The 144,179-nt window shown below is 38.6% G+C and overlaps 1 protein-coding gene across 1 annotated transcript; it reads left to right on the top strand.

Moving 5' to 3' along the window:
* The first annotated feature begins 27,949 nt into the window (after positions 1–27,949).
* Positions 27,950–134,728, top strand: oprl1 (opiate receptor-like 1). Its single transcript, XM_023283104.3, has 6 exons — positions 27,950–28,546; positions 37,045–37,271; positions 99,348–99,435; positions 102,198–102,380; positions 102,986–103,076; positions 127,418–134,728. Exons 2-6 carry the CDS (start codon positions 37,072–37,074, stop codon positions 127,963–127,965), a joined length of 1,110 nt encoding a protein of 369 aa, XP_023138872.1. The 5' UTR covers positions 27,950–28,546; positions 37,045–37,071; the 3' UTR covers positions 127,966–134,728.
* The last annotated feature ends 9,451 nt before the right edge of the window (positions 134,729–144,179 follow it).

Raw genomic sequence — 144,179 nt, 5'->3', positions numbered from 1 at the left:
AACAGTATCCCATCTGGGTTTAGCAGCATGAAATCATTTTCTAATAAAGATATTTTTTTCTCCTCCTGTACATCGCCTTTCATTTCGTTGACACTTTGACTCATGGGAGCAACAAAACACACTACTGCTTGCCCCCCTCGCTCTGCTTCCAAAATAATCCCATTTGTGTTGTAATAACAATAAAAAGCTCTCCTGTTGTTCTCACTTTCTACCTTCCTCTTTCAGTAAAATACTCCTTCTCTTTCCGATCTCCTTTATCATCCCCCCTGCCTGAACTGCAGCAGTAATAAAATGGTCTCCTACTTTACTCTCTCCTTCTGTCTCTGAGAAATGCTCTCGTCCCATCCTTCACATCCACATTTTGTTTTCTACTTAAACTGCAAAGACAACAAAAACTGTTTCTCTTATTGCCCATGCTGTCAGCCATAACACAGCTTCATGCTTAATCTCTGATATTCTCTTTTCTTTCAGCAACGTTACAGAACGTGCAGATAGCTATTACTTTTTCCCAAAGAATGCACAAACATTTCAAGCACAGACAGATAAAAGTTCCTCCCTTTTTCCCCTCATTTTCTGGGCCTACCTTTATTGCTCTCAACTCACTTGTTATTGAAGTCATAACAGCTATTATGTCGGTCTTTCTTGTTTCACTGTCTGCTGAAATCTGAGTGTGATAGCGAGAAAATGTTCTTTTTTTCTCGTTTCCTGCTGAGCTTCGCATCCCTTCCCTCCATCATTCCTGCAGCACCCTCCCACCTGGGCTGCAGCACAAGTCCTCACTTTGCAGTGGAAATGTGCTCAGGGACCACATTGTGTTCTGTACCCAGACAAAAGTAAAGCTCTCACTCTTAAATATGGTCTAGTTACATTTAGTTCAAACCAGATGGGAATCTACTTTTGCCTCCACAGCAGCTTTATCAGTGTAGATTAAATAAGAACATTCTGACAGCAGCTTTGTCCCAGTTCAGGGACTGCATCCTTCAAATAATTCAGTCTTTTAAGTTCTATGGATAGATATTTGGCATTGTGCCACTGGACGCCAATAACACACACTCAAATTGATGTAGGATCAGTAGAAGTGAAGATACAGTGCCACCAGGAGAGGGAATGTGATAAAACTGCTACTGCTGCAGGGAAATAGGACAAAGCTACAGTCTGACAAGCTCACATAAACCAGTGATGACATACCGTGTGTCTGAGCACGACCAGTGTTTGTGTTTATGGGGGAAGCAATAGAGTGCACACAGGTGTTGTGACACCTCACCAGAGCTGCTAACATGTTTTGACCTTGAATCAAATTCACAAATCAGATAGTCCAAGCTTGCCAAGGCAAAAGTTCTTATTCATTCCGATACTCCTTTGTCTATTTGGAAACTCAACAATGTAATAGTTTAATTTCCAAATGGACAACAGGTAAATACTATATAGGGCTTAATATTTAGAATTCTGCTGGTAATCTGATTTCCTTATAATGCACTGATGTGCAGTCTTTTGTTTCATAAATCCTTTGATTCAGTTTATATCAAAGGTCATCATTAAAAACCTGCAAATTCCATAGGATGTTGTTTGTTTGCTTGTTGTCTATTCTGCCATCCCCCCTTTTTTTGACTTATTCTAAATCTTTTGTCTTATTTTCTTAGTTTTTATCCAGTTGCGTAGTGTTTCTTTAATGCACATGCATATATATTTTATGTGCTCCTTCGTTGCATGAGGAAGCACAGACTTTTTTTCTTATTTATTTATATTTTTGAATCTGTTTAGAGTGAATTATTTATTTATGGCAATTTTTAAAATAGGGTTGTAGAGAAAAAAGTGTTTTTGAGAAAATGTCCCAATTTTCAGTTTAGATTTAATGAAGTCTCTTGACAGAAATTCAAATCACAGTTTCTCAAGTTAAAGGAGTGTCTCAACACTTCGTGATTCTTTCTGTTTTCACAGTTTCAGGCTCTGATAAATGATGTAATTTTGGCAATTTCCAAAAGATGACATGTTTTTCAAACCCGCCAACAGATTTGGAGTTCAAAGGGACAACTAAAGGTTAAATAGGGTGAAATGACAAATACTTCAATGAATAAAAACAAAACATACCTTGTGTAAACATTTGTAAACTACACCCAAATGCAGAACATTTTAAATAAAAAAAAAGAAAAACACAATCACACTATAAATAAAACATGCTAAGAATTACAGAAATAATATGTGAGTTTGCAAGTGGACTGTATAATGGATAATAGTATGCCATGGAGCACAAAAGGATACAAATGCTGTCCCCCTCCCAGACTTCAGGAATGGATGCTACACCCTTTTAATGCAATTGCAAAGCTGATCCAGACACATGACGTCAGAACAGAGTCAGTCTAGAAACATGGACTTAGGGGATCATCCCCTAAATGAGGACACAGTTCCTATCTGGTTCACCCTGATTTATCCAGGGCTGTCCACTGCGCATGGCGGCCACACAATCTCCTCATTGCAAGAAAACAGAAAGCGGAGTTGAATTGAAGTTGAAAATTTTTGTGTAAATGTATGTGTCTATGCATCTATGTGCCTCAATACGGTAATCAGCTTGAATGTTGAAGCATCCCAGACAAATTTAGCATCAGCACAGAAGAAACACTGTGTCTCCAGGCTGCAGGCCTTCTGACAATTAGTGTCTTCACTCCACTCTTTCTTTCTGCTTCCTGTCTCCCCTCCCCCTCGTCTTTTGCTCCCATTTAATCCATTTCAGTGATTTTCCTGCAGTTTGTTTACGACCCACAGATAATATGATCTTTGCTGTATTTTATTGTCTAATTTTTTGACAGCGATAATAAGTAAACAAGATCATTTTTTTCCATGTTGAGTTTCTTGCGATAACAGATGGTGGAAGAAATGAAAGACTGAAAGTGAAAAGTGCATTCTGACACGTTTGACCTCTTCAAAAACGCAACCATGAGCGATAATGATTGAAGATGAACTGGACATAAGAACCTTCAAGCAAGATATGCATGATATGGATGACTGCCTGATGCTCACCTGTGCAGGTGCTGATTTTGCCTTGTGATCCTGCTGTGCTTCTCCTGCTCACGCAGTCTATGAGGACACCATTGATTTGTTAATGGTCAAGTTAGTTGAAAGGGGGCAATCATTTTCAACTTTGCACATAATTTGCAATCAAAGAATTTGTTTGATCTTATGATTTATTGAAAAGTCAGTCAGACTGTATATTATTTATTAAATATAATTTCAGTTGTTGTTACTCTACCTGTTATTTGATGGAAACAGTACAACCATGGCTAGAAGGAGAGAGAACTCAGTACAGTTGAATTACTGCAGTATTACAACCCACCATATAGCATAGAGCAGTTTTACATTGTTGGAGTAAAGTTGAAATTGAGCAGATTTGTTACAGAAGGCAAAGTTGTCGAGTTAAGGCCAGTTAATGCTACCCGTATGTTGGCAAAGATCCACAAGGGTGCCCGTGACATAAATTTTGTCATCCATTCAAGTCCCTCAGGGTCTACGCTGACCCCTCTGCAGACGTCAGCCCCTACAGATCAACCAGGTGCTTTGATTTCTACAAGCATTCTGTTGACACAGCCCAAATTCACCACAAATCCTTGTGCTATGTCCTCCCACTGTGCTCGGCTCACCTAAGGAATAATCCCATTTTCAAGGTGCTACAGTCCGAACTGTAACCAGCTGCTAAACCTGTAAAAAGTGCAAAGTCACAGCAGTTTTTATGTGTTCAATATTAAGGGCAATATGATTGTACCTATTGTAGTATGAATAATAAGTCTGCTTACACCTATATAAGGGGCCAATTATTTTAATGGGAGAAAAAAAAGGATATATGTTGTGACAACTCTCCACCTGGACACTAAGTGTCTCTGTCTTTTCTGAGCTCATTCATTCATTCTTTCTAACAGGACCTGCCCTTCTCATGCACTGGCAGCACCAGCAGCATGGGTTTTGTTTTCTTGTTGGTACACATTTTGAAAACTTGAAACTTGGAAAAGAAGAGGAAAATTGATCCTCTTCAGTTCCTTTCAATGCCTTGCAGTAACACTGCACTGACTCATGTTGCATATAACCAGAAAGTACAGGTTTTGAACTAAAATAATGTAGTTTAAGCTAACCAGATATCATATCATACCGCAGTATATCTCCCCCTCTTTTTTTCTCTTTCTCCTGAATAATTTACATGCTGAATCAAATATAAGCCACTGCAGTGCGATATTACAGTCAGGTGTACAGTGTGTTGTTAGCAGCAAAGTACAGTCAGCTGAGCGGAGTAATAAATAATCTCCCTGCTAACAGGGCCAACTGTAATTGAGCTGATAAGTGGTTTCCAGTAAAATCAGTTCAATGCATTAAACAGCCTACAGAACTGCATGGCTTGTGATTAATATTTAACATTGTTAAATTTTTTTTTTATGTTTTGCTCTTGCAGTTTAAATGCTTTCATGAAACAAAACAACACATTTTCTGACACTGGCAGCATTTTGCCAGGGTTGCAACTAAAATACAACACATGCATGTTGTAACAATTATGAAACTGAGGAATTAAATTATTTCGACATTTTGAACCTTGTCAGTTTGTGGCAAAAAATCTATTCTAGATTTTATTTCATTGGTCCAATTCCCACCTCAGCACCTTTTAATGAGTTGATAGGCCATTGGATACTGTGAAGTCTGTGTGGACGTTCAAGAGGCAACTGATTAGCAGCAAATGAAAACAGTGTTGATGTTGAAAGACCAATAAAAATACAGCTTGGTGTATAAAAGCCACCACAGTGTTACTCCAGATTTTGTCTCGCCCAGCTTCGGGCTCGAGGTAGTGGCAGTATCCTCCCTTCCTCCGTCCTTTCCCTCTCCTCGGTTGTGTGTGTGCAGGTGAAGCTGCGGCACAGGTGTGCCTGATTTCCAGTCAGCTGGAGCACAGCGCGAGCAGGTGGGAGTGATCCAATCAGCCACTTCCCTTTGACTATAAAGACTGAGACCACTCTCTACTCAATGCCTGACTGTGAACAAACAACAGTTAGTTCTGTCTAGCTCCCTTCTAGTCTGGACTTCCACCTGTGTGTATTCACAACTGGATCCTTCGTCTCCTGCCTCTGCTGTCCCTCTGGTTTCCTACCTCTCGGCCACCTGCCACGCCACATGCTTCATCTTTACCTTGGCCACCTGCCACGCCACACACCTAGGATTCCCCCTGCCCCTGCATCTAGACTCCTCACTTATATTCCCCCAGTTAAGTCCCAGTATACCTCTGAGCCAGAGTGGTAGTCTAGTTTTGATCTTGAGGTTAGTATAGTGTATTGATGTAAATTTGTCAGGTTAGTATAGAGTATCTTGATATCTTGTCTGGTTAGTATTACTTGCTTGTTTTTGCTTAGCTTGGGTTTTTATACCTGCCTAGTAATTTGGTTAGTTCCTGCCGGTACTTTTCTACTTTAGTATTTTTGACACAGTAATTTTGTTTTATTTTGTTCCTGCCTAGATGTTACCTATCGTCAGTAATTTAGTGTATTTGCCACAGGCAGTGTTTGTCCGCCAGGCCACTAGAGGGCCTTCCCCTGTTTGATGCCTTACATGCTCTTCATAGTGTGACCTTTCGTCACTTCCAGTTATAGTCTCCTTACATCAACTGTAGTTCTTTTCCTGTTGGTTCTCATTGTAAAATAAAAGCCTTTATTTTACTTTTTCCTGTGTCGTGTCTCATATCCTGCACTTGAGTCTCTGGAAACCGTAACAGTTTTGTATTACCACTATACAGTATTGTATAGTCTTTACCTCTTTCCTTTGTGATATGCTTGCTAACTTCAAATTTTAGCTAGTTGGTCACATTTTATCATTGCTTTTTTTGTGTCTAACTGTTGTAATGTCCTTCACCATTTTTTTATGATGAGCCGTTGCATCAGTGGGTCTAAAATGGAAATGTTACTCGGGTTTGCTCTTGGGCAAAATCAACAATGTTCATCTCTGGAGCTTAATTCAGCTTATTGTGCACTTAACCAAATAGATATATGGTGCACAAAATGAAAAGTGTTCATCCCCTGGGGAGTCTGGTGTTTAAAATCAATGGATCTGTCATGGGGAAACTGCGATTGGGTCCAGCTCCCACCAAGAAAATGTTTGACCCTGTTCCAATAATGTAATCCTGTTTGAACTATTCATGGACAGGATCTCAAGGTGAAGCCAGGCAAAAGGAAGCTTCCAGTTTGGAACAGTCACACGTCTGCTTATTGTAGATAACAAGGTTCGGTTGGGTTCATAAAGCGTGATCTTCAGCATGCACCGGGGTGATTTGCAGCTGGGTATGAGGCAGCCTGCCTTAAAGTCAGCATGTCCAAGTCTGTGGCCTTAGTTCTGAACCAGAAACTACTGAAAAATGGAATGTGAGATGGGCAATGGATTGGAACAGTGGAGACAGTAATGCTAGTAGTGTATTAGTAGTGTTGTACAGTATTGACGTGACGAAGAGGGAGCTTAAAAGGAAAGCTCCTGATTTACCAGGTGATCATGGTTCCAGCTCTCAACCGTGGTCATGAGCTCTGGGTAGTTATTAAAACACTGAGATTGCAGATAGAAGTAGGCTAAATAAGTTTCTTCCATTGAGTGGTCGGGCTAAGCCTTAGAGATAGGCTGAGGCGCTTGGACATCCAGAGGGACATCAGAGTAGTGCTGCTGTTCCTAATTGTTGAAATAAGCCAGGGGAGATGGTTCAGCCATCTGATTAGGTATCTCCTGGGAGTCTCCCTTTGGATATTTTTCAGCCACAGCCCACTGGGAGGAGACCCTGGGGTAGACTCGGAATGCACAGGAGGGATTACATGTCTAATCTATCCTTTGGAAGACATAAGGATTCCCCAGGAGGAATTGGAAAATGCTGCTGGGGTGAGGGAACTGTAGATTACACTGCTTATCCTGCTGCCACCGTGACCCTGGTCTGGATAAGCAGAAGAAAATGTATAAAATGCTGATGTGATGTGTATATGGTCTTCATATAATGTCAAACCACAAACCACAGAGTCTGTCATACAGGGACACTTTACATAGTAAGGTCAAGAAACTACAGTATTATCAAAGGAAACCCAAGTATATTTCTATCTGCAAGCAGCTGGTTACAAGAAATCTCCAGCAGTAGTCGGCTCATAGAGGTCGACCATCTGCTTCAAGTTGAGGGTAAAACATGAGCATTGAAAAACAAAAACAGTCAGATGAGAGTCAGCTGAGAGTCCACATAAAGCGTTACTGTACAGAGTAAGGTCTAAGGAAATCAAACACAAGCTGTAAGTAACATGTAAAGGTTTTGAAAGTAGAAACCAATGAGAAGCAGTCTTGTATAAAAGACGTACTGATGTTTCTTTGTATACATGCAATAATAACTCCGTCCATCTTTACATGTTGCTGTGTACATCTTAAGTTCTTAAGGATCTCTCAAACCTATAAGGAAAAGTTGCACTGCAGCTCTCAAATCAAATCATAAAAATGGGCCATCTTTTATTAAGTCAAACTAGTCAGACATTTTGGGAATCCATGGCCTCTACCAGTGACCAGTAGGAGCCAGAGTAGCATTTCCCTGTTCCCGGTGCAGTGCCAGTAGAGCCTGTTGAGTCCAGAGACTGACAGATGAGGCCTCCCTCCTCTGAGTGGCCCTGTGGCTGAGGCAGCCAAACACTTCCTCAGCCAGAGTAATGGAGTGGAAACAGATCACACAGATTGGGTTGTTCTGTCAACTATGATCCATTTAACACACAACTTTCAACCTGAGGATGTGATTTTTTTTTCCTGAAGAAAAAAAACCACTCCTAGTGGTTTGTTTTTTCACAAGTCTTGAAAACACTATTAAAATCTGCAACAAAAACAACCTGCTATGTATGTTATCTGCATGATAAAGTCACATTACTTAATGCATCACCATTCTGATCTACATCTTGATTCTTTTCCTACATGTAAAACATTTATGATATTATGATAATTTCCTCATGCACTGTAGTTCCACAGTAAGGGTCTCTGCAAGATGTTACCTGAAGATTTTGTAACCCATGCAATCTGTAGTTCATTGTAAAGTGACGGCTGGCCATTCTATTAGCCCAAACCTCAGCACAGCAGACAGCTGCTCTGATTTTGCTGTATGAAATTTGTTTAGTGGTGGACTAATGTAATCTGGAGGGTGGGTGAGTGTGGAAAATAGAATCCCGATTACAGCAGATTTATCTATCAGTGGTGAATATAAGTTGAAAGAGGGCTGTTAACAGTGCTGCAGCTGGTTGGAAATGAATAACAACTGCCATTCTTAGAATGAGCCTTCCATGTCTGGTTGTGGAGCTGAGGGACAATTTCAAAAGAAACTGTAAATAACAGCTACTTATTTGTGCACCAGTTGTTAGTAATGGATTTAAAAAAGTCACTCTAATTACACATTTGCAATACACTGGCCACTGACTAAGTTTGTTTGCTCTGTTCTCTTCATCCCATGTAGCCATTTTATAGAGCAAACAGGCAGGTATATCTTCATGAAAAGCACAAAGTGTCCTTGAATTTATTGACCTGCAGCACTTGTGGGGCTTTTACTGTGTTAATTGTTGCATTGCATGGTGGACTTAAGAACGCAACACACAGCCACTATAGAAAACACATTCGAATAGGCAAAACATGAGTGCATTTCTATCAATCTACCAACATGCAAAGAAGAAGAAGAAACTTCTCTGCAAAGTGAGAAAACTCACCAAATCACTGAAACAATCATTCAACAGGTAGCACACAATTTAATGCAAAAAACAAAGGCAAATAAACAAAGACAACAACCAATTAAAGAAGTAGACAGCAAATACAGAAAAGACAACCAAACACAGAGATGTGCTGCGAATAGAGAAAACACAAAGATTGATTAAAATGTGCTGCGAATACAGAAAAGCCAACAAAATGCAGAAACAAGCAGCCAAAACAGAGAACACAGTTTCAACTCTATAATATAGAATGCCCCAGTAACATACAAATATCTCAAAATTGCACTTCACAACAATTTCCGATACTCGTAAACTTTCTTGTTTTTCACCGCTGCTATCCAGAAAACTACAAAGCCAGAGCAGTGTGGTGGTTGGACCAGATGAGGATACAACCACAAACAAAATAAATACATAAAAATCTGTTTTAATCACAGATCACATAACCTCTGCTTGTCCATCCCTGCACCTGTTGCTGCTATCAGAGCCTGTTGAGGTGCAGAGAGGTGACAGCTGAACTGATGAGGTGCTTTCCCTCTGAGCTGCCCTGCGGCTGACTCAGACAAATAGCTCTTCAACTGGTGTAATGAGGCAGAAGCAGGTAGAACAGACAGCCTTTCCTGTTGTTTGACCCACTAGGGCCAACTAAATTTTACCGCAACATTGTTCATTCTAGAAAGGCACCGATTCTGATTTGTCTGGCCATAAACAGCAGGTTCCTAATATGTCACAAAACTGGATGACACTGCAGCCCCAAAATAGACTTGGGTGTAATGAAGAGTAGTTAGATATGCTGTGTCAGTCTGTGACATCATCATTGCAGTAAAGGTGTTTTGTTACCATGTTTTTCTTTTAGTTGCTAACCCTCTAAATCATGGGTTTGAAAGGCATTTAACAGAGCCAAAAACTGTAAAAAGAACAACCTGACTTTCAACTTTGTGCTATGCAGTTTCATCAGGAAAATTACCCAAATCTAAGCTTAAAATAGTGGTATTTCATCAAAATGACTTTTTTCTACTTGTGTCATTAAAAACAGTGACAAAAACAAGCCATTTAGACTAATCAGATTCTGTTAAACGAAAAAAAAAAATCAAATCTAGATGTGTAGTATATTTTTTGGGTACGATGCTACAAGTAAGGATAAGGATAAGGATAAGCTTTATTGATCCCACAGTGGGGAAAGTTCACTGTTACAGCAGCTCCAAAGAAAAAGTATAAAGGCAGTGCAGGAATAGATAAGAAAAAGAAACACAGTGCAAAAATTGCAGAAAAAAAACATTATATACAGATGATTTTTTTTCTTACAATACAATGTCACCCTGGCAAATGCCATTTGAATTGATGAGTGATGTTAAAATACGTGTGTGTAGTACATGATGTTGAATATTCTAATAATCACTGATGCTTTGATTGTAATGTCTATGTATGTGAGAGAAAAGAGGGAGGAAAAAGGAAGGCCTAAAAGGTGTGTGTGCAGAAGTAAGGATGTCTGGAAGGCTGGTGGGAGATCACAAATTATAACCTGTAACGTTGGTGTGAAGATAAGTCATATGTTTTCTAGGAGATAAAATGTGGAGTGCTCAAAACATAATGGTGTATGCTTAAGGTATTATAACTGTTAAAATATATTAGAAACATAACAACACATAATGGTGTAACTTGCATGAAATCTGTCATAAAATGATAGCGCAAAGTCTGAACATGTCCGGGTATGTTTTCTGTAAAACATGACAAGATCTGACCAATGGATTTAGAATGTGGGGTCAAAACTGTCTATCAAAAAAATACGCTCTTTAGGCGTGGAAAAATTGCCAACTCTCACAGCATAGAAGACAATGCCCAGCTCAGCATCTCTGGTTTTCCTTGGGGGTTCTTATCACTTCTAAGAGCAGCTTCTGGATTTTCTGTTGACAGTAAATCCTGCTCCCCTGAATGCTGACTTCTTCTGATGATTTTTGAAGACCTTTTAAAGAAGCTTTTTAGACATTTGAACTCGGTCAAGTCTTAGACTCTGTAGACTCTGGATCATGATTTGGGACTTAGTGTCTACCTCAGTTGCACCAGTGAATGGCTGTCTGAGATTAGTTTTGCACGGATTTAGAGTAGCTGCTCAGAAATGCATGTGAGGGTGGTTGTTACACAAATGTAATGCTTAGTGTCATAGATACAATTCTCTATTGCTAAAATGTGCTGAATTGGAAATTACATCAACTTAATATTGTGTGTAATTTAAGTACCCCATTTACTGATTTAAAACTAGATTTAGTTGTACTAATTTCAAGATTCCCATCAAGATTGTCCCCTCCTGGCAAAATCAACCAGTTAAGATGGAGCGTTAGAGGACCTGTGGATTGAACAAACACAATAAAAAAGAACATTTCAAGATGAGAATTTCTGAGGCAATATGGCCTGTGTTCAATTATATAGATTAAGTAAAGAAAAAGCATGTTAATTGGTGAACAGTTTTGTTGTTCAATGAATGAAATTCCTAAAAGCTGCCCAATAACATTCAACTAAAGCAATTAAAAACTGCCAGCAGTTAAGAACTTAAAAACTTGTGTTCACACATATGACAGTTGAGTGCAACACAAATTCTCTTCAGTCATTTGTGGAGAAACCTGTTGGAGCAACTTCACTTTTTTTTTTTTTTAATAATCAACATAAAACCTGTGTTCATCCCATCAATCATGTAGTAACTGGTAATTTAAAATATCTTGATTGTTATAGGAAATTTGATCACCCCAACCCAGTGGAGTTTGCAGGCTAAACATAATTTCATTAGAAGCTGTCATAATTTAAAGAGATTGATGGGAATTGCTGTTTAAATTTTTTGTATCTTATTTTTTTTTAATGAGACTAAAATACTTTCTTTGAGAGTGTAGTTAACAGGAACCTCTTTAACAGACACACAGGCTTTGTAAAAGACAACCACAGTTTTTCACTGCACATCTGCTATCAAGTATGTAAAAACTGCACAGCAGCAGCAAGCTTGGGTCTTTAAGGCTTCTTCTCTCTTTCTGGTTGTTACTCACCTCAACTTAAATCCTCCAGTCTGTCTCTGCAAGTGTCTCTTCACAGTGCATTTACTCACGAGCACTCGGAAGCAGCAATTCATTTGTCCCTACTGTAATTAGTGTACTTAATTTGCCCATGAAATGATGCAACATCTACCTCCTACAGGAGCACTGAGCAGTGACCGATAATTGGACCATGCATGTGAATTAGAAGCTAATTATGTTCTGTATATGATTTGGATGAATGGTAGATGGTTTGCATTACTTATGATACACATAGTGGAGGTGTTCAGTACATGTATGTATGAATCGCTCTGAACAGATTTTCAAAAGGAACTGATTATATCAAATCACCATTGTCACTGATTGGATCAGTATTCAGCAGTGGTGCTGCTCGCTGATGGCTGGGCGTCGTTCTCAGCTCATATGGTGTTGCTCTGAGAAATACATTTCCCCAGGTGAGGCTGCTGGAACACAGACTAACTAACTAAGGAGCCAAGAAGCCAGAAACTGGAGGCCATGGGACTCTCTGGCTTGGTGGTCTGATTTTCACGTCTTGCTGTTCAACCATCTGTCTGCCCATGACAGTTAGTCAGGTTAGTTAATAACAAACTACTCCTCTGTCTCTCTCTCACTGTCTTGTTATTGTTCCTTAATTTTTCTTCCTCTATGTCCTTAACTGATTATCATCTGCACTCGCACAGCTGTTTCTCCACCTCCCACTAAGGCTGAACGTCAGTGCCCCCTATGTCCAGTACAAGAAAACACCAGCCAACTCTGCATCCCCTCAGTTTTTGTGGTGGTTTTCTCAGAAGAAAGGATGGCTGTGCTGCAGTTGCAATGTTGTTGCATGTATCTATGACATATTTAAATGTATTAGCTGTTTTAGAGTCCAGTATCAAAATGACACAAATCAGCAGCTTGTTGTGCATGAGGGGCTGCACAGTGGCTTGGTGCTTAGCACTGTTGCTTTGCACCTAGAAGATCCCTGGTTCATGCCTGGGCCCAAGTAATGAAATCATTATTGCATGTTCTCCCTGTTCATGTGTGGGTTTCCTTGGGGTAATTCGGCTTCCCACAGTCCAAAAACATACTCAGGTTAATTGGTTTCTAAATTGTCCATAGGTCTGAATGTGAGTGTGATTGTTTGACTCTATATGTAGCCTTTTGATAGAATGGACACCTGTCCAGGATGTCCCCCGCCTTCGTCCGAAGTCAGCTGGGATAAACCCCTGTGACCCTAATGAGGATTAATCAGTGTATATATTATGGATGGAGGGATGTTGTGCATGATGTTGCTCATGTGAGGCTTCCCATTGGAATTTGGTCCAGCAGAGGACCCAAACAGTGTTAGTGGAAGAAAAGGCAGCTACTGTGGTGGATAATCACTAGAAAATGCTCTGGGAGCTTATCAGCAAAGTGTTAGTGGTGAACATGGGCTTTGTTCATGATTAGCTTTTGGTTGAAATTCACCAGAACTTTGGCTCAAGGTTGCTCTGACATGCTGGCAGCTGATGAAGTGTTCACTTGTTGTCATAGTTACAGTGATGCCAGGCTGCTATCTCACAATACAGAAATCCTTAACAAAGTCATGGATCCAGACGATGAACTGCATCACTGCCAAAATCTAAGCACGTGGTCCTCGTGTCATTTCTGACCTTCCCTGAAAATTTCATCCAAATCCGTTTGTCCGTTTTTGAGCAATGCTGCAAACAGGCAGACAGACAGACAGACAAACATATGCCGATCATCACATAACTCCGCCGCGTTCCTTGGTGAAGCAAAAAGGGGTCTAACTTGTCTTGGAATAATGACACTGTGGATATCTAATTAGTATTCTGTTTGTCTATTAACAATAAAGCACCGAAACATGAATATTTGCAATGCATATGTAGCTGTTACAGTTTTTTTGATTGCATAAACACTAAAATCAAAAATATTACACAATTATCAAAACCTTACACTCAAGGAGCAAAACACCAGACCAGATTAGAACAACTATAAGCACAATGTCAGCTTCACACTTTTTGCAAACCAATGCACACAGTGAATTGCAAAACACTAAACACACTTGTATACATTAGACACAGATGCATATCATGATGTCACTTCCTTGCAAATTCCAAAGCAGGACTTTCAAATGACCACATCCATTAGCCAATTGGTTAAACGCAACACTCAGGTGCACAAACACATGATTGCTTAATTGTAGACACATCAATCAGGTTTAAGCACTATAAAAAAGCAGCAGGTGAGTTCACCTGTCTGCAACCAAAATGGAACGAATAAGACGAGGAAGAGTGAGAATGAGAGGAGGAATACAAAGAGAAGGAGAAGGAGGTAGAGAAAGAGGTCGAGGCCGAGGCAGAGGTAGAGGTAGAGGAAGAGGAAGAGGCAGAGGCTATGCCAGAGGTCGAGGCCGAGGCGGAGGTAGAGGAAGAGGAAGAGGCAGAGGCTATGCCAGAGGTCAAGGCTGAGGCGGAGGTAGAGGAAGAGGCAGAGGAAGAGGAAGACCTGAAGCAGGAATACATAGTCTAAAAAGGAGAGGACCAAATTTGTCAAATGAAATTCGGGCACCATTAGTTGACCATGTGGTGAACCATGGACTGACACTGAGGGAGGCTGGACTGAGAGTTCAGCCAAATCTTAGCAGATATACAGTGGCATCTGTGATCAGGACATTTCGACAAGAAAACAGGTAAAAACAAATCTTTCTACAAAAGTAATCAACTACTTAGTATGTACCATATCAGCACTGTTCATACTGGTTCCTGTGAGGTTTTACAACAGTTTCCATGTATTTTTTTTCCACACAGGATTCAGGGGCGAGAGCGACAAGGAGGAAGGGGGCCTATTTTCACACCAGAACAAGAAAGAGCAATCATAAACATGGTTCTGGCCAATAATGCAGTGAGGCTCAGAGAAATTCAAGTCAACGTCATTGGTGATGATGGCATTTTCAGTAATGTTCATCAGGTCTCTCTATCAACACTGGCACGCAAAAAAATCAGTTTCAATTGAAACAACTGTATCGAGTGCCTTTTGAGCGGAATTCGGAGAGGGTCAAACAGCTGCAGCACGCATATGTGGAGGTATGTATTGTTCATTTTAGCATTGTGATGTTACACACTGCTCATGGAACCTAAATTTACTGTGTATTAGATCCATGCTAAACTACACAATCTTGTCTTTCACTGTATTACAGAGAGTTTTGCAGATGGATGCTGAAAAAAATCCCACGAGTTTATCTACACTGATGAGGCAGGGTTTAACCTCACAAAATCAAGAAGGAGAGGCAGAAACATCATTGGCCACAGGGCTATAATCAATGTCCCAGGGCAGCGTGGGGGTAACATCACCCTCTGCACTGCCATTACACAGAATGGGGTCCTCCGTCATGCCAATATGGGCCCTTATAACACACCTCACATTCTGACATTTCTGGACCAGTTGCACAGCATCCTCACAGTGAACCAAATACAACAGATGCTATACAGTCATCTGGGAAAATGTATCATTCCACCGCCCTGCACAGGTCCACAACTGGTTTCAGCACAATCCTCAATTTTCTGTGTTATACCTTCCACCATACTCTCCATTTCTCAATCCAATCGAGGAGTCCTTCTCAACATGGCGGTGGAAGGTTTATGATCTCCAGCTCCAGGCTCAGGTGCCCATCATTCAGGCCATGGAGGAGGCCTGTGACCAAACTGACGCCCTAGCTATTCAAGGATGGATTCGACATGCACGGCGGTTCTTCCCTCGTTGTCTTGCTAATGAAGATATCGCCTGTGATGTCGATGAAACTCTCTGGCCTGATCCAGCTCGGCGAAGAGATAATCCCTAATATTTTCCCTGCTGGATTTTCTTTTCTTTTTTTGTCTCAATTTTTTTCCCCCATATTTTTTTATAGTAATTATTTTTTGTTTGTGTGTGTAATTTTATTTTTTAGTGTTATGCACACTACTGTTGTAGCATGGACATCTTTTGTTAAAATTTTGACGGATTTAGGTATATAGAGAGAAATAAATTATATTCTCATCATTCTGCAGCATTCCTGCAACACTTTCTGTGTGTACTTCACTTACATTACCCAAATCACTGAGAAGTAGAATTGCTAAAAGTGTTTTAGGTTAAGCACAGCAGTGTGTAACTGGTTCAGGCAGAATTAAGTCATATGAAAAGTGTGTTATGGTAACAAAACATAATTTTTTATAAAATAGTATATAGTTTTTACAAGAGTGTTTCATTTTGCAAAGGATCTTAGGTGTTCTGCTAATTGTGTGTAGTGTTTTGAAAAACCAGGCCCTCTATTCAAAATTGTGCTTAAGCAATTGAAAAAAACTGTAAATATTAAAATGGCTTGCCACGTTCAGAATCAGTCTTCACAGGGCAACAGTTAGTTTTCACTATTATTATAAAACTCAGTAGATCATCAAACTATCTGATCACTGATTTCAAGAGATGCACTCTGTAAACTGGTTTTACAATGTGCTCTACAAATAATGATTATCTAAGACAAAGGCTCAAAAGTTGAATATCAGGGACTTTAGGGTATTAAAACACTAAATGCATTTCTGTCTTAAAGAACTAACCATATAATGTGATATTCTAGATTTATTCAGTGACATGTGACACATTGTACTCATCAAGGGCACAAAAACAAATATAAGCAGTAAGGAAATGCATTCTGGTGCCACCAAGCTTATGCTGTTTTACAGTTTTTATCCAACATGATTTATTTTCAGCCAGTGGACAAAGCAAAAGTCCTCAGGGGCACATAGTAAATCTGAGGGCAAATGAAAGGGTGCAGAAGACAGCGTGCTTAAATAAAAACAGAAACTGGCAAGAAACAATGGCCGAGGCTGTGCATATGCACAAACGTGAACAGAACGAGAGAGAGAGAGGAAAAGTCTGCTGCATTAGTGTGCACTCATAGAATAAATGGGTGGATAACTTGGTTGCTAGGAATCTCAGAGGTTAGAGCAGTAATCTGAAGGCTGCTGGTTCAAATCAAGAACCAGATCCTCACATCACATCTATCTTAGATAAATGTTTTTGTACATGATCCCAAAAATAGGTGTGATGAGCAGAGATTTAACTAGTGTAATACACAAGTTATGTGAGCAAGTTATGCATTTGATGACTCAAAACGCTCACACTGATCCCACTGCTTAAAAAAAAAAAAAGCACTCAGAGTTCAAGTTGTCATAGCAACACCCCTCCCCTTGCAACAAGAGAGCATACAGCGAATGGGTCTGCTGCACAGTGAAGTGTGCCTCTTATATATCCAAGATATCTTCAGTTAAAATTATGCTGTTCTTCTTTCTTTTGAGTACAGTTTCTATGAGTGATGATAAAATGGTATTGGCTTGTTCCAGCTATTTTTAACTACATTATACTATTAGAGACTGATATATGATCTCTGGAATAGATTTGAATAAATGCAAGGAAGTATGGGTAGTGCTGTCCAATCCAAAAATAGCAATCGTCAATGCAAAGAAGACATGTGTAACTTTATGTGCTTGGTTTATAGGTGCTTTATTGAAAATACACATGCTTTGCACATTTATATATTATTTTGTTTCATTTATGTCTGTATATATGGAGAAATCCTAATGTTGCCAAATGTTATTGCCACATCATTTTAAAATTTGATGTATATGTTGTTGTTTATGCGAAATGGAATTTGAAATTTTACTGCTAAGCTGCATTTTTTTTCATGGTTTAGTCCATATTGCCTTTTAAACTTTTTCTTTTCTTTTCTTTTTTGTCTACTGGTTTAGTTGGTTACGCAACAGTTAGACCTGAAGCTACTGGATGTTTTTGCATTAGATGATTTGAAACTATAAATCAAGTTTATGTAACTTAATGAAACCAGCTTAAGTTTCTTGCTATTAAGTTCAACATTTCAAGCTGCCTTAACATACCTGGAAAATTTCAGAGGGTTAATACTGGTAATCACAAAATGTAGTTTATTGGTTGAACATAATTTCATTTGAAGTTGTCATAACTCAAAAAGACTAATGTAAACAGTTGCAGTTTTTTTGTTTGCCTTGTTTCTTTCTCTGAGCTCACACATCAGCACAAAGAAAATCTCTTTGACTCTTTGTATTTCCCTGGTGGTCTAGTGGTTAGGATTCAACCAGGTGGCCTGGGCTTGATTCCTGGTCAGGAAACACTGTTTTCAATAAAGTATTGTCAAACAGCAATCATTAGTTTGCTGGAGCTCAAGAGAAAAGTTTCTGAAATAAAGAAGAAACTTGGCATTCAGAAGAAGAAATACCAGCCTAAAAAAAAGACAGCGATTAGTGGTGGCAAAGTCCAGCATATTTACAATTAATGCCAGAATGGTGCGGAGGAAAGTTTTACAGTCTAACTGTGAACTCGGCAACAACAGGTGTAACCAGGTGGGGCTCACAGGTTTGAATAATCTCTTGTGCATCATCACAATTAGATTTGAATGAGAGTGTAAATACCTAAAATTTTAATGCTCGCAACAATAAACATCCATTAGTGACTGTGATGGCCGTGCCCACAGCCACATAAAAGGTTGTAGCATTTACACACTCTCAGACACCATTACCACATGTTCAGTTACTTTGAGTTGCAGTTGCTTAAATCACATGCAACACACTGTTTTGTTTAAAACTGGTTTATTAGCACTTTGACAGCACATTGTTTTCTGGATGGAGCACACACACACTGAGTTTACAGTGTAGTCTGCCATATTTTCAATAGAGTTATATTTGACCTCTTTTCACGGGCCCTGCAATTTTACTTTCAGTATCTTCAGTCATTTGTTTTGTAAAAGATACTTTTTTTTGGAAAATAAATCCATCTTTTTTTTTTTACTTTAAACCTATGGTTTTGTGCTTGACTGCTTGGTCCCTGACAGTGACCATTTGCAAACTCATTGCTAAAAAAATGAAGACATTTCATTTCAAACTGAGACAGCCACTGTTCCTTCAAACAGTATGTAGCTAGTAGTTAATGTTATTAATGCTAATGCTCATTTTAATTTAATGCAGTTCATAAATAGCATCTTAGGCTAAGAGATTGATTGCTTTTGAATCAAAATTTAAAAACATAATATTCATTTAAGCTGCAATTTTAATTAAAGCTATTGAGATTTATATTATAGCCTATATAATTAATAAGACACTTATTGAAGTGGCAAATTTAAAACGCTTTAGTTAATGTTGATTTAGTAAGTTGAAAAAGAAAATCTTGCCTGTCAGTCTGTGCAAAAGAAAATTGGGTTTAATAGACTGTACATACGGATGATTGTAATTTAAATCCCAACTGCTGCATTGGTCAGATTCACTGACTCACCATATAAAAGGCCACTTCCACAAGTGCTGACATCATGAGTATAGAGAAATAGAATCCATTTTTCACATTCACAGTGACAATACAGGAGATCCCCAGGAGAGACATTAGGATACGATTTGAGTTCAGGTCAGCAGAGGGCCTCTTACAGAAGAAGTGTGTTTAATGAGTCCTCTGTGATCTCCAGGTTCCTTCAGCCTTCAGACATATGAATCCTTTGGATCCTTCGGACAGAAGCAATAAATAAATGACAGTAAAGAGCACAAAAACAATTCCCAGTGGTCTTTCTCTTGCTTCTTCGTCATTTGTATCTGTGAGTGATTCGCTGATAGTATGTGACTTTTCCAGCCACTTACTTCATAATTTTTTATAATCTATATCTGTTTCTATTTCAGTACATTCTAACAAGAAACAAAAATCTAAATTTGTTTGTGTTTCCTGTTAATTATTCAGTAACATGTAGGCTGGATTTAGTCAGGTTTTCAGGCCGAGCAAACATTTGGAAAGCAGATTACATTCGCTTCACTGACATTGGTGATTACAGAGCTGCATGGCTGCAAAAAGTATGTAATCATGAAATGTGAGCTTTTTCAGCTTCCAGGCAATATTCCTCTGACATCATTTCACAGTAGCTGTGATCTGTTATCATCAGTTCACAATCACACCCAAAATTTAGTCAAATTGGAGAATGAAAAGACTTTTAAAAATACTCTAGTGTGACTTCTTGTTGAACCCCTTTTCACTTTCTGATTCGTCAGATACAATCCGATCCTTGCCTTCATGTGCTGACACCATCACTGCTTTGACAATTGCCATCATCCAGAGAATCATGTCAATATACTGATAGTTTTTGCTTTTCATTTCTTTCACAAGTAGTCAACACAACCCCATGCAGCAAACAAACATTTTCACAAATGAGACTTTCTTCAAATGTTTTTTTTTTACTGCTTTCTTTTATCTCATGAATGTAATAAAGATTCTGTGGTTGGATGCTCCCAACCCTGTTTAAACAAAATAACAAATTTATATGTAAACTGCTTACTCATTTACATACTGAAAGAGACATAATTTCATTCTGGTGTAAATGTGTTTTAGTTTTGAATTTGAAAGAGTCTAAGAGTCGATGTTCGGTGGTAGGAGGGGAGGATGGAAGCACAGGTCAGTGACCAGGGTTTGATTCATTTACGTACTGTTGTCAATATGTTTAGTTTGGTTACGGCAAATAAATCACATGGTGAGGTTTAGGAAAATAGATAAAGCTTCTCTTTTATTTTCCAGGTTAAAGTCTGCACTTATATAGTGCCTTTCAAACATAGTGATAGTTAAAACGCTTTACAATGTGAATTCACCCATTCTCACACCAATGGTGACAACGCTTAGGCAGCAACTTGGGGTTCAGTGTCTTGCCCAAGGACACTTCAGCATGTGGAGAGGCCGGGGATCGAACCGCCAACCTTGCATTATATCATTTGCAATGGGTCACAAACAAGCATAAATTGGCAGAACATACACTTCCCTCAAAACACACACACACACACACACAAATAATAAAAAAATAAAACCAAAAATGTATACATGTGTGGCCAATGGAAGTGATGTTTAGTTTGTCCATTCGGGCTACTGCAGAAAATGATGGTCCAACAGATGAACTTAAAATGACTTAAAAATGGCTAAACGTATGTTAACAGAAACAGGATTCCTGTTTGCAGGTGAATATACACTAATAACAACATCATGCTATTTTTAAATTCTATTTCTGCCAGTAGGTTCCTCCTGAATTCTACACACTGGAGCTTTAAGCCATCTGTGTTCAGCCGTTAAAGGACCATATCAGTAGTTCTGCAAAATCAGCTCCAATCCTGTGTGCTTATAACATTATTGACAACAAATCTGGTCAAAGTGGCAAGTCATGTATCACATTCAGTTGCCACATTAGAATGCATTCATACACTATGTTTACAAATATGAACTCATTATTAGCTAGTAATTCTGTAAATGTTCTGATATGAATTGCTTCCTCTATGTTGAACTTAGATGTGTGCTGTCACTGGATGATCACGAGTCTTGCATTAGTTCGGAAGAAGTATATAAACAACAGTTGGCAAAGAGGCAACTCTGTAAAATAGAGATGCATTCACAAAAGCAATGTCAGGAAGCAAATGTCATGATGAAGAGCTCTGACAAGAAGACAAACTTTATACTGGATGATTGCTGTACAGTACATTAACAGTGATGTGGCTGGGGAAAAAATGATACTTTAACTTGAGTGTTTCATATCCCATCCATTCATTATCTATACACTGTTTAATCCTCATTAAGGGTCGCAGGGGGGCTGGAGGAGACAGCCTGGACAGGTCACCAGTCTTTCACAGGGCTACATATATAGACCAACAATCACACTCACATTCACACCAATGGACAATTTAGAGTAACCAATTAACCTGAGCATGTTTTTGGACTGTGGGCGGAAGTGCATGCACAGGGAGAACATGCAGTCTTCAAGCAGAAAGATCCTGGGAAGGCCGGGACGCAAACTGGGATCTTCAAGTGGCAAGGCGAAAGTGGTAACCACCAAGCCACTGTGCAGCCCATGTCTCATGTTATTATTTCTTTTATTTCATTATTAATTTAAACAATTCTGCAAACTAAAACCAAAGTTAAAATATGGCTGCATGCTTTGGGAAATAACTCACATAGAAGATGTATTGTAGATACACCAAATTAATATAGCGTATTTTTGTTCGAAGACTGCTAATTCTTGCTATGTTTACATCCAACTTCTGCACTACTCAGGCATTATAGGACTACTACTAATGAGACTTCTGGAAAGACTGGTGATCCCATTTTAGTTTAACTTTAGTTTTAGTTTCCCTCTGAGAGTCTGGATGGTCAGAAACAGAAAGATTCGGGAACAGATATGGGTCCCCCCCATATGATAAGGGTTTTGCTCAAGGTTTCTTCCTGTGAAAAGGGAGTTTTTTCTTGCCACTGTCACCTTAGGGCTTGCTCTGGGGGATCAGGCATATGGGTTCTCTAAAGCATCATGAAACAATTGTTATCGAATTGTAATTGGCGGTATATAGATAAGATTGAATTGAAATGCTCCAGAGCAGTCTGAACAATAACATCTGGTAGTAAATGTTGATGGTCATGTGATATGTGTTTTCAGGTATGTTAATATGGATGGAGATTATTCTGAGACTTTTTGCTGGTCTGCACAGACAGTTTGTCCTTTAAAATGATATTTGAAAATGAAAGTGAATTAGTGAAGATATAACCTTTGACATGCACAATCACTAGTATTGTCCTTTAAATCCTCAACAGAATTCTGGCTGCTGCTTTTTTATCTACTCAAATGAGCCAGATCAAAAAGACAAATGTATTTATGAGTTCACAAAGTGTTTTTTGTCATCTGAGGAGCTCCATCCGTTGCCAGAAAGCGACCCAGCAGAGTGCCCTGAGGACTCCTGAGATTACTGGTTGACCAGGCGTCAAATTAGAACAGTTACGGCCCTAAAATGACTCATTTAAGACTCGCAAACACACATGCACACACACACAATAGTTCATTACTGCCAATTTGTGTGATCAGATTAGCTTGGGTCACAAAAACAACCAAAGACTTACTGAAGGAGAAGTCCACTTTAAATAACTGTGACAGTTTTTGACGCATCGCTGAACTCATCCTGGGTTCATTTACTTCTTTGGTTATTTTTCTTTCGTGAATACATAGTGAGTGTAAAATAATGATGCCATTTTATGCTGACTTATTTTCAGCAACTGCAGTGGAGTTATCATGAGAAATATTTCAGCTATCTGTTTGGTTTTCAGTGGAGCTTTGGTGCAATAAATGAAAACAAATGATCAACAACTTTGTGTGTGTATGGCTGTCATTAGAAAATCCCATTTTTGGGTGTTTGGCCCTAAGTATTCAAACGATTTTTATAGATGAAGTTTGGCAGCAGTGTTGAATTCTCAATTTATATTTGGATCTCATTATTAAAAACTAATACTAATAGTTACATCTGAACCATTTTTACAGTGGAATGACCCTCTTCTCTAAAATTGTCTCTATAATCTGTAGGATGGTTAAGTTTCCATTTGGGTTTTAAAGAGTTCAGTCAAATGCAGCAAAGATTTTCTGTGCTTGAATTGCAAAGAGATTTTTTCTTTCCCTTACTTGAATTACCCAAATGTGATATTTCAAGGCATATTCTCAGCTTTCGACTTTTTTGGCATTTCTTGGAAATACCTAATATGAAGTTGAACAGTTTGATGTTACACATAAGGATTATTCAAACTCAGAATTGAACAGTCTGATTCATCAATCAGGTTTTGAGAGCATCACAAAGCAATAATGTATTTAGGGGACAGATTTAGATGTCATATCTGTTCCCATATCACAAGATTATTTGGGAGTGACAGCTGCTTCCAGTTCTGTGATCTGAGGTTTGGCAGAATATCAGAATTTTAACTGGGGCTACTGCAGCTACAGAGGAACCATGTGAGGGCGGCACACATGTGACTGGCTGCTTGCGCTTTCTCCCACAGGTTTTGTTTAATTTCACTTCATTTCTTTATTTATTTGGATGAGACAGCGCATATTAATGATCAAACAACCTCATAAAGTTTACACAAGATTGTCTCACACAGTCATATTTTTCAATGATATGCGTCATTGTCTTTTTTTGGTAAACATCATACAAACAGTTGTTTTGGTGTTAAGCATGAGACAGTTCAATCTTAACCAGTCTTCTATCTTGGATAAGGCATTTGAGAGATTTGCAACAATTATCACAGCATCCTTTCCCTGAGTGAAGATCACTGCATCATTCGCACACATCAACACATTAAGCCCCAGACAGACATCTGGGAGATCGTTAATATACAATGAGAATAATAAAGGACCTAGGATAGAGCCCTAAGGTACTCCACCATGACAGCATATCAATGTACATTGTTGATTGTGAAGACAGAATCTCTCATATCCAGACCATTCTCCACTGTAGAATGGTCTGACTGCGCCTCCTTATAATTCTGCTACAAGAAGAAAAAAATATTTGGCTTGTTTGATTTTCTTTATACCAGTTACAATCATGTTGGGCAGTGATGGGTGCAGGATTCATCAAACAGAATCCCCTCAAAAGGAATGTTCTGGTGGAATATTTTCATACTATCCTCCTTTTTCTTGTCTGGAAATTTGCTGTCTTTCAGTTGTATTTTTTTGGAAGATGCCCACAGAACCATGTTTTTACTCGTTTTCTAAATAAAAAACTACCAGGCATGCCTTAAAGCATGATCCCAACCTTAGGTAGAAGTTGAAATTTTCAGGTGAGTAGGTTGTCACTCAGATATTGTAGTTGTGATTTCCTGTAGAGAAGCTGATTTTGAAATAGTAACACATAGATCACAGATGGGGAGGAGGATGCTACAAATACTATACAATAAATGACACGGCTTGTGATGGAAAATTGCCACTTGTGTTAAACAGGAAAAAAAAACATTGCTGGTTTGTTGGTAATTTTACACAGTTGTACAAATTGGACACAATATGGATATTAACAGTTCAGAACTGCAATGGAGGAGACAGATGGCAATACAATGCGACCTACAATACCACTTATCAACAGCTCTTGTATGATATGACAGTGAACACTAACTTATTTTCTACTGGCTACCTTATGGTAATATTTCCAAACTATGTAAAACTCTAAGTCCCACGTTCCTTTGACAGAACACCTCTCAAGCGATGATCTTAAGGTATCTCCAAAGAAGGTCCTGTAGCCTTGGTTATGTAACCCAGTAGATAATTTGATCCCGCTATGTTATTGTATTTCTGTATTATCTTGTTTATGAGAGTGAGAATGTCTGTGGAATTTGGCTTTTCTGGGCTACCATACGGAATGCAGCCATGTGATTGGTTAGAGGAGAATAAGTCCCGCCCTCTTCATAGAAGAGTTTGGTGGAGCGAGCTGGAGTGTCCACACGAGCTAAGTGTGTGCTGCGGTGCAGAAACTAGTAATTCCAGAATAAATTGTTAGTTTTTAATTAGTCCTGCGCTAACTTGAACGGAACTAATCTGAGTGAACGAAGTGATTCACAGTCCCGTGCGCCAGGAGTTTGTTAGTTTTGGCGGAGTCTTGGTGAGTTAATGGAGCTCAGCTAACGCAGCTAGCCACATTAGCCACGCTGTGGTTAACACGACGGCTGGGAGAGGGCATGCTATTTTGTTGACAGATGTAACTGATTTTATTTACAGTTATGGTGTTGATGCTGAGTACTGGAGCTACAGTTAAAGCACAGTGTTTCTACTGTGGTGTGTTGGGAAGAAAATATGAGATATGAGTGGAAGTTAAGTCCTTTTACTTCCATGGTGGATGTATTTCTCCTTAAGTGTTGTCTGTGTTTAATACTGTTTACTAGTTTGTTTAAATACTGAATGTGTGTATATGTGCTGTCATTTCATTCATGATTTTAGAGACATGTAATTTTCAAAAGGGTTAAAAAGTGTTAAAATGTTAATTCCTTAAAAATGATTTAGGTTTGTTGTAAAAAGGGGAATATGTATATATTCTATTGAGGGAAAAAAAACTGTACAGTTAAAAGGTTAAAATGGATAAATAATTCATTTCATCACTATTGTGTCGAAATAGGATGTTAGAGATTATGTTAGAGTGAGTGAGATACCTTCTTAATCCAAGGAGAGGATCGAGATTACGTGTTGCTGAGGATGGATTACCCTCTTCATCTTCATCATTAAAGTGCTGTGTGGTAGGATCGTCCACATCTGACCGCATCTGACTATTTGACTCTTGACAGATTTACTGAACCTAAGAGCACTTTGAAACTGCACTTCGCTTGACATTATTCCTTTGACTAAAGCTAGCTGAACTGACCAAACCTGGAACTTAAAGGAATAATTACATGAACGTTTGAAGGAACACTGAAAGAAGAATACCAACCCAGTTTTGAACTTTTATTTTATTTTGCAACTTATTATTTAGGGTTGAATGGTGTTTATGTTATGTGTTAAAAACTGAACACTGTGACACTGTGAAGTGAGCAATTTATGTACAAAACTACATTCATTTAAAATTTTTTTATAAAGCCCTACACAGTTTAAGTGTGGCTCCATTTATTCATTGTGCTGATTTTCCTTTCTTGTAAACCCTCCTACGAACCTAGTTTTGGTCCTTATCATTTATTTACTCTAGTGGGTTACAGTTACATTTTTAAAATTGATCAAAGACCTCTTTAGACTAAAACTTTGAACCTGACAAGACCTGAGATTTCTTATTGTTGTTTGACAGACACATCTCACATGACTATAAGCAACCTGTAACTCTGAACACAAGAACTGAGTTTATCAGAAAATGATGTGCATGTTCAGAAACAGAAGGTTACTCGCTGATTAACCTATTAATAAACAAGAAAAGCACACAGGAAGCGCAGTACTCTTCCAAGGCTACTCAATTGTATCATTTCCAATGGATGAAATCTTGAAATAATTTGTTTCTTGTATGATTTTGGATGGATGAATCCCAATAAGTCTGCAGCAGTTGATTTGTAGTAGGATCGCAATCATGCGATCGTCAGCAGGAAGATGACGTAGTGTTCACTTGTAGTCGCAAAACAGGAATTTTTAACAAATCCGTGGATCCAGACTATAAGCCGTGCCACTACCAAAATCTAATCACTTGGTCCTTGTATCATTTCTGACCTTTACTGAAAATTCCATCCAAATCCGTTAGTCCATTTTTGAGTAATGTTGTGAACAGACAGACAGACGCCAATGGCGATTGCCACATAACTCCGCCGAGGCTCCACCTCCTTGGCAGAGTAATTACAACAAAGAGCTGACAATTGATGTTGCTTCCACAAGCCGATAAAAGAACTCTACACCTAGTGGGCCAGATTAGTAAACATAATGTTAAATAGGTTGAAGAAAAACACAGTTAACTTCTAATTTTCAGTCACACACATGTAGAAAAGCCACTTCTGCTACAAACTTTTTGCTCAACAGACATCACATTCCAAATGGTCATAAATGAATGAACAGTGAGTCTGCTCAGTAAATATGCAATGCAGGTTATCACAACTTAAGTCAAGTTATTTAAGTACATACAGTCAATCTACACCACAGTGAAGAGGAAAAAACAATGGCTGGTGGGAACAGAACTGGAGAACAAAACAGCCCAATCACATACAGCTGACATTGTACTGCAGAGTTTACATTATTATGAGAAATCCAAAACTAAATTCAAAATCAAAACTCCCTTTTTTTTTGTCATTGTGCTTGTGCAAAATCTTGAACCTGAGTGTTTATTACAGATCCCAAATGATTGTTTGTGGTATACTGTCTTACCTGTGCATTCATCATTGTTTGGAGGAGTGGTTGAAGGCTTATTCAGATCTTTACATGAAAGAAATGGCTATACCCCAATATATGAAATCTATATATTACAAGCTTCTGCATAGTTATCATGAGTCTTTATGACAAATTTCAGCAAGCCCTTTTTGTTTTGTGCCCTTGCTGTGTGAATCAAGCCGTTTCCTTCCTTTCCTCCCACAGAAAATGATTATTCCACCAATACATGTGAGACTGTGAACTGCAGCACTGCGCCTGTAACCTGTTTGATCACTCAGTCATTTATTACCCACATCAGAATCATGACATCACTCCTCTTTGGCCCGAGTGCGGGAAAATTTCATTGGACAGAAAGCCTGTGTAACCTTGCCCTGTTAGTGGGGAAAGTAATGTGATTACAATCGCAGGTTGTGCCACTCTGATCATGAATTCACGTGTTTCCTCTCCAGATGGAATCACTGCAGATTCTGCTTCATCATCCCTCCTGGATCGAACAGTCCAAACACGGACAGCTCGCAGTGTGTACGCACAGCCATACCGTTACAGGTGCTGTACACACACACACACACACACGCACACACACGCACACACAACGTGGAGACTCTCAAGATGCACACACACGCACAGATGATTCAAATGCGCATACAAGATGGGTTACTAGTGCGGGGATGGAGAGGAGAGAGAAAGGGAAGGGGTGTCGAGCAAAACCCTCATCGATCCGTCCGAGAAAGAGAGAGAAAGCGCAGAGCCTGGCTGCATCTTCATCCCAGCAGACCCCTCCTCTCCCTCTTCCTCCCTCTCTCACCCACTCTCTCTCTGTCTTTCTGCCAGCTGATGCTGACTGGAGGTGAAGCTGTTTTTCTCTCCGCTCGTCATCCAGGAGAAAGAAAAAAAAAACTATTAAAAAAAATCTGGACGGCCTGACAGGAGGTTTCGGATTTTCCCACTAGTTGGTGATGACAACCGGAGGAAACTGAATTTGAAGATAACAAGCCGAGAGAGAGAGAGAGAGAGAGCGCAACATCCAAGACAGTAGCGCAGAGAGAAACACAACAACTTCCAGCAGCGGTGTCCTCGGGGCGGTCTGCGGGGATCTCCGGAGCCGTTGGCACTGACTGAAGGTAGGATAACGCACAGAGCCACTGCAGCGAAGCAACTCCATCCCCAGCGTGTGTCCTCTCATGTGTCCCGTGTCCTGCGTCCTGCGCGCAGCGGGAGGAAACGCGCCCGCGTCCGTCCGTCCGTCCGTCTGTCTGCGCTTTGTCAGTTTTTATTCTGAGCCGCTTCACCCGAAGGGTTGCCATAACGCACCGTATAGAGACCGATGGAGACGTGTGTCTGGCGCGTTTCGTGTGAAGTGTTGTCGCATTTCTGGTGTGTGTTTGCGGGACGGTCGGTGAACACATGCTTCACCCCCGTGCTGCATTTCTATGACCAGTTGCGTTGCAAAGAAAGGTGGAAGTTTGGTGCGTTTTTACTCTCAGACTGAAGTGCATCACTGCTTTAAGTGCTGTCTGATGGGGTGTTTTTACTTGTGTAGCGAACTGTGATTGTGTTACTACTGACACACAGTACTTTGGAGCAGGGAAGTGCAAGTGTGATGTGACAGAACTGGCCACAAAACAATAGAAGGGCTGGAGTTACGAGCTCTGAGCAGAGCTGTTTTTCACACTTAGCTGTACAGTATCATCATGCTATTGCACTTATAGGGAGAAATTTAATAGACCTTTTCTTCCTAAACGAAAAAAAAATCACTGGCAGCCTACTGAAAGTCCCAGTTTCAGTGACTGAGTCTCTTTTTAACCAAGCAAGTAACTGCATGAAAAGTTAGATAAACATTTAAGCACAAGTCGAAGTGTGCTTACTTGCTGTGCTTTCTGTGATGACTTTTTTTTTTTTTAAATCAGCAGGCTATGTTTGCTCAGTAACCTGTAGCTGTCCCAGCTTTAAATTATTTCAAACACCTTATTGCCAGTGTTGCATTAAAAGTTAAGTTGAGCTTTCAATGAATAAAAAATAGAAGACAGTTCAGCGAGCCCAGTATTCTTGTCACAATGCAAATAAATGCAGCCATGCAGAATGGTCTGTTGGTGCTTACTGAAGATATAAAGCAGGTATAGCAAGATGCATTACCAGTGTGGCAAAATGTTCAGCACTGGCTTGTCACTGATCCCATACAAAAGGTTTATTTCACACAGACCCAACAACAGAGCAGTCAGCTGATGTGCTATAAGGAAGAGGTAACATCATAGTAGCATACAGTATATATTCCAGAAACAGTTTTCCACTGTGGCTTATGATTAAAAGCAATAAATATACAGGACATCACTGCCATGCAATTCCAAGGAGAAAACCAGACGTAGTTTCAGAGTTTGTTGTAATGACCCATGAGGCAGACCTGTTGCTGATGTGCAGCTCAAAACCAGTCCTGCAGCTGACATGTGTAGAGAGAAAATAACAGAATGCAAGGAGAAAATTGCAGCATTAGAGAAGTCAGCAAACTCATCAGCTCTTCACTGAACTGTACTGGTGTAAAAATCCACATAAAACACAGTGCAGTGCTGTATATTTATCTCCCGGTTGCATGTGTGTCTTCAGTAGAAGCTGGTGCCAACCTGCAGTCATAAACATTTAAAGGGAAGTGATGGTTAATTTAGGAGCAGGAATTGCTGTATATCCAGCCTCTCAGTGTCAGTGTGTTCTCTGGTCTCTCTCTGAGTTGTGGAAATATTTTTTGTGCATTTTAGTTGTGTGGGAAACAAAGGTGACTTTAGTGGCTTGTCTGTCCCACAGCATTTTGGATCTCACAGCTGTTTTCCTTGTCCTTCGGTTATTTTTCCCCCCTCAATTTAAAGCAACATCATTGTCTTTGCCAAATTTGTCCAATGGTACAGATTTTTATTTTCAAAACCGATAAGCGAATGGAAGTTTAGTAAAGGGTTGCATTGTTTTTGCAACCAGGGGTCTGAAGCAAGCATTTACTCTGGTGATAATCATTACAGTGTCAGCATCAATCCTCAGTCATCAACAGGTGATTGTTGCAGCGGACACAAAAGTAGTGCAGGATATTGGCTGTATAACTGGTGAAGAAGTGACTCCAGCTTATTCTTTACACTGTAGAGAGAAAAAACAAAAGTAGAAACCAGGATCATGTCTTTTTATGTAATAGTAAGCATTTGGACAACCGTGAACAAGCTGAACGGTTGAAAATAAGCAGGACTACATCTTCCTCCAGTTTGCCTGAACTGCATGGATTTATTAACAACTGTTTGTATTCTCTGTTTCCGCTGAGGAGGATCTGAGCCTGTGGGTATCTAGCACAAACAATTGCTCTGCAGCTTGCTGATCTCTCATTTAGTTCACAGTATTTAAACCTTGCTTGTCCACTTTTAACAACCGTTTAGTTTTCCTCTAAGGATATCCAAAAGACATTCACTGTTTTGTTTTTTCTAACATTGTAGTAACCATTGTAATCATTATGGGTGATTAATAATGAGTAATCAGGATGAATTACAATATTTGGAACAACTGTAGCCCTGCTTGAAAGACACAGAGCTTCCTCAGCCATTCAAATGAATGAAAAACAACAACAAAACACAGAAAAAAAAATGTCAGGTCAGATTTTGCCTGGAATGTATGTGATTTTGTCCAGCAGGTTGTTATTCCTGATAGATTGCCTTAACTTTAATACATTTTATTGCAAACGCTGCAATTATTGCACAAAAGAAAAAATGCAGGGTACTCCAACGACTTGTTACTTGCAATAGAAAGTAAAAACAAATGATCCAAATTATGCAAGAGAACCAGAGATGTAGTCTTTTTTTAAGTCCAATTATTCCACTTGTCAGCTCTTTCTTGTCACAACTTGGCACCTTTATTACCCACAATGCAACTGATAGTAGACCAATGATAGTAGACGTTAATGTAGCTTCAAAGCGTGTGTTTCATACAGCTGCTGTTTTACCAGCATTTAAAATTGTAAAAATTAATCGTGAAATAATGCAATAGTTACATATACATCCACCAGTGCTTCACTAGGAACATCCAGTTATCAGTTCATTCAGTGATCCAGTCAGCCAATCATGAGGCAACAGTGCAATGCATAAAATCATGCAGGCCAGGGGTGTTTATTAGAGTTCAAACATCACTGAGAAAAAACAAAAACAGGATCTCATTGACATGACTGTGGCATTGCGGTTGGTGTGAGATGGGCTGACACAAACCTGTTCATATTCACAGGGCATCGAGCGCTGCCATTTTCCCCAAACCCTCTGGTGCTTCAGGGATACCTTTGTACATCGTAGACTCATGAAGAGGCTTGAGAGATGATGGTGTAAGTCGTAGAGATTTCACTGAAGAGGCTGGGATTATTTTTTCACTGAGGAGAGTGCACTTTGCTTTCATGCTTCTCTTTTTTTTTTTTCTTTTTATATTAACTTGCAGTGTGGTTACGTTTAGGCACTAAAATTACTACATCAGGGTTTGGGTTAAGATATACCCTTTAAGCACATGTTACAAGGCAAACATCTTGTTGAAAAACTGCAGCAGTAGAGAATATTTAGTTGAGCCCCACGGAGGAAGATGTGGTAAAGGGCCCAACAGTGCTAAAGGTTGAACCCATGACCTTCTGATCATTAACCCAGTGCCTTAACTGCTGAGCCACTATTCCAACGATCACATATTTTTATAGGACTATTGAACTACCCAGCAATAGTGCAATGACAAATTAAACTAAAGTACAGTTACACATGACACCCAGGGGTTTCACAGAACCAGTCAGATGTTTGATGGTCCCAGGAATCATCACTCTGGTAAGCAAGAAAATGGAGAAGTTTTATACATGAAGTGAAATTTGTTGTATTTTATCCTGAACTAGCATATTTTCTTAAAATCAACTATATAGTGGTGGTGCCTAAACTTAAAAAAGCTTCTAAGTAGTTAAGAAAATGTCAACCAAAGCATATTACTTTGCCTAAACCTAACAGTCAGCAAGTTAAGGTTAAATTTTAGAATTCTGTTCTGCACAGGACACAAACCCTGGTCTCCTGATTGAACACTCCCCACTTACCTCCTTATGCAGGCTTTGCGGTTCTTTTAAGGTGGAAGTCTTGACCACAACAGCACAGGTGTGAAAATAAATCAGTTTCAGATCGAATAGTTTCTTTCAAATTGTGCACAAGATCACAGTATAGTTATGTAAGAACATAAGTTTGTGAAGACAGTAAAGCCTTGTTAATGGGAGCTGTCAGAGGAGGATAGCCAGACTGGTTAAAAGTTGACAGAAAGGCTGCAGTAACTCAAGCACGTACTGTTTACAACTGTGTTGAATTTGGCAACACGTATGGCGTTCCTAATAACATTCTCAGTGAGTTTATTCATTCTGCAGCCTGAATAGCTTTCACTTATAACTCATGTGGTCACCTTGCCTTCCTGGATGCTTTTCAGGACAACAGAGTCAGCAGAAATACCCCAAATTTAAAGAAAGAGCAGCGATAGTTGACTTCAGTGTCCGCAGTTTGACTCCAGTTGTCCACACTTGTTGCTCCTCGTCTTCTTTCTGTCACCACCATGGATGATAGAAACACCACTTGACGTGCATTAATCAGAGAAAACAAATTATCGTCTAACAGCGCAAATACACAACAGTAATTAAATGCCACAATGGATGGGAGTTACCGCTGCTGGGTTAATACGTCATATTCTTGCTGTAGTTTGCAGAGTTGTGCATGGATCCCATTGTTATTTTGCAAACTTCTCATAAAAATCTACCTGAAGCATTTTGATGGACAGATAATTACTTACATGACACTAGAGGCAATAACTTGCTACACTTAGGACATATGACTGGAAGACTGGAAGTGTAAAAAGTAGTTGCTAGTTAGCTACTTTCCTACATGCGCTTTGTCCTGCTGCTTGCAGCAGTAATAAAAACATCAGTGTCATTAGTGCTTCTTTGTCCTCTCACACATACTGAAAGTGGTACACAGCAGCCCACCCAGAGTGCCACTGCAGCCTTACATGGACACACTTAAGGCTCTAACTTTAAAGGCGTATTCATCAAACCTTAGGCAGCCAAAACACACACACAGCAGCACACACACTGCTGCTGGAGCCGAGATTGAACCTGGAGAACATAACAGACTGTGTCAGAATGAAGAGTTTGGGTGTCAGGAGTGGGGAGGGGAGGAAAAGAGAGTGATGGAGAAAAACTTGAGGAAGGAACGAGAGAAGAAAGTGAGATATGAGAGCATATATAAAGCATGTATATTAAGCCTGGCAGTAACCCTGGGGAAATTCGGCAACACAGCAGAGTTACTTTGCTGTTTTGATTTGATGAATATTCATGATTACGCAGCGAGAGAGGGAGGGCGCTGGGTTCATCGCATCATCTTGATGTATTGCTGCTGCAGCTTGCATGAAGGGCTGTTGCAGTGGAACAGAGGTATCCCAGTAGCTAGTGCCCAATATGCCTTTTGTTTGTACAGCATCAGGGAAATGGACCTTCACTGTAAAACACATTCATGAGCATGTTCTTGTATTATGATAAACACTGGCACTGTAGTTCATTTGGAATAAATCCTACATACACTAAGTTTGGGGTCACTTAGAAATGTCCTTATTTTTGAAAGAAAAGCATTTTTTTTCAATGAAGATAACATTAAATTAATCAGAAATACAGTCTAGACATTGTTAATGTGGTAAATGACTATTCTAGCTGGAAACAGCTGATTTTTAATGGAATATCTACATCGAGGTACAGAGGAACATTTCCAGCAACCATCATTCCTGTGTTCTAATGCTACATTGTGTTAGCTAATGGTGTTGAAAGGCTAATTGATGACTAGAAAACCCTTGTGCAATTGTGTTAGCACATGAATAAAAGTGTGAGTTTTCTGGAAAACATGAAATTGTCTGGGTGACAACAAACCTTGGAATGGTAGTGTATATCCTTTAGTTTCTTTATTTCCTCTCACTTCTCCAGGTCCGACTCCATCAGGCAGCATTTAAAGCAGGCAGCCAAGGGATCCATCCTTATAGCTCAGCTCTCCCTTAGGGATCCTGGGTGTACCCAGGTCAGTTGGAATATGTAATCCTCTCAGCCCTGGGGCGTCCTCTCTGTTAGATGGTCCCAGAATACCTCCACAGGAGATGTCCTCAGTTGGCTAAATCGCCTAAACTGGCTCCTTATTTCATTTTTACCCCAATATCTGTCCACTACCACGAATAGAAGTGAGACCTGAGAGCTTCTTGTTCAGGCTTAGTTGCCTCTTCACCAAACATTAAAATTAAAGAGAAGCTTTCATCAGCACCTTCTAGCAACGTTGGAGGGCAAAGGAGTGTGAGGTTTCTGTAGAACTATGAACTCTGCTTATGGAGGATGTCTGGGTGGATAGATGGGCCAACACAAAGTTGGAATGGATCATTTATACTAAATTGAAACTTTCTATAATGCTAAGTTTTACAGTTAAATCGCCCAGCTCTAAGTTTAACGGGAAAATACAGGTTGTTTCCTTTTTAAAACCAGCATTTATCACTGGTGTCCTACTTGTAAGAAGAAGAAAAAGATTCTCAGTGATTATGTTCTGTTTTTTGCTGAGTGTTGCTTTCATGGTCCTTGATTAGTTTTACTGCCATCTCTTGTGTATTTGTGTGTGTGTGTGTGTGTGTGTGTGTGTGTGTGTGTGTGTGTGTGTGTGTGTGTGTGTGGTTTTCAGTTTCATGTTCAATTACTCATTATGCATTCACCTAGCAGATCTTCTCTCCATTGTTAGACTGTCGTTATGCATCCTGCAGCAGAGCGCTCCAGCAATTCCTTGTGATATTTTTGTGATTCCTTGTGCCTGTTCTGGTTTCTGTTTTTGCCTGATAATCAGTAACTCTTGATATATTTTTGGATACGTGAACTGTTGCTGAGTTTTACCTTTTTACCTGCTCCTTGTCTGGACTGGCTGCTTCACTGACTCCTTCCTGTATTTAGCTCATGTCTTGTTTATTTAAACTTGGATTTTGGACTTTTACTCCGTGTCTTATCTGATCCCTGAGTTTAAGGTCCAGACCATCACAAACAAAGCTTGTTTTCCTTAAATGTATGAACAAATCGATGTCTGCTTTGTGTTCTGCTGTAGAATTACTGTGATAGCCAAATATTCAACCACAGTTTCTCTCTCCTTTCACTGCATTACCATCCATAAATATTGATGTCATCTCGTCCCCTGTCTTCCTGGTTCTTTCTCCTAATCTCTCTCTCACACATCTCTTGGCATTGATGTATCCCTCATGGCAGTGCATTAATAGAAATTTTCATGCTGTCAATTGCTCTTCTTTTGTTTTTGCTCCTCTTCAGCTTCCTTCATCACAATGTTTTTACCTCCTCCCCATCTACTCACTCTTTTCTCCCCTTTTTCCCCCTTTGTCTTTGCATCTTCTGTTCCTCACACCCTGACTCAAGCTGGTTTCTTCCTTCCTTTCATCCTTTCTCAGATTTTGGTGGCATCAAGTTGACTTTTGAAGCTTGATGTTTGCTAGTGAAAGGCTTATATTGTTTACCCGCTAAACTCCAAGCAGTTTCTGGGAATATCTTTTTTCATCCTCCCATCGTGTTTTTAATCACTGTGAGATCACTTTTTGCTGCAGTATAAAGTCCTGCACCTCTATGGGAAAAGTACAAACATGGCTAGAAGTAGAGAGAACTCATGCATATAGGACTAAAATGTCCTATATGCAATATGAAAAATGTATAATGTCATACATCATAAGAGAAGAATCAAAAAATGATCCGTTATTTTACATTTGCTAGCACAGCTTGCGGTTTAGCCCAGTTCAGGATAAAGTCTCAGAGTTTTGCTCGTGTGACTGTTGGCTACAGCTAATGGGGACTTAGTTGTGTGAATGTTGTGGCAATTGCTTCATTTTTTGAAATTGTTTAAACTGAATAATTTGGTTATGATGAAATGTCATGATCAACAGCTTACATGTGAGTAATATCCTTGCCAGATTTGTGCATCACTCATGATTATTTTAAGGACTGTTGAAAATCTGATGAGCCTATTTGTTTTTTACTACTAAATGGTTTTTGAGGTATTATTTTAAAGATAACACTTCTTTCAAACCCGCAGGTAGGTTCTGGGGTTCTGAAGGTTAATTTGAGAAACACCTGCAGTTGGTTTAAGGGTAGTAATTTTTGATCATTGAGCCAGTCATTAATTGCACAGGTGGTAGGACAGCTGACTACAGTGTTTCACATTTTGAGAGTCCATGTGTCAGCTGCAACTTAATTACACATTTTAGGTCCACGCATGTGTTTGAGGAGCTGGTGTTGAGAGGCATGCAGAAGACTTTAAAAGGAAAAGTATCACACATCGTCATTGCTTTCAGGAAACTTATTTTTTAATACAAAATGGCCATTGCACATCACATATTTAGGGAGTAACCAAAGCAGTGTTTAGCTGCACTCTCTGGTTAAAATGTGAAATCCTCTGATGTCACTTATAATCACTGATGGATTGTGGTCCAGTGTGGGTGGAAGTGTGCTTTGTTGGTGAAGCCACAACGGAGTTTATCTGTATGTAACTTCAGAAATTAAACTGAAAGTCAGCAAAAGCTTTCTGTCTTCTTTCAGGTGGGTGTAAAACTTCCCTGATCAGACATGGACTTCCCGGACGAGTTCCTGCTGGCGGAGCTGCAGCTCTACAATGACTCGCTTTTCCAGAACAACTTCAGCAGCGCCTACAACGACACCGACGCCTTACTGCCGACCGGGGTGAAGGTCACCATTGTGGTCGTCTACATGATCGTCTGTGTCATCGGCCTGGTGGGAAACTTCCTGGTCATGTATGTCATCATAAGGTAAAAATAATACGAGTTTCTTTATTAACGCAGAACACGGGCTTAAAACTGTTTTTAAAATAGCTCAACGTGCTCACGTAATTTTGTACAAATGACAATAGCTGGCTTTATAGTTGAGAATGATGACATAACAATCCAAACTGATAAGATTTATGACATAAATCTATAAATAATTCAGTCTAAGCAAATTAGCGAGTCAGTCGGTCACAGGTCCAATCATTGCTTAGAAAGAAATGTCAATACCAGCACTGTATTATTAGTCCAAAAATCAATACAGTGACTGAAAGAAAATTATTCAGTGTCAATTCTGATAGTCATCTGCATCATTTATTGAGTAGAGTCACAAAGATTTGCCACTTTTCTCAGAATATCTTTGTACTCTGGACACCTTTGATGGACCAGTGCATTCCAATTCCAGGGACTGGAACCCTCCTAAGGGCTTCATTCTAAGCTGAAAAAACACTTTGCAGCTACACAAATGTTGATATTTTTTTCCAATCAATGCGTTTTTCTTTTTTTTTTGTGAGGATTATTGAATAAATTTACATCAACATACTTCTAAAGTGTATATTTATGAAACAATCTGACTGAACAGTTGAATTGAAAAAAAGCCATTTGCACCGGGACTAGATTTTATCCGTTGTTAAACCCAATCAGTCGCCTTTTAAGAAGGTGTCTGAGCGTGACACTTTCACTGAAGAGGACGCTTCACACTGCTGTTATGAATGGATGTAGCATTGTGCTTCTTTTCCGTTGCATCAGATTTGGTGGAGTTGCAGCTGAGGATTTATAGGACTGAGTAAAGTTGTTCCCTGTCTAATTTACAGTGTTGACTAGGCAGAAGCAAGCGTAATTTTTTTACTTCCGTTTTTCAGATCTCACTGTGACCAGATGATGGGGATATGGAGATTTATTGTGTTTTTGAAGGCTCCTTGGTGTCATTTAAATTTGTTGTGATGTTTGTTTTCCTGCTGGGCTGCACAGTGGCTTGGCAGTTAGCATTTTCGCCTTGCAGCTAGAAGATCCCCGGTATGCATTCTCGCCTTTCCAGGATCTTTCTGCTTGAACTTTGTATGTTCTCCCTGGGCATGCTTGGGTTCTCTCCATCTTCCTCCCATAGTCCAAAAACATGCTGAGGTTAATTGGTAATTCCAAAATGTCCGTAGGTGAGAATGTGAGTGTGATTGTTTGTCTGTATATGTAGTCTGTGATAGACTGGTGACCTGTTCAAGGTGTCCTCTGTCTTCACCATAAGTCAGCTGGGACAGACAGGAACTCTAATGATGATACAGTGGTGTATAGATAATGGATGGATGTTTTCATTCTGGTAATTCAAGTGGTTATTCAAAAATTTCAATCATCAGTAGTTGCAGCTTGAAAGATCAAGTTCTTTTTGAGCAGTTTTTCTTCTAACATAAAAGGGGATCTTTCAAAACACGTAAACCCCCCTCAGCACGTGTTAGTGTGTGTGAGTGTGTCTGGTTGTGCAGATATTCCCATGGAATGCCTGATAGGCAACTGTCTGGTCATGTATGGGTCATGGGTGCCACCGTGTGTGTTCGCGTGCATGTGTGTATGTGTGCACATTATTCTCCCATGGATTTGACTGAACAGAGCGTAGGTGGATTCATGTTGCTTCAGTTAGTGCATTTGCCCTGAGAGCACCAGCTGTTTACTCATGTATGTGATGTTGAGCTCGGGGAGTGTGTGCCTGTGTGTGTGTGTGTGAGACCTTGTTGTTTTTGCCATACTTTGCTGGAGTTTTGCCCTGTAGTAAGGCATCATAGTTGTTTGCTTGAGACTGATGTCATTTCAGACAGGTGATGTAACATATGGTTGACAGCTGTGCCTTTGCTTTTGCTTTGGTTTTTATACTGGGAGGTCCTAGTGGGGAATTTTGAAATGTCAATTTCTTTTCCAATCTGTCCACCAATATAAGACAGAACAGGTTATGTAATGACATAATTTTGCCTTAATATATGTAGAAATGGTGGTAGTAAGGCTTAGGTCTACTGCCAGACTCCAGAACAGCTTCAGTGCTCTATGTCACACGTTCTCCTAATTTTGTGAGACTCTGCTGGAAGAATAAACATGGCTTTTTTCTTGGAATAATTTTTTTTTTTTATTTACTCCTGAGTTGTGTGACAATCGGCGTACGTTTGTCCATCTGTCTGTCCGTCTGTTAGCAACATTACTCAGACACGGACTAACAGATTTGGAGGAAATTTTCAGGGAAGGTCAGAAATGACACAAGGACCAACTGATTAGACTTTGGGAGTGAGGCTTACAGCGTGGATCCATTTGTGAGATAGGGCACAGCGTCACTGTAATTATGACTACAAATGAACGCTACATCAGCTGCCTGCTGACGATCACATGATTGCAATCCTACTACAAATCAAACGCTGCGGACTTATCAGGACTTATTCATCGGAAATCATACAAGGAACAATTGATTAAACTGTGGGACTGTTTCCGAGTCCCATCATATTTGATAGTCCGAGTCGCTGGCTACATATTTAGGTCACATGATTCGGTATCCTGTACTGAATTAAATCAGTGATTACTCATGCTGTCTGTGGATACATTTGCATTCAGCATTTATTGCCCCATTATTTCTTCTTTTTTTTTTCTGTGACACCTGTTCAAAATGTTACTCAGGACCTTTTGAAGTTTTGAAAGATGGCTGGTGACTACCAGTGGGAGTTTTATGGGGGGAAACAAATGGAGCCTAAAATGTTTGCATGTCTAAGTCTGATACTGTCAGTACAGTTTATTTTTCCTCTGATACGAAGTACAAGTTACAGATTCCCATATACAGAGCAACCAGCAAATAACATTGTGATGTTAATCCCGTTCTTCGGCCTTTCTTTACATGATATGTAACTTGGCATGAACCATTTGAAAAAAATTAATTGGGAATCTCAAATCAAGTAAGTAAAGTAAGTGAGCTGCCTTACAAAGTGACAATTTCCCTTTACACATGCTATGGTTAGCATTTATACTCAGTCCTATGAACTGTCACAAAACTACAAGTTCTCCTTTTTTTCTACTTTGAAACCTTCATGAAATAAAGTGGGAGCCCATGTTAAAGCTGGTCAGCAGCACGGCTACACAACATGTGCTTCGAGCATCAACCACTGCAATGTTCACATTTGCAACAGTCATGTTGAAAGAACTGTGGTGTGAACTTTGTTTGTTGCTTGATACAAAAATAAAACTTGTACAGTTCAGATTTCCCACTAGTTATCTAAGAGTCTCTCAGATTTAATACAACTTCAGATACAAGGAAATATTTCAGCTACTTAAAGTATGATACTGAGAAAAACTGTCATTTTGTCTGCAGCGTTTTGCAGTTGTTGCCTCCACACAAGGCAACATGACTAATTAGTTTGACCATTTAAATTGGCACCGCAGGGTTTTGAATGACAAGTGCAAAGCCAAATCTGAATGCCAGCCAAAGCTAAACACTATTTTGACCTTTCCCAGTGTTACACCATATAATGGATACCGATTTGTAGTCAAAAAATAGCTTCACTGAAAAATAGGCTTTTTAAAGAAAAAGTTCTAGTTCTAGTTTAGAAACATATGAACTATCCTTCAGAATCATTTCAATAATTTAAGAATCATTGATTCTTTCCAGGGCTGCACAGTGGCTTGGTAGTTAGCACTTTGGCCTTGCAGCTAGAAGATCCCTGGTTTGCATCCCTGCCATTCCAGGATCTTTCTCCATGGAGTTTGCATGTTCTCCTTGTGCATGCGTGGGTTTTCTGCGGGAACTGCAGCTTCCTCCTACAGTCCAAAAACACACTGAGGTTAATTGGTAACTCTAAACTGTCTGTAGGTGTGAATGTTAGAGTGCTTGTTTGTCTCTATATGAAGCCCTCTTACAGGCTGGTGATCTGTCCAGGGTGTCCTTTGCCTTTGCACTAAGTCAGCTGGGACCCTAACGATGATTAAGTGGTGTATAGATAATGTATGGATGGATGGTTCTTTCCAAATATAGTGATTCAAGTCATCTTGTGCAAATATCCAGTAGTTTATATATATATATATATATATATATATATATATATATATATATATATATATATATATATATATATATATATATATATATATATATATATATATATATATATATATATATATATAGTCTCTGTAGGGTTGTAGGACTATATATAGCAGCAAAACAAATATCTCAAATATTTTTTTTTCCCAATAGTGTGCAGCTCTCTTCTGGGGAACTGAAGTGTAGGGGAAATTATTATTGTTTGGGAATTTTAGCGTGTGTGTTACAGTGTTGTCTCCATGTTGCCTCTACTACCTCTTTTGTTGATAATTACCATCCTTGCTCTCACTGTGACATCTGCATGATGTTCTGAAGATAGAAATATGAGTCATACCCACACACACACTCGTGCGCACACGGACACATGCTGGCAATTATTCCTTTCCCACCCACGCTTAGTCACACAGAAAACACAAACACACACTCTTCAGACTCACGCGCTCAAACTGAATCTCCGCTACAGTTACTTCACTTGTGTACTCAGCCACGCGAGCTCTCGTCAGGTGCCCTCTGTTAAGATGGCCGCCTTCGACAACTTGCCCTCATCAAAAATGTCAGCCTCTGTTTCTAGACATGATGCCTGACCCCATCACTTGGCATGACTGGATGAGGAGGAACAGTGCAAACATCTGCCCTCATTAACCTCTAAGACTGGGGTGAATTTCAATGATCTTCCTGGATGTTTTTACTTAATCATCTCAGCTTTACATTCATGAAATATCCAAGTTCCTCAGGAGTTTCATGTGACAGTTCAAGTAGTCAAAGAACAATATGACAAGTTACTGTAGGAGACATTAATTTATGTATAATACCTGAACTCCACAAGAGATTTATTCAACAGAATCATACACCCTGAATACTGCCTTCTTGTTCAGAACTTTAACAATCCAGAGACATGCAGCTTAGGTCAGTTGGTCTCAGCAGGTTGGAGTGTGTGTGAATGGTTGTCTGCCCTTTCATGTCCTCCCATTGTGGACTGTGTGACTGTACCCTGCCTCTTACCCAGTGTTAGCTAGGATCAACTCCAGCACCATGCCATGCTCTTAAAGGATAAGTGCATATTGCTTATGGATGGATGGATTAAAGAGATAATTGTTACATTAATTTGCTCTTTTATATAGATGCCACTTTATTTAGGTCCTTTTACAAAGATGTACAGTCACTGGTCACTTTATATATATATACATATATATATATATATATATATATATATATATATATATATATATATATATATATATATATATATATATATATATATATATATATATGCCAATTTGGATATAAAAAAACACATCTACTCATTTTTTTTTCACCCTCAGACCCAAGTCTAATCTGTATTTTTGCTTTCTTACTCTAAATACGAGACACTGTCTCAACATCATGTATACATTACTCAACAGGTAAAGTATACTGACTGTTGGATGAACCTTAAAGACCGTGAAAGCAGTAATGAATAATCTCACACTCAGTGCAGGTCAAAACATCAGCCAAGTGCTTTGAATTTAAAGATGTCCATTTATCCCAAAGACTTAAAAAATGGGACCCAATGGGACTCTGCTCGACTCAGTATTAAGGTGATGGATTATGGGTAATTACCTGGCATAGACTGAAGTCTCATCCAGGAGCTGTACCAGGCTTCAGGAATCTCATAACACCAGGCTGCCTGAAATCACTTATTCATGAAGAGATGCAACAAGAAAGAGAGGCGGAAAATAAGAGATAAGAAAATGTAAAAGAAATGTGTTTGTACTGTGCCGTTAATGTGACGTTTTGATATAATTTTAAAGACATACTCACAGCTAAGATAGGTCTGAGTAATTCTTTAGAAGCAGATGAGAAGAGGTGACATTGAACCTACACAAACATGCCCCCCCACACATGTTCTGTTTACTACTACTGTATTCACACAGCAAGGTTTCCTTGAACATAAAAGGCAAAATTATAAACCTTCACTGGTTAGTTACTTTCTATAGCCAGAGGTTATAGAAAAATGTAGGTGTAGCATCTTTTCCATTACTCAAAGGTGTCTAAAAGAATGCCTGAATTTTCATGTTTTGTAAAAGTGGCTATACAGTAAAAGCTGCAAGACTGACTGGAAGAGAGGCAGAGAAATCCTACAACTACACAAATGTGCCGCAAAATATATGCATTAGTAGCATCAAAATGGAACAGTCATTAACCTGTACCCTTTCAAAAGTAGTATGCCTAAATAACTCCCTGATATATCAGCTTGTCACTCTGCAAAAGGGAAACTCCATTTTGCACACTAGGCACTATATTTTGACAAGGAAGCAGATTTAATTTAATAAAAATAACACTTTGCAATCACAGCTGAGAAAGTGCAATCAATCTTTACAATGTAAAGAGGTGACAGTCAAGCAAAACATTATGATTGGTGTTAAATGTTTCCCTTGTGGTGTGGCTATGTCAAATGGAGGAACGACAGAGAGAACAAAAGACAAACGCAGACTTGTGTTGCCCACGTGTTAGGTTTGAGGTAGGCAGGGACAGTGGGAGGTTGGCATTGTGATGGAGAAGCAGAGCAAGACAAAGAAAGATTGACAACGACACAAAGGAACTCTGGGATGTATATAATAGGTGGCTTGCTCTGTAGTTTAGCCCCAAAGAAGATTATGTCAACTGGACTCCTCCAAGCTCCAGATACATCCAAATCCAAAATTCAAAAGGAAAACAGGAGTGAGAGGGACGACACATAAATTCACAGAAGTGTTGGTGGCAGCAGACAACAGATGCAAACAGCAGCGCGCGAGAAAAGCTTTTCTATGACAGAGGTGAGCTCAGAGCTGCGACTGAGCTTTTACAGATTTTTTTATTTGGTCACAGATGTTCCTGTATCCTTTTCCATCTTTGTGAATTCTCACAATCAAATTTTTCAGTTTCTCTGGCAATTCTCTTCCATGTTGAGCCATGATGTAGCCTTGCAGATAGACCTAACGGTCCAAAACTGAAAATTCATATTTTATATTCATGTTTATGCAGTTAGACTGAAATCGTGGTTGTACTCAATTTAGCTTCAGTGACCACAGGTTATCTAACTTGTGTGTCAGTGATCACAGGTGAATTCACTTGTTCTGTGCTGAGTTGCTACTTTGACCTGTATTTTCCGATATAGTCTTTAAAATATGTGTTTTGGATTGTTCATTGAAGGAAATACTCAACTGGTCAACTTAGAAATAATGCAGCTATTAAAAGATGTTGTAATTGTGAATCATTTCACATTAAGGGTTATTACACAGGGGTGTACTCACGTCTCCTGTATGGTGTATCAATGACTGGTCATTATCACTCTGCAGATGCATAAAAACATTTGCACAAATGCCTCACTTCTATATTCCCAATGTTGTGAATTGTTTAGTTTAAATGCTAAAATTCATGCATTTATGCAGTTAAAAGACCGATTCAATCATATGTTAAATACAATGAAAGAGAGAGGATTTTATTTTGGTAAAGTTCATGTGAATTTGATAACAGGAAGAGCGTGTATTTTATGTGCTTTTATTTTGAAATAAATAGGAAGTAAGCAGTCCTGTGAAAAGTGTCAAAAAACAGCCCAAGGCTTATTAAACCAAAAACCATACCGGTGATGTCTGAATCTGACTGTAGCTTTGATGACATCACCACTATAATGACCCGTCTTTGTTGGCTTCCTGTTTATTTTAGAATTAGTGAAAAAAGGGGAAAAAAGTACTAATAACTTTCAAGGCTTTACAGGGTCTCACTCCACACTATATTTCTTAAGTCTTCCCTTCTTATGTGTCTAAGCCCGAGGTCTTATGGCAAGGATTTCTTGGATGAACCTAAATCAAGGTGGCCAGAGCTTTGGCTGTCTAAGCTCCCCAACTCAGGAGCGGTTTGCCCAAGGAACTCGGGTTAAACTTTAGATACTTTAGATATTGTGGATACATACTGTGGATTTTGTCCTGCACCTTACGCTGCAGTGATGTAAAGAATGGATCGCCTGAGGGCAAGTGTGGACAAGGGGAATAACAGCAGCAGTAGTGTCAAAGTACATCCATCTACCCATAAAGTAAAGCAAGTAAACTAAATACAGAAATATAAATGTCCAATAAACAGGTAGACATATACATCTACAATGTAATTTAAAAAAAAAACTAGAAAAAAGTGACCACCTTGTGACCAGGGCTATGTTAAAAGTAAAAAATTGAATGTTATTTTGCTTATTACAGGTAATACACCTTTTAACACTGCATGTAAAACAGCAAAACATATTGGTATGTTTCTATGACATCTCTGTGTTTCTGTTCTGTTTTATACATTTTTATATAAAGCAACACACTATCGCACTGTGCCCCAGACAATTTTTTTCTTTACTTTGCATCCCCGTGAGCAGATGTTGTACTCATGATGTGCATGCATAGATACTCTGACGTGAAGCTTTAAAAAAATTATTATTTGAAGGAAGGAGACAAAAAAGGATTTTTTTTTTCTTTTGCATCCACAGATGATCTTTTAAATGCCGGAGTAAATGGCAGATGGAAAGCAAACGCAGCAGACAGCAGCTGCCCAATTTACCTTTTCCTCGTAAACAAAAAAAACATAAATGATAAAAGGCACAGAGGAAAAGCCATCAAGCAGCATTAATTGAGGCTGTGTGTCTGTCGGGAAACTCTTCTCTCAGCGTCTTTTTACTTTTTGTTTTCCCAGACATGCATTAGCACTTTTTTCTGACAGCGCTGTGAGCTTAGCGTGTTTTCAGCTCTCAGTGCTGTCAGAGAAGAGAAGAAAAAAGAAGAGTTTTAACTTTCCGCAGCAGAGCATTGCAGTGCAAATGTGTTTTTGACTCATAGCAACAACAGTTGTGAGCAGGTATTCTTACAAGCATCTGTTTAGTGCTACAAGGTGGACTACAGGGAGAAAGAAGCATCATGCTGAATTCAGCACAGAACAGCCTGAAGAGAGAGAGATGGCAGGCTGAAGCTGTGTTCACATGAAGCAGTTTTTTTTTTGTTTGTTTTTTTTGAGGGAAAAAGAGAAGCCTGAAGGGATTTTTGTTGGAAAAAAGAGGATTTTGTTTCCATAACAACAGACCGATCCACGTTGTACAGTTTAGGACATTGTCAGCCTTTGGCATCGGTTCTGAGACATCAAAATGATTCCTTGGAGGGAAAAACACAAGGAATGACTGAAAAAGAAAAGAAAAACATACACAAATTTTTAAATTTATTGTGTCGTAAGCCTGTGCCAGTAGACCTAAGAACAAACAGGCTTAGGAGGTATCAAGTGGATGTGAAATGAAGCTGTATTCCACTGGTAAGAGTGCATCCAGGTTCAGGAAGCCCTAGACAATGTTAGTTGATTCATAGTTTGAGAAATTCCAAGACTTTCATGAAGTTGAAACACTCCCAGCTGAATCGACAGATGAGGTACTGTGTTAGAAAAAGTGTCAGTGTTCATATTAAACTTAACTACATGAGTCAACTATAATTCTCAGGGAGCACTTTGCTAAGAAACCTCAAATCATCCATCCATTATCTATACACTGCTTAATCCTCATTAGGGTCACGGAAGAGCTGGAGTCTATCCCAGCTGACTTAAGGTGAAGGCAGGGGACGCCCTGGACAGGTCGCCAGTCTATCACAGGGCTACACATACAGACAACCTCAAATCATAGAGCTGAAAATTCTGCGTGCTTCTAGATGCAGGCCTAAGCTGATGATTACAGACTAGCTTTTGGCAAACTGCTGGAAGCAACTTCTTGTCTTGGGTCCAATCCCAGTAGCGGCACTTACTGACTCTGAGGCACATTCCTACAAAGTGCGCGAGGGCTCTGATGCCACTTTTTGACACTATTACATACCTAAACTTTCCTGAGAGACTCATAGTGAAATATCTCTAAACACTGCTGTCCTGCCCGCAACAAGATGTACATGAAGTAGGGAAGGAATCCATTAGGAGGTTTATCTGTGACAGCATCTCACTGCTTTGGAGGTTATTTATTGCATGTTTGGACAGTTTGTGTATTTCCAGTCAAACGTTTCCATTGAAATTATAGATGATCATGGCTGCCTTCATGTTTTGTAGTTTGCTAGAGAGTATTAACACTGTAATGTCACAAATAGGAGTGATCAACTGAGCGGTAATTAAATTGCTTATGTATAAGATATGAGTCCAAATTGACTTTTTTTTAGACTGATGCTTAATGCCGTTGCTCTTTTTATGTACTTTTTCACCCTCGTGAACTCACACTTAATCGCTGCAGGATTGGGCTTTAAAATGCAAACAGTGGAGGGTCTAAATGCAGAAAACAATCTGCCCTTTACCTTTGTGTAGGACAGCAAACATGATGGATGGATAAATGTTGCATCTGATTGTCCTGCAGGTGGTTGGAGTTTGGATCTGTCATTGTATCGTAGCCTTTATTTACCATAACCACAATGTTCCTGGTACCTTCATCTTCCTGCTTCTCTGTGCATATCTTGTATTACAGAAAGCAAGACTCCACTGTCTGTATTCTTGTCTGGCGTTTGGGTTGTTCTAGGTTGAGAAATAGTGATGACATGATTGTGAGTTTTCAGCTTTTAAATACAAATGTACAAACATCATCTAAACCACTGACCTCTGCTACTTTCCAAAGTACAACTCTGTGTGTTTTGACATGAATCTTGTGCCTTTACAATTATGACGTGAGAAGTGTTTTAACTATGACAGCTCTCTGAATGGGCTGTTTTTTTGTGTGCAGTCTCCACAGTAAAAAGAAGACGACATATTTTCTATATTTTCATACTTTTCTGAGAGCTTTAATTAAGTGGGTGTGATGAGAGACACTGGATGTCAAAAGACAATATATTTCACACAGTACTTCATTATTAGTTCTAAAAAAATAAAAAAAAAAAACATACAAAATGTGAAGAAAGTTATTTATACGAACAAAACCGAGCTCTGAGAAAATAAAGAGATCCAGAACAAAAGGTGAGAGATGATATCGCAAAGCTGTGTAACATGTAAAAACAACATATTGCTTCTTGACTGATCTGACTGAGTAAACCCAGGCTTACTCTGCAGGAGTTTCAAAGTCCAAACAGATTTTGAAATCAGGTTGCACTTAAGGAGAAATGTCACAGATTTTCTTCTTTCTAATCTCAGACATTCACATATGACAAACTTTGAAAATAACAGTGCATCACGCTGTAAAGGTCATTCCCAAAATTATCATGCTAGAGGAAGCAGAGCACCACCTCACATGATGTGAACGAAGTGGAGACTTAATAATGACAGGTAGCAGTCCAGTTGAGGAAATGTTTGGGGGAATGACCTTCCTTACTAGAACTTAAGGGGAGATTTTCTGTCAGCTACATTTGATATCTGTACCAGGTCTGGGACTTTAACACTTCAATTTCGTTTAATAAATTACAGAAAAATATGCCTCGTTTTCTCAGTTCCCTAATTCCTGGCACACCGGTTACACTGATGCACACTCCAGCATGGTAGGTGGTGGTCTGTTTGCCAGACGTGAAGAAAAAGATACACAGGATGCATTGAGTGATGTTAGCGCAGAAGAAAATTTGTAGAAAGGTGCCCAAATAGTTCAACAGGTGGAGTGGGTGACCCATTAACAGGTATTCTGGGTTCAGTTCTGGCTCACGGCCCTTTGCTGCAGGTCTTCTCCCTACTTTCCTGTCTGTCTCTTCACTAACCTGTCAAATAAAGCCAAAAATGGCCCAAAAAATAGTAACTTAAAAAGAAAGTTTGTAGAATAGTGAAGGAAGATGAGACCACATTGTTGGGCAGAAAGTTTTCTTTTAAAAATCTTTGCCATGGCAGCTTGAATAAAAGCGTGGCTGTGTGCAAATTGTGCAACAAAGAGTTTTCTCTTTTAACTGTAGAAACTATTTTATGCAAATGAGCTTCGGGACAACAAACCGCAATGCAGCTTGAAACGCGATGCAATGCAACCAGTATGCAATGTGGCGCATTTCGCATAGACAATGAATGGGATGTGGAAAACTGCCCGAACCTTTCAACCACGTACCTTTCGCATTAGCTACGACAGTCCTGATACTGGCAGCCCACAATAGACCACTATTCAAGATACTGGAAGCGCTTTAGTTTACAAAAAGTCTTAAAATGTTGACTGTAATCGTTATAATTGCACTTTGAGTTTACAGTAATCTGTAAATGTAGTAGACAGATGAAAAATGCAGATAAATCTAAATGAAACAAACATTTTTGTTGTTTAAGTTCACGTATGTCTATTCATTGATTCATTCGTCAACCAAAATTAATTTTAGTTGAAAAACTTTGCTTATTGTGTCAAATATTGCTATTTGACAAAATGTGATTAATCATGATTAATTAATTACAAAGCCTCTAATTAAGTAAATACATTTTTTTTTAAATCATGTCCCACCACTCATCTGTACATTTACAAGATTTTACTAATTGTCCACAGGTTTTACTAACATTGGCAGAAAAATAATAACTCTACATACTAGAAATATTTTGCAACTTGAATTTCTAATTTGTTTCCATACCACTGTAGTCTACTGTTTAGTGCAGTTCAGCCAAAAACTCTCTGAAATGTTGTCATGTGGCTGTTGGTCACAGCTGAGTTGCTAATGGCTTCATGGTTGCACCGGAGAGAGATACTTTTCTGTTTAGTCATTATTTTTGTCAAGTTTTCAATTTTTGATACGTTAATAAAATATCACAGTTTTAAGCTTAGATTTGATAAAGTGTTCTGACGGAGGGACACGTCACAGATGACTAGTTTAAGGATTTTTTAACTTCCTACTTTACCTAATAATCTGAAAATTGGTTCCGACAGACCAAGATCCCAGAATAGAATGAGGTGTGAACTCAGTTTAAGGATGTCCAACATGGTGGAGGAGGAGCTAAGGACTGAGGAATGGCAAATAAGTGCAAATAAAGGAAAACAGGAGGGAAGAAGTAGGGATTGAAAGATAGAAAGAACAGCCGTAGGCACAGAAGAGTAAATCTTCAGGGTCTCTGGAGACAGTGTACACACCTGAGCCAATTAAGGTCTGTACACTGACTGGCTAAAACTAATCAGGATGTTGCTGTGTTTCATTTGAATCCTCTGATGGGGATATTCTCTGTCCTATACACATACACTGGTATCTTAATTAGGAAAATAGGTATATGTAAGGTACCTGTGTTAAGGAGATGACACTTATCTGCCTTCTTCCATCTCTGCTAGATGTTTCCTCACTGTTTCTTTTTCTCCCAGAGTTGCTTATTATCATTACACACCCTCATAAATATTTATTGACAGTGCTTGCATGTGAGGTATTTGCTTAAAGTATGTGTGTGTTCTTGTGTATTTAGACCCAGCTTTAAACATTTTATCTCATCCTAAGATCCATAAAACATCAGAATTACTTACAAAGTGGTGGGTCAGTTTGTGTCAGGTTTCACCATCTGCTGCAGAGCAGATCTGGCATTTGAAGTGAGGTTTTGGTACCAGAGAGTCTAATTAGGTTGTAACTGGGCTTTGAGCTGCACTGAATGGCCCAGTTATCTGAATCTCACTTGGTAAACAGCCCGCTGGTCTTTGAACTGTCTAACAGTTTGGTTTACTAATTTATTTCAATCCAGCATATAAAAGTGAAAAGATAACTAAAAGTAGAAAATGACATCTTTCTTTGTTTTTGGGACAAATACTGGAAAAAATGGTGACTATATACAAGAGATATTTGACTATTTTACTACATTTTTAATTTGTTTCCATGCTCCGTCTCCTCCTTCCTATTTGTAAACACGGCCTGCAGTTCAGCCGAAAACTCCTGGAATGTTTGTCATACACATGTTGTCATGCAGTTTGGTATAATTTCAAGCTTCCATTTGTTTTCTGACAGAATGTCACAGATTAGTTCAAGGACCATCAGAAAGTTGATTATTATATCTTTTTCTGTATTATTTAAGGTAACATGCCTTCAGTTCTGTTGGTCATCAGGTTCAGACAGTTAAACACTTAGGTGCTGTTTAACACTTAAAAAGGGATTAATCATCATCACAGAAACAAAATTAGAATATTATAATATACACAGCCTGTTGGATTTAACTAAGCAAATAGGTAAGAGCCTGCCATTGAATAATTAATACGTTTCAGCAGGCAACAACTTATTTAACCCTAGCTGATGCAGTGAGTAGCTTCTCATTTCTTAAATAACCATGTCAGAAGACATATTCTGTGGTCGTAGAAAGGATGTTAATCTGTTTTAGAAGGCTTAAATTATTGGCCTGCATCAAGCAAAGAAAACAACTAAGGAGATTGCTGAAACTGCTAAAATCAGGTTCAGAACCGTCCAACGCATTAATAAAACCTAGAAGGATAGTGATGAACCATCATCTCTGAGGAAGAAATGTGGTCGGAACAAACTCATAGATGATCGTAGGAAATCAACAGTAGAACTCACGGCTATGATTAATAGTGAAAGTAAGAGCATTTCCACACACACAATGCGAAGGGAACTCCAGGGACTGGGACTAAACAGCTGTGTAGCTCTAAGAAAACCACTGATCAGTGAGGCTAATCAGAAAAAAGCTTCAGTTTGCTAGGTAGCATAAAGATTGGACTCTGGAGCAATGGAAAAAGGTCATGTGGTCTGATGAGTCCAGATTTACCCTGTTTCATCTCCTGTGATGGGGGCATTGGGGTAAGAAGAGAGGTGGATGAAGTGATGCACTCATCATGGCTAGTGCCTACAAGCCTGCGGGGATTAGGGTTATGATCTGGGGTTGGTCAGGTTCAGCAACGTTATGTTCCCACAGAATGAGGTCAGCTGACTACCTGGATATACTGAATGACCAGGTGTTTCCATCAGTGGATTTTTTCCTCCATGATTTCATGGGCATGTTCCAAGATGACGATGCCAGGATTCATTCATTCACATTGTGAACGAGTGGTTCATGGAGCATGAGGCATCATTTTCACACATGGATTGACCTCCACAGAGTCCAGACTTCAGTCCCATTGAGAATCTTTGGGATGTGCTGGAGAAGACTTTGCAGTGGTCTGACTCTCCCATCATCAATATAAGATCTTGGTAGAAAATTACTGCAACTCTGGACAGAAATAAATGCTGTGACATTGCAGAAGCTTATCGAAACGATGCCACGGCGAATGTGTGTCTTTGTCAGAGCTAAAGGCGGTCCAATGTAATATTAGAGTGTGCGACTTTTTTTTGGATGGGCAGTGTAGTATGTCTGATTGAAGACAAGGTTATTTTAGTATTTTCATTTAATTGAGTTTATTGTTCATCATCACTCAACAAATGTCCACCCCGTTTAAAAAGAAAACAATAGTTACGTATGTAGGCATACCTGCTTTCAGCTTCTCTTTGAGGTGAAATGTTAGCTGCCGGTTAGTTGCTTAGCGGACATGGCTGCAGGTGTCCACGGCTTGGTCATTTGCAGTTACCAGTCCCTCATTTCACTTTGCTGTTTGTGATCAGCCAAAAGTGTCTCTTTGAATAGATGGAAATATCAGACATTCATACTTTGGCTCAGAGACATGGAGCTGACTGAATAGGTAATTGCACACAGATGGTCTAAGTGTGTGTGTTTGGACAACAAAAAAAAAGAGCAAAAACACTTCAACTCATATATTTTGATCTCTCGTTATATAACTCTTCAGTGAAGTACATTTCTATCAAGTTCCGTTCATTCTTATTGCCATCGTAAAGGTCAAAATTAACTTTTTCACTTGAGGGAAAACAAACTGGGGAAGAATATTCTAATGAAAAGTGGAGCGGCTGTGTTTGGACGTGTAAGTCGAGCTGGGGAGTGTTATTCTGAGCTCTGCAGTGAAAATAGACTGAAGCAGATTGAAGGAGAGGCAGAACTAGAGAGAGAGGTCAATAAGCAGAGAAACTGATACAGAGAAAGGTGAGACATGAAGGGTGAAAAAAAGACATGAAATGAAAGAGAATGAGGAAACATCCAATGTCACATTATCTGATATATCATTTTTCATCCGCTATACAGTTACCTTCACTAATCAGAATGTGTGTGTGTGTGTGTGTGTGTGTGTGTGTGTGTGTGTGTGTGTGTGTGTGTGTGTGTGTGTGAGGGAGTGTGTAATCTACATTTAGTGAGAGTCATTATCACCCACTTGATGAAATCTGTTTATTCATTAGTCTGTCTTTCATCTATCATGCAGGTTTATCTGCAACATCGCAGCCTGATTAGAACTACATTTAAAGGATGATGCATGTGAGCATCAACATTTTGCACAACATAAACAGACAAAATACTTTTAAAATGACTGTACAATCGTGCATCCCATCGAGACAGACTGTCTGTTTAGAAGAGAGCATTGCAGATAATACAACAGTTACAACCAAGTCTTTATTACTCATCTTTTGCTTTGTTTTGCTTTTTTTTTCTTAGCTTTTACCAAAGCCATGTTCATTTGCAACCAGCTAAATCTATTACACCTTCATTGTAATTGCTGCTGAAGGTTTGGAAGGACTGGGGGCTAGCGAGAAGCGTTGATGCAAACCAGCAGCGAGGATAAGAGAGAGAAAAAAAGGCTGTCATGTCATGTCTGCTTGTTCTTGACCCTGAAAAAAATGATATAATCATAATAATTGCAAAAAAAATGAGAAATCTGACAGCAGTGATGCTAGAAAAAGCAGGTTAAAAATTGTACATAAAAAAATGGTGAAGAACAGTTAATGTATTTCCTTCAAATACAAATTAGTTTATTAATTTTCTAATTTACTTATAATTTCATAAAAACAAATATATAAATAAAAGAAACAAAAACATGAAAATCTGTATTTTATTGTGAATTAAAACATAAAACATAATTTAATTGTGGACAACATTAGAGTTCTTGCCTTTTGTGTCATTATTGTGTAAATTAATGCTTTTTCAGTGATTTTAGGAGTTATTGACTTTAATTCAGCAAAACGGAAATTCTGTAAAATAACCAAAAAAATGTTTAAAAAATGTACAGGTTAAACGTTTATTTTATTATTTTAACAGTTTTTATTGATGTTTGTGTTTCCTTCTGCTTCTTCTCTGCATTCATGCCAAATTAACATTTCTGACCACCATTTCAGGCAAAATGATAATAATAATAATAACAATAATAATAATAATAATAATAATAATAATAATAATAATAATAATAATAATAACAATAATAATAATAATAATAATAATAATAATAATAATAATAATAATAATAATAATAATAATAATAACAGTTATGTATTTTATGTATGTTTAATGAATCAGTTCAAGTTATGGCTTTTGTGCTTCAAATGCATGCATGTACCTTCAGATGCTTCTCTTGCTTGTCATGCCATGTGTGTGTGTGTGTGTGTGTGTGTGTGTGTGTGTGCGTGCGTGCGTGCGTGCGTGCGTGTGTGCGTGTGTGTGCGTGTGTGTGTGCTGCAGGGTAATGACCATGCCTTCCTCCTTCCTAATGACCACGTTGAATTATGAGGCCATTTACTCTGAACTGCAAATGAATCCCTCCCTACTGAGAACAGAGTGTCTGCGTTTGTGTGTATGTGTGTGCATAATGGACACCAAATATAGCTGGTTGTCACATGACTTCTCTGTCTCCACGAAACAGACACACACTCTCATTTGCATATATTCAGGACATTCGCAGGCCTTACGCCTTCTTCCCTGTAGCTCTTCTCTATGCCCGACCTTCGCCTGTTGTTCTTTTCTCTTTATTATTATTATTTTCAGTTGAATTTCTTGGCATCATTGTATCAAATTGTCTCCACAAAACTAAATGTAACACACTGATATACACTGAAGATCCACAACATTAAAACCATGGACGGCAGCAGCTCCCACCCTCCTCCCAGCAGGACAATACACCACCATGTTGCAAAAACTACTCAGAAAAGGCTCTAGAAACGCGACAAAAGGCTTTCCAAACCCCCAGATTTCAATCTGATCTTGCACCTTCGATTGAGTTCCTACCTAGTAACCCACAGGACCTGAAGGATTCACAGCCAACATCCTGATGTCAGTCACCACTTGACACCATCAGAGGTTTAGTCCAGGTTTAGTCCTTGAAGGATCAGAGCTGTTTCGATGGCACTTGGAGAATTGGCGCATCTCAAGGCGGGTGGTTTTAATGTTGTGGATGAACATTTCAGTCATTTAAATAGGTCTACTGTGGGGATCGTTGATGGCCGTCTTCACTGTCACAGATAGGTAGATTATGGACCACTGGAAATACCAAAATCCATTAACTGTGTTTTTACATTGGCTCTTAAATGGTGTAATTCTTTTATTTATTTTATTTCTTTTTAAGACAAAAAAAGCCCTTCAAATCCATCGGTGGTTTTGGGATTTAGGGAGTTAAATCCCTGGATTTTCAGGGCATCTTCGTAACTGCAGCACTGTACTGAGACAAACAATATTGTGCCGTCTGAGGTGACTGCTGCCACGTGGCTGCCGAAGCCCAAATCCGCCCTCAGAGCAAATCTTGATGAGCTGATCGTAATGTGATCTTTTGGGACTCACCGCATGGTTTTGAAGGGGACAGTGACTCTGTCTGTCCCAGCTGTCTCTCCACAGATGCTTTGGGTGCTACATCTGCAGCATGACTAAGCACAGTGGAGAGTTCGTGTCTGCAAAGAGAATGTAGCAAGTCTGAGAGAGCAGCAGCAGCAGCTGCTGTGTGCGCTCAGGTACAGTTAAACGCAGGTCACCTGTGTTTTGAGCCAAATACACAGCAACTGTAGTTTCACCATCAAAACACAGACAACTCAAAAAAGCAGCTGTAACTCTTTCTGTTCAGACACGGCGTTAGCTTACTGCACTCTGTGTTTAGGTAGATGTAACTGATCACTTGTAGAGTGAGGTTAAACTTTTCCCAGATTAATTTAGTAATTCCGATTTATTTATTTATTTTTTCTTGATCTGTGGCTTGATTGGTCAGTATTACCAGTTCACTAGTCAAAAAAAGTCTTTAAATCTGTGTATTTTCCTAGTAAATGATATTTTGAAACTGACAGAAGTTTCATGTAGACATTATGTGCAGTTCTGAGCTTTTTTTATACATATTTTTTCAGCAATTTTATGTGATATTTTGTAATTCAACAAAACAAAGACAATCTGTAAAAAAAAAATATATTTACCATTTTTCCTTAATATACATATATACAATATTACTTGGAAATCACATTAAATATCTGTGAATATAAATGCAGGAAATATAGTGTAATTTTATGGTTGAATGTTGTAAAAGAATTAATTATCATTTTTAAAAATGCATTTTTTTAATGTGGACATTATTTACAGTTTCAGCCTGCTTTTGTTGCTGTTGGTTTTTGTTTGTTTGTTTTCGTTTTTACATTTAACACATGAATTGAATATTTTTGGGCAATTTCACTACTTATGTATAATTCAATAAAACAGGGAAAAATCTATGAAATGACAATAAATTGTTAAAACGTGACAATTCTTTTTTTTCATAGTTCATGTTGTGTAGTTCATGATAGTTCTAAACAGATATTATATATTGATATTGTATGTCCCATTTGATGGATTTTATCAGCAGGTATAAGCTCAAGCCTCCCATCACACTTTACAGAATGAAGTACTTTTAACTACTGGATGAATAGATGTTGTACATTTTGTGTATTTCAAGATAAAGCTTGAATACATTTATTTTGTTTTACCCAGATGCCAGAGAAGGACAGTGAAGTAAAACGTGATGTATGTCCTGACTTATGCAGGATTTTATTTCTGTATATGTTAAAGCATTCAATTATGTCTGGTTATGTCAGGCTTTTTTCATTTCATTTTTTCCTTTTTTCTTTTCTTTTAATGTTGCTGATGTTATGCACTTTGAACTACCATTGTGTAGGCCAAGTGCTTTGCCTGCAAAGGTTGTGGTGTAGAGTTTGAAAATAACAGCAAGTGTTCCCCACAGTGCAGTTTTATTTAATTTATTTAAAGGTACTTCACACATAAATGAAGCCCTTACAGTATTATAGAGAGAAACCCAACAATTTCAAACGTTCCCTATAAGTTTTTCAATGGCAGTGGGAACAAAAAACTGTCCTTATACAGAGAGAAGCTTCTAACGTAACCAGGCTCAGAGATGGCAGTCATCCTCGACCGCTTGGGGTGAAGGTAAAGGGTAGACAGAAAAGATAATAGATAGAACTTAGACAAGCAACAGTAGGAGAGAAGACACACAGTGACTTATAATGGTGGCGTATAAATTGGGACTGTTGGGCAGCGAGACAACAATGTTCAGTTTTACTTCGTTTTAACATTAAATAAGAAAAAAAATCTACATTAAATTGAAATATTGAAGGTGACAACATGTGGGGAAAATATACTAATTTCTCTTTGGCTCTAGTGTAACAACCCCAGCCCTGCACTCATTTTCTTCTGCACCTGTAGGTGATCCACAGTATTTTGGTAGATGTTTAGAGGGAGTCCCTGCAGACATTAAAGGCCTCAGAATCACACTGTAGAGCAACCAGACTCCAATGCTGTTAGTAGTTCAGTTGCCCTCAAGTTTGAACTTTGATAGAAGATGATAGATGATCTTTCTCTTTCATCCTTCCACGTTTCAGTTTTCCTTTTGAGGAGTGTGAAGTCTGGAGTCTGTCCCCCTCAAGGGATGGTCGAGTGATATTTCCTTAGAAGAATTTTTTCTTTCTTTTTCTGGAGAGCAGTGATGTGATTAAACTGAGCCACAGGACACAACTTCCCCTTCAAACCTGTTCCCCCCTCTGTCATTCATGGTACATTCACTCTTCCTGATGGAGCTTTTTTATTTTATTATTTTCAAGACAACTAATGTGCATTTTTCTCAAAATGGAGAGTTTTAAATTCAGTCATATTCCCAGCCCATAAAACCACAAATTTATCAGCTGAGATGAAATACTACCATCATCTGATTTTCAGCTTTCTGATGGTCATTGAACTACTCATATGTGACATGAGTAGTTCAAATGTTCAAATCTAAGCTTAAATCACAATATTTCATCAAAAACACTTTATTTTACACGTATTATTTAAAACATCATCAAAAGTAAACAGCTGACTCAAAGCAAAAATACCAGAACAATCCTAATCTTGAGAATTCCCTGGTACTTCCTCTTGTATTACCAACAGCTACATGTTTTTTTTTGTTTGTTTTTGCATATTTATTGGAATAGCTTCACATCCATTTATTGTACAGACATACATGGCTGCTTCACAGCATATCTTCTGAAATTATCTTAAAGTGTAATCTAAATATGCAGTTGTATTTGCGTGGGTACTGCAAAGGCAAAAATTACTCTTTCCCCTTTCTAAGGTATTTCCTTGCAGCTGTTAGCTGTCGTCATCCCAAATTGTCTTCCGACAGGCAGACACTGTAGGAGTACGATATGCAGGACTCTCTGCTCTGGTCAAGGTTAGATATTGTCTGTTCAGACAAGACTAAGCAGACGAGTTGTCTCCATAGTGGTCTGTAGTGGTCTGAATCTGACCCCTCTCCCAACAACAATGTATATCCGGAAATCAGAGAATCCTCAGAATTGATGTTGGCATTGCTTGCATGTACTGCTGCTCTGTCAGTGTCACTTCTCCTGATATTAGTAAACCTTATTTGCAACCTAAGTCATCTGAGTCTCTAGTGTGTCTCTCTGTGTCTGCCACTTCCTCTCTCGACCTCGCCGAACTTCCACAACATAGCTCTGAGGCTATGTGAGTCTGACATAGACATTGGTATCATGATGATGGTTGTCACGGGTTTCCTTCATCAGTCGCTGTGAGTGCTCACATAAAAGCAGTGTTCAAAGCATCATGTGACTCTTATGTCAAGAGAAACAGGAGCGCTATGACGAATATGAAAATGAATTATGGCAAAAATGCTGCCAGTGCAAATGATGCAAGAGAAGAGTGCTGGTAGAAAGCTGTTCATGGTGTGAGGTGAGGTGAGACATACTTTACTATTCAGTGACTCTCAGTGCAGCTGCTTTTTTCTGACAACAGCGACACATTATGCTATTAACTCGTAAACTTTTATGGGGAATGCTGATCAGGAAAAAGAATAGGCGAATCAGTGTCGATTTTAATCCCAAACTGACCAGAATCTCCTTTGTGCAGCACCAGTTACCATAGGGATCTAGCAGGTTAAAAGACAGCCTCCTTTGTGACATTAAAATCTTCAAGTTTAGGCTCAATAAACCTCATTAACTCATTAGTTTAGCTCCACAGTCCACCCCTCAGGTTTTAAGGTCATTTCACTGACATTCTTGTTTTGAAATGTGATAAAAGCCTCCATTAAATGAGACATCTGCTTCTCCTTAGTGTGGGTGAAGTTGATGGGAATGAAACTCTGACACTAATGAGGTACCAGATGTGACAAGGGGTACAGTAATGGCCTATATTCATTTTATTTTGCCTCTTTGGCTTCTTTCTCTTGGTCGTCTTTTACCAATATTTTCCTTAAGATTGATTCTTGAAGTCCAAAATCACATAAACTGATTAAATTAGAAATGGAGACATTAAACAATTTACTTTATGTCATTCGTTATTGTTATTTTAGGCATCTCTGTCCTTTTGCAACATTTTGCCCCTTCCTTCATATTAAAGTGAAAACAGGAATATTTAGCCAAAGTGACCTGCATCTCATTTGCTGTTACTTTTTTTTTCATTGGTTTGATTCCATCTCTGTATCCTTCTACGATTCCTCTTTCTTACCATATGCTTCCACACACGTCTGGCTGGTTTTACAGGGGAATACTATGAGACTGAGGTCATTATCTAAGTCTGTGTTGATGTGATTTTTATCACACCAAATGTAGATTTTACTTACATGGTTCCACATAATTTTACAGCAGGGTTTTCTCCAGTGTAGATTCTTACTCTGTTCCACAACAAATGTCTTGTCGTGTTATAGTTTAGTGCCTGTGGGCTGTAGTTATCCCAGCTAAAGCTATAAGAAGTCATGCATAATGTATTCAAATGAAAGGAAACTAATATCTAAAAGATATTTATACCTTCCCTGTGTGAAAATCGGGGGATCCTGAAGAAATCCGAGGAGAATCTAAAAAATCACAGATGCATCTAGTGTGACCTTCACAGTCACAAGGTCTCAACCAATCAGCATCACCATCAAAACACCAAATGGGGAATATCTTTTGGAAGAAAGCTGTTCATCCCTCTGGAGATTCTACTTCAAGGAGGATAACAGTTAAAGTTATGTTGTTTGCTAAGCTTTCAACCAAATCTCGTGGCCTTCCTCAGTAGATTGGACTGCTCAATTCTGTAGATTCATGGCAGAGACACACACACACACACACACACACACACACACACACACACACACACACACACACACACACACACACACACACACGAACAAAGTTGTTGATACCCCTCAGTTAATGAAAGAAAAACCCACAATGGTCACAGAAATCATTTGAATCTGACAAAAGTAATACTAAATAATAAATAAAAATTCTATGAAAATTAACCAGTGAAAATCAGACATTGCTTTTGAACCGTGGTTCAACAGAATTATTTTAAAAATAAACTCATGAAACAGGCCTGGACAAAAATGATGGTACCCCTAGAAAAGACTGTTCAATCAAGGTGTGTCCTCTAATTAGAATCACAGGTGTCTACAAACTTGTAATCAGTCAGTCTGCCTATTTATAGGGTTACAGTAGTCACTGTGCTGTTTGGTGACATGGTGTTTATCACACTAAACATGGGTGTTCATGATGTTTTGTAAAAAAGATAGTTCATTAAATGTGAACATTTTCAGAATGCACTGAGCTCAGTTGATCTAAACAAGCACTCAGTGGGCCTTTGACTCCTTCTTAATATTCTTTCTGAACTTTTCTCTTTACAAATGTGAGACAGAATGAGGCTACTTACAAAACACTGAGCAATACATGAATGCACTATAAAAAAGAATAAAAATAAAATTTGTAAAGAAACTAGAAGGAGAAATATGTGTAAAAAAGTAACAAAGAATATTTGTGAAATGGCAGATTTTTGATGTGGGCATTATTTATAGTTTTAGCCTTAGGGGGAATAAAAACAACCTCACATTCAAATGAATACTTCTGTGATTTTAGTAGACATTACTTGGAATTTAACAAAACTGGGAAAATCTGTAAAATCACAGTTAACAAATTAGTCCTCCTTCGGTCCACACATTTTTTTATCACTATTTTTATTTTCAATTTTCTTGTGGATTACCTGTTAAATAAATAAATAAATAAATAAATAAAATAAAATAAAATAATAATAATAATAATAATAATAATAATAATAATAATAATAATAATAATAATAATAATATTAGTAGTAGTAGTAGTAGTAGTAGTAGTAGTATAATTATAATAATAATCTTAATAATTATTATTACTAACAATAATTATTATTATTGTTATTATTATTACTTTTTGTGATTTCATTAGTTGTCTCTAATTTGACAAAATGACAAAATCAGTAAAATAATAGCAAATTGAAAAAAAAAAAGAATATTATTATTACTAATATTATTTTTAACTGGAATTTAAAGAAAATCATACAAATTAATTCAAAAAAATGTGCACTGTACTGTTGTTATAAATCATCCTCCTTTTCCTCATGTTTCATGTCTGGTAGATGTGTTTCTCACCCCTCTGTGTATCTCTCTCACCGTCATGTCAAAGAAGACGAAGATTATAATGCGCAGCTGATTGCCTGATGAAACCCAATCAGTGAAGCTGTGACACATTGAAGTAGTGAGGAGAAAAAGGAAAGATGGACGGAGAGATCAAATGAAGAGGAGAGCAAAATAAGGAGAGGCAGGAGAAGCTATTCTTCCCTTTTTGTTCTTCTGTGTCTCATTATCTATTGTTATGCTTTGATCTTTACTGTCATATTCATTTTCCATCTTTGCAGTTCTCTCTGTCCTCTCTTAGTCTTTTTCGTATTTCTTACATCTTCCATCATAGACAGATGTTATGGGTGCTGCAGACTCTCTGGGTCTGTGCAGGATAGGAAATATCTGTAGAATAAAAGAACTCTACAAGAAACAAAAGCTTGTGACAGAAATTCAGGAACTGTTCAGCTGAACTGCAGGCTGTGTTTACGCAGAGCAAAGCCAAGATACGTACAAAGCAAATTCAAAATATAAGAAGCAAAACATCTATAGCATATGCAGTCACTGTTTGTTTTGCTTTTTTCAGTATTGGTGATACCTGTGGGCACTTGGAAAAATGTTGTACATATTGATTCCAGTTTGTCAGCTGTGTCATACTGCACATTCTCTCTATATCACCTTGGTTGCACTGTTTCCATAAAAGGTGCAGGACTTTATACTGCAGTGAAAAATGAGCCCACAGTGAATAAAAATGTAAGCAAACTGCCCACAATCTGTCTGGGTTTCAGGAGGTTAAACAGTTTATGTATGGGATATTTAATGGCAATAAATGGCTCAACAACAGAAAGCAAACGTTATAGTGAAAGAAGAATAAAACAAAAGCTTGACATAGCAAAATGCATGATGGAGTACCGCTTCTATATGAGCCCCTGATGAGACGCTCATCCTAAAGACATGGTCTGAACATCTTCTCTTGTTGGTAGTGAGACACAAAACAGGCTTTTGAGATGACAGATTACTGCTCCAGTTAAAAACAGGATTATCACATTAACATAAAACTAAAAATAATAAATGCAACTTAGAAATGATCAGGTAGCTGGAGTATTTAAACCTGCAGGGAACCTTTGGCTCTGGACTCCTTTGAAACAGAACAGAAGATTAATCAGGACTGAAGTATGATTGTTTTGGGACCAAGAGGATTGACAACAATAAATCTCACAGGACAGAAAGATATTAAACAGAATGGAAGGAATTTTCAGTCTGCTGACAACCTTTTCTACGACAGATTCTACAAGCGTCTTTTATTTATGGTGATTGTAAAACAAATTGCATGTTTGTGGTGTGCAGACCGATGACTGTAATATACTGTAGCTCTTGCATCATTTGTAAGATGGTTAAGTTACTCATTGAATGCTGTGTGGAACGCATGAAACCCTCGGCATCACCTCATTTACGCATATCGATTCCTTGTGCCTTGCATCTTTATGAGGAGATGAATTCATTTGTTACAGGAGACGTGAGGTGTAAAGGAAGAAACAATCAAGATTTGGCCAAAAGCAGCTGGTTCACCTGGTGAAACACTTGCCAAACATGTGGTTTGGCAGAGCTGCATCATTTCTTCACACCAGCAGTAGATTGGGTGCAACAGAGAGGCAGATTTCTCACACAGACACACACACAGACACACACACTTCAACACAATCTTAGCAGGGTCAACAGCGTGTGCAATCATCCCTGCTCTGGGCTTCTGCGAGACATTTCCCTTAATGAGGACCTCAGATGGTGAAACAGAGCTAGACCATTTACCATCATCAAGACTAATTTCTGCTCTGCTCTGCCAGAACATGGCACCGCTTCTACCCCCGGTCGGGCCTTTTACCGCCATGCTCCTGGACTTTCTCTTGATTTCTAACAATGGACAGCCAGGTTGATTTTTCAAACAGGGGGAGCTTTATTTGCATTACAGTAAGGAGCAATGTGGGGTTTGATGGCGAATGAATGGAAAGAATCAGTGTGGGAATATGGTGGTGATTTATGCAGGTTTTATGATTACAGCTGGTTGGAAGTGATACCATCCCAGAACTGAACCATTAGAGAGGTAGTATCACCAAATACGAACCAAATGACCTGCTGACAAATCCTTTATCGAACTAAATCTAAACATACCTAATGAATTTTGCATCAACCAGTTGCCTACCATAAATTATTGGATCCAAAGTAAAAATTGCCATGCACTGTAAAAAGTAACAAATATGTTAAAATACATTCAAATCGACCTCTACGTTCTGTACCTCTTGGTTGTCGTCAGCAAATAGAACTTAATCTGTTGCTATGGATTATTTATGTCGGAAATTTCACAGATTGTGCTCACATGTCCGACCTTTGTGGATGAAGACATAACAACTGAGGAGGCTCATTCTGCTAATTAGTTTTTTGTGATACGATCAAATGCTCCAGCAAGGGAAAGATTTTTTCTGGCAGTTTGCCTTCATTTGGATAGTGCTGCTGGGACAGACAGAAATTATGGGGATTGCAGCAGAGGTCATGTCGGCCTAGAGTCAAAGTGAGGACTGAAACTTCCCATGTAGAATGCGCCCTAACCACCTTTTTTTTTTCCTAATCTCGAACAAGTAGTTTATATTGTCTAACATCAACCAAAGTTCACACAGAGATGTGGTAGTTTAGAAAAACCTTAATTGTTATATTGGTTATATGCATTTTGGAAAGCACTATCTAATAACATCAGCAGAGAAAATGCCCTTCATGACAAACATGAGTAGATTTTCTTGTGTTGATTGTCTCTCCACCTTTAGAAACTATCAGGGGAGGAAGTAACGAATTACAAATACTCACGTTACTGTAATTAAGTAGATTGTTTGCGTACTTGTACTTTTCTGAGAATTTTTTTCAAGTGTGTAATTATACTCACACTTGAGTACAATTTACACCCTGTAATCTACTTCAATACTTATAAAATCAAAGTCGCTACTGAGTATGCCCACAATTTGAATTTATATTCAAACCTCTCAACTGCATCTTTGTAGCCAATAAGGCCGTCCGATCGCGACCGCGCCAATTAAACTATGACCTAAGGAAAGGACAACTCCGCTGCTGCATCAGACAGGTTTCTGGAGGTAACATACCTACACAGCGGAGTAGAGAATAGTTTATAGACTGAAGATTTGGAGACAAAAAAGCCAAAATGGAGACAGAAGACACCACTATCAACAGTGAAAATGATGAAGAAGAGATGGAGGAGTGTCCGTGGCTGCACCTGGAGGAATTTTCAGTGTACAGAGAGAGAAAAGGCGACAGTGTCCAGATGCAGTGCAAACTTTGTTTGACCTCTACGGTGATATCAGCTTACAAGACTTCAGCGTCTAATCTCAGAAAACACATTGCGGTAAGCATTTTCTTAATTTAATTTTGGTATATACATATATTTTGCTCTGTTTTTTTAGGACCTGACTGATACTGGATTTTTTGAGGCTGACACTGATAAAAGAGAGTTAAAATATTTAGATACTGGTACATTGGTCGATACTCTTTTTACAGATAGTATACAGATTACAGAATTTAGAATGTATACAGAAATAGATTTTTTGCAAAGATCCTTCAAAATTGACTTACACTTGTGAATAAATACAGCAAAATATCTGCAAAGTTTAACCAAATTTACCACTCTTTTATACTATGCTAAACAATCAAAGATTATCTTAAATTGTTAATCTGGCTGAATGTTTTTTTTTTTTTTTAAAAATGTGTTTTCCTTTGGTGTTAATCACAGTGATGTGATGAAGTAATGTTTGGACCTGATGTGTGATAATATTTATCTCTACAGAGGAAACATCCATCAGAGGTTAAGCAGTACCATGACATCACTGTGGCAGCAACATCTTGTCAACGAAAGACCACAGCCACACCATCCAGTTGAGCTTGATGGTTATCTTGCTTGTGCCACAGACACCATGGAGCTGCTGCACTCCTTCTCAGCCATTAAGAAGCTCTCTCTCAAGCTGAACACAGCTCTGCTGCATGTGAACGACTTTTTAGCTGTGGTGGTCTACTCTTCACAGCCAAACGAAGCCGGATGGACTCTGTTAACTTAGAAAACCAGCTCCCGCTGAAACTGAACAAAAGGTTCAGAAAGTGAAGTGTGACAGAAATGCTAGTATGTCTAAGAGTTTAAGACACTTACCTACCTGTTGTTCGCAGTGTATTGGGAAAAGTTTAAACTGTTCTATGCAGGTTCAGAAACATTTTTGTCATCCTTTTAAGAAACAAAACTCTTGTTTTATATCTGCATTTGTTTACAAAACAAATAGGCTTAGTGTAGTTTTTTCTATACATTGTTCGTCTCAGAAATATGCTTTGAACATAAATATTATAAAGGTGAATCGAATGCCTGCTATTGACGATGCAATAAAACATCCATTGGTTAAAAAATACTTAATACTCTGAGTAGTTTTTGAGAAGAGTACTTTTTACTTTTACTAAAGTATTTCTTTAACACCAGTACTTTTATGTATATTTGAGTACAATTTAAGCAATGTAACAGTACTTGTAATTGAGTACACATTTTTAGTACTCTTTCCACCTCTGGAAACTATCATGTTGACATGCAGTATATATAGCAGATGCTTTGTGGCACTACATTTGTCAGTAGTTTTCTGTGATGTTACCTAATACTCTCAGCAAAACTAATTTCAAAAACACTGCAATTCATTAAAATCCCATCCGTATTGTTTGTGCAGCTGAATGTTATTAACAAGCAGACAACAAACAAATACATCATACTGAAATCCACCTGTAGCATCATCATGGAGGAAACACAGAGGATGGCTAAAATGAGATGTGTGACGTTTAAGAAATGAAAATAAAGATCATGAGATAGAAGATTCTTGAAGAACTGGATACTAGAGCTGAACTAGGAGGAGGGAGGAGAATGAGACAAATGAATGGATTTGTGGCCACTGGAGTAACTGGGTCTTTGTTGGGATAAGCACATGAACTATAGAGAGTTGGGTCAGACATGCAGCAGCATGTTTTTTACTGTAAAGAGAAAAAAATGAAGCAGAATCAGAATGAGGCTTTCATTAGAAGCAAGAGGCAGAAAAAGATGGATGATAATTGAAGAGAGAGAGAAGGTGTGATGTGACAAGGAGATAAGATGAGCTTTGGCAAGATAGGAAGCAAAAACAACAGAGACAAACAGCCGAATTGTGTGTGTGTGTGTGTGTGTGTGTGTGTGTGTGTGTGTGTGTGTGTGTGTGTGTGTGTGTGTGTGTGTGTGTGTGTGTGTGTGTGTGTGTGTGTGTGTGTGTGTGTGTGTGTGTATATGTATATGTATATATATATATATATATATATATATATATATATATATATATATTGCTTTTAAGCAACAATAGTCCCATTTATTCTAATTTCTTTGGCTTTTCCTCCTGTAATTGTAATTTTTGTCCTGTTTTTAAACAGCGTTTCTTTGCAGCAGCACTATGTCATCATCTGTTTCCCAGAGTGCACATGCAAAGCAGCCTAATTCAAAAGCCTCTGTCTTCGCAAATCAGGTGTCAGTTACACAAAGGGAAATCTGAGCCATCATATTTTGAAACTAAATTGCATCTGTGAAAAGCAAAAGAAACTAGCTAATTATATATAAATGCCATTATAGATGAGAATAGACAGTATGAATAAAGGGCAAGAAAAGCAGTTTAGCAGTGTAGCACGTTGGTAATTGAATTGTTGATGTAGGAGGGCAGATGGAGGAGGCAAGTGGGGGAAAGAGCTGGAGGAAGGACCTGATAGAGGTGAAGAAGGAGGGAACGGGGAGGGAGAAAGTAAGCATGTGGAGTGTTTGTTGGTGGATAGAGATAGTTGTGGGTAGAGGCATAAAAGTAGGAGAAAGGACACTAGTAGAGGAGAAGCAAGTGAGGGCAAGAGACTGAAGTTCATATCTGAAGTAAAAGTTGGCATTCTACTGAATTGAATAACAAAAATCCATTTTCAAAAATAAAACGACAAGAAACCTTGAGGTTCCTCAGACTATTTTGAAGTAAATTGAACAGAGTGCAGGAAGAATATGAACAATCTGAAAGAGCAGCAAGTGGAGAGGGTTGTTTGCTGTTGAACCTGCTTGGAATTGTCCACTTAATCATGAAGGAAATGGAGGAAATAGAAAGGGAAAATAAAAAGTACATGAAAGAGCGACAAGAGGCATGGGGGCAGTGGGAGAAAAGACAAATGACAGAGGATAAAACAAGATGGGAGATGAAAAACTCTCTGTAGTCTCTGGATAAACAAAGAGGTGAAGGAATAATAAGTGAGGAAAGGGGATAAAGAGGAGGCTGGAGGTGGAGACCGATTGAGAAGCAGAGGGACAGAGATTGAATTTGAAGAGACAGGAGGCAGAGGAGGGGAAAAGGGGAGGAGGGAAGGACAAAGCAAAGAAGATAAAGATGTGAGTGGACGTAGTGGTGATAAATGGAGAAGGGCGGGGCCTCTCGACCTACGTGGATGTGCTCAGGAGGTTGGATAGATGACTCACAGGCTTACAGGGAAAGTCTGCAACAGGATTTGGTTAAAGAGAATGAAAGATGAGGAGCTGAGGGACCAACAGGCAGGTGTTCTCCTTTTCAAAACTTAATCATGGTGTATTTTTGGCTTTTTTAAACAAAACAAAACACGAGTTTACAGGATTTCTACAAAGCAATGTCAGTTAATTAAAAATATAGTTATCACTTCTAAACCAGGGCTGCACAGTGGCTTGGTGGTTAGCACCTTTGCCTTGCAGCTAGAGGATCCCCGGTTCACGTCCCCGTCCTCCCAGGATCCCTCTGCATGGTGTCTGCATGTTCTCTCTGTGCATATGTGGGTCCTCTCCAGCTACTCCAGCTTCCACCCACAGTCCTAAAACTGGTTGATCGGGAATTCTCAACTGTCTGTAGGTGTGAATGTTAGAGTACTTGTTTGTCTCTCTGTGTAGCACTGTGGCAGGCTAGTGACCTGTCCAGGGTGTCTCCTAAGTCAGCTGGGATAAACTCCAGCCCCCTGTGACCCAAATGAGGATTAAGCAGTGTATAGATAATGGATGGATGGACTTGCAAACCACAGACAAATGCTTTAGTTGCCAAAATGACATCTTTGCATTAATCTAACAGGAAGGTTATTGCAATAGATGCCAATCTGTCATGAAATGTGAGCTTGGTTGTAAGTCATGAACTGCCACAGTAGTCTCTGTCATGGTGGCCCGTTGCTAGCTAGTCTCCAAATATTGCAGCAAATCTACAATACAACCTCTGCCGTATTGGTTAAACAAGTCTTGATTTTTAGGCTGAATTACTAATTCTACAATTTCTTTTAGCAGATGCTTTCATTCAAAGCGATGTACATATGAGAGTAGCTACAACACAAGTAAGGATCTAGCCAGGAGAAAACAACCTGGATAAACAGCAATAGATTGATAATTATTAATATCCCTGCTACACAAGTATCGACCAGCTAGCATAGACAACCGAACCTATACCTTGCAAAAACAACAAAAAAAACCCCAAAAAGGAATGCACCCATCATTAACAATGTAGTTTGTTAATAACTTCATTTGATCAGTCAAAATGTGGTGGAAATGTGGCTACATTTATCTATGGGGTGTCATATGTTCACCTCAACTGTAGGTAGTGGTTAAACTGACAATTATCTTGCAGTAATGTTTAAAGTGGTACCTGCACTACCTATAGAAGAGAATTTACCACAAAAATGACATGACAGCTATGACAATTTTCCACTCTGAGATGATCCTGATTAGCAGCAGATAAACGGGCCACAGGTCACTGGTCTCTCCCTCTCTTGCTCCAGATCCTAATTAGATGGGCTTTGAATTTATCCATTGAGACATGGAGCACCATCAAACCCTATCCAAACTAATTTCACACATGATTACATCCGTGCCCCCAGAACAATAGTGTGATGATAGGTATATGACGGCTTACAGGGATTGTGAACTCAGATAGCAGATAGTCGAGGATAGTACAGTTTGGATTAAACGCAAGGCTGATTTTTTGAAAGCTTCACACAAAGAGAGTCAGCTTGTTGCACAAGAACAAAGGAAGAAGACAGTGAAATCACCTTCTTTTTTGTTTTTTCCCTTATTTAACTCTACAGCCCATATCACAGAACAAGTCATACGTGTTTAAAGCGCAACTCTGTTGTGTTTATGATTTGCTCTCAAAACACTGAGGTTGTATGAAGTCAGGGTCAGAGTGAAATGAGAAAAGAAGACAATGTATGATGTGAAAATAAAATCATGATTAATCCACTGGATGTTCACAACACTGACTTGTAGGCTTCATAACAATTTTGTAGACATGTATACTGTATATAAACACCGATCAGGCATAACCTTATGACCACTGACAGGTAAAGTGGATAACACTGACTATGCCTCCACCATGGCACCTGTTAGTTTGTTTCATATATTAGGCAGCAAGTGAACATTTTGTCCTCAAAGTTGATGTGTTAGAAGCAGGGAAAATGAGCAAGTGTAAGGATTTGAGTAAATGTAGTAAGGTCTAAATTGTGATAGCTGGACAACTGACTCAGAGCATCTCCAAAACTGCAGCTCCTGTGGGGTGTTCTGCAGTGGTCAGTATCTATCAAAGCTAAATATCGCACACCAGCACAGCCGGTTGTGTCTGCTAATGTGTGATAAATGTGTCAAAAAACTCCGTTGTGAATATGTCAGATTTAAATATATCTTTTTTTATGGCTACATCAAGGTAACATTGAACAGTGATAGGAAGACAAAAAGAATGTGTGACCTGAAGTCACCATAAAATATAAGTAAAAGCATACAAAAATGGAAGAAAAGGAAATCAAAATAAACTCTGTTAGTTATATCTCATCCAGATCTGAGAGAACACAGCTGGAGAGAGAGGTAGGGAGAAAAATGACCATTATTGAAAGAGGAGAGGTGAGATGATAGGACGCTTTAATGGCTGCAGATGTAACACAAAGGTCACAGCTTTTTTTTCTCTCCTGCAGCTGCCAGGTCGTCACCAACAACCTTGATGAGCAGGGCTGAGCTCTTTGCTCGCTAGCGGCTGACAAAAACCTCGGCTGTGATGTCTGCAGGAGTTGAAAGGTTTTGTATTAATGCGCAACATTTGCCAGGAGACAGCAGTCAGCAATCACGAGGCCGGCACCCTAATGTTTCTGGCAGGGCTCTGAGCGAGGCTGGCCGGCTGGCAACAGCGATGAAAAAGCTGTCAAATAAGGAGATGCCGGCCGACCAAGCACACTCAGCACTTCCATATCCTGGGCCCGGATTTATAGAAAAATCATTCATTATTTACAGGCTGTGGAGGGCCGTCGTTGTACGCATTATTGCACAGTGTGTGTGTGTTTGTATGTATGTGCAGCTGCTGTCAGTGGCACAAACTGCAACAGAATGGCAGGTGAGGCTCTAATGAACATCTCTTCCCAGGGTGCACTCTCCCTCTCCATGTAATATCCTCAGATCTCAGTTCGTGACTCTCTTTTCAAGATAATGAGGGTAGCATTCCACCTTCTGTATGCATGATGGCGTGCGCATGTGAATGTGAACCAACACGAGGGAAGGTCTTTGTGTGGCTGTGTGGAGGTCTTCTAATTCTAATCAACTCTGTAGCTGCATGCCTTTGTGTCAAGCTGTTGTGTAGATCCAAGCGACCGTGCTATCAGTTGTGATCACACGGTGCATCTAGACCTCGCAAGAGAAAATTACGTCTTTTGAGGCAAGGTGAGCATAAACTGTATAATGCAAGAAGAAGGACACGTGTTGATGCTCCCTCGGTGCTTTTTAATTGGCTGCACATCAAAAGGCTGCCATGTGTTTTTGCTGTCTCTGTGTGTTCAGGACTGACTGTGGGTGCAAATTATCCTTAATAGTTTTACTGTCCTTCACTCCCTTTTACATTTTACGTGGTTGGAACTTCCATGTGCTGATGTGGATGTTTTCACTGAGTCAGCGAGTGCTAGAACTGGGTAATTCTTCAGTGTTATCATTCATTTAGTGATCATGAATATTTGTTTATCGGGAACTTTAAGATTCACTTCTGCCAAATCAACACAGAAGTTCAGAATTTAGATATACAATTGCAGCTCAAAAAATTTGAATATAAGTTGTTTTTTTTCTTGCAATTTAATTCAAAACAACATTACTGTGCTTGACTGCCCAGCCAACACACCCTACCAAAAAAATAAATAAAAATACAGAAGGCTGCTGTCGAAGCAATCTGGGCTTCGATTTTGTAATACTTTGCTCCGCCTCCACCTTTTTTCCAATCAGGATTTTAATTGTGTGCTTCTGTTTTACTATCTTGCCGTTTGTAGTTATACAGAGCTGTAAAATATGTGCTGCCGTCCAATGCAAATTTCAATTTTGAGGGCAATAAAGTACATCTTATCTCATCTTGTCTTGTTTTAATATGTCTCCTATTAAGATTCCTCACTACGGCTTAACCACAATGATTGTTTTACCACTAAAAGCATTAGTGTTAAATACCATTAAAACCATTAACAGCCAAAGCTACTAAAGGTTTAAAGGGGTGAAATGTCAGTCATGATCTCCCTCTCAAATGTTGAGCAATGGTCCAGTTTTAATGTGAACGTACAGAAAAAAGGAAAGCAGTACACCATAATTCCTATTGGACACTACAGAAACTTTCACTAACAATATCCTTTGCTTGGATCTCAGCATGCGGCACCATCAGTAGCTCCTGTCTGAGTGTCTGTCCTGTTGTGTGTCCCACTTGGTCGGTTTGTTGTTGCTGGTTGTTCATTGTTCCACGTCTCAGCTACCCTGCAGAGATCAATGTTATACATTGATCAACATGGTGATGTTTGCTTCTTTCACATTGACTTGGAGATGATGGTGGCCTTGCAGCACAGTGGTAGTGCAGATGCACTTGGGAATCGATTTTGGCTGGCGTTTCTTGTGCTTTTGCTTTGCAAAAGGGGAAAGAACAGCTTTCTGTTGTAGTGGGGAATCTTTGTTGTGCTTTGAATATGGTTAATTTTTTTAAAAAAAAGCCACATTATGATATTTCTTTTATCTTTGTACAGTATCTGTAAATTGTGACACCTTCCATCTTACAACACTAAATGTTTCACCACGTTCCAACACACAGATGAATTTGTGATTGCATGAATAAAAAGGATTTGATGCGTTTCAGCAGCAAATATACTCCGGTCATCAAGACACACTTTCTGTCTGTTTATTTTCTTGCTTGGCCTTTTAGTGTTTTAGAAATAGTAACTGGCCTGACTTCAGAGGACACATGTATTGATTGCCATTTTCTTCCTTCAGATTGTGAGCATCTAAATGCATCCTTAATCACAATATTGTCATTATATACGGTCATAAATTAGCGGCAGACCTCATTAGAAATGGTGAACTGTGTCTGTGCTGTGAATAAATCAAAGCTGCCGGCGTAATGCTGATATCACCCCCATAAATTGCATTTTAAATTAAATTTTCCAATTTTCAAGGACAGTTTGTTACTTTACAGTTCTCTACTTTCCCTTCAAATGAAAAACAGTGAGTTCTGAATAGGAGAAAGGGATGCTGATACTGTTTTCTGATCCAAAGCCTGCTTCTAAAATGTTTTCAGAAAAGGTCCTCTAGACTTGATTGTGCTCATGCAGCAGCTTTATTCTGTGAGTCAACCTGCTGAAAAGTCTGCAGTTTTGGTTTTTGTTTTACCTTGAAATAGTTTTGACTTCTTTTATAGAAACTCAACAAACAAGTGTGGAGGCAGAATTGTAAAGCTGTTGATTGATGCTTTTGTTGTGCATCAGCTGCCTGCTTTGGATAAAAAAGACACATCTGACATCATCATCGTTTTATAGTTGACATATTTAACAAGAATGTATAAATGAAACAGTTTAAGAAATTTTCCCTGTATTGCTTATGTCTTCTTTATTTTTTATTCTTTTCAAATCAAAGTACAGAACAACACGATTATATCAGCTGAAAGTGATTCTTCAGTATCACTTTTGGCAGTTTTCTGTCCTTTGCAGCTCTGTGGTGTCCTCCTCTGTCCTGGTGATTTCCCGACAAACGGGGATATAAATTTCATGAAACTGAGTGCATATGTGATGGTGTGGAGACAGAAAGGGGACAGGAAAAGAAAAGATTCAGCTAATGCCTGAAATGAGACAGACTGAAGTCAAAGCTGTGATAATTGTGAAGGTCAACACGCACGAGACTGAATCTAAGTGTCTCCTTCAAATTTATCGTTTGGACAGGAACAGATGGTTGGCTGACTTTATAACGTTAAAACATGGTCCCCTCAGGGCTCATTGAAAACCAAGGCTGAAGGACTTTTTTTTTTTCATTCATTTATTCATTTAAAATTATGAGGTAGTGCAGCTTGAATTTTTCACAATATTTTAACATATTGTTTACAACCATTTGGATTATTTCTTCTTAAACTGCAGGAAAGTCACCAGTTGACCCCTCGCCACTTGTTATTACCTCACTATTGAAGACAGATTTTGGTTCTTGGGTTGAGGAGTTTACGGGTGGCATCAAGAGGTAAAATAGCAACCCCGTCTCCTCAAAATTACACTCCTATATATTTAAAATAAACATAATTTATCAACCCATGACATCGTAAGAAAGGTGTCCAGTTTGAAAAAGCCAGAAAGCCCACATTAAGAGGCAGGAGGGAAGCATGGAGGCATGAACCAGTGACTGGACTTTCACCCAGATGACCAGGGTTCTTGTCCTTAACCAAAAGTCCTAAACCGATGTTCTGTTCTTGTCTACTTTCAGTCCTCACTCACTTTCTGGGTAGCTTTAGACACTACAAGTTTGTGATTAGGTTTACAAAAATATCGCAGTATAGTAAACACTCTTACACATTAGTGGCTTTGTTAAGGTTACACACCAAAATTAGGGGGTAAGAAAATATGGTTTGCTAGCTTCTGCTCTATTTTCTGGGTTACCATAAGGCAAGCTTATCAGCCACGGCATTAAAATCATTGAGAGATTTAGTAAAACAATGGTGTCTGGGTAGAATGGCAGTGAGAGAGGTGTATTAGACAGCAAGTGAACAGTCAGTTCTTCAAGCTTGTGTGTTGGAAAGCAGTCGGGATTTGAGCATTTGAGCATTGTGATGGTTAAAGGTCTGGTTCAGATCTCTTAAACAGCAGGTATTGTTGGGTGTTCCTGGTATGCAGTGGATAGTAGCTACAAACGGTGCAAGGAAGGACAACTGGTGAGTGGGCAACAGGGTCATGGGTCATTGATGTGAAACTTGGCCCAAGTGGTCTCGTCTCACAGAAGAGAACTGCTGTCAACATGAATACTGCAGCGATAAAAGGTGGCAGAACACAGAAAGCAATACAGCTTGTTCTATGTAAGGCTATGTCAGTGCAGACCAGTCAGGGTCAGACTCAACCCTGTCTACGATGGACACGTGGACATCAGAACTTGACCGTGGAGCAACAAATGAAGATGGTCTACACTTATGAATCACATTTTATTCTACATCATGTGGAGGACTGGGTGTGTTGTTTACCTGGGAAAGAGATGGCAGCAGGATGCAACATGGGAAGAAGGCGAGCAAGTGGAGGCGGTGTGATACTCCCCAAACACTGTTGCAGACGCATACACCGCATCCATGGCAGCAGTATTTCTTCATGGTATTGGCCTCTTTCAGTAGCATAATGTTTCTCACACTGTAAACACTGTTCAGAAATCATTTAAGAGACATGACTAAGAGTTCAAGGTGTTAACTTTATCTTCAAATTCCACAGCTTTCAAACAGAACCAGAACAGAATGTTGTTCCTCAAAATCTTTACCTACCACTAGTTGTTGTTTAATTCCAGCTTTCATCAGTATACCACTTATGTAGTATTGTACAAAATTTGAATAAACATGGTATATTTTGGGATGACAGGCTTCAGTACATTCATTCAGATATTTGCTTATTTTAGAAGTTGATTTTTTTTTTCCCTGTTTGGGTTCAGACTTTAACTCTGATTTGTTCAGTTATTAAATTGTGTTGTTAGTGCACTTTCAACAGTGTGACAACTGTGTCTCCTACTGAAGAAGTGATAACTCAACCCTAATACTAGTATGCAGTGCAATTTTTAAAAAAAATTGTTTGGCAGTTCATGAGTTTGCCACAGAAACAGCACGAGTAGAATAATACCAAGTGGCAGAACAGAAAACGTAAACATCTTTACTGCAATTGTAAAGACAACTGCACTCAAGGAGACAAGAGAGGAAAAAGATAATTGTGGGGTCTAATCCTGTTATTATTTGATTTATTTTGTTTCATCTCCTGCTTGTAGAGGATGGCAAATGTCCCACGTGTCCTTGCTCAATGACAGAATTCCAGTTTAGCCAGCAAAGCCAATATTCCACGTCAGTCACTGAGAAAGAAAACAAGCTGCTGTGTTCATTTCTAAACTCAAGTACAAAAGTGATCAAGCAGAAAACATAACATGTTTTTGAAACACTTTGCCTGTATGCAATATGATGGTTTGAAGCAGATGACGCTTGTCCTCTGAAAGTAGTTTAAGGACTCAAAATATGGAGGGATTTCCGAGAAGGTAACACTGTCTGAATGTAAACTACTTAGAATCACAGTGGATCAGTTGAGTTTATCTCCAAAAATCACCAGTTTGGGTTGTTTTTGTTGAACTGCAATCTAGGAAGATTAGCAGTAATTCATCTTTGACCTTGTTTTCTACCTGGCTAGATTACTGATGCTCCTGAAGTGTTTCAGTGCAAACTGAAATTGTTACCATTCTTGAGAATGAAAAGGACGTTTTTACTGTGGTGTAAGGGTTCTTTTTTCTTGTACAAGAAAATACATTTTATGAGACACAATGAGGCTCCTCTGTGCCTCTTCCTCCATTTTCTTTCACAGCGTTAGCTAACAGCATCAGGGGAAATTACTTCCAATCACTTTTTTTCAAGAATGTGCTCACAAAAGAATTTAAAAAAAATTGTCCATTGACAATTTATAGTCTTTTATCAAGTGGGCTGTGTGATGTGTGTGTGTGTTAAAAACAGAACAGAGCAGAGGAAGGCAGTAGTTAGCCTGGAGATGTACAATCTAAAAAGGCATTGTGAACAGTTAGCAAGAGATTATTGGATTTTTTTTTTTTTTGTTCATAAAAAGCTTTTTTCCCCTCTTTGAATCTTTACAATTGATTGAGAAACTAATGTCAGGCAGAAAAGAAACATACAGGGAATTAAAACAGTCAGTAAATCTGTGTTTGAAGAGAAGTTTGGCCAGAGGTTTGGGGTTATTCAAACACAGCCCTACAGTGCATACACTTAAAGCAATTTAACTGCTGAAATGGTATACATTAATGGTAAGCATTGGTTTAGTTTTGTTTTTGATGCATGCATTCATACAGAGCTTTCAGCTGAGACATGATCTGTCAGTGAACCACAGAAAAAGTGGAATGAGTTTGAGGAAGCTGAGACTACAAAACCATACAGGTGGTAAGGTACAATGAATCTCATTTATAACACATCATGTAAGGTATTGGCAAATTATTACATTAATGATTAACATTTGGAGATGTGTCTGTGGGTGATTTTGGAAAGCAATGAGTTGGATGAGAAAGATAGACGAGATTCTAAAATTAATGACATGAAAATGTGTGGTTTTACAAAGAGAGTGGATTGTTTTAGTATTAACATACTTTGCATCAATGTTATGCACCAAATATTTATTCAAATAAACAATAGTCTTTGGCTGATACAAAGCATCTGTATTTGTTTGTTTTTAATCACCTCTATACAAGCGTTAACCCCAAGGAGTTTATCTGCGTTTTCTTCTCCTGTCACATTTTTACTCACTGTGGGCTCATTTTAGCTGCAATATGAAGTCTGGTACATCTATGAAAAAGGCACAAACATGACTAGCAGTGTACTGAACTCCAAACAAGCAAACACAGCTATATTGACATAGATCATAAAAAACAAAACAAAAAAAAAGTATGAAAATAAATAAAAGCTCGAATCAATGTGTACAGCATCAACCCAAGTGCCCACAAGTGTTCCCAATACTGGAAAAAAATGTGACTCTGGATATTTATCTACTTGGATTTTTAATTTCTTTCTGTATTTGTCTTCTGTCAGCTCTGTGATAACACAGCCTGCAGTTCAGCCAAATAGTTCCTGAGTTATGTTTTACAGATGGCATAGCTGCATCTATCTATCTATCTATCTATCTATCTGTCTGTCTGTCTGTCTGTCTGTCTGTCTGTCTGTCTGTCTGTCTGTCTGTCTGTCTGTCTGTCTGTCTGTCTGTCTGTCTGTCTGTCTGTCTGTCTGTCTGTCTGTCTGTCTGTCTGTCTGTCTGTCTGTCTGTCTGTCTGTCTGTCTGTCTGTCTACATATATAATATAATAATATATATTAGGGACTCTAACGCATTAATTTTGACTTAAGTACAGAACAAATAACGTGTTAAAAAATACATTTAATCACACCTTTCTCATTTCCTAATTTCTGACACACTTCTAACACTGATGCACACTCCAGCCTAATAGGTGACAGTAATGAACCTAAAGTCTGTTTGCCAGCTGCGAAGAAGATACACAAGTTGCACTGTGTGATGTCAGACACACAAGAGAGTTTGTTGAATAGTGATGGAAGACAGGACCACATTGAGCTTGTTGGGTGGGAAGTTTTCTTTTAAAAATCTTCCTAATGGCAGCATGGATAAGTGTGTGTGTGTGTATATATATATATATATATATATATATATATATATATATATATATATATATATATATATATATATATAGATATAGATATAGATATAGATATAGATATAGATATATACATATACATATACATATATATATATATATATATATATATATATTCTTTCACAGCGTGAAAGAACATTCTGTAGCTGTAACTGCTGATTCTTGTGCTGAGATTCTGTATTTTTATAGAGCTTTTCTTTCAGTCAGTGAAGTGACAGTATGAGTATGTCATTTCTGTTTAAAATAAGGAGACACCACACTGATGTGAAGACTCGCTCCCAGTATGCAAATGATTGCAGCTTACTTACTGCAGCAGAAGCATTCGCTTTAAGTACAAGAGAAGTACATGAAAGGGAAGCACTGCACAGACAAATTAGGGAAAGTGAGGTGCTATCATGTTAAACATGTTCATGAGCATCCGTATGTGCAGCCCACTTTTGTGGGCTTGAATTGATTGGATGGATTTAAAGCTGCTGTGAACTTCACAGGCTTTGATGTAAGCTGACATTTTTCAGCATGGCAGGACCTTTGAAAAGATGTCATCTTATCCATGTGTTCTTTTCTTTTTCCTCGACACAGTGCTGACACACACAGAACAAAATCATTTAATCATTATGTTTTGAAATGAGAAAGGAACAGGGTCCAGTTTTGTTTCCCAGAACAGTATTTTCTGAAGTTCGACAGTTTGACTCTTGAAAACTTGAATGCCATTTGAACATTGAAGCTTTTGAACTTGGCAGTAAAATTCAGCTGATAAATCAACAATCAGGAAAAGTCAAAGGACTAGGTTTAGTGAACTATACATAGAAATAAATGATGACATACAAGAAATATGTGACTGAATTGTCACTAAAGTTCCCTGCAAAAATATAAAAGGAAAAGATTTTTTAAAAAAAACTAAAGCATTTGATATCTGAAGAAGTTTAAGTTTCTTTAAATTAAATGTTATCCTTATAACAAAACACATCATTTGTCAGAGCCAGAAACTGTAAAAGCAGAGAAAACTGTTAGATTTTCAACTCCCCAACATCCCGAAACTACTCATCAGTGACATGGTGTTCTGTTAGAAAATTCTACCAATTTTAAGCTTAATTGTGATATTATTATGATTTTTAAATCAACAAAATTGAAGTTTTTGGTCTAACTAGATTCTATAAAAAATATTTTTAAAAAATGCTCAACAGAAATGACATTAGGAACTCGGCTATGGCCAACAGTTCCATGACAAATATTCCAGCTTTTTTCAGCTGAACTGCAGAGCTGTGTTTACATTGAGTAGAAAGGAGACAAGTATGGAAACTAAATAAGAATACAAAATTAAAGATTAAAATCAAGTTCGGGTTTGCTTGAAGTTCTGGGTCATTCATTTTGTATAAGAATAAATAAATCCATACAAAAAAAAAGATTAAAGCAGGCGGTACTGAGTTTACTGCAGTATGTCAGGGCTCATCAGTGATTGTTATCATGATGAATGCTGTGTTATAATACTGAATTCAGTGTGGGATAATACCTGAAAGTGAATCCTGCTGGTGTTCAAGCTCTCAGTGTCGGTGTGTGTGTTTGTAGTATCCACTCGTGCTCATCAGTGCTCCTCCACTCTCTTTTTCTGTGGATTGAATTGTGATTGGCCTAATAAAGTGGGTTTTTGACTCTGTGTGGTAGTCTGAGTGAAAAGCATGTGTTGCAAGTGTGTGAGCATGTGTGCATGTGCTAGCCTGACTCTCCATTATCAGCGTGACCTGTGGGACTGCAGTGAGTGGGATGAATGAGAGTAAACCGAGGGAGCCCTGCACTCACTGAGCAATGATTTACGTCCATTTAGACCATTGCAAAATTAGCCTCATTAGAATTAAGAGTGGATTTTAAATAGACACTTGCATTTTTAGCAAAATTTTTATGCGTATATGGGAAAATTAATCAGGTTGATCTTTTTATGCTATGACAAGTCAGAAATGAAAAGTTCTTGGAGGTGAAAAAATTGAATGAAAAGTGCAAATGAGCTAAAGATTTGTTATCCATCCATCTATTATCGATACACCGCTTAAACCTCATTAGAGTCGCAGGGAGCTGCAGTCTATCCCAGCTGACTTAAGGCAACAGGAGGGGACACCCTGGACAGGTTACCAGTCTATCACAGTGCTTCACAGAGTCAAACAATCACACTCACATTCACGGACAATTTAGAGTTACCAATTAACCTCAGTATGTTTTTGGACTGTGTGAGGAACCCGGAGAACACCTACGAATGCACAGGGAGAACATGCTAACTCCATGCAGAAAGATCCCAGGCCCAGGCCGGGATGTGAATCAGGATCTTCTAGCTGCAAGGCGACGGTGCTAACCACCAAGCCACTGTGCAGTCTGCTGCTAAAGATGTTAGTTCAAAAAAAAACTGAACATTGATATGGAAATTGTGCAGAAGCAAATGCAAATCCTTGCAGTCCATGGCTACAATATGGACATTTTTTTTAATGAAGTTTTGAGGGTTTCCCAGCAAAGATAAGAAGGGCTTTATTGTCAGTGGAGGGAAGGATGGATAGTGGAAGTGACACCTGCAACCTAACTGGAACACAATATGTGCAACATCATCTGCATGTTGGCTATGCACACATTCTACCTAATGCCACACTTGCAATTATAGTGTGTTTAAAATTTAAGCCATGAAGAAAACAGCCATTTACTTATGAACCGAAAACTCAACAAGCTAAGCAACAGCAAGGTTGTGTGGATAATGCATCGCCTACTCCACCAACAAATACATAGTCTAATCGAAACAACATTCAGACCAGACGTCAATTTAGCCACTTGTGTTCACGAACATACCCCTCTTTGGGGCCTTATTTACTTAATTATTCACTATCTTACAACACAGCATTACTGACTTATTTTTTCATGAGAGAAGTTGACCTGCACCTGTATGGAACCAGCACGACAATGGCTAGAAGTAGAGAAGACAATAAACTGTCTTTTGTGTTGTGTAACAGCTACAATGCAATTGAGAACTGAAAAAAATAAAATTAAAAAAAAATTTAATTTATTTATTTCACAAAAGAATAAAAACTTAAATGAAACATTGAATCAACATGTAGAACTTGTTTTTTTCCCCAAGAACCCATAGGTGTTACCGAAGCTGGTAAAAAAAAAAAATAATAAAATATTTGGAGTCTTATTAGAGTTTTAATTTGTTTCTATACCTATCTCCTATCGGTGCTGTATAATCATGAAGTTCAGCGAATTTGTCATGTGACTATTGGTGAAAGCTGAATCAGTGAATCACTTCATGGTTGTGAAGAGCTCAGACTATTTATTTATTTATTTATTTGCCTTTTACTACATCTTGTTTGTGCAAATTTTATTTTTGGCTAATTTTTAAAGGAAATGTAGAACAAAATCATTTCTGATTAAATATCACCTTTTCAAGCTAAGATTTGGTTAATTTTCCTGTTGGTACTTGACAAATTCAAAGACCGTTGGAAAGTTAAAAATCTGACATTTTACGGTTTGTTTCTGATAAATGATGTGCTTTTTTTTGTTGTTGTTGTTGTTATTGTTTCAAACCCACCGGTAGGTTTTGCGATTCAAATGGTCCTGGCACTTCCACACTGATTTCCGTTTGAAGACATGGCTGTTGCTGCTTTTTTGCAAGTGACATGAGACAATCAAGACACGCTAATTATGTTGTGATGTATTTACCATGTAAGTGTGTTGTCATGTGAAGCATTTAGAGTGGGCCTAAAAGGAACCAAATGAAAAGCTAATGTTCATGAAAGCAAAGCTCCTGTCAACATGCGAATGAGTCCTCTAAGTTCTAAAATGCTTTTAACCTAGTCTGGGACCCAACTGGATCAATACTCCAGTGTTTTATGTCAAGAGTGAATAGCTTGAAAAGCCTAAAGCCTCATTTCTCTGACATCCTCCTGTTCAGTATCACTGAAATACCTCTCATCCTTTTGTGCTCTTACTCAAAGATGGAAAATTAACTTTACTCACCTTTAATTTCAGCTCTTATTTCACTGTTCCTTCTTCTGCCTCCTCTCTCAAAGAAATGTTTTTGTTTTTTTTAAAACATTTTCTTACACTTTCTGGGTATGTAGGAGAATTTAGACATGAAACTGTTGGGCATCATTTGTTCATTGCTCGGGTCGACTTGTTTAGAGTCTTATATGAGAAGAAGAAAGATTTAGTGCAGAAGAAAAGTATATAAAGGCAACGTTTTCTCCCAAAAATTGTGTTCCCATCCAATTAAACTGCATTCTTATGCAGCACCCAAGCTCAAGAGGAAGTACTGCATGTTCAAAGAAGTGCAATAGGTGGTTCAAGTGAGATGAAATCAAGCAAAATACATGAAAGTTGATCTGTAATGTTGCAGCGCTCTGTGTGTGTACTTTGACAAAAGACAGATAGAGCTTTGAACAATCTGTGCAGAAATATGAAGAAAAGCCTGAAACACTGGAAAACTTTCTTTCCCTGCCTCTGATACAACACGAGTTATTTCTATTTTGGAATGCACAAAAACACATCAAATCTGGAAAAAGTTCCGACCAGACTCCCTTAATATCAGCTGTTTTCTGTGTACAAGAACTGTAACACATTCAATGAAGCCATGCGTAGTATTATCACCATACTATGAATATTTCTTGCATTACACGCCCTTCAATTACAGAGGTGGGTTGAAATGTTTTGCCATTGTGTTGCTTTTTCCAATGTTTTTGAGCCCCCATAACTTCACAAATACATCACCTCGAGGTGTCACAATCTAAGGTCAAAATAAATTTTTGTTCAGCACAAGTTTATCTGTGACCAACCTTGAGCGTCAATATCATGGGATATGGCATCGATTTGGTAGTAAACCTGCACCAGTATAATGTCTATTCAAAAGAGGAATAGAAACAAGCATCACTACCCTGGATCTGTTATCTGTAGTGAACAATTCATCTAATTAATTACAGGCTTTGTAATTAATGAGTCACGATTATTTGCATTTTTGTCAAATAGCAATATTTTACACAATAAACTAAATTTTTCAATTCAAATAAATTTTGGCTGATGACTGGATCTACAAATAGACATATACATGAACTTAAACAACAAAAATGTTTGTTTCATTTATATTTCTGTGCATTTTTCATCTGTCTGCTACATTCACAGATTACTGCAATCAAAGCACAAACATAGCTATTATATTCAACATTTTAAGACTTTTTGTAAACTCAAGCACTTTCAGCATCTTGAAAAGTGGTCTATTATGGGATGGCTACACCGTTTGCCTAGAACCAGGAGTGTTGTAGCTAATGTTAGCTCTGCTGCTCGCAGCAAAACTATTTTGTATTGAGAGGATGCTGCAGTGATACGAAAACTCTTTGTTGCACAATTTGCACACAACCAGGCTTGTATCCGAGCTGCCATCGGGAAGATTTTTAAAAGAAAACTTTCAGCCCAACAAGCTCAATGTGGTCTCATCTTCCTTCACTGTTCACCAAATTTTCTTGTGCGCTGACGTCACTCAGTGCGTCCTCTGCATCTTCTTCGCGGCTGGAAAACAGACTTATGGTTCATAACTGCCACCCACCGGGCTGGAGTGTGCATCAGCGTTTCTGGTGTGCCAGAAATTAGGGAACTGAGAAAGGTGTGATTAAATGCAGTAGTTTTTTATAGGCGTGATTTTTTTCTGTAAATAATTAATCTGAAATAATGCGTTAAAGTTCCAGTCCTAGTTATCTGTTTGCTGATCATTTGGTGTCATACCACCATGTGACGGGTGGTTCGTCAAAACAAAGTTACAGCTTTTTAAAGGTCTCATTTTTACCTACGTTTGGAAACCAGGCTCATCTTCCAGCTCATTCTATCTCTTTTCTAATCACTGTTGCTTTTGCAAAGAAACATATGCATACGACTGTGCAGCACCTATAAAATTTTATTATTATTTTATAAAACCTTAGCTACCATACCTACAAGGGGATGTACAGATAATACAGGAATGAAAAATATTCATTCTGTTATTGTGCTTAGGTACACTTTTGGTGTCAGTGTATATGACACTGCTTTAAATGGCAGAGATGTAGTCATTCGTGACAGAACTGCTTAAGTATTTATGTTAAAAGAGCATTGTAATCCTTGCGGTGTATGTCAAAATCCTGGATCTGCTGTTTGACATCAGCATCCATGGTTCAATAATCCCTCTTGCTGCTCACTTGAATACTCTTCTGGCTTGGCAAAGATAATTGTACCTCCTTTGAATTGCTTTCACAGACGCTTAAAGACCTTTAAGAATAGAGCTGATGATGTCACCCAAGGAGAGCTGTGATAATACGCTAATTCTGTACCTCCGCAGCAGCTGGCAGCCGTGAATTGGATTGTGTGATTGTCATCAAGAAAGGCTTTCCTTTGAGAGCTCTTCCCTCTAAAGACACACAGGGATATGAAAGAGCTTATAGTGTAGTAGGATATACAGATAAATAGGTCTTTATGAAACGGTATCATTAAAGCACAGAGGGAGCGAGAGGATAAGACACAACGTCAAAAGAAAAGGATTTTGTGTAAAAACGATGTTTGTGCAGCAGATTTGGCAGAATTTAATGATTGGAGACAGTGTAACCTGGAGCTTTTTAAAAACTTAAATGGATTCATTTTGAAGTAAAAGACTCAAATTATTAATTGACATCACATGTATTTGAATATCAGAGTTTATTTCATTGCACAATAAGATAGTTTATCAGTGTAGTTCACATTTTGAAATGCTGACAGGCCAGATTTAAGATTAACCCTGTCCTCCCATAGAGTTTATTTCACATTTTTCCTCACTGTGGGCTCAATTTTCACTGCAATATAAAGTTTGCACTCCTATAGAAACAGCTTAACCACGGCTAGATGCAACAGGAACTCAAAAATAGAAAACAGGAACTCAAAAATAAAAAGAATGAAATAGTACAGTATTGACACACTGTAAACAATACAATATAAAGTGGCTTGAAAAAATAAGTTTAAAAAGTGCAAAGATGTAGCAGTGCAAGAATCGCTGTGCAAATTTTATGGTTTGGGGTGATATGATATGAGTCCATTTCCATTCAGAGTCATTTTCTGTGAACATTTCTTCTCAGGTCAGAATCCATACTGTCAGCAGAGACCTGCATAGCCCTGAGAGCAGATGGCATAAGACATTTATTTGACCCTGGAAACATTCTGTGCAGTCACAGAACAAAGAGAGACCCAAGGGGATATTTTGTCTTAGTCAAAGGCACTTGACTCAGATGAAGGGATTGGAATGGTTTCTGTAGTTTTTGAGAAAAACTGATTCAAACTTTTGTGTTTTCAAGAATGATCATTGGAACCACATTAGAAATGCCACTATAACACTATATTTGGGTTGTGGGTTAGACCACGTTGCCACTAAAATCTAGACCATAAAATATTATAGAAATGATATAAAACTCAGTTTGGATGTTTTGTGGGTTGGACCACTCAGCTTCTAACCCCTTCAAATGGAGTCCTGGATTCTTGGGTCACACATTTGCAGGGGCTCCATGATACAACCAAACTGTTAAATGCGACTTAACTTTCTCAGCGGTCACACCAGGTCACCTTACGTTTAGCAGGTGTGCCTGTGTGACAGTCTGCCAAGGTTTCAACTGAGGTAAATCTGACATCAGAGCATCTTCTTTCACTCTTTTCAGGCACATTTTTGGTCAAACATCTGTCTGAGCTGCTGCAGTAACTGAATGGAGACTAAAAGCTTCTCTGTGTCCAGCTGCCTCATGGCTTCTACCAATGCATTTCAGATTTTTAAGGAACACTGGTGAATTGTGGTGTCTATCGAAACCGTATGTGAGAGAACATCTGTACATTTTTAGCTTCAGAAAAAAAGCAGAAGTTCCACTCTCCCCTGCTGCACCACCACAGGTAAATTCTCAGTCTGAAAACATTGAAACATGATAGAACAGCCAACATTAAATACACTTAAAGTTAGGCGCCTCATGGCAACAAAAGTTGGTCTGGTGCTGAAGTTCACACTCTCCTTTAGCCGCTTTCAGATTTATTGGTGTCATTTTGGTAGCGATTGTAAGGTCAGCTAGCATGATGTCAGAGTAAAGGCATAAAAAGCAGGAAAACATACACTACCGTTCAAAAGTTTCCAGCAACCATCACTCCTCTGTTCTAATGCTACACTGTGTTAGCTAATGGTGTTGAAAGGATAATTGATGATTAGAAAACCCTTGTGCAGTTATGTTAGCACATGAATAAAAGTGTGTTTTCATGGAAAACATGAAAGTCCCTGAAGTGACCCCAAACTTTTGAATGGCAGTGTATGTTTTTGTTTTTGTTGAGTTTGTAAGGACACATTTTTAAAGGAAACCATATTTTTTAGAGTTGTATCTTATTTAAGTTCATATTTTATTTACTTCATTTAGTATTCATTTGCATATGTTGCATTAAAAGCATGTTTTTTCCATTTCTTTATTAACTAGGTTTAAGCTGTTCATTGTTTTAGGCCTATGTTAGTAGTTTGTCTACCAAGCAAAAAAAAAAAACAAAAAAACACAGTTGCATCACACTTCAGTACACTTAGTGTTTGTTTATCAAATCCTACAGGTCTAACTTGCAAACACAAACAAGGATATGAGACTACCATAAATCTTCAGAACTTTCAGCAAGAATTCTAATTAGTTTTTTTTTTCTCAGACTAGTGAAATACGATGTAGCCTGTTGATTGAGTCAAACAGTACCAATGTTTCCCTTTGTAGCAGTAAAAAAAACAATTTCACTTATCTTACCGCTAATTAGGAGAGTTGTTCTCTGAGTATAAAACAGGATTGTGGTTGTTGTGTTAAAGAATGAAACACATGAAACACTTAATTTCCTCGACAGATTTTAATTTCTTTCATTTCCCACATTGTGGTCTGTTTTTGTTCTGCTCTATCAACAATCCCTGTTTTCCATATGACCTGCTATAGTAGACACATGGGTGCCTACGCTGCAGTGTGAGCTCACGGAGTCAAGAAGATGCACACACACACACACACACACACACACACACACACACACACACACACAAATTTGTGCAGGCATGTGACAGCTCTTTCAAGCCGACACATTGCAGACCGGCAGCGTGTGAATAATTCAAAATGATTATTAATATTTGAAACCAAACAGCTCGGCGAATTAAAGAGTCATCAGATCGACTCCTTTCATCCTCCTTCCTCACTTCTTCCTCCCTTCATTAATTGAGAGAAGAAGCGGAGAGAGAAATGCAGAAAAAAGAAAAATCTGTCAGAGATACGCTTGTGCAGAAAAGGAGTGTGATTGAGGAAGAGGAACACAGACAATGAGCCTCTGATGGTGCAATGATGGTTCAGTATTACGTCATGTAGTATGTGCTTCATATTTTGCTTTAATATATCTTATTGGTTATATGAATAGACACAGCTTGATCATGCATATGAACAATTGCAGCAATGATTTATTCTGAAATGTACATAATTAGACGGAAAAGCAGATCGAAGGACAAACGTACGCCGATCATCACATCACTCTGCCATGTTCCTTGGTGGAGAATTGGGACCTATTTTTGTTCAAAACACCTTTATGACACAAGGTAATATTATCAGAAAATTATATTTGCTTCCCAGTCCATAAAAATCACAGAAAAGTAAAGAAAGATCAAAAATACCAATATGCTTCGTTGATAGGAAGCTTTTTTTCCCCTGCGACATCTGTACAACAGCCTTGCAGCATCCAAAACAAGAAACCTGAAAGTTCTTTTTTTAAATTGCTCTCTATCATAATTTTAGACTGTCTCATTGTGAGTCCTTGTATCACTGCTTAAATAAGGTGACCCTCTGCATCCCAAAGCCCACAGGCAGATTTGATAGGCACATTATCTCCTTAAAAATGCAGAAATTACAACCTTTATCAGAAACAGAAACTGTTAAAAAAAAAAAAGACATTTTGGATTTTCAATTCTGGACAATCCTTGAACTATTTATTTGTGATATGGCATTTGGTTGAGAAGCATATTGAAGCATGAGGTTGAAATTGTGATATTTCATCGAAATGTCGCATTTAAAAACTTTACAACAATTTTAAAATATTTGCTCGAACACCCCCCAAAAAAATAAATTAAAAATACACACATACACAAAAAACATCATTATTGTAACTGTGAAACAGTATTATTTAAATATGCAGATTCTTTTTTATGTATGTAGGAAGTGTTGGTGTTATTTACTGGATAGCAATATCCTTCTATATATGTCACTTCAGGTGAAGCAACTGGAATGATATTTGCAGCAGTAGTATTGTTATACTGACATTTACAAGTCAGTGACTGATCTAGAATTCAATTAAATTCTTGTTGTGTGTACCTGAAGTGTGTTCAGAGCAACACTCACTAGTCTTGACCATAATTTGTTTTACCACACAAGTTGTGATCAACCTTCGTGCGTACGTGAAGCTTTAATCGCATCCGTGTGATTTAAAAAAAAAAAAAAAACGGAACCACTGTTGGTTGAATTGCAAAATCTTGACCTTCTCATTCTCAGTTATACACCTCACAACAGCAAATCCATCACCTTTCATTATCTACTGCAACTGTGTCTGCTGAAAGGTTCAGAGGTGTAATCGCATAACTGCGTTCATGAATTAATGTATCACAGTGCAATGCAAATAAAGGTAACAGGTGAAGAGGAAAATATGAATTTGAACAGCAGGAGAGAAAGTTGCCATGAACAGGGGCAAGAGAGAAAACAAACACAACGAGATGTAGCTGTGAGGCAGAGAAGTAGCAGAAATACAAAGGGAAAAAATGTGATTGCTTTGGCGTAGCTAATTTGACTTGACATGAAATATTATTACAGTGATCTGAGCAGAAAGCTGACTGCTCAGCGCTGTTGTTTTAGAAACAGAAAAAGAGAAATAAGTAAAACATGTACTACATCCAAGGAGGATAACGAAGCGTTACAGCTTGTGATTAGAAAAAGTGATGTTGAGAGCTAGAGGGTAAACTTTACAGGAGCCATGTTGGAAGTTGTATGAATGAAGATTAAAATAAATAGTAAAAATGATAAATTCAGTGCATAATTAGCTAGATTAGCTCTCATATCAAACGAGGGAACTAGTTTAAACATAAAAGAATAAAACTGAGGGTTAAAGTTTGAAATAAATAAAAATAGAGATTAAAGTGAGACGACATCACACCAAACAACGAGCTCTGCAATGCATTATATATTTAGATTTTTACAGAATCTGTTAAGTGCAAACACTTATTTTCTGCACATTTTGAACTAAGGCATGCAGACTAACAAGATTTTGGATAAAGTATCAAAATATTAAGCTTAGATTTGGTTTATTTTCCGGACGAAACAGTGTTTCAAAAACGAAAGTTGACATTCAATCATTTCCTCTGTTTTTACATTTTTTCTATTCGAAATGATTGTGGCGACTTTTTAAAGATAACGTCCTTTTCAAACCTGCCTGCACGTTTTAGAGCATCCAACAACTGATGTTTGTTTTCATAATCTTAGCCTGACTTCACCCTAATTGAGTGTTTTAGCTGTCTAACCTGCACCAGTCTGCTTGCTTAGGAGGATCTGACAAAATGAACTGTGTGTCTGAAGATTAGTTTGGAGCTGCCATCAGTATGCTGGTATTAGCTATGCAGATTGGATTTTGTTCGGAGAATAATGCCCGGACTTAGTGTTTATACGAGGACAGCAGAGATGACGGAAGTAGTCAAAAGAGAATTAGAGAGAGAGCTAGGGAATTAGCTGGCAGGAGGGAGAGAACAGAGCGAGAGAGGCAGTATACCCTCTTTAATGGATGGTTGAATATTTCATGCTTATTTTGGAGATTCCCTAAGTGCAGACAGTGAATGCTAACAGGACTGAGTCTTGGAGAGCAGTGAGCTTCAGCTGCATTTCAGGAATGTTAGCGATATTCATGAGGGGAGGGAGGGATCTGAAAAGACTCTGACTGTAGAAAATACTCACTTGGTTTAACAAATTTCACTTCAGCTGAAATTTAGAATTAAATGGCCAAATAGAAGATCACTTGAGAGCCAGTATAGAGAAATCATCACAGCAACCGATACTGCTCTCATACATACAGTATAGGCATGTGGGTTGTTGTAGGATTGACAGAATGTAAACTTATTCTTTAAAATATTTTTTTGAAATTAAAACCAAAGCCAAATATTCACTTACTTAGTACATTTTACAGTTTTATAGTGTATCATTGCATGAGGGAAGCTGTTTGACCAAAACACTAGATGTGTGACTTTGGGCTTTCACAATATTCTGATGTCTTATCATCAAAATTATCAGTTGATCAAGTGGAAAACAAACAGAGTACATATGTGTTCAAATCCAAACACTGGGTTCTAATTCTAGTTGTATTTCTAATTTGATATGCTCAAAAAGTAATTCAGGGAAACGTCTTCCACCCTTTAATGCAATGTATAGTTACAAGATAAAACTTCAAATTTACTGTTTTACATAAACCTTTTCAGTTGTAAACATTGTTTTGATGGGTTGGGCTGATTTAAAAATGGCGGGCGCCATTAGTTGATTTAAAACTAAATTCAAGCTGTAGTATGTACATAGGATTTGGCCTAATAATTGTTTATTTCCATCTTGAAGAAAGGAACATTATCTTTGCCTGGACAAATTCAGACAGATCACCTAAAATATAATTTAAAAAGGTCATGTCTTGACAAATATTTTACAATAAAACAATGACTGTGGGAACATTTTTAATTGTGATATGGTTAATTGCCAATAATTTTGCTGTTGAATGAATTAAACTGTTACAATCCATGACAGTAACAAAACAAGAAAAGCACTCAGAGGGTGCAGCACCCCAACAAGGGTGCTCAGTTGTTGTATCATTTCCAACGGGTAAGTCCCAATAAGTCCGCATCGTTGGATTTGTAGCAGGATTGCAATCATGTGATCGTCAGCAAGCAGCTGACGTAGTGTTCACTTGTTGTCATAGTTACAGTGACGCCTTGCTGCTATCTCGCAATAATACAGAAATCTTTAACAAATCCATGGATCCAAACTATAAGCTGCATCACTGCCAAAATCTAATCAGGTTTTCCTTGTGTCATTTCTGAGCTTCCCTGCAAATTTCATTCAAATCCATTAGTCCGTTGTTGAGTAATGTTGCTAACAGACAGACAAACAGACTTTGTTTACACGACCAATCATTAACTAACTAAAAATACGTTTGATTGTCGAGGGAAAGATAATTTCCTCAACTCAATATAGTTTATTAGTTGAACATAATTTCTTTCAAATTTGTCCTAACTCCAAAAAGATTGATGCCATCTGTTGCACCGATATTGTTCTGTTGTTGAGCCCAGGGCTGCACAGTTGCTCGGTGGCTAGCACCGTTGCCTTGCAGCTAGAAGATCCCCGGTTTGCGTCCAGGCCTTCCTGGGATCTTTCTACATGGAGTTTGCATGTTCTCCCTGTGCATGTGTGGGTTTTCTCCAGGTACTCCGGCTTCCACCCACAGTCTAAAAACATGCTGAGCTTAATTGGTAGCCCTAAACTGTCTGTTGGTGTGAATGTCAGTGTGATTGATTGTCTGTATAAGTAGCCCTGTGATAGACTGGTGAACCTGTCCAGGGTGTCCCCTGCCTTCGCCCTAAGTCAGCTGCAGCTCCAGCCTCCCTAATGAGGAGTAAGCGGGATGGATGTTGAGCTCAAAGATTCCGTTTTACGGTGCATTTTTGTCTGACAGTGACTGATGACGTGACTTGTGTATCACCCAGCTAGACATACTGGTGAATAAATAGCTTTGCCTAACCTGAATTAAGCTTAATTTTATGACTCATCCAGGATCTCTGTGCTTTTCTCCTTTTTTGACCTTTGCACTGAATATAAACAGTGCAAACTGCTGCTTTCTGTCAGCATGTGAGGAAATATCGGTTGTCATTCCAGCAGGATTTCTGAGGCTATCTACCAATATCTGGTGTCTGCAGTTGTTTAGCGTGGTGTCTTCTGTATTTACTCAGTTGGGAGGTTTTTATTCCTTTCTGGCAGTCAGAGATGAAAAGCTGTTTTGTCCAGTGTAGCTTTCATTTAATCCTCAGCTGATGAAAGCAGTTTGGTTGTTTGCTTGTGTTGCCAGGAATCACCACTGTAAGCCACATCCTCAAAACTCTGATGGGGTTTTAAGTGATAAAACAACTGTGGATGGATGGATGGATGGATGGATGGATGGATGGATGGATGGATGGATGGATGGATGGATGGATGGATGGATGGATGGATGGATGGATGGATGGATGGATGGATGGATAGATGGATAGATAGATAGATAGATAGATAGATAGATAGATAGATAGATAGATAGATAGATAGATAGAAAATGTAATGTCTTTGCTAACATTAGCTTTAATTGTTGCTTTTTCAGATGCAAATAAGGTTGTTTTGTTTTAGTGTGCATGTAAAGCAAAAAAGAGAAAAGTTCTTATATCATCGAAGCAACAATGCTGATAAAACTCCTTTCAAAACTACATCTATCCCAATATGCGCTTGTTGAAACTAAAGCAAAAAGCTACCTTACATTGAATATGCTTCATCTATGAGTCTGTGACAGATCATGATGAGGTAAGAATTAACTCACACACTATATGATACTGACTGTAGCTTCTCCTTGCTCTGGGTTCACATCTTCGTCCTTACGTCTTCAGTTTCGTCCCTTTTATTTCTCTCATGTGCAATTACACTTTCACTGACTGACAGAGAGAGTGAAAGAGAAATGAGATGGCATCAGGAATATGGCTGAATGTTGGAGGACTGTTTCCGTAGAGATAGAGGAGAAAAGAGAGACGGTTTTGGAGCCAGAGAGACTGAATTCTACAAGACAAGTCAGACCTGCAGAGACTGACAGAGAGAAAAGACAAGATATTCTGGAGAGAGAAAAGCAGAGATAGACTCGGTCTCTGATGTATAAAAGGGAGGGTAGCTGAACAGCCATGAAATATTCTCTCTGAAGACTCTCGGCCTGCCTGCAAGTCCTCACTATGCAGAGAGAAGGAGGGAGGAATGCAAGGGAAAGAACAAGGAGGAGGAGAAGGCAGATGGGGAGGAAGAAGGAGGTAGAGAGATGAAGCAAGAATTAGATGGAATAAAAAGGAGAAAAAGAAGGAAAGAGGCTTGGAAGAGGAGGAAAGGGAGGAAATATAGAGAAGAGGAAGAAAGGGGGTTGAAAATCTATTCAATATGTAAGGTAGGAGAGATGTAAGGTACTCGATAAGTGGGTGGGGAAAAACGAAGAGGAATGAGGAATGGATGGGAAGAAATAGCAGGAATGGCCAGATGCTGAAATGGGATAGAGGGTTGTGATAGAGGCCCACAGTAAACTCTCTGAACCCTGGAATGAATAATTTATCAGGGCCAGCAACTGTAAAAACAAAAAGAATTGTCACAAAGTTGAAAATTCAGCAGTCCTTGATCTAATCATCTGTAACTTGTTCTGTATCAGAACTTAACGTGATCTAAGCTTGAAGTAGTGAAGTTGAATTACAATAATTTCATTCTACATGTCTTTTTTTTTTTTTTTTTTTAGAAAAAATGTTTTAAAAAAAAAAAAAAGAAACAATTTGGTCTAAACAGATGCTGTAAAACACAAGGAAAATCTATTTGCTGCAATTCTGAACTTTGCCTGTACCGGTTGTGTTTAGAGCAGATAAGAGACCAGCATGGAAACACATTTAAAATGTAAACAGCAAATTATCCATCGTATGTATACTCACCATTACTTTTTCCAGTATTGGTAACACTTGTGGGCACTCAGGAAAATGATGTATGTATTGTCCGTATTTTTTTAATCTTTGTTGTTCTTTTCTTTTATTTTATTTTATTTTTTTTCAACGACTGAGGACATTTACAAGTTCTGTCTACTTCTAGCAATGCCTGTGCTGGTTCCATAGAGGGACAGGACTTTATATCGCAGTTTAAAAAATGAGTCTACAGTGAAGAGCAAAAAAAAAAAAAAAACGCACAGAAACTACCTGTAGTTCAGAGGGTTAATAGGTGAAAGTGAATGGGAGGAGGAATGCAGAAAGACAGGAAAATGCTAGTGAAGATCAGAGGAGACAAAGTATCTGGTAATTACTTTTTTTTTCCCAGATAAAGCATCTAAACAAGATTCAAATACAAGTGGAATGTCTGCACTGGTTCATAGATAATTTACATTAAGTGAAATATTGAGGCAGATCATTCAGCTGAAGGGTAGGTTCTTTTTTTCCCTTCACATTGCTTACACAGTACTCACAAATCATTATGGAAGATTAACTGAATAAGCCTACTGGCACCAGCCCAGATCCCTAGACTTCGTGGGCCTAAACACGCTCTGCTTTCAGCTGCATAACTGAACTTGGACAAGAAAATGAATAAACACTGTCAGTGTGACTAAATATTCACTTTTTGCAAGTGATCTGTTGGGTTCAGTTAAGGTTCTCCCCCCCGCATGTTGATTTTCAGAGTGAATGACTCAAAGCACCTCACAGATTTATGTGAACTACAAAGTTCTGTCATCAGATTAGCAGTCAAATGTTCATCAACACCTCATTTCCTTTTGTCCTGGCAAAGCTGCCAGTTTAGACCTCCTTCTTTAGTTTTCTGTGTCTCTTTGTTCTGACCATTAATTCCTAAATTTAACTGTTTGCACAAAGTGTTACAAAAATCTTGAACATCTCGGATTGACCTTCCCTGAACCTGCAGATACAATACAGACAAAGACAGAGGAATCAGAGAGAACTGAGGGTTTTGACCCAATCCATAGAACTGAAAATCAGAGGGAGGTAATGAGAGGCATGAAAGGATAGAGGATTGAAAGACACAGATGTTGGGATGCAAAGGAGTGGAAGAGTGAGAGATTTAAAATAAAACAAAAGAGAGTTGCGTCGAGGATGGTGAACATCATCTAAAATCGGAGATGAGCGGAAAAACTGAAAGGACATGAAGAGGAAAGAGGAGGCAGAGGAGGAGACAGGGAGAAACGGCGTGAGAAAGAAGGGGATGTGTTGAGGAAAGAAGAGGGAGTGCAAAAGAGCCCAGGGCCAAAGTGAATAATGGGCAGAGAGGGGAGGAGAGGAGAGGGGGAAGGGGGAAAACATTTGACTGCAATGCGTTTTTGTAAAGTTTTATTCAGGGCAGCCGAAGCAGAAAAACCTTCAGCTTGTTGTCAAGTCAAAGAGGCAGAAATCTGCAGAGTTACAAAAGCTAACAAACCCAGCACAAACTCAAAATTATTGTCCTTAATGACTCAATGAGTTTCTTTATGTTAAACAGTTTTCTATGGATATGTATGCATGGGCTCCAGAAGATGCATCTTGACAGATTTCAGTGTTTTGGCCTCAAACAGTCTCGTTCTTACCCAGAAGGCAAAAAACACTTTTATTATATGTGTTGGATGTACGTGTGATCCTAAAACATCAAAGCAAAAAGTATTGACTGAAAATAAACCTAAAATAGAAAGTAAGTTGAGAGAAGCCAGCAGGATGAAATAAAATGAAGGGAATCCTCGTAGCAGACACCGAACCACCAGCCCTGGAGCGCTACCTCCAGTCTACCTACAGATCACTGAGAACTAAACTTGACAGAAGCAAAACAGAAGCACGACAACCCAACAAAATAGTGATGCAAAATCACAGGGTCACATCAGGTTGCTGATGCTGAGCACTGAACGTAACCACCTCTGGGGGAAACTCAGAGAAAGACAGACGCAACAAATGCCCAGCAGGGGGAAAATTAACAGCTCAAAATGTCAGTGTCACACATAATAGTACCTGATCTATCTTTGGATTATTGGCGGTAAATTTGCTGCGAACATTTCTCCTCCCTAGAGGATGAACCCTTTGATGCTAATGCCCTCATTACCTTTATGCCAGTTTTTCTCAGTTTCATAGTCCTTCCAACGGTTTATATGCTGAGGTGCACTGTGTGTTGTTTCTTGTGAGTCACACAGTAAGGTTAACACCTCACAATATGATGTTACAGAGAAACCCAAAAAATCCGACTGATTTCATCTGAGCAGCTCTTTGGAGGCAGTGGAAATAAAAGAAAAAGCAAAGATTAGGAAGGGTGAAGTGAGGAGGGCACTGAAGAGGATGAAGCGTGGAAAGGCAGTTGGTCCTGGTGATACATCTGTGGAGGTATGGAAGGGTCTAGGAGAGGTGGCAGTAGAGTTTCTGACTAGGTTGTTAAACAAGGTCTTAGAGAGTGAGAAGATGCCTGAGGAATGGAGGAAAGGGTAGTCTTGCATAGTCACACCACTCTCTCATGCTAACCCTGACACAGCACTGTGCAGAATGGTCTGGCTGGATCCCATATTTGCTTAAAATAGTCCATAATCTTTGTATACACAGCTTAATCTTTTGTAGTGTCATTGGGTGGGTGGGGGGTGGAGGGGGGACACACTGGACAGGTCACCAGTCTATCACAGGGCTACACATAGAGACAAACAATCACACTCACATTCAAACCTACGGACAATTTAGAATCACCCACACAGCCACAGGGGAGAACATGCAAACTCCACACATAAAGAAACCAGGGATCTTCTGTGAGACTACTGTGCTAACTACTGCATTACCGCGTCACCCACTTCAAATAGTTACACAGAAACAATTTTTGTGGAAAGTTTGCATGCATGCAGTTGAGCGGTGCCATTCGAATGGCTGATTCACCAGAAGAAAAAAAAAATAATGCCTTACCGTAATTTGTTTTTTTTTTTTTAAGTTTTAAAATGATAATGTGTAACTAACACAATGGATGGACAATGTTGTGTAAACTGCGTAACCAATAGCAAGTTTATACCTGCAGTCTACATCCAATGAGCCAGACTAGAGTGAGATAAAAGGATAAAAACAAAGACAAACAAACCAACAACCGACATGAGAACAGCAGCCACCGTGGAAATCGTTGAGGTCTTTAATTGCAGATCAGAAATGTGCAGCTCTGTATCCAGAGACACTTGCTGAGAGGACAAAACGCAAACTACAGGGAGAGAAGACTCACACTTAGTGACGTGCAAAGGTAGTGTATAAATGCACTGAAAGAAAAAGAGGAGAGAAAATAAGAGGTGTTCAGTGCGTCATGGGAAGTTATCCAGCAGCACCGGGGGATCTGAGTTAGTCATCTGAGTTAGCTCTAACTGTAAGCTTCATCAAATAGAAAGAACAATTCAGGAAGCATAGAGGCCTGAATCAAACTGGGGACTGGTTCCACAGCAGAGGAGCCTGATAACTGAACTCTGCCTCTCATTCTGCTTTTGAAAAGGCAGAAGAAAAAGCCACAAGTCAATGTCTGCAGTCTGAGAACAAAATGTTCTTTTTGGAAAATAGGACACAATAAGGTCTTTAAGTTGAGATGGAGCTTTGTCATCATTTCTTTCCAAGGTCCATCTGTTCTGTTATTGTTCACAATGAAAACTCTACTTGGTGCCATTGGAGGACATTTAACTTTGTACTGAAAATTCTATGTGAAAACACATAAATGCATTTCATCCAATTTATAACTTTAGAATTTTGACAACTTAGACATTTATATTTTGCAGTAGTGTTAACATACTTTCTACTACTATAAGAGACAATTTGTTGCGTTGCTTCTGACTCGTGTGATTGTTTCAGCTGGAATGTTATAAAATATGCAATATAGATTAGGAAATAGAGGATTGAGGTCACCATTTTCATGCTGCCCTGACTCTGAAGACTGGAAAATTGAAAAATACCAACACTGATCATCATCATCTATGCTCTAAAAAATAAATTATGGGCTCAACAAAAGAATTTAAATGCAATGATTTGAATCAGTCTTTTTGAGTCATGAACAGAGTCTGAACTGAAATATGCTCATGTAAGATGCTACAATTAGTTAAGGGAATTAGCTCTCCAATCAAAAGTATTTGGAATTACCATTTTAAAATATCTGAAATTGTCCAGGCACATTAAGATGGGAGAGGGAACTTGAAATCCTGAAATTAAAGTTGAAGAAAAAATAAGTTATCAAGCCAATTTCCCTTAATATACCTCAAACTGAATTTATTTTAAATTAACTAAGACAGAAATTTGAATTTAAATTAACACACAATATTGAGTTGATGCAGTTGCTAACATTATTAGGTCATCCCGACTGATCAAAATAATGTTTGCAATGTAAAATTTTATCTAAATGAGTAAATTTGATTTATTTTTTTTCACCTTGCAATCATACATTTAATTAAGGGAAAGCATCCTTGAATTACTGTGAAGAGTATAAATAAACAGTTTGTAACTGGGTTCAGCGACGTGAAGTGTGTACTTCCCACTGTTTCCACAAATGTTAACAATGACCTGTCTTCTGTAAAGGAAAGGTATTTTAGATAAAAGCATCCACCAGATCTCTCTGTAACCAGTAATTTTAGCAGCAGCACCTAATAAAGCCACTCGCTGTGCATTTTAACAGTACAGTGCATCTGTAGCTGCACACTGTGTCTGTGTTTGTTTGCACACCGCAGAGTGGATAAAATCTTTAACAGGCTGCAGACCTTTGATTACAGTGTTAAAATTGCATGGGACCTGCTGCTAATCTTTGGTTTTTCACTTAACTGAATTTGTGTGCTGATGTGCTTCCTCTCTCCCCAGATACACCAAGATGAAAACAGCCACCAACATATACATCTTTAACCTGGCGCTGGCTGACTCTTTGTTCCTGGCTACTTTACCTTTCCAGGTATGACTTGATCAACCATCCACACATAGTATTTGATACACTTCCCTTGACTTTTTAAACCCTTTTCAGACATGGATAATGTAACAAATTATTTACCTGATAAACTGCGACTATGTGTTTGACAGCTCACCTGTCTGTGGTTGAGACAAGTATGAAGCGTCATTTATCACAGATTTATAATTATAAATAATTAAGTCACCTGTTGTGCCTTTTGTAAATGCACACAGTCTCTTTGGAGACGTTCATATAGGTCCTGCTGCTGTCAGAAGCTGCAAGTATTTCATGAACTCAGAGGAAATACTCCCACAAACAGCTGGATGCAACAAACTAAGCTTCAGCTCTTGTTAACATTTTCTCATTATCTGGAATACATTTATTTTTGGCGAGTCTCATTAATCTGACCTGTTACGGTCTTAGTCTTCATTGCAGGAAAATTTTACTTTTATGGACATTTTTTAGTCAACCCTGTCCCCCACCACACTGCATCGCTCTTCAGCTAAAGTACACTCTCAATTACATTTGGTTTTGTAAAATATCACACTTTGGTTGATACTTTCACAATAAGAGCTGCTTGTCGTAAGCTTAGTTGAATTTACACAACTATGTGTGTGTTTCGATTTTGGCACAACTTTCTTGGATAAAAATATGACCCTTCATGGATAATCTTAGATACTAACAAAAGACAGATTTGTCTTTCCATCGATTTTTATAAAAATTTTATCATCATTTGAGTTCTCCATTGCTTGTCATTTAACACCACTTAGTCTTGGAAAGTAGATTAAGGAGACTTGGTGGTGGAATGAGGAAGTAAAGGCGTGTATAAAGAAAGAAAAGAGGTTAACTAAGAAGAGGACTGAATACAGTAGACGGGAGTACAGGGAGATACAGCGTAAGGTGAAAGTAGAAGTGGCAGAGGCCAAACAAAGTATGATGACTTGTATGCTAGGTTGGACAGTAAGGAGGTAGAGACTGATTTATACAGGTTGGTGATGCAGAAAGATAGATATGGGAAGGACGTGCAGCAGGTTAGGGTTGATTAATGATAGAGATGGAAATGTATTGATGGGTGCCAGAAGTGTGATGGGAAGATGGAAAGAGCACTGAAGAGTTGATGAATTAGGAAAATAAGAGAGAATAAAGAGTAGAAGTGGTGACCATTGTTGACCAGGAAGTAGCAAAGATTAGTAAGGGTGAAGCGAGGAGAGCACTGAAGAGGATGAAGAGTGGAAAGGCAGTTAGTCCTGACGATATTGATGTGTCTAGGAGAGGTGGCAGTAAAGTTTCTGACTAGGGCGCTCAGCAACAACCCAGCTGTGGCAACTACAGAGGAATAAAGTTGATGAGCCATACAGTAAAATTATGGGAAAGAGTAGTGAATGCTAGACTAAGGACAGAAGTTAGCATTTGTGAGCTTTAATGCCAAGAAAGAGTACTACAGATCCAGTATTTACTTTGAGGATGTTGATAGAGAAGTACAGAGAAGGACGGAGGGAGCTGCATTGTGTCTTTGTAGATCTAGAGAAAGCATATGGCAGGGTCTGTGGTATTGCATGAGGAAGTCAGGAATGGCAGAGAAGTATGTTAGAGTGGTGCTGGACATGTATGAGGGCTGAAGGATAGTGGTGAGGTGTGCTGTAGATGTGACAGAGGAGTTCAAGGTGGAGGTGGGACTGCATCAAGGATCATCTCTGAGCCGCTGCTTCGCTATGGTGATGGACAGGCTGACAGATGAGGTTAGACAGAAATCTCCATGAACTATGATGTTTGCAGGTGACATTGTGATCTGTCGTGAGAGCAGGTGAAGGAAAATCTAGAGAGGTGGACGTATGCCCTGGAAAGGAAAGGAACGAAGGTTAGCCGCAACAAGACAGAATACACATGTGTGAATGAGAGGGACCTAAGTGGAAGGGCGAGGTTACAGGGAGTAGAGATAAAGAAGGTGAAGGATTGTAAGTACTAAGAGTCAACAGTCCAGAGCAATGGAGAGTGTGGGAAAGAGGTGAAGAAGCATATGCAAGCAGGTTAGAACAGGTGGAGAAAAGTGTCAGGTGTACAAAATGGTGGCAAGTTGTCTGGTTTAAAGGAAAAGACAGGAGGAATAGCTGCAGGTAGCCGAGATTAAAATATTGAGGTTCTCGCTAGGATCAGGAATGAGTACATCACAGGGGCAGCACATGTTAGATGTTTTGGATATAAAGCAGATAGGCGAGACTGAGATGGTTTGGACATGTACAGAGGAGGGATAGTGAATATATCTGTAGAATAATGCTGAGTTTGGAACTGCCGGGCAGGGGGCCTAGAGGAAATCCAAAGAGGAGGTTTATGCGTATAGTGAAAGAGGACATGAAGTTAGTTGTGTGAGAGAAGAGTATGCAGAGGACAGGGTTAGATGGAAGCAGACGATTTGCTGTGGCGACCCCTGGAAGGAATAGCCGAAAGGAAAAGAAGAAGACAAAGTCATACATTCGCTGGTTATATATCCCTTCATGGCATCACTCTATAATTGTGTCTATCCCTACTAGAACTGCTCTGCTGCTTCTAAATCTCCACAAATCTTTCATGTCTGGATGACGGTTTCTAACTTTGATTAATGTGTAAATTATACTGTATGTTAACATGCCATTTCAAAATTAAGCGTTTCAAAGTTGTTGTGTTTCATCTATTTGAATGTGCATGAAGTCATGTTTCAGAGCACTTGGTACGCTGTGTTCTGGTCCCAGCTGTACTTCTTTGCTCATTCTTTGGTTCCTCAATGCTTCCAGGGCACTGATGTGTTTCTGGGCTTCTGGCCATTTGGGAATGCCCTGTGCAAGGCGGTGGTGTCTATCGACTACTACAACATGTTCACTAGCACCTTTACCCTGACAGTGATGAGTATGGACAGGTACGTGGCCGTCTGCCACCCTGTCAAGGCGCTGGACATGAGGACTCCTCACAAAGCCAAGGTAAAACTGATTCATTTCAAAGTGTGATATTAACTTTTCCAAAACCTTCACGCCTCCTTTGTTCTCACTCAAATATATCCTGACATCAGTTCTGATGTTAACAGTCGCTTGAACTCACTTCAGAGTCTGATCTCATGATTAGAGTCAGATCATGAATTCATCAAACTGACTTTGTGTTTGCTGTCATCGTGTGAGAACAGACAAACAGGAGATTAATAGATACTGATGTCAAAGTGGCGTCTCTGATCATATTCTGGCAAAGATTGACACATGTATTGTTCGCTGTGACCAGGACACCTGAGTGAAGCTGAGGGTGTATTTGAACAGTGATGTAATATCTTAGCAAAGTACAAGAACACAAACTACACAGTGACTATTTTTTTTAATTTACTCTCGTGGATGAAATTACTTAAATTTATTCATTTAATTTACTGCTTCACAAGTGTATTTGAATATTGACAACATACTTGACAAAGACTCCTATGCTTCTCACATGACTGTTGTACCATAATGCATTCCAGGTTTGTATACATACAAGTTATTAAATGGTGTAACCATGGAAAAACACAGACTATTAACTCACTATCATGTTATTCTGACTCCAGGTGGTGAATATCTGTGTGTGGGTGTTGGCCTCTGCCTTCGGTGTCCCAGCTATGGTCATGGGGAATGTTGAGGAGGATCAAGAGCATAACAGTAAGTAATTCCTACACACAGGCACACGATATGCTCGTACTGTAAATATACTGTACAGTGCTGTGCAAAACAGTAGACACTGAAATGCTTTAAAATAAGAGATAACAAGAAGAATTTTTACTCACCAATTCACGTCATACAAAGTGCTGTAAACAGAAGAAGGTTGTTGCATCACAGTCCCATTGAGAATTTAGGCCTCAGGCTTCGAAGTTGACATTAAATTTGTCAGAAATCCAGTCGAGACATTGTTAATGTTGTAAATGACTATTCTAGCTGGAAGTGGCTGAGTGTTAATGGAATATCTACATAGGGGTACAGAGGCCCATTTCAAGCAATCATCACTCCTGTGTTCTAATGCTACATTGTGTTAGCTAATATGTTGAAAGGCTAACTGATGATTAGAAAACCCTTGTGCAATTATGGTGTTAGCACATGAATAAAAGGGTGGATATTCATGGAAAACATGAAATTGCTTGAGTCACCCCAAGCTTTTCAACAGTAGTGTAAATAAATTTAAAAAGTAAGAAAAGGGTTTATTTTTGATAAACCTTCAAATTGAATATGTAGAATAGAGGCTTTCAAATCCAACAACTGGCCATTGTCCCTGTTTATTTTTTTTTTTTTCATATTGTTTCTTGCTCTAATAATCATTTTTAAAAATTTCATAACAAAAACATACGTTTGAAACCCACTTGTGTGTTTGGGGATTTAGAGGCTTCATGATGCCAGACTTTGTTTCAGTCTCTGAGTCATAGAAAGGATTTGTTAAATATATAGATAATCAAATGGACCTACAGCCCCCACAACATTATTCCATGTAGAAGCCTCATTTTGCTGCTAAAGTCTGAATGTTTTATGAAAATTCAATGTTCAATTTACCATTTCTACCTTGACGTCAGACCTTCCTGATAAAACTAAAATCTGATCAGCGTGTGTCCTTGCGTTTGTTCTGTTTTGTCTTTGCTGCTTTTCCTTTTTTCATCTGCTGTATCACTTCCTCCAACGCAGGCTGGAAATCCAACTGCAAACACAATTTTAGTGAGCTTCACCTGGAGTTCGATAAATAAATCCAGGTTGGCTTTAGCAATCCTTTTCCATAATGCACATGAACTCCATTCACTTCATAAGATGTCAGTCAGTGAGGTGCTCACCATCTCCTCCTTTGTCCTGCTCTTAACATGAAAGATATAATCAGAAGATTCATTAAACCTGCATCTTTATCTAACTTTACACTACAGTCAAATGTGAGCCTCTTACAGAACGGCAGACCAGATCTTTTTCCGGTCATTTTTTACAAGTAACATTTGCATAAAAGTCACAACAACAGTTGTTTTAAGTTCGGTCTGTCATATTCCCATCATGGCACATGGTTAATTGAATACCACTATCATTCATCCAAGACAAATAAACGTATCCCTTTATTATCATGTCTTACGGTGCACAACGAAAATATTGTCAGGTAACTGGCGGGTTTGAAAGGTATGTTGTCTTTCAGAAATGCCATTTACACCATTATTCAGCCAGAAACTGTATAAAACAGATGTTCAACTTTCCAACTGTAGCGTGCTGGAAATTGAGGAGTTTAGCCAAATCTAAATTTAAAATTGCAATATTTAATCAAAATCACTTCATTCGACAGCTTTCCTTTAAAAAATGCCAAATTTGCTCTAATGCTCTAACTCAAATCCGCAAGGTTGGCGCAACTGAGAAGGGACTCAGTTGTGACAAATGGTCACATGGAAAAAGTTGCAGACTATTTGTTTGAACTGCAGGCTGTGTTTGTGCAGAGCAAATAAGAAGCAAGTGTGGAAATAAATTTAAAAATTAAGTTGTAAAAACTCTATATAATGTGAAGACATTTTTTTTTCCCAATGATGGGAAAATATGTCGGCATATAGAAAAACCTTGTACAAGTTGATTCCATCTTTTCATTTTTTCCTCCATTTTTTGTAAAATAAACAGCCAAAGAAATTCAACTTTCTTTTTTCCATTTATGGTGTTAAGCCTGTTCCATACTACACAAAAGACATGTTTACCTTCTTTGTATTTAAATCAGTGGTTGTACTGTTTCCATAGAGGTTCAGGAAAAATGGCCAGACTCTGTTTCAAGTACAGAGTGTTAAAAAAAAATTGATGAAAGCTGTGAATCAGCTAATTCAAGATTTCCAAATACTAGATAAGTTAAAAAACTTTTCCTCCTATTGTGAGGGAGTTAGTAATTCTCTAAAATCGCAAATAATAATCAGAGAGCACTTCCTCGCCTTATTCCCACCTTTCATTAATGAATATCAAGCACCATGATCATAGGGGAATTGAACGAGAGACTTGACTTAATGCTTTTTCATTTCATGCCAGTGCACTGAATCAGCAGAATTCTCTATCCAATAAATGATAAAATCAGTGAGAATATTTAACGGGGATTCACACAGGGAGGAGAGGGCAAATGTTCCTTGCATTTACAGTGGACAATTAATTAAGGCTTAAAAAGCCAAAGCCCATCACCGATGCAGCCAGTAGGGCAATAAAGAACACTCATCCTCCATATCTTTGCCACACACTGCTCAGTTCCTTGCATCAGAGGACACATATTGCGTAGTAATCTGAGCTTTTCTGTAAAATGTCCTCTCATAATTAAATAAAGACAAAAATAGCATCTGTGTAAGAGATTTAATTTAACAGATAGTAAAAGCAAGCAATGTAAGAGAATGGACTACAGCAATGTTTAAACAGCAACAGCATGTCTCATCAAATACTCAAGTTTCTAAAAGTATGTAGCAGCTGGAAAGTTGGACTTTTTATTATAGTCTCTTTCTGTGTTCATTCTTTGATACCCGATAACAGTCAGCTGATAACAGCAGCTTGATTCTCAGATATACTCTTTTCATTTCTCTTCTTATTGATGCTTATCAGTTTCTGTTGAATGGATTCACCTGGGTCCTACTCTATAAACTCTTTGTGTGAGTGAGTGTGTGTGTGTGCTGCAATGAATCGTCTCGCTCAGGCATCCATATATGTATAACTATAGGTCACACGCACATTCACATTCATAGTCTAATATTAATGGAAAAGTCTTGCAGTGGAACAGATTCTATACACATATGAAGCCGTGTGCAGGTGTTTGTGTCTTTCATAGTGGTGTGTTTGCCTTATAGGGCTGTGTGAGGGTGATGATGAGTATTTATGTGTGTTTGTGATCTGATTGTGCTGGCAGTCTTGTATATCATGGCAAACTTGCTGCTGGAGATCACAGATGGCAGCAGTTCTCCTTAAAAGGCCATAATATTAAAAGCATTCTGCTCAGTTTCCATGGTAACCGGTGTACAAAGGCTTTCAAACACACGAGGTTAATACAAACACAGAGATGGAAATGACCAAAATATGTCATCAGTAGATAAGCAGGGGTGTTAATCAGCAGTGGAGGTTTTACTGTAATTTTAGGAGCTGCTAAAATTTCATCCCAATAAAGAAGCATTTCTGGGCTCCAAGCAGTTTTGGAAAGAATCTCATTTGATTATTCAAAGCACTGTTGCCATCTCAGTTAGTGTGACTCTCCCACTGTCTCCGAGGCTGTCCTGACCGACCTCAGGAGGCAACTGACTGATACTGGATGATTGTCAAGCTACGTGTAAAAGCTGGCTCATCTGTGCGCTGCTGATATTTCAGATTTACGGAGTTACTTTCATTAATCAAGAGCACGCTCCTTCAATTTAAGAGCATTATTTCTTCATTTTACTGTAAGATTTTGCAATGCTTTCACTGTTTTGGTGGAAATCTGCCCTGCTGCTGCAGCTCCACACTCGTTCTCTTTACTCAGATATACTGCTGCTGTTCACATGTCCTCACACTCAGACAGCTTCAGTGTGTTCACAGAACTTCTTTTGAAGTTAATACATATGCCTTTTTTTTCTCTACATAATAGCTATGAGTAATAGCCCCAAAGCACAATGTCTTCCCAGGACATAGCTAGAGGAGGAAATCAGGTCAATGAGATTTTTCACTGTGTCCTTTATTAGTGGTAACTGTTTAAGTTCAGCAGATCACTGTCAGCATGGATCATCCATATTTCAAGGACCTCAAGTATTTTATTTTAATGGTGCTTACATTCTTCACGTGGGACTTGTAAAGGCATATTTGTGGTGTGAAAATAGACCCATCTGCAACTGTGAAGTCATTAGTGACTCCTCTGCAACCTAAACTTTTCAGTTTAACTGCATGCTGGATTTGCACAGATCAGATAAGAGAAAGGTATGATAACCAATAAAAACTGTAAGTAGTAAAACATCGAGTATGTAGCATTGTCATTGTTTTCCAGTATTGGTAACACCTGTGAACAGAATGAATTTATTTTTTTATATACATATATATATATATATATATATATATATATTTGTTCGGATTTCCGTAAAACAGATTCTATTTATTGCGTGTTTTGTGACTTATGATACTATAACTTTCATACGTTGCACAGTAGATGTTTGAGTTCTCTCTACTCTCAGCCATTGTTGCAGTATTTCCACAAAGGTGCAGGACTTTATACTGCAATTAAAAATTAACTCACGATGAGGAAAAATGTGACAGGAGCAAAAAAAAAAAAAAAAAAAGTCCAGAAACTGCTTGGAGTTCAAAGGGTGAATTGGTACAGAGAATACTTACTTAGCAGCAAACAGTGAAATGGATGCCAACATGCTTCCCTGCTATTCTCATCTTGCTGTTTATGAATGGGATCACCATTCTCTCAAAAACAGAAGTTGCTAGCTTAGTGTAAAAAGTGTCTTTGTTAACATATTCCAGTGCAGCTCTGCCCTGCATTAAACTGCTTTGAGAACAACAGGCTCAACCAGACCAGTTGAGAGGACAGCAGGTCCAGCATCCGTCTGCATCCAGACTCACTGCTGGCTTGACTGAACTCTCCTGTCTGTCATTTCTTTGCAGTGTTTTACATTTACATCATCGCAGATCACTCTGAAATGGATTTAGTCAGATTTACCAACAGAGAAAGATCTTTTTAATGTTAGTGTGAACAGAAAAAAACACACACTGGTGGTACTGTATTTGCATAAATATCATTTAATCCACATATTTTCATTCATCTCCCACTGAATCATTATGCACTGACAAAGCTGTCCTGCCAGGTGTAGTTCACAAGGTCACAGTAAGCAGAATTTACATGATTTGAACAGCTCCCTCTGTGTGTGAGAGGATAAAGAGAGTGGTCACATATATTTATGTAATATAAATTAAAAAATTAGTAGAAGAATAATAAGGTGAAAGTTTAAATGATGGCAGTGTCGACCCACCTTTTTATAATATGAAAAAAAACAAAAAAAACTTGGTCTGAGTTGGTTCGATGCTACCGGTGTACTCCAGTCAGCCACAACATTAAAACCACTGACAAGAGAAGAACATCAAGTATCTTCTTACAATGGCAGTGGGTGGGATGAACCGTATGTTAGGCAGCAAGTAAACAGTCAGTTCTTCAAGTAGATGCATTGGGAGCAGGTGTCAGACTGTAAGAATCTGAGTGATTTTTACAAACTGTGATGGGGAGATGACTGGGGTCAGAGAATCTTCAAGGTGGCAGGTCTTGCGGGGTATTTTCAAAAGAGGTACAAGGGAAGGGAGGACAACCAGAGACAGGATCATGGATGCCCAAGGCCCATTGATGCATGTTAGAAACAAAGGCTGATCACATGGAAGAGCTACTGTAGCACAAACCTTAATGCTGCTATGACTGAAATGTTTCAGAACACACAGAGCATCGCAGCTTTCTGTATACTGCGCTGTGTAGCTGCAGGTCAGGAATGGCTTGAGGAACATGGCACAGCTTTCAAAGCGTTAACTCAACTTCCAAATACACCAGATTTCAATCTAATCGAGCATCTGTAGGGTTTGCTTTAAGAACAAGTCCAATACATAAAGGCTTCACTTTTCAAAATCCAGGACTCCAAGGATCTGCTGCTAACGTCTCTGTCACACCTTCAGATGGTCTGTGGAGTCCAGGCCTCAAAGGGTCAAAGCTGTTTGGTGGCACAAGGGGCACTAAAACAGTATTAGGCAGGTTGATCGGTGTATCTTTCAAAATTTATTAAAGGAAATAAAAGACCAAAGCAGAGTCCTGCTACAATGTCCAAGCAATCAGATTAATGAAGATGGTTCAGTCCCACGGTTGCCCCACTTTCTTAAAAACAACAGACTCCTATCTTTGGTTATCTCCTTTGTTAAATGAACAAACAAGTCCATGATTTTGAAACTTATATCCTTATTCTTCTCCCTCTCGTACCATAAACAGAAACAATTCTTCAGTTTAATCTTTTGTAACATCACAGAAATAAGGTCTGAAATCTGATTATTTTCTTCCATGACCAGTCCTGGATGAATTATTTAATCCAGACTTTAAAGCAGCAACTACCCTCCCTCATGTCCCAGCCTTCTGACTGCACTAGTCAGAAAGCTGCTGCCAAACACGTTTCATGAAGGGAGATCTTGTTGCTTCGATCCACGCCGTCCTTCACTGGCTGCTTGTCAATTTTAGAATTGATTTTACTGCAGTTTTTTTTAAAGGTTTCCACGGTCACGTCCTTACTGATCTCAGTGAACTGTTTTCCGTCTGAGCCTGATTTGTTCCAGAGCCTGTCTCCGCTGTTCTTGCTGTTCACAAATCTGCCAGTGACCTCTTATTAAATCCATCCTCAAAAGACAGTTTAACTCAAGACCCTGTCCTATTTTTTACACTCTGTTACTGTGTTTTCTTTGTTCCATGCACAACTGAGATTTTGCAATGTTTTGGTACATATTTAAAATCGCTGCCAGAGAGCGACTTGACAGACCTGAGAAGGGAAAACAAAATAGTTTTCTTTTACTATTCGTTTTAATGGCAAACTGTTGAGGTACGTGCCCACACACGGACCAGTTATTCCCAGGGCTATTTTGCAGTTAAATCAAGTAATATGTTGTAGCTAGCAGGGAAAGTGGAGGCCTAGTGGTTCGATATTGATCCAGTCTCAGCCTGCAGCTACACCCTAATCCCATAATCATTTTTATTAGTCTACTCCACAGCTGCACTGACTTCTCTCTTCTCTCCTCCATCTGCTTCTTTTCTTATTTATCTCATGTTTGCTCGTGTCTTCCTTCTTTTCTTATTTGTCTGTTTTTCTGTTTTGTCTTCAGCGTCTACTCCTTCCTTATTCATCTTTCATTCGTTGTTTTCATTTAATTCTCTTCCGCTTCCTTTAATTTACATTGCATTCTCGTCTACCTGATCTTCTGATTTCATTCTTTCTTTATGTTCATGTTACAGTATTGTTCTCATCTAATATCCCTTCTTTTATTCTCACCTCACTGGCTTCATTCTCATTTGTTTCACATTGTATTTGCAATGGTTTTATTAAAGTTCCATTATCAATTCTCATTCTTCCAATTGTCCGCTTCTCTTACTTATCTTCACCAACACCTCACTTTCCCTTAATTTGTCTTTTCCACTTTGTCTCCATTTCTGTCATTTATCATATGTGTTACTTCTCACTTCTATTTTACTCCCATCTCATTCACACCTGATTCAGATTTTTACTGTATTATCATTTCCTCCTTTCAAAGTGAAAATTAGCTTCCCCCTCCTCAACCCCCAGTCTATACACTGTGAGCAGAGCAGAGTCTCAGTGAACCTCTTATGGTTCCTCACTATTGCCGGTGAGAAGGAACCCCCTGAGTTCAAAATGGTTCCTTGAGAACATACCACAAAGAGCCAGTGTGGGAGTTGGGGTTCCATTTTGTCCCCATTGTTATGATTTCATTAAATTTTGTTCCAAGAGGTTTCTAATTAACATTAAAGATTTATTTTCCACTGGATATCCACAGAGTTCCTCAAGGCTCTCATAATTTGAAGAGACAATAAAGACATTATATTTAGAATTTAATTTACATCTCATTTCTCCTGTGTTTTAATCTAATCTCTTGTCTTCTTCTACTGTCCTTTCTTAACTTTTTTTTTTATCTCTACCTCCCTGTTTTAATAAAATTCGTCTTTTTTTCTTTCCTCTGTTTCCTGTGTAATTGCAATTTGTTGGCTCAGTCTTGTAGCTTTTATTTATTTATTTATCTCTGTTTTTATGATTGTCCTAGCTGTACAGCAAATTGACATTCAGGCATAATCAGGGTTGAGTCTACTCCACTTTTATTCCTCTCCTCTTTCTGTCTCCTCTAAACAAACAAAGTGAGATCAGAGCAGCTCCACAACCTGACAGCTGCAGGGAAAGTCACAGCGCAGTGCTCTCAGTAATTGGGGTCAAAAGCCTTACCCAAGGACATGGTGGCAGGAAGGAGGGTATAATCAGCAGCCACCCCACTGTCACTAATAGACACTCTGACTAATCCATTCAAAAGACCTGTAGAAATGTGTCAAAGTGCGTTTCCTGGCAGCATATCGTGCCAGTACTGAGACACCAACACAAAGGCTGGTCAAGGTCTTCATTTCAAGAGCATTTTTTTTTTTTTTTTTTGGAATGTAAACCTGAACTTTTCTTGTTAAACCAGCAGTGGACAAATCTTCAAAACAGTGTGTGTTAGTCAGTGTCAGTGCAGGTCACAGATTTTATCTAAATGGTAATTTAAACATGAAAATGTAAGTCCAAAATACTGTCATTGGGTAGAAATTAAATTGAAAATGCGATAATCTCATTTGAATTTTAATTTGTACATGCCAGCATGGGCGTTCCATGACCACATTAAAATGACAACGAAAAGGGCATTTGTTATTTTAGTTTTGAAGATTTAACCTGCTCTGCAGTGGACAAAATGCACCAGCAATAAACTTTCAATTTTTATGTTTTTTTTTTTAAATGTCAAAATGATAATTTAAAAAAAAAAGAATTTAACATTTCATTTTCAACAACCTGTGCTATAGTGGAAAATATTCAAATGCAATAAACACAACAGTGCCTCCAGTCCACTACATTTAAATGTGCACATCAGAGTTACCACTCGTCATTGACAACAACAGGTGGTTAAACTGAAAATAGGAATAAAAAGAACATTTAACATTAAAACTGCCATCATTCCAACAGCCCCTAAAACCACTGAGTGGTCATTTTAACCCCATTCTGCAATCGCAATTGTGTAATTTCATGAAGCAGTTGAGTTGTTCATTTTTATTTGTTTTTTTAAAAAAATACTGAGTTACACTTGACAAAAAAGCAATTTAAAATTCACTTTGTGTGGTTTATTTAATTTACAGCAGCATTAAGATTTCTCATCACAGATTGAAATGATCAAATATATTGTAAATAACATTTTCTTTAAAAAAAAAAAAAAAAACAGGTTACAGAAAGCAAACATCAAAATTATTTACATATTTGAATAATTTAATGAATGTAGAGGAAGAACATAAAATATTAGTTAAAAACTAGTTTTAGATAATAACCTGTTGCTTTAGTTATGATATGGAGGACACAGAAACAGAGCAGTCTGTATTTATTTCACGTTTTAGGCTGCTTCATAGCCTTTCAGATGGAATCGGTCAAACAGCCTCAGAGAAAGGTGCGTCGGGGTCAAATCCACCTACATCCCATCTTGATACCAAAACTCCTACAAAGTTTCTGTTGTGCCGCATCCACCTCTGCAGATCGCTGTACCTGCATCATGTGTGACCTGCTCTGACTTCTCTCTTCAACTCTTACGTTCTCTCACCAGCTCGTTCTGCCGGTACTTTCCACATTGGATCTGCTTGGTTTAGGTTCCCACAGTCTAGTCTTTCTGTTTGACACAGCCACAGTTTCACAAACAAGTCACCGGCCTGGTTCTTCAGCATTCACTTGTCCTCTACCCCATCAATGTAGCATCACTTCAAGGCTGCTGTAATTACTTATCTTTCATGTTAGTCTCCTCAGCTCTCTATGTACTTATCTAGTGTATTTATCAAATATAGTTAGCTGCACCTCATGGTAAGGAACATGCTTCTCACAAGACGTCTACACAATCTGCACAGGTTGGCAACCAGATGTGGTGTGAGTGTTGGCCTCAGCTTATAAAGTGATTCACTATGGGAGGTAAAAATGAACCCTCGGTGATTCGAAGTATAAATGCTGATATTTGTTGTTGTTTTTTGTTTGTTTGTTTTAGTTTGGGTTTTTTTCATCCCAAACCCCTCATATTTCACTAAATGATTAATTAGGCCATTTTAGAAAAAGTCAGGAACTGAAAGGTATATGGGTTGTATTTTGACAAGGTTACATGGATTTGTAATTAGCGTTGGGGTAAAATTCCCCCCTTGGAGGTTTTAGTGTTAACATTTCATTTTCAAAGCTGAAACTTGCTCTACAGTGTACATAAAGAACAGTGTTCTTTCCTTTAGCAATCTTTACTTCCCATTCCTTCATAGATGTGCCGTGAGATGATGCTAGTTTGAAAGCCAGTGACTGACACCAAGTGTGATGTGAGAAGTTTCATGACACCTACACTCAGATTTTTCAGTGAAGCACCAAATAGCATTTCTTCATTCAGCTGTGTATCTCAAAATTTATGTTCCAACACGACCATATTGCATTCTCTGTCACGTAGTAAGGAAGGCTCCCAGTTTAAAGGAGCCCGGTTGTTGGTATAAATCAGCAACAGGACTTTCACCAGGAGGATTTTATTTTCGCCTATTAGGTTCACTGTTTTCAAAATCCCCTTTACTACAGGACTCAACAACAACCTCCAAGCAGCAATTCTGAAAATAATGAATTTTGAATAAGATTTGGATCATGCAATATGGCAGACCTGCTGGATTCTTTTTTTTGTCAGGGGCACCATAGCTGCATCCTGGGCTTAGCAACACCTAAAATGATTGTGATTGATTGAAAGAAATAGCAGATTGATGGTGAGATGCAGCAAGGCATTCTCCAGCACTGATACACTTCTATGGCAAAAAGTCTAGAAATGCAAAACTACAATGGTACCTTCTTTGAAGCTTGGTTAAGTTTAGTCACCAAAACTACTTGATTAAGTTTTCGAAAATGGTATGTTTTACATTAAAACATCACCGTTTTACAAAATGTTTATAAACTTTTCTGGGTTATCAGGATGCCACATTCTGTCTCAGATAAGATATAGATGGTTTGGTGAAAAGGAGCAACAGTAAAATCATTTAAACACATTATAATGATTTGTGATACATTGCAAACAAGTGCAATTCATCAGAAAGCACATTTGTCTCAAAACATAAGTGAGAATACAGTTTAGTTGTATAAAAGTTTTGGGAGACAGCACTGGTCTAAATGTTAAAATGAAACATATTTGCATGTTGTTTCGAGAAAGAATCATCATTTGCGCCCATACAAACTCTAATTAGTCCAGGGAAAAGGTGAAAATAATTATCTTTTTAAAAGCATAATTGAATGCAATTTGTGTTTTTGTTGATTTCCTTTCTGGTGGCAGGTTGTCTGCCCAAAAATATATTACATGTCAAAGTTCAACCCTTTGTGTACATCCTCTAAAGGGCTGTAAATGTCAGTGAATGAACAATTCAAAACACTACACAGTATGCTAATATAGTTCCATTACAGTAGCTGTGTACAATTAATGTTGGCATGTCTCATTATCTCTGATGGTGTGGTATATATTTAATGGGCTAATTATTGTAAAGGTAGTGACACATACAAGATGACTTTTTTCACATTAGTTCTACATTAATTTCAGATTTAATCCTCTTTTTGAAAAAAGAGAGAGAGAGAGAGAGAGAGAGAGAGAGGTTATTCTTAGAAAGAATGATCTTTTGATTTACATACACATCCATATCCATAACAACATTCTACTGGTGGACACTCAGTAACTTTCTGAGCGTCTGCAGAAGCCAAGGTCACTCCTTTCCAGTATTTGCTTACAATAGATTGTCTCTATAAAGCACATACAGCTCTTCCACCAGTGCTAATAAATCACAACTGTTTCTATATTTATCTGCTGTTTTCTTTTGTTTCCCAGCAGCATATAATCGTCCTGCGGGGACAAGAATATTGTGCCCTCATCGCACAACTGCCATTGAACTTTATACCGCACTGCCTACTTACAGTATGATGTATGTAATGCATCTGCTTGCATCTTCCACCACATTCCCGGTTTTGTGCTCCATTTCATTAAATCCGACTTCCTTAAATACATAAATCTACAGAGTAATGAAACACTAAAGTATGATGGAGGAAAACTGTACCAAAAGAGATGGTCATAGTGAGAATCACCACTTAGAATGTGTGTGTGAGGGAGTGTAGGGTTCTGTGCCCTCCTTCCCCACTGACACAACCAGATAAAACTTTTATGACATGTGCTGTATCGCCCAAGGACAGACACACACACATATACACGCCAACTCAGAATACACACAGAGAAGACACACAAGTGCCAAGCTGTTGTGGTGACGTTTGGAGCCGAACGCACATCGCCTTCTGACAGCCACACTTATAATTTCATTCTTTGTGCCAGGAGTTGCAGTGCGAGCTGAGCTGTTGATGTAGAAATGTCACATACAAGTAGAGCGTTCTCATATGCTGTCATGCCCTGCTTTTCAGAGATGTTGACCAGATTTGCGTCTTTAGTCATCAATCCTCGAGCTGTCAGAGTAGTAGCTGAGATTTCCAACAAGGCTGCACCAAGTCCTCTTCGACTGGATACAAAATGACTGTTTAAATGATTTCTATAAGCATCAGTGTACATAATGACAAGGGTCAATTCACATTGCATACTTTAAACAGTAAAAGGCCTTTGTGAAATGACTACGGAGCAGTTATGGCATGCAGTAAAATGGGGCCAATTCAGGTCCAGGCAGCATTAAATTGTCGAAAAATCACTCAGTGCTTAAGCGTGAAGAAGTGTTCAACTTATATAATCAGATGTGCGACAATGTAAGGCACATAAATAAGCAAATACAGCAATAGCACATAAATAAACACAGTCAGAGATACATTTATAGAGACAGTGTAATACAAATAATTATACAATAAACAATAAAAATGCTACATTTATAATGTCTACGATGTAATATGTCATTATTAAAACCAGTAACAAAGGTTCAGAACAAAAGTTGACAGCAAAAATAATGAGAAGGATAGTACAAATACCTGTCTGAAAAGAAAAGCACAGCGCTAAAAAATAAAATAATGGTTTTACGTAGCCTAGTAAAAATTCTACTGAGAGAAAGCTGAATGGTAAAGTAGCAGACCCTGATTGTTCTGCTTTTCTCCAAATCAACAGTCGCTGATTAAAATGTACCACTTCTTGAATATCCAGCAAGGTGAATAATGAAAGAGCGTGCAGAAAAGCATTCCTCTCAGTTACAGCAACAACTGTGGTTATTTATATAATTCACAGAGTTTTCTTCTATGTAATTTAAAACTAACTGCACAATACTTTTTATCCTCACGAGCTGGAAGATCGCTCTCTGATCTCAGATTGCAATTATGTCATCTTAAACCACAACAGCACACATGAACAACAATTTTCTACTGTGTTAAGGAATATTCTTCATTGTGTATTGTAATTGCACAGTCATTTCATTGACCTTACTGTGTGAGCATGTAGCAAATAAACATCTTGAATCCCTGAGAAACAAAATAGGAAGCATCCCACATCTTCTAGATAGATTGACGTCAAATTTGCTTTAGACATTTATGACTCCCAGAGGATGAATCCTGATGACGTTAGCAATACCTCAGGTCAGAAATTAAATCTACCCAATACTTTGATTGATGGCCAAATAAATAAATGTAATAAATTACTATTATTTTAGGTGTTATATAGAAACTCTTAGTATGTGAACACACTAAATTAAGATGGTCACCAATAAATATTACCTGCTAAAGATCAGCATGTTCGCTTTGTCACTGTGAGCATGTTAGCATGCTGACACGTTGTTGCTAAATACAGCCTTACAGAGCTGCTGGTGTTGCTGTAGAATCTTGTTGTCAGTTCAATTGATTATCAATTGCGTAAGATGTTAAAAAAAAAAAAAAGACATAATAAAATGTATTTATGTTCACCAAAAGAAGCTAAAGTAGAAATGAAATGTTTCTTGTACAGTGATGGCTTACAGGTGTGGGATTTTTTTTTTTTTTTTTATCATAAGCATGTAGCGATTATCTATAGAATGCTTAATCCTCATTGGGGTCACTGAGGGGCTGGAGTCACACCTACGGACAATTTAGAGTTACCAATTAACCACAGCATGTTTTTTGGACTGTGGGAGGAAGCCGGAGAACCCAGAGAAAACTCCATGCAGACAGAATCTGGGAAGGTCAGGACACAAACCAGGGATCTTCTAGCTGCAAGACGACAGTGCTAACCACTAAGCCACTGTGCAGCCCAATCATAACCATCATAATCAAAATATGTAAGCAGCTGATGGAGTCTTCTAATTTAGACTCTGCTTCATTCCTGATTTTCTTTCATTATATTGAAGGTTTTGGGTCATTGATCTTAAGACTGCCTTGTATGTTAAAGGTCGATAATAGAAATTAATGACGTGACATCATTTCATTTTACAAATCATTGCTTTTACTCGGAAACCCATGCGATTAAAAATTTAAATAACTGACTTAACATTAATGAATAATGGTGAAGACAATTACACATGACTTTAGGGGTTGAAATGTATTATCACACGCTGACAGGAGAGAATTGTTGGACCAACATTATTGAATTGCTTGACAGTAAAAAGCAATTGCATTAGGTGCAACCAAGTAAAGTTATGAAGTTCTATTAAAGCCACCAGGTGGATTTATCATTTGATCTCTCTCAAATGAATATTTTCCTGCTACTGCATTTTGAAGAACTTGAAATTGACAGTTTTGACAACATACATATTTGCTTTATCCAAAGGTACATTTTTAAACATGATTTCAACATTGCAGTTACTTTTCTTTCCTTTTGTTTTCTCTGCAATACTACTTGAAGAAAACAGTGGTTGAGTTTCAGCAAAAATTTTAAGGAAACTTGGCCGTTTGATACACAACACTGAAAGAGCAGTGACACTGATCTTTGCACTTTCACTGAAATTCAAATATCATTATAAAAGAACAAAGTTTAATTAAAGTTGATCGAGTCCAGAAACTTCTAGACTGTCTTCACAAACCCAGAAAGTGAAATCAGATTCATTTTATGAAGTTTTTTACTTCAACTACAACTCAAATGCACTTTTTACAGTGCATGCTGTTGTATTTTCTGGATTATTATGTGTCTTTTCTTTCCATCTGGAGGATGACATTCAGCAGCTAACTGGATGTCTGACAATGAAAGGAGAACGCAGCTTAGTTGTATAGGAACGGAATTACTGGGAGGCAGGGCTGGCTGCTGAAGTTTAACACGCTTTCATGTGTTCAGGTGGAAGGGCATCGCAATCCAATCACTGCAATGTGGTATGTAGCTACTGTCCTGTGATAGAAAATGAAATGGAAGCAACACAGGGAGGAGAAGAGAAGAGAAGAAAGAAAAGAAATAATGTGTGAAAATGTAAGGAAAGGTCAAAACGAGAAGAAAGAGGGAGAAGGGATTGCTGTTTTGGTCTGATTGAAACTGAAAGGAGGGGGTTTGGAGGAGATTAGCAATAAGAGAGAGGAGAAAGCAAGAAACGAAAAAGGCAATTGGAGAATGGGAAAGGGATGTGAGCATTTTATTTAAAGGGGAAAAAAAGATACTAAAGGATCACCAAGAAAGCAAGTCCTTGGGGGAGGAGAGGAGAATAAATAGGTGAGAAGCAATATGAAGAAAGCCAATGAAAAGAAAAGATATGAGTAAAGAAAGAGTAAAGAAACATAAAATAGGGGAAAAAATGAAATGAAAGGCAAGAGAGAGAGAAATAGGAGGCACAAAATCTGTAAAAACAGAAAGATATTCAAATCAGACAAAAGTTGGTAAAGAGAGTAAGAGAGGGAACAAAAAGTAATTCAAAAGAAATAGATGAGAAGAGGAGCAAAGATAAGGGAAGAAATTAAGCTGGTGGAGAAGAAAAAAACCAGAGCTAGACAAAATGTAATAGAATAGAAAAATGTAAAATGAGAGGAATGAAAGCAGTTTGAGAATATTCAACTGTGAAATGGAGACCAGGATGGGGCACAGATTCCTGGTTACATATGAAAGAAAGCAAATAAATACAAGAAGTTATGGAGGGAACTGATGACAGAGACGATGTGAAAAAAAAAAAACAAAGCAGTTTATGATGAAAAGTTAACGGTAAAGTGAAAAAACAAGACTCAAAATGAAAAAAGAATAAGGGAAAGAGAATAGGATATGAAAATAAAAAGAAATAAAACTCCTCCAAGTGATGAGAGACAACAGATAAAAAGGTGATTATATATCAAAGTCAACTTTTGGGTTTAGATAGGAATTTTGGTTTATAGCCTTCTAGTTTGACCTAAAGTTTACCATTCATTGCATTTATTATGATTTTTTACATTGTTGATCCAACCCTGTCTACCAACAATACATTCCTATACAGCTATTCTCCATTTCCATTTATGATTTGGTAGATATGTAATTATTTATAAGCAGATTTTCTTTTCATTTGCTATTTACATTTGTCTTTCAGTCACCGTTTGGTAAAGTTTAGGCATCAACATTACTTGGCTAAATTCAGGAAACATCATGGTTCATGTTAAAATATGGCCATTTTGTAAATTTATTTAAAACTCTCTTTACATATTTGGGTTACCAATGTCACAATTCCTGCCCCATCTGATTCACTGGCTAAAAAGAGTGGCAATAAAGAAATAAAATAACTGGCAAAGATGTATTGAGTAGAACTTTAGATTTGAGCATTACAAACATCAACACAATCTGGCACAAAATGTGTTTCACTCATAACATCATTGAGAACGCAGTTTAGATGCACAGGAACCAAATCTGTGCGAGGCAGGATCATGTTGCTTGCATCACACGCTCTATGGTTATTTTCCAGCTGTTTTTTTCTTCTTAATCGCTAGCTGCACCTTTTCAGGAATGATTCAGACTGAGCTTGTGATCTGCTCATCAAAACTCGCTTTGAGAAAGCAGCCAAGCAGACTGGAGGTCTTTAGGAAAATGAGGTTCGCCTGAGCTGTGGGGCTTTAGAAAACTACCCTGCTCAATCTCTCTGTCTCCGTTTCATTCCGTACTATCTTATTTATTTATTTATGTAAATACTTGTGAACTCTGCATGTGCGCTCTCCCTCCTTCTTTGACCTCTGAGCCACTTCATGCCAACGCTGAATGTTAATCAACAGCATACTAACAAAAAACAGAGTTTGACTCCTGGGAGGGCTGAATCCAGCTTGGTCATAGCAAACGCATTTGTCCCAGTGTGGGAAGCCACTGAACTCTCACTCAAAAAGATATTTCAACCCTAAAGGCCTTCCTGATTGAATGAAGGTTAAACTGGAAACCTCGGGTGTGTTCCACAGAAAACCAGCAACACAGTAAAGATAAAATTTTGGATTTGGAGATAAGAAATTAGTTGATATAATAAAAAATAAAATGGAATGATTAGAAAAACACTGAATTTGCCTCCTCCAGCAGAGTGGCTTTGAGGTTAATCTGGGCTAATTGTGAATACTATCTCATTGCTTTAAAAAAAAAAAATTACAAAAACTTGTTTGTAAAAAAGCTGAGCAAAGTGAAAGTCTTGCACTGACATTTCAGATGTGAGATATTTCAAAACAGCCATCGAGTGATTGCGTGTTGACCTTTTCTTGCACAGCGTCCAGCACTGCTGAAAAACTCTAATGGAGCAGCAACAAATCCTGTCTGTGAGATTTCCACCGATCATCCTCTGAGCTATGAGAGCTGAGGTATTTAATGCCTCCTGTCAACACAGTGAAAAGAGCGTGCATTGTGCACATGTCAAAATATTTTACACTGTGTACATATTTATATATTTTTTTTATTTAGTTTTTTTTCTGTGTGGGAATGTGTCAGTGGGCAGTTTGGGTGAAAGGGGTGCTTAATGAGAACTCCATATCTCTCCAGAGAATTGTATAGTTTGTAATCATTTAAATATTTGTGTGGTAGCATTAATATGTCAGTGCAGCACTGTGCTGTTGTGTTGTGCTGTGTGAGGCTTTAGTGTTGGAATACAGTGCTACAAAACTGCAGAGATGCTCCAACTAAATAAGTCTTACAAAATATAATCACATCAGAGTAAAATGATTTCGACAGACTAATTTGTGCTTTTCACATCCACGTGTCTGCAAGTGTCCATACAACCTAAAATTTTATCATCTTTCCTCGAGCTCAAGTGTTCGTGCAGACCCCGCTACGGACGTCCTCATGCCAAAATGTAGCAAATCGTGTTTTGCAAATGTCCGACAATTCACCCACAAATGCAGAGTTTGCAAATACAAAACACTCTTAAGAGACAACATGTTTATAATACATAATGCTTTTTCTGTACCTGGTTAATCCTTCCAGTACAGGGTGTCCCTAAAATTTGGACACATAGGAAATCTCATCTCAACTCTTAACTTTTTTGCCTCCAAACATTAAATATTTGTTTGTTGAAAGAAGAAAGAGTTGAACTGGTACTTCTCAGTGAATGTGAAGGATGGACATATTGAAAGATAGTAGATGAGTTTAATGCATGTCATCCAAGGAGGATTCCACTTGGCTTTTCCACGGTGGCAAAGGTGGTTAAAACGTTTAAAGAAATGGGCAGTGTCATGAACAAACCCTCCTCTGGACAACCAAATGTATCAGCCGAAACTAAAGAATTGATCATAGCTAACAATTCATGCTAGCCCTACCACCCCCACCCCCCACCCCCACCCCCCCAAAAAAATCACTTTCCTAACCCTAACCCTATCTTTCAATATGCCCAGTCTTCATGTGAGATGAGACGTACCAGTTCAACTACTTATTCTTTCGACAAAGCCATATTTAATCTGTAGAGGCAAAAAAATTATAGTTAATGAGATTTCCTATGTGTCCAAACTTTAGCAAAGTGTCCCTGCAGAATTTGCTTGTCTCAGAATCTAAGTCACATAAGTCCTGTCTCTGGGAATGCATGCAATTATCAGATTCCAGCAAAAGCTTTTCCCCAGAATTTCCCTCAGCATGTTATATCTTATCTTAAGTACAAAATAAATACACCAATCAGCCACAACATTTAAACCATTGACAGATGAAGTGTATAATATTGATTGTCTCGTTACACTGCAATATTTTGCTGTGAAATCTTGAGTCCAGCCTTACATGTGGCTGTTACTTTATCACATCCCAACCATGCATTTGTCAGTGACTGAGCACACTCCCCAATGGCAATGGGACTGCCTAACGCCAGCAGTGTTCCTCATGTAGGACAATGCATCGCACCACTCTGCAAAAAAACTCGTCAAGAATGGCTTGAAGAACATGATAAAAAAAAATTTTAAAAAACAAAGCATTGACTGCAATGAAGACCGGTGCCACGTGCAGTGCAGCACCGGATCATTTCCTGTCGTTGTCTCCAGTCTCAAGAGATGTGGTATGACTGAGCCGATGGAACAGCCTGCTATTCCCCTAGCCGTCCCCCAGAGTGAGGACATGGTCCCCTGCTGCCCTCTTGGAGAGAGGGCGTGGACCTTTCCCCCCCAGACTGCCCCGATCGGCCGGCCTGCTCCCCGAGGAGGAACCGGCATCAATCCTGGCCGCCACAGCCGCGCTCCCCCCTGTTGCCTAGCGCCAGCGTGCACCTCACCCCCTCGACTGCCGCCCTCGGGAGCCCGCCTTCCTCCCTCTCACAAGTTGTGACTTTCTGGACTCGTTGTCATCGTTTGTTAGAGTGTGTATTTTTGTAAAATAAAAACCCTGTTTACTCCAGTCTGCCTGCCATCTGCTCTGTGCCGCTCTCATTTGGGTTCAATTTTGTCCCCAAACCGTAACAGAATGATCCAGCCAGACAAGAACCCAGAGCAGCCCGGAACTCCTGCCAACCCACCTGGAGAATCTGTTAGACCGCCCAGAGCCGCTGCTCTTAGATCGGCAGACTTATGAGTCAACCTGCTGGCATGGATGGGCAGGCTAGTAGACAGGGTGATGGATCGATCTGCAGCTGGTACTCCACAGCCACCGCCACAGCCGGGAACGGGCAGTCTCCCTCCGGCTGTTTCTGGTTCTGTGGGGGCTGGCCAGAGCCCCCCAGTATCACAGGAATCTTTTTTCCCAATTCCCGAGGAGGTTGACGCTGCCTCACCTGATCCCGAGGGGGTTGACGCTGCCTCACCTGATCCCAAGGGGGTTGACGCCACCTGCTCGCCCGCCGGAGAGGTCCCTCGTCCTCTGTCGCCGGCCTCCTGCTAGACCACTGATGTGGTCCCGCCTCTGTTGGCCGGCCGGCTAGCTTGACTGAGCTTTTGTGTTTGGAATTGTTTGTGGCGTGTGTGGAGCCGCCCCCCAATGTGGGACACTTTTTGTTTCGGTTTTTCAATAAATGTTTTAACATGTTAACATGATTCCACATATTCTCTCGTGTGCTAGTCAGAAGCTGAAGCTGTAGTTATTGAGGCTTAATGCTGTGGTATATAATAAACTGGTGTCTTGACAAGCTGCCATCCTGTCTCTGAGCAGAATGAGAACGAAATCATGGACATTAAATCGAAGTGTCCACAAGGTTCGCTGTCAGAAATGTCAGCACTGTCTGAAAAATCGAGGGAGGGAGAGAGATGAAGACAAGTGAGAAGGAGAAGATGATTTGAAGGCAGAAATGAGAACTGATTATCTACAGTCACGTCAGCTTTCCCATAAGGCAACAGTGTTCGACACGCCAGCACACTTTGCTTTTCTTTGATTCTGCTGGTTTCATTCAGCTGTGAAACTGCGCCGTCTTTGCTGTTCTGTTTGACCTCTGATTGTCCATGAGGAGGGATTTTCACCCAACAGTGAACAATACCTTTCTTGTATCAGTTGGTTTTGTTATCCCTTAGGTTTAAAACCTGCCTGGTGCTTCGTTTCTACCACCGCCTTTCCTCAGAGAACAGCGAGGCATCCACAGCAATTGCTATAAAACACACAAATTTCACAGCCCTATCAAGACAGTTATCACTATTTCTGCCCTTTCACACAGACTTTTACAGGGTTTTTGATCAATGGCTGCAGCGTGGCGGTAATGGAGCCGGGACTGCAGCTTCCATTTTTACTGGGGACACGCACACACCATAAATCGCACACACTCATGGCACTGAGAGATGCATCGGATAAAAGCTTCCAACAAATGGAATAATAGATCAACTTTTCTTTCAGCAGCTCCTATTCCCATTTGTTTCATGCAGCTTTAGCTCCAGTATTTATGCAGCTGGTGTGTGTGATGCCGTATCTGGTATAAACACAGTTTAAGGATTTATTTCAGAACAAAGACACTGCATTTATGTTTCTCCTATAGCCTGAATCTCAAACATGAAAAAAGTTACTTCTGACTTTAGAAAAAAATAGATGCATACTTAACATTTCAGAATAATAGAGACTAAACCTGCTCAATGACTACTTTGTTAAAGATAAAAGGTTTCAAAGTAGAAACCCTCTTTTCTTGAATACGGTAATAATTAAAGAGTATCAGCCTCTGCTATGGCTAAAGCTTTCTCCATCTTCCTCCTGCACTTTAAAGCATCATTGCTATCACTTAGACTGTAAGTCTGATTGATTTCTTGGCCTTGCAAACAGCCTCAGGATTTTAAAAAATCACATTTTCTAATCTCCGCTCCTGTCAAGGTTATGATTAAAACATGAAGTCCAACTAATGGCAGATATCCCAGGAGCACATTACCTCTAAAGTGTAATCAATCACTGTTTAGGCCATTTGTGGGGTTTCTTTTGACAAATTGGCTGTCAAGCATTCGTATGTATTGGGGATTTCTCCTTCTGGTCTACTGCTGCAAGACTCGGAGCAAGTTGTTGTTTCACCAGGCTGACGAAGCAAGAAAGTATTAAACTGTGGCTGTAGGCAGTTCAATACTTTATACTGCTTCGATTCAAAATGTCTACTTTTCAGCAACTGCTAAAACGGCAGCAGTGTTTAATTTGATCATCACAATTGTTTCAAACTGACCACTTTAACAGATTTCTCACAAGCCATGCAAAACTTTAACGCTCTGAACCCCAAGCAGTTTGTGGTGGTGTTGTGCTCCAGCCACATTTTTACACACCGAAACTTCATTTTTACTCCTCCAAGGAACGCAGCAGAATTATGTGATGATTGGCGTACATTTGTCTGTCTGTCTGTCTGTTAGCAACATTACTCAAAAAGGATTAACGGATTTGGATGAAATTTTCAGGGAAGGTCAGAAATGACGCAGGGACCACCTGATTAGATTTTGGCAGTGATGCAGCTTATAGTCTGGATCCAGTCGCGGTGTTTCCGAGTCCCATCAATTCCCGCCGCCAGCTACATATTTAGGTCACATGATTTGGTATCTGTACATAACGTACACATGCATTACACACACCTGTGCTCAGCGCAAGGTCATTTTTCTTAAAAATTTCATTCATCAGAAATCCTACAATGACTGAGCGGTCTCGGCGGAGTACTGCACTTTCTGAGTGCAAAATGGCCAACTTTTTTTTTTCCAGGTGACCATGGATGTTTCGTGTACCAGAAAAAATGGTCTCTACAAGCTATTACTTGCACTAATTACATTTTTAATTTGTTTCCATACTGTTCTCCCATCTTCTCTGTGTAAATACAGCCTGCAGTTCATCAAAATATTCAAATATTTGTCAAAGAATAGTTGGTTACAAAAAAGATGGTTTTACACAGAGTTGCATTCAAATGGTAGATTCTTGCACATGTAGAATAAATTGACTTTAAAGTAACTTTATAGATACGCAAACATCACAATTCCAGACTTAGATTTGATTAATCCCAACCTAACAGCATGTAGGAGATGAGTAGGTAGAGGACCATCTGAAACTTTGCTTTACAGTTTCACGCTGCGATATAGGTTTCTTTTTCATATTTTTAAAAATAAAAAACACAAGATACCTTTGAAACCCACTGGCAAGTTCTGGAGTTCAGATGATTAATCTTTACATTTGAATCACATGGTAAAAAGAAAGAAGAGTCAAACATGAAAGCAGCAATGTAAAATTTTTAAAAGAGTGATACTGTCTCCAGGGATGCACAGTGGCTTGGTGGTTAGCACTTTCACCTTGCAGATCCCCAGTTTGCATCCCAGGATCTTTCTGCATGAAGTTTGCTCTCTGCTGTACCTCATCATGTCATACTGTAGACGTTTTTTTTTTCTTTCCTTGCGTTTATGTGCTTGTCTTCTGTTATTAATATTTCTGCCTAATCCCCAATGGTAATTTGCATTTTTAATAAACACATTATCATTCAGAATGGACACATGCTTTAGTATGCATAGCAGACTTTAATGCCACTTAAATGTGCAAAATATAAATAAATGTTTATTTTTAGCAATGTGCTTCCTTCACATCTGAATGCTGATATCATTTTCCTCTCCTCTGCATGCAGAATTGGCAGCCACTCAAAGCTGCCGTGCTGATAGCGAACAAGTTCATTGCAAATCAATCCAGGACTTAATCGGGCTGCGTTTATGGCAGAGATGCAAGAATTATGAAACCCCACACTGTAAAAAATGTCCTGAAAAAAACTGGCAAGTGTGTTCACCAGTGATTTACTGCATTTTGACAGTGTTACTGTCATGATTTATTTAAATAGTTAATTACAGTAAAAAAAAAATATTGCTGCATTCTGTCGAATGTGAGGTTTCTAGTAAAATACTGGCTGTGGTTGCCAATGTTTTGCAGTGTTTTTACAGTTACAATTTCAATTTACTGTAGCAGTTCATAATCGATTATAATTCTTGTTTATTGTTTAATAGTGTAACTAGACATTTGAATATTATACAACATTTTTATAGTACTGCTAGCGTTATCTGTAGGATGTAATTTTTTTTTTAAAAATATTCCAAAATGAGATCTACCAACTCTATTTGATTTTTTAAAATTAATTTAGCACTAAAATGCCTAATTTTTGCATAGAATTATAGAGCTCTTTTGACCAATACTGGGGATATTACTCAATGCAAATTTTGTATATTTGGACAATTTAGCATCTTGTCTGACTTTCTGCCAACAGTTTACGTGCAAAGGATTTTCAAGCCAAGGTCCCTAATTGCCTAAATGGGGAAAAGGTCTCTGCAGTTTATTTATAAATATCTGTAATTATGTGATATATTGTCTCATTAACTTTTGAGCAGTTACTCAAGGAACCATTTCTAACCCAAAAGGTTTCTCCACAGTGACGATGGTGAGGAACCCCAAAAGGTTCCTCAAGACTCTTTTACTTTTAAGAATGTTTTTTTTTTCGAACAATATATTTCCTTCATTTGTCTTCTTCTATTACTCTTTTTCACATCCAGGTGTTGAGTGCATTGTGGGTTTACCTGAACCAAGGAGTCACTGGGATCCTGTCTTTGGCACCTGTGTCTTCCTCTTCTCCTTCCTCATCCCCGTAGCTATCATCAGTATCTGCTACAGCCTGATGGTCAAACGCCTGCGCAGTGTTCGCATCCTGTCCGGCTCCAAGGAAAAGGACCGCAACCTGCGGCGCATCACCAGGATGGTTCTGGTGGTGGTGGCGGCTTTCGTTGTCTGTTGGACCCCCATCCAGATCATGGTCCTGGCTCAGTCTCTGGGCTTCAACCTGAGCAGTTTGTTCACGCTGGTCCTGATGCACTTCTGCATTGCGCTGGGCTACGTCAACAGCAGCTTGAATCCTGTGCTTTATGCCTTCCTGGATGAAAACTTCAAGCGCTGCTTCCGCGAGTTCTGCCATCCATCTCCGTTCCGCCTTGATACCCAGCAGTCGGGCAGGATGAGGAGCATCGCCAGGGAGGTGGCAGCTGCCTACAGCTGCAAGGCCGGGGATGGCGGGGGGCCTGGCGGTGGGACGCCTAATCCAGCATGACTAGGCGTGGAGCTCCCCTTGGTGGGGGTAGACCCCCCACAGAGGGGAGAGACCCATGGGACAGGGAACTCCAATACAGAATTGACTCAGATTACAGCTCTCTAGCGGCACGAACCCTCCCGCCCCCCAATGAGAAGACTGGCCTGGGGCGGGGGGGAGGGAGATGAGGAGGATGGGGTCGAAAGGAAAAGAATTTAGGGAATGAGTCACGGCACCTGTAGGTTTAAATGGGTGCGGGGAAGTTAGATCTATTGGAAGCTTTGTTAGGAAGGACGGTGGATATCTGCGTAGGAGATGCCTGATATGGACGTAACTGAGTCCTAGATTGGAAGGACTATGGCTTTAACTCCACAAGGTGGGACAAAGTGATAAAATGTTTTGGAGCAGAGTTAAGTGAGTTTTAGGCAAACCTCAAGAATACTTGCTTAAGGCTTCAGTTATCTTGAGTGTTGTTAGACATTTATTTTAGTTCCAAAAGCAACAGCCTCATGAACAGAAATTGGATCTGCCAACTGAGGTTGGGAGACACTTGCTGCCTCTCTCGGTAGCTGCCTGACTTTCTACTTGGCTATGAGAAGGCATGAGTTGGAGTGCAAATTCAGAGTAAGTGTATGAACAGCATGGGATTAATAGAAGGAGCTACAGATACCAAATCTGCAAAACCACCTTGCATTACTTGCTTGTAGGAGGAATACAAACAACATTTGAAGTGCAGATTGTGGTTATCCCGGAATAACGACCATGGACATTGCAAAGTGTGAAATGGAGAATAAACACTTTCACTACAGTTTCTAAACTTTCAGTCGTAAGTGGTTGGAAGTGGTGGATAAAGAAGTCTGGTATCCTATGCTGGTCGCAGTAGGAGGCTGTTATTGAGAGGGTTTTACTGAAACAAAATGCGTCGACATGATCGTATTATGCTGCTGAGCCCGTGACGCTTGACTTTAATCGGCACGCAAAGTGTAATGTGACGTTTATGTGGACAACAAGTTGGATGTAATATCTGCAAGGAAAAGTACAATTTGCAGCAAGCTACTCTTGAACAATATTTCTTAAACTGTGTCTATGGACCCAGAGCGGGTCACATGAATGTTATTTCTCATAGAAGATGCATTTCTCAGTGTGTCCTGAAACAAATTAAGCCTAAGAAATCCTGTCCTGAAACAAATTTCTTAGAGTTTCTGTGATTTCTGAGAACTTTCTATGAACACCTGTGGGAGCACGGGCAGTGTTTGGGGTGGGATATGGGGAGACCTTACAGGACAGCAAAAAACAAAGAGATTTAGTATTTGGAGAAAAAAACACAAGGTGTATGGACCTTTTTTCTTGCTGTTTTGTAGGACACAAAATGAATGACAGTGCCTGTTTGTGCTGTTTGTGGCGGGTCCACACATAAAGTTAGCCTGTAGGGATGTATACGTATCAAATTTGCAGTTAAGACTTGAAGTCTGTCTCAAACAACTTTAACGTGACCTGGGTAAAAGCAATGCTTTCACAAAAGCTGCTCCAAGCACTTAAATCTTCAAGTATAACAAAACATTCAATTACAATGATTGCTCACATAAAAAAAATAAATAAAAATCTATAAACAAGGACAAACACTGAAAACCATAAACCACTTTACCAGATGATAACTTTTTAAGACAATGTGTGTATGTTTAAAAATTAATACAAAGAAATATAACACAATCTTCCTTCTCTAGTCTCATTTAAAAATTAGAACTACAATTGACCAACATAGCTGCAGCTTGTTGAAAAAAAGAAAATCTAGACCTTCATAACTGCTTGAAGTTACTGATTATGGTTTCCCATCATATGGAGTTTGCTTATTGATTCTGACTCCTATAAAATTCTCGTTTTGATTATGTTGATGTGGTAGAAACCAAAAGATTGCAACTTTTGACTATCAAATAGAACCCAAGTTTAAGTTTCAAGGCTGGAAAATTGCAGGGCTCACGTTTAAGGAAGGAACTTTGGGCATTTTTTTTTTTCTAAATTCAAACTACTTCCCTATACATTTGACAGAACTGACCTGCAACTAAAGTAAGATGTCAGTTTTAATGTCAGTGCTATCCATTGCAATCACCAAAACAAATGTTTGCGCTGGGGGTGTAGAGTTGCATGATCTGAGGAGGACCATTAAAACTGTTACCCCCTGCTGTAAAGGAATAAATTAATTAATTGAAAATTAAAAAATAATAAGAATCTATGGAAAAACAACTGGGTGGAAAGACAGTGCTATCTCAGAGGTCCTCTTATGATCCAGTTTCCAGTGGTTTATCATGGTTTATCAATTTGGATACCAGCAGAGTGGCACTGACAGAGGTAATATAATAACACATGTTTTAAAAATGACTCATCTGGATTTGCTGTTTTTGTATTTTTGTTTGTTTTTTGTTTTTTTTACCCAGGTCAGGTTTGAGGATTCTGAGGTGAAGCTGACCTGTTAAGGAGTTGAAGCTGGGTTTAGGAGAGTTCTGGTGAAGTCGGGGTTTTAGAAACGTTGAGGTGGGGCACTTACAGCGGGAGGGGTTGGGTCTGGGTGTTACCTGAGGAGTAATTTTGACTCCCAGCACCACAGTGGCAAAGCAGGAGGATGGGGTCACAGTGCTCTGACCCCACTCCAAGGGACAAAGGGGCTCTCTCTCTTCTTAGTGTCTTAAAGTGGAAATCAACCCTGAAACAGAAATCGCATCAAATATTCTCATTCTGGACGGTTGTGGGAATCCTACTGACAGCATTACACTGGATACAGTCTGTCAGTGTGGAGGTTTGGGCCACAAAAATAGGACGACTATGAAATAAAAGTTATCGCCCAGTGGTTGTAGGCCTCTGTCAAACAGTTAAGTGGCAGTTTACATCCTTGTTGGTTGAGAATTCTACCTTTTGGATATAAAACGTCATTACTAAATCATTTTTATTCTATTTACTGGACATTTGAGTGAAATTTATGGCCAACATGTGTTTGATGAGGTCAATTTTTTATTACTCTTTTTTCCAGGAAACCTAAGTGCAGTTTCTGACTCCCAGATTTATCTAAACATTTATAAATCAGTTTTTGTTCTCATTTGAACAACATTACAACTTTATTTTTACATTTATGCAGTAATATAGTGTCACATGTCATCATTTGGGTGTAGTTTCAGTGAGACAGTTACAGCAACTGTCCAGGATTTAGGTATTTACATGTGTATTCTGTTTTAGGGTTGGTATCCCCTTTAGTTTTATAAATGTGTCTCTTCATATAATTTGGATAAGTTTAATTGGTTAAGATGTCATTATTGTAGATTCCAAACACGTGTTTTTCTTTCTCTCATGTTTTTTTTTTTGTTTGTTTTTTTTTACAGCAGAATGAGTGTCCGGATAGCAAATGGCTAATTTTTGCTGTCACATAAGATTAAGGTTTGCTGTTAAATGTCTTATTTGTATAAACCAGTTTGTTTGCTGCAGCTTCTCTTTGCAGCACATAGAAATCTTTATTGTGCATTTTCCTTATTTTCTCTTTTTTTTTCTTTTTCTTTGAGAGGAACAATTCTATAAACTTACATTGCCTTAAATATCAAGTGAAGTCTGTTACTGAAGCTCGCTCTCTGGCTGGATAAAATGTGCTCTAGTTTTTAATGGTGCTTTGCTGTTAGTTTATACTAGTCCAGACCTGTATTCATAAACCCTCTGAGGACAGTAGTCAAACGGCCAGAGAACACTTCTGTTTTGAACTTGTGTTTCCTAAAATATGTCTTTAATCGTAGGCTAAAAATTGGAACAGTTTTGGTAATTAACTCATTTTCATTATGTGGGTTTTTTTTTTTGTTTTTTTTTTAATGCTATCTCCCCCATAACTTTTGTACAATAAAGCTTCAAGCCAGTCATTTGATTCTGACTTTGGGACTTGCAAAAGTAACCCACATGCTATACAACATAATAAAAGAAATACTGGATATGTAAATCTAAAAACTATGGTGGACGTAAACTGGTTTGACATTTTTTGTTCAGTTTTGCAATATGACTTGCAATCTCCGATAGTATTATGGTCCCATCATAGCTTAAGTCTCAGTTGAGGTAATAATGGTAATCCTCAGATTTATGTCATTAGATTTAAATGTCAAAAAATGTCAACATTCACAGTTTAATACATTGCATATATTGTTGTGATCATGTGTTGAGAAAGTGTGTGTTTGTTTGTTTTTCATTCGCTATGTTTCCAACCTGTCTCCCAAAAATTATGCTCCTATATAACTAAACTGCATTCTCAATTACAGTTCAGGTACTTTCTGGTTTTCAGCCACCCAAACATACTTTATACACAGTAGATGGGGCTGTCACCTTGGTAACACAGAAAATAAAGGAGAAGCTTCAAACATGCTTTTAAAACGGCATATTTTAAACCTAAACAGTGCTACTTATTTTTAGTTTTGAGGCTTATACTTAACCAAGCTTCTAACAAGTAGTTATCATTGTGAAAATGTCAACAAAGTGTGATAGTTTGGCTCCGAGCAGGATGCAAATGCTGGTCTCTTGAGTGAAAGTCCTGTTGCCGACTTATGCCACTGTCCAACCCTTCTGAGTCCATACAAGGCCTTTTGTGTTACAGTGTTACCTTGGGGGGACAGAACACTTTTCTGTCAAAAAGTAATTGAGAATGCAATTTAAATGTGTAGGAGCAAAATTTTGGGGAGATACACTACAGTTCAAAAGTTTGGGGTCACTGAGAAATATCCTTATTTTTCAAAGAAAAGCAGTTTTTTTTTCAATGAAGATGACATTAAATCAATCAAAAATACAGTTTAGATATTGTTAATGTGGTAAACGACAATTCCAGCTGGAAACGGTTGATTTTTAATGGAATATCTACATAGGGGTACAGAGGAACATTTCCAGCAACCATCACTCCAGTGTACATTGTGTTGGCTAATCACGTTGAAAGGCTAATTGATGATTATAAAATCCTTTGTTAGCACATGAATAAAGTGTGAGTTTTCATGGAAAACATGAAATTGTGTGGGTGACCCCAAACTTTTGAACGGTAGTGTAGGTTCAGATGTCTCTTCTATTTAATATAAAATAACCATCTCAGTCACATTCTAAATAAATCCAAGCACCAATCAGAATATAGGAACTGGGTTGTTTTGTGGCCTCCCTGATCATTAGTTTAATAATTCTGGAGCCCGTGTCTGGTAACAGTTATCAAAACAGTACAAGTTCCAAGTTACCATGGCAACAGAACTGTAATGATGCAAATCTAGCTATAGGTTTAGCAGGTCAGAAAAACTCCAATCCTCTCCAATATTGTTTTTTTGTTGTTGTTGTTGTTTGGTTGGTTGGGTTTCTTTGCTTGTTTTTATTCAACATGCATTATCATTTAAAATGACTCACCAAGTTTTCATAGCTTAAAGTGGATTTAGTTCCAAACAATCAACAGAGTGAAATCTGGGATTTGAAAGGTGCTTGGTTTTCTTAAAGTTATGTAGTCTGGCAACTAGCTACAAGAATATTACCACTATTAACTACTGTAAGTATTTCTGGGCTCACATATTAGCCGTAGCTTGTAATAATTAAGTCTCTGATTTGGTTGGAGGTAGTTTTATGAATACTGGTCTTCTTTTGTACAACCTAGCAGACTTTGTGTAGGACAAAATGCCGGAGCATCAAGGACAGTGGCTTCGACATGATTCATCTTTATGAAGACGTGCTACAACGCAGCTGTGAGGCGCTTCGTGCTTAAATGTCACTGTTAAAACTGAAGATGCAACAATATTTTGTGTAACTGCTTTTTTTTTTTGTAGCACAGAAGTACATAGAGAGGACTCCAAGAGGGCAAAACCCTTCTGTTTAACAAGACAGAGTCAGCATTAATTACACCGTCTGTTAGCTCTGTATAGACATTTTGTTTGAATATTACAATTATGTAAAAGTATAAGACATGATCTGATCATCGTTTAACATCTGACCTCTTTCTCTTGTTGTTCTTGGTGTAAAAATAGAATCTATTTCTCACCAACTGTAATGGTACGTATTGTTACCTCCTCGTGGCAGAATGCAGGGGAATTACTTTCATTCGTTTACATTTTACAGACCACATGAATGTCAAATGAAAAACTTGTTGAAAATCCAAATCTAAGAAAGAAAAAAAAACATTCAATGTTGATGTTGTTGTTATTACTATTATTACTATCAAAAGAGAAAAAAACTGTGTTACATTAGTGTTTCTGTTTTATTTCTTTGGGGGGGGGTTGTTTTCTTATGCGCGGGAGGCTGTCTGGTATATATCTATGTATTACTTGTGGACTGCATTTTGCTCACTGCCTCAGTCATGAATTGAAACAGTTCTTCACGTTTGAAAATCCAATAATTTACTCCCCAGCACAAGTTGCTGCTATCGATGCACCATTTTCTGAAACTTTGTTTTTCCAGCTACAAATCTACTGACACAAAATAGATGTGATGCAAAGCTTTGGGATTCAGGACTAGGTAAGAAGATCAGATTAATCCAATCATATCTTTTAAGTATGACTAATGTTATAATCAGATATAAGGCTACTATTTGAAATGGGTTTTAAATAGTAGGTGTCAGTGGAGCTGTTTATATCCCATGACTCTGGCTGTAGCTCTGTAAATTTACTAGTTCTGGTTCTGCATATGGCAGACTGAACTACCATGCTAGCTGGCTTGTTGTCAATGCATAAAGAGTTTTTGCTGAAGCTTGAATTTTAAATTGTATATTTTTCTCTGCTTATGAAATGAATAAATAAATGATCATCATGTATGACTTGCAGTTTTGACTTTTTTCTTTTTCTTTATTTTTTTAGATGCAAGAAATCCAATGGAGGGTTCTTGAATGGGCTGCAAGGTGGCTTAGTGGTTAGCACTGTTGCCTTGCAGCTAGAAGATCCCTGGTTCGCATCCCGGCCTGGGATCTTTCTGTGCTGATTTGCATGTTCTCCCCGTGCTTGCATGGCACAGGGTAAACACCTGTGACAGACTGGTGACCTCACCAGGGTATCCTCTGCTTTCACCCTAAGTCAGCTGGGATCGACTCCAGCCCCCCGTGACCCAATGAGGATTAAGTGATGTATAGATAATGGATGGGTTCTTGATTAACTTTTTCATCAAATACTTCCCCTTCAAAAATGATGGAATTTCTTAGTTTTTATTTAGGTTTTCCCATACATTTTGGTTTAGGCAACACAGTCCTACCCAGTAATATTAAATCCATTACAATAGGTCTTCAGTTTACAATGTCCTCGACCTACAGCGTTTCCTGGTTACGTTGTCAACCGCCATAAATTTATTTAGAAAGTCTTGTTCCATCATTCCGACATATGCCGTTTGCAACGTAACAAATTCCGCGTGGGAACTAGTTGGTGAGCGGAGCGGATGAATACGTTGTCACACAGCACTATACAAGGAAGACGGCTTTGTTTACATTTGCCAGTAGTATGCCACATTGGATTGTGCTACATTAGCTTTCTTTCGTTTGTGTTGTTGTTTTTTTTGAAAACCTTTTGGCCTTCATTATGGCTCCCAAGCATAAGTCAGACTCTTCTGATGGCAGTGCTTCACAGAAAAGGAAAGCCATCTCTATGGAAGTGAATTTAGATATAATAAAATGCTCAGAAAAGGGTGATGTACATCTGTTGGTTCCTACTTACGGCAAAAATCACATTACATCGCGCCGTAGGAATGGAATTCCAAAGCCTACATGTGATTCAAAATGAAGAGATAATATCTGCAAAGACTGACAAAGATTGTTCAAGCACTTTAGTCAACCACAAACTCAAAGCTAGTTAACTTGCTAATGTGCTAAACAGTCGTCTATAAAAATATAGTGTTTTGTATACAAACATAATTGCATTTATGATGGCTCTGTACTTTTTTAAAGTCTTCCAGTCATTCCCTCACTATATGATAGCCCACTAGTGTGTAGAGCAGGACACTGAAGCTGAAGCAGCTAATTGGAATTTCCCCCAGTATCGTTTTATTTTTGCTTTTTTCATTTAAATGTGGTTCTTTTCCTGCTGCGGCATGTCAAAATGTCATCCGTAAAAGAGGCCTGTATTTTCCTCTTGGCAACTAATCCCTTCTTTATTTTCCCAGCTGTTTGGCTATTCTGGTGTGTATGTAATACTTATCAGCTAACACCTGTATGAGCACATTTCTGGACTGACGAAGTGTGACAAGTGTTGGTAATGACAAATCCGCACACTGCATGCTGAGGATTCCAAACAAGCTAGATTAAGAAGCCTGTACCTCATGCCAGCACTGACATTAATTACACTGGTTAAGTGTCACGGTTACTTTGAAGTTGCTCCATGTATAACTCTTACTCTCAGGATAATCAACTATGTGTGCCAGTGTCAGCAAACCTAAAACTCTTACACGCAATTTACATAAATTATGTTCTGTGGAAGACGCAGTGTGCACTTGAAAAACATTAGCTTGGTCTGGGTATTCAGCCACAGGTCCACAAATCTTTCAACAGATAATCCTGGCTTTCATCAAATGATTTTTATTATTCGGTTATTCCATCAGTGCATGTTTTCTTTAGTGTGCCTTGCAGGAATGTTTTGCAGAGAGCTCTTCTTTTCTTCTTTAGCAAATTCCTTGTTATCAAATGTTTTGACAGCGAGCTTTCAGTCGTTCATCAAAGTAGGCTGATAAATACACAAAGGACCAACAGCTAATCTGCTGCAGAAGTTCACGTGGGAGATTCAAATCAATCAAACCTATTTATTGCTATGGACAGTCCTCATAGAAACACATCAATCTTCATCACAAAAAGCAGAGTCCTGAGCATGTCTGTCCCATTCTTAATGCAGTACTGTCACTATGTTTTGACTAAACGCCAGCATTCTGCAGCTGACACAGCCTCCCACACTGTACAAAATCATGGCAGCATTGAACATGCACTAAAACAGGACTCAGATTAATTTCTATTTATTTTCTGTCAATCTGACAGCCTGTCTATAGAGCCTGTGTTACATGTATCTAAACAGTCATACTTTTTTACACACTTTACAAGCAGAGTGGAGATTTGTGCTATTTCACTGACTTCCAAAGTGCAAAGATATTCAAGCCTCCTGTAACACTTGCAGGATGAAATACGTCATTGTTTCAGTCGGGACAACAGTACCAGTAGTTCACTGAGCACGCAGGTTTACATCTCTTTTATGAAGCTGCGCTGTATAGGTAAAACAACTCAAACAAATATATTCCAACAAATGCTTAATATTTTTAGGTAAAGTTACATGTAAAAACTCAAACTTGAATTGATAAGAAATTAACAACTTGTTATTGGAATTATAATCATACATGTTTAATACTAGTAAGTTTACATTTTTCAAAGGCAAATTGATAAATTTGTGGATGGACAAAAAGCATACTTGATAGATCTTTAATGTAAGAAAAGAAAATCATTTAAAAAACATATTTATTATTATTTATTTAGCATTATAACATTAAATTGTCTATAGATCCTTCCTCAGGAAACTAAATTACTGGATTTACAGCAGAATGTTGAAATGTATTTTACATAATATAATATAATATAATATAATATAATATAATATAATATAATATAATATAATATAATATAATATAATATAATATAATATAATATAATATAATAACAATAAATGGGAATTTTATGTTGTATTATTAAGATTATTTTTATTACATCATTATTAATTCATGTTCATATATCATTTTATGATTTTCTATATGCAGATGTCCATATTAAACATTAAAAAGCCACAAGTGAACTTACGGCTAATAACTGTGTTTTTATGAGATGGTTACTTTCCATTACTTTCGAGTCATTTTTTGATGCTCCAGCTGCTAAAATATCCGTTTACTGCCTTTCAGATAGGACCTCCATTAAATGTCACCAATCCTGGAGAAAAGTGTTGCCTTAAGGTCAAACTCAAGGAGCAAATATCTCTTGATTTGTTTCATGATCTGCTAGCTTTGTATGCTCAGTCCATGGGTGGATACAAAGGAAATACTTGTAGCTAAAAAATCAGGCACACACATCTACTATGATATGAACACAAAAAATTATTGCATTTTGTCAACAAGACAAGACAGTCTTGCAACAATGTCAGTTACAAGCACAGCTTCAGACGTAAACGTAAACATGCACAAAGACAGTTAACAATGTTAACTAACTTAACTAAAAAAAAATCACTACAACATTATCAATGAAAGTTAGAAGGCATAGTTTACTGTCCTACCAGGTCACCACCACTCTACAGCTCAGTGGAAATTGTAGACCGCTGCTATTATGTGTGTCCTCTCTACATTGTCTGTGGCTCAAAAGTGGGAATCTAACAGCGGCATTCCCCGTCTGTGCTATCATTCGATACACTTTGGTCAACAGCAAGATATCATGGTCACTAATATCCAGATCAACAGAACGTTTTCTGGACATTAATGGTTCCCTGAGGAGAAACACTAATAATGACCGTTGTCCTTTGCTTAGAATCATTACAGTTTTCATCTTGATGAATGCTTCACTTCATAACAACACCACAATTATCAAGATTTACTGTGGATGTTCCCCTGAGGATTAATCGTGAAGATACAGCACAGACTTTCCCCTCTGGCAACATCATCAAGACAGCATCAAAAATATCCAGCCTATATAGACAGATCCTAAGAGGTTTAATAAAAACAACTGGACTTTTTCTTAAAGCTGAAGAGTTCCTTAAATCTAACTGACTGATTCATAGTCAGCAGTGACTCCAGATGTTACTCATGGCGGAACTCTATGGGATGAGATCTCAAAACAGTTAAACTGTTATAAATATTTGATAAATGGCATCGCAGACAACATCCTGGCTTCTTTCACTCCTCTCTCAAACCATCTGTCTTCTCTGTCCAGGATGTTGCCCTCAAAGGAGTGTCCCTTATCCTTCAGATGCAGGTGAACTGCTATTCTGAAGAGATGGCTGTCCTGCTGTTGCTGGGTCTGAAGTGCACTGATATGTTGCTTTTGGAGAAAATACACACCCTACATAATGGATGACAATGCAGTTTCGCTTGTGCTTTTCTTCTCTGTTTGATGTTGTGCTGCTTTTTCTAGATTTCCTCTTTGACTTCATAATGGCCCTGTTAGGTTAGAGACAGGTTTTAAGTGCTTTCTCTCATCCATCTGTGTTTGCAGGGATGTTTTCATCCTGCTGCTGTAAGCTTCTGATGACCCCCAGCTGATGTCCCAGTGGGTGGTGGGAATCAAACAGAAGGTTTCGGTTTGTTTTTGTAGGTTTTCTGTAAACTTCAATGTTGAGACTTCAGTTCTCCTCAATGTGCACAACACAGTTCAAAATAGGCAGTTTGTTTCCCTGACATCCTCCCTTGTGAACCTGATGTTGTTGTCCATCGAGCTAATATGTGCCGTGAAAGCTTCTACTTCTTTGGCTATAATTTTGACCCAGGTGTCACCCACATATCTGAACCACAAGCATTGTTTTTAAAACCTGGTAGTTTTGCAACCATCCAGACTTTGAACCATGTGAGTGTTGGGCTGTTAATGGACCATTAGCTATGGGTTTTTGGAGTGACAATATTGGACTCTGCAACAACTGAAAGAGCCTCTTGGATGAGAGGAGAAATGTCTTCAAGAAACAAAAAGACACACAGTTCCCTTCTTCTGAAACTGTTAGGACAACCATGACATGGATGATTGACAATCTACACAGAAATATAAGGACAGACTGAGGACTCCTTTTGTATTACACCAGCTACTCACCTCACAACAGCCACGACATGCTACAGTTTTAGAATGCTTTCAAGACCTTTGTGACAAAGGAAGATTAAGCTTTGACAGAGTTTCCAATACACAGACAACCATTTGTAGCCATTCATTATTAGTTTTAGTCTTTTTGTGGGATTAGTAGACAAGAACAAAAATACACATCAGTGTTCATCTCAACTAAAGACAGAGCCAAAGGTTCATTTGAAACTGACTTCGATCAAGGTCTTTGTTCCTCTTATCTTTCTGTATGTTTCATATTATTCAAAGAAGCTCTCTGTTTTCAAAGAAAGCGTTGAGTTTTATTGAATTTAGATACATATTTATTTAAAAATGTGATGAAACTATCAACCCTCTGTTAAAAAAAAAAAGAAAGAAAAAAACACTGACAGGTGAAGTGAATAGCACCGATTATCTTGTGATTATGTTGTTACAATAGCTCTTGTCAGATAGCGGCAAGTGAACAGTCAGTTCTTGAAGTTGATGTGTTTGAAGCAGGAAATATGTGAAAGCGGAAGAATCTTTGACAAGGACCAAACTGTGATGGCTAGATGACTGGATCTGAGCATCTCCAAAATGGTTTTGTGGAATGTTCCTGCTTGCAATGTTTAGTTCCTACAAAAAGTGGTCCAAGGAAGGACAACTGGTGAACCAGAGACAGAATCGTGGGTGCCCAAGAATCACTGATAGGAAGGCAAGGCTGGCCAGTGTGTTCCAAACCCACAGAGGAGCTACTGTAGTACAAGCTGCTGAAAACCGTAATGCTGATGAAAGAAAGGTGTGAGAACACATTGTGCATCACAGCTTGAAGCTGTACAGCTGCCGACCACTCAGAGGATCCATGCTGATACCTGTCCATCACTGTAAGCTTATTTTACATCATGTGCATGTCTGAGTGTGTCATTTAGTCAGAGAACAGATTGACAGCAGGAGGCAGTATGGAGAGAAAGGGAGCTGGTGGAGGCATTGTGATGCTCTGGGAAATGATCTGCTGGGAAACCTTTAGTTCTGACATTCACAGCAAAACTTTGACACTTACCCAAACATGCTGTAGATCCTGTATCAGGGTATTTCCTGATGGATTTTTCAGCAGGATAATGCTCCTTACCACACTGCAAACATTATTAGTCTGCCAAGGAATGCAGTGGAGTTGTGTGATGATCTGATCTCTTTGATTTGTCTGCCTGTCTGTTTGTTGGTTTGCAACATTACTCAAAAACAGACTAACAAATTTGGATGAAGTTGAGGGGTGGTCAGAAATGATACAAAGGCCAGTTGATTATATTTTGGCAGTGGTGCGACTTATAGTCCGGATACACAGATTTGCGTATCATTGCGAGATAGCAGCATGGCGTCACTGTAACTATGACTACAAGTGAACACTACGTAAGGTGCCTGCTGAGGATCATGATCCTACTACAAATCGAGTGCTGCGGACCACAAACATTTTTAAGATTTCATCCATTGAAAATTATTACAATGACTGAGCAGCCTTGGTGGAGTACTGCCCTCTCTGAGTGCATTTCTTGTTCAGGAATGTTTTGACAAAGAGTTCCAGGTGTTACCTCGGCCTCCAAATTCCACAGATCTCGAGGAGGTAAAGGATCGTTTGCAAATGCTGTGGTGACTGGTGTCACAGGACATTCTCAGAGATCTGTGGATACAAAGCCGCAACTTTTCAGAGCTACTACAGTCACAGTCTTGGCTTTAGCTGGTTTAGTTCCTGCTTTATTTAAACAGTTACTTTTCTGGTGTGCCTCAGTTGGTTTTCCTTTCCATCTTGTCTTATTCTTGCCCTTGTGATTCCCTCCTTGTTTCCACCTTGTGTTTCTCCCCCTTGTTTTTTGCAAGTTCGTCTATTTAGCTGCCTGAGGTCCAGTCTGCCATCCTCCTGTGTGTTTGTTCCCTTTTTTGATTTCTCCTTGGTTATTTTTAGACTTCTTTCTTTGGGCTTTGTTTCAGACTGTCACCTTCAGTAGGTTTTATTAAAGTTTACTTTGCACCTTCCTGTATGCCTCCTATGTCTGTATTATATTAGGCAGCTGATTTTAATGTTGTGGCTGATTGGTGTGTGTCTGAGCCATTAAAATCCATTACATCTGGCACAACTTGCACTGCGTCCATCTAGAAATGTCTCTTTTAAAATGTCGGTAACCCCTTAAAAAGGACTTTTAAGAGGTCACCTTAAAAAAAGTCATTTTTCAACATTTCTGTCTAATTTGTCCTTCTGTCCTTTTTCTCTGCATATGCCTCATCATCTGTCCATCGCTGTATCTATTTTAATGAACTCAGAGAAGAAATAAACACAAACACTCATGAATGTCCTTATTGGATAATAACTGTGAATCCTCGACACCCTTTACATGCATTTATCCATCTGCCTCCTTCTTTTTATCTTCCTCACCCCTCTATCTCTGACTCTGTCTCCTCTCCTCACCTTTCATTACATAACAGCTCAGCTCTGTCCTTTTTTAACCTCTCTTCACCTTCCCAGCAAACTTTTGTCACATTGCTCAAACTTCCTTCATCTTTTTGTCCACATCTTTCTTTTTATCATCCATAAGAGCTCCTGTTTCATCTTTTTGCCACATGAGAAAACCTTTCTATGCACTCATTGCTTTTTCTAGCTCTCTTTTACTTCCCACTCTCCTTTTCATCTACCTGTACCTGTGCATGTAGTGGATGCTTTTATCCAAAGTGCCTGCTATTCAGCTTATACATTATAAATAGTGTAACTCTTCTGAAAATAGACCATACATTAACTTGCCATTTGATGGCCACTTTTCACCTGAACAACTTCAAACGGGTCTCGCTCATGTCCAGCAACTTTGGAGGCAGAATTTTATATTTGGTTTTTGTTGCATACAGCTGTCACTGTGATGCCCCAGATGTGGAGAATGATAGTCGCTCAATCAACTTTATGAATGCAGACAACTTTTGTAACCCGTCTCTGTTTTATGTTGTATCGGTTGACAATGATTAAAAACAACAACAACAAAAAATGTAATGTTTTTAAGGGTTCCCATGGTAATTAAAATGATTACAACACTGAAAATATAGTAATGAGATGCAGTACGTGCTGAATATATGCTGCAGCACTGATAACTAAAGTTTGGACACTTACCACTGTGATACCAAAGATGTGTGCATGATGCCTTTTCTCTGAATAAGCACATTTGACAAGCATCCATGTCTCATTGCTATCTTTATATATGTGTATTTGCACTACTGTTCAAAAGTTTGGGGTCACCCAGAAAATGTCATGTTTTCCATGAAAACTCACACTTTTATTCATGTGCTAACATAATTGCACAATGGTTTTCTAATCATTGATTACCCTTTCAACACCATTAGCTAACACAATGTAGCATTAGAACACAGGAGTGATGGTTGCTGGAAATGTTCCTCTGTACCCCTATGGAGATATTCCATTAAAAATCAGCTGTTTCCAGCTAGAATAGTCATTTACCACATTAACAATGTCTAGACTGTACTTCTGATTCATTGAATGTTTTCTTCATTGAAAAAACTGCTTTTCTTTCAAAAATAAGGACATTTCTAAGTGACCCCAAACTTTTGAAGGTAGTGTAAATAGAACCTGTATATTTTTGCTATTGTATTGTGGTTTTTTTGTCTGTGTGTTTTTTTACTTATTCTGAACAGTTCTGTCTGTCTATCTATCTATCTATCTATCTATCTATCTATCTATCTATCTATCTATCTATCTATCTATCTATCTATCTATCTATCTATCTATCTATCTATCTATCTATCTATCTATCTATCTATCTATCATCAGTCACACAAACTGACAATTCTGTCTCTACCCACTGGAATTATAAATATGAAGTAGACAACAAAAACAAAATGGTGTGAGATCAATGCCCACCTTTCTACATAAAAGAGCTTGCAGTAGTCTGGGAGGGAGCTAATGCTTCCTAATGTTGTTTCACTGAACATCCACCGTACCAACAGTTTTATTTAAGCATTAGTGTTACTTCCATTGTCATTTGTCTAGTTTTGTGATAGTGCTTCTTCTTAATGAGGATTATTCTTGGCAAGAGGCAATTTGGTGGCTTTAGAACACATATTCTTCAGTAGACAGTTAAAGATACTACTCAGGAGTCTCACTGCCACCTTCGACCAGGACAAAGTATTCATTCTATCAGCCTCCTATCTGAATGAACTGTTCAGAAGCAGATGTTGACCTCAATTCTGTACTGTTTGAAGATTCTGGATAGTCTTTTTACCTGCACTGGACCAAAATATGCTCTGTAATGTTACCGCAGAAATGGTAAACTTTAATTTTTCTCACAAGGCTTACAATTAGGAAAAAAAAATCAATTAAATCCTCTACATCAAGGATTGATTTCTTACACAGAAATCTATTGTATTATTTGTTTATTCATTTATTTATTTTGTGGACTGAGAAACAAACTGAAAACCTTGAAGCCTTGACATATTT

Source organism: Amphiprion ocellaris, chromosome 8 (assembly GCF_022539595.1).
Source record: "Amphiprion ocellaris isolate individual 3 ecotype Okinawa chromosome 8, ASM2253959v1, whole genome shotgun sequence".
In the NCBI taxonomy this organism is placed as follows: Eukaryota; Metazoa; Chordata; class Actinopteri; family Pomacentridae; genus Amphiprion; species Amphiprion ocellaris.
Note: the sequence above shows the minus strand (reverse complement) of the source record. Positions and strands in the feature narration are given on the sequence as shown.

What these genes read in the sequence shown, in the direction of transcription:
- oprl1 (XM_023283104.3), top strand. Translation starts at nt 37,072, where the DNA reads ATGGACTTCCCGGACGAGTTCCTGCTGGCGGAGCTGCAGCTCTACAAT. An exon ending in GTCATGTATGTCATCATAAG is followed by an intron (nt 37,272 to 99,347) that starts GTAAAAATAATA and finishes CTCTCTCCCCAG; the next exon opens with ATACACCAAGATGAAAACAG. An exon ending in GGAGGATCAAGAGCATAACA is followed by an intron (nt 103,077 to 127,417) that starts GTAAGTAATTCC and finishes TTTCACATCCAG; the next exon opens with GTGTTGAGTGCATTGTGGGT.